Source organism: Dasypus novemcinctus, chromosome X (assembly GCF_030445035.2).
Source record: "Dasypus novemcinctus isolate mDasNov1 chromosome X, mDasNov1.1.hap2, whole genome shotgun sequence".
NCBI lineage: Eukaryota > Metazoa > Chordata > Mammalia > Cingulata > Dasypodidae > Dasypus > Dasypus novemcinctus.
The window spans coordinates 81900212-82044390 of record NC_080704.1 but is presented as its reverse complement, the minus strand read 5'-3'; positions in this window follow the sequence as shown (position 1 = coordinate 82044390).

Below are 144179 nucleotides of genomic sequence, written 5' to 3'. Positions count from 1 at the left end.
ATTCTTTGTTTTTATATATATTTTAAACAATTTAATGCAATACATCATATATCAAATGACTATTTATACAATTTTACTATTAAGATAATAGTAAGTATTTTTTTTAGTAATAGAGGGAAAAAACTATATTTCATTGTTAATTTGAAAACAGAAGATTCCCAATAGAATCAAGATAACTTTTTATTACCATTTACTTAAATATGCACCTTGCGGTGGCTTTCAGACAAGTTTTATTATCACGAAGTTATTTCTCACCACTAATACTAATCCAAGTTTTTAGTTAACAATGACTTCTAGAACTAGAACTATTTAAACATTTTCAGTTTGGAAGATGTTTTATAAACTCTTTATAATTGACTACAACAACATTGACTAGTTACCTTACATTTAAATAAACTTATTAAATTACAATTACTAACCAAAGAAATTTACTTTATTTATTCAAGAGAACATATCTACAATCTTTCTTCTTTAGCTTAATTTTATTAATGTAAACTTATAAATTTTATTACTCTAAAGATTTGATACATATGTTAATTTATTTAATGGGTATTTTATAAACTAAGGGAGATTACACCCAAGCTAAATAAAGTTGAAACCATTATTGTTTATGCAAGGAATGTTTTCTTTTTTCTTTACAGGAAGCTAAAACTTCTTTTCTTTGTTTAAGTTATGAAAATGAATAATTTTTAAAAGCATACTGACTATCAGGTTTCAAAACACATTACACAATTACTTAATTTGTTTAATCATAATCCAGAAAAGATCTCTCACAGTTATTATGGACTTTTCTTTACTTACTGAAATTTGTCAACAGAACTACTAACTACCCTTCTTTTATGGCTGACAAAAGGTTTAAACTGGGAAATTACAGGGCAAACTGATTCTTAATTCCCCAGCTTAGTTAGATAGGTTTAATATACCACACCTAGTCCTGCCCTCAAAGCTCTTGCAAAGAGAAGTCCCTTTCCCAATAGTTCCTATAATTAGATGTTTATATGACCTTTCTATCCTGCTTAGTCTAATTTGGGCTTCAGGAATATTATTCACATATATAACTGCATATTTAATTTTTAACAATTTGAATAGAGCTCTTTTAAGAATTTTCATTTATTAATTTGATACTATCATCCTGATTTATGAAGACATTCACCAAGCAAAAGGGCAGACACAAATAGAGTTAAGACACAGAAATACAACTCATTGATGCTACTTATAATTTGCATTATTTTATATACTGTTTAGTTTAATTTGGGTTCCAGAAATATATATTACTTATATAACTGCATATTTAACCTCAACAATTTGAGCAAATAGGCAGACATGAATAGTTTGACACAAAAACATAACTTTGGTTACTTAAAACTTCCACTTTTTACAAAATAAGTGTGACTGCAAAACATTTCAAAGACTCCTGAAACTTTTCTTAATTTGCACTATGACTGTGCAGTTTTACACTATGACCATGCAGTTTTACACAAGAATTGTTTCTTAACTAATGGCTTGTAACCAAAATGTCCCCATTGTTTTAACACAATTCTCTTTTATTTCAGAACTTTATATTTTACCTTGAATTTAGCAGAATTTTGGATAAGCAACAATATTAATTCTATGTATATTTACTGAGGCTATTTGAAGCCTCAGGGAGACAGACTGGTTTCTCTCATGAATTGCCACTCTTAGGAACACTAACAGTTAAAGCAGGAGACTTTCTTTATTCCCCCCAGTCCTTGAAGATAATAAAACTCCAGTGGTCGTTTAACCCTAAATGCTAAGAATTCCACCAGGCAGCAGTTTAGTTTACACTTGAATTCATGAGAGCAAGCAGGGTTACTAATACCAGGACAGGAGACAGGGATGTCCCAGCTCTTCTCTGGACTGTAGGGACAGAAGGTATTATGAAATAACCATAGGCAAAGGCAAGGGGTGAGGTTAGACTTGAAGTAACCATAAATGAAGGTAAGGTTAGTTTAGAATTTACACTTACAATAATAGTTTCAGGCTAAATTCACTCAGTTATTATCTTTCTGCTGTTTTATAATATAAATGCATTTATAAACGATCTTAACTCTTAGTTACAGTTTTCATTAACTTTTTTAACCTTAAGGTGAATTGGATACTTTTATTAATTAAGCTACAAGAATTTTATTAGTGACAATTCTGTGAAGTTCTGCCTTTTCCTAGCAATGGAAAAAATTCTGCAAGTTATGCATTTAATTTACCAGCAAGAGAGTATTGGCATTTAAAGATTCATTTTAAACTATGTTTTTGCCTTTTTACTATGAATTCTTAGGTGCCAGCAACTGACAAAAGCCAAACATAGATTTTAAAGTGACGCTTCCTTCTTTTTTTTTTTCTTCTTTCTCTGTAGTTTCACACCCCTGAAGTTGCCAGCCAGACCATTGAAAAGGCTACCAAGTGATTAGAGGTCTATTGTTTTAAGCCCTAGGCTCTTTTTTCAGACAAGTTTACAGTTCTAAAACATTTCAAAGTATTTTTACAGTCTCACAGAGAGATTTTGAAAAGTAGAAGACCCTGGGCAGAATGTAAATGTATTTTGACCTTTGACACCCTAGGGAGGGAACTTTACTGCATTTATTTTGATTCTGCTTTTCATCCCCTTCACCTCCCCCCCTTCCAGGCAGTAGGGTGCACAGCAATTAAATAGGAATGCAGCTTATGAATAGAAGGTGTGGACTCACTGGAAAGGGGCAAGCCACTCCCCGCTTTCCAGCTTTCCACCAAAATGAGCAGACAGAACTTAACTCAAATTTGGCAGCCCTCCCAGGGACCCAGCTACCTTGACTGGGGCAGCCCCAACAGACCCGGGTGCGTGGCACAGACACAGACAGCTTCCAAGCCCCAGCCAAGGGGTGGACCAGAGACAAGGCAGCAGAGCATGTGCAAACATCCAGACTCCACAGTTTTGCCCCATAATCAATTCACCCTCTTGCCAATGGCAAGGGAGGGTTCCAGTTCAACTAAATTCCACTACTTTACATAACCACACAACTCCCAACACCAGCATTGAGCTGACACAGACAGAAACAAAAAGGTCACTAATATGACCCACAAGTTCTATATATATAGCTTTTTTTTCAACATGGCTGCCCCCACAGCCATCACAAACCTTGGAGAGAACACTTAATATTAATGTCTTGCATAAAGACAATTCATTCACAATTCAGCACCATAACAAAAGATTCCAGCTAGACCTTTTTCACTGTTTAACTTTACACCCAGACCAAGCTTCACTAGAAAAGCTGATCCATTTTCCTGTAACCAAGTTTTCTTTTTTTTAAAATCCAAACCAATTTCCAGTACATTAGGACTTGAACCTATAAACAACCCTTCCTATTATAATCAAGCCTTCACTCCCTCAATGGATATAAGACCAGTACCAGATTCTAACATGCAGTTAGACAAACCCAAAACACCAGGCTTTTTCCTGGTTTTTCTCCTTTTTCCAGACCTAGAGAGAACAGCTCCCCCCAATTTTCTGGGGCTACTAGGGTTCTCTTGGGAGGTGATCAGCCTCCCCCCACCAGCAATTAAAGCTAGGGTTCTCCAGACTGTGCTCACCCCGGGAGTCTTACCTTCTTCCATGTTTGGAGTTCTTTGTCGTTCCCAGAATCTTTCTCTTCAGACCTTCCATTGCCCTCGATTTTTGTCAGGAAGATTGTGGTGGAGCCCACATCTTTTCTGGACTGAATTTAATCCAGGGGCACCCAGATTTGGGGTTCACCTGAGTCCTCCCAGCTTCCTTGGAGATTTGGAAGGGGCAGCAAAATGCTACCATCTCTGGCCTTCGTTTGCAGTCCCAGGAGAGCCCCAAAAAATGTTGTAGCAGTTGAGAGAGTTTCAATTACTTGCATATAGAAAGGCCAGGGCTCAGGAATGATTTTGAGAAGGAAAAATGGTTTATTAACAGCCGGCCAGACTCAGGAGCTTTCTGCTGCAAACCCCAGCCTCGAACAAGATTTTCAAGTTCCTTTTACACAGGGTGGGGAGTCAAATGGTGCTTTTATCAAAGAAAACTACTTTCTTTGTTAGTTAAGTCTTTGCTTGAGTACCAGATAGGTTTGGAATTAACATATCAGTTTTGAATTAACATATCGCCCACATCTCAGGTGAGCTTGAATTAGCATCTTGCCCACATTCCGTCTGGATGCAACTTTGAATACACATTTAGTCTTACATCCTTTCTGAACATTCAAAGCCCATATCACTTAACAGGATTTCTAGAGACTAGGCATACTCAGATATAGAATTATATGATTTTGAATTTATGCACAGGCTATATTATATTTCCCATTTGAGGCCAAGTCCAAGTTCCCTTAAGTTTCAGCATCACCACCATCAGAGTTTTCCTGGACTGACTGGTATACATATAGAGTTTGCATTGCTGAATTGGCCTCCCGGGACTGGAGTCATTGCCACGGTCCCAAGGGCAGGACTGCAGCATTTTACCATCCCACACCCACAAGTCAGGGAAGACAGTTATCTCTGAAGAGACAAAGAGCCTCCCACCCATAGCCCCTCAATATGAGAATGGTCCTGTCTGTGAAGGGCACTAGTGCATTCATGGCCTTTGAATATAATCTGGGCCATGAAATTCACATAAGAAGGTAAACTTTTAACAACACTATTAGGCAAAAATATCCATTCTATAATCTGATCTTGCTGTGTAAGGACTCCAGTGGGAGAGTGTAAAGAAGGCAAAATAAGCAATTACAGCAGCTGTTCTGAATTAATGCATTCAACTTGGGCACTGAAGTTTTTCCTCTAAGTTTTAATTCTTGTTCTGCTTCTTTCTTCAGAACTTGGGGGCTGTTTAACTGAGGATCTAATAGTAAAGAAAAAAGAGACAGTTCATATGTGGAAATACCCAGTTTGGGCCTTAGCCAGTTTATGTCTCCTAATAATTTTTGCAGATCATTCAGAGTTTTAATAGTCTCTATGAATCTGAACTTTCTGAGGCTTAATTGTAATTTTATCAAAAATAGTCCTGAGATAAGAAATGGGAGTAAACTTTTGAATTTTCTCAGGGGCAAGTTTTAACTCTGCTGCAGATAAGCTCTTTTGCAAGGCCTAATATGCTAAAACTAAAGTCTGGGAAGAGGGAGCAACCCATAATATATCATCCTTATAATGTATACTGTAACAGGAAGGAAAAGCCATTCTGACTGGATCTAAAGCTTTGGCTACAAAGTTTTGACATATAGTAGGGCTTTGAAGCATTCTTTGAGGAAGATATTTCCACTGAAACTGTTTCATGGGTTCTTTGTTATTGAAAGAAGGCACTGAGAATGCAAATTTCTCACAGTATTGAGGAGCCAAAGGTAATGTAAAGAAATAATCCTTTAAATCAGTAACAACAAGTGGCCAGCCACAAGGGATCATAGCTGGTGTGGGCAAACCTGGCTGCAGTGCACCCATAGGTTGAATGACTGCATTTACTGTTATAGACCAGCAATATTGACCAGACTCAGACTTTGAATATAGTTCCAATTGAGAGCTTTATCAGCCACGTGGTGACTGTCTCATTCCTCTGCAGAGGAGAGAGCAGGCCCGAGTCTCAGGGAAGGGGTGGTTTTATAGCTTTTTAGGAAGGGAGGTGTCTACTAATAAGCAAGCAAGCTAGCAGGCACAGAAGTGGAACACTGCGGTTAGCTGAAGATAAGGTATCTTTTTTTTTCTTTTTGAAAGGCTTCTTCTTATAAGCAGCCCCATATTATTTATTGGCACTCTCCTTACAGGCCATCCTGTTATTTATTGGCACTCCCCTTACAGCCCATCCTAAGTTATTTATTGGCACTCTCCTTACAGACCGTCCTAAGTTATTTATCTATTTGAAGGCACTTGCAATTCCCACCTCCCAATGTAGTTCTATTCCTATTTTCCCAATGTGGCCTTACCATTACATTACTGCTCAGAGGTCTGTTAAAAGCCTCTATTTGCCTGATTTTTAATTAATAGGAAACACCGGAGTTCCAAGGACTAAAAGATTCTTCAATATGCCCCTTTTCTAATTGTTTCTTAACTAATTTGTGAAGTGCCTCCAATTTGTCTTGAGTTAATGGCCACTGTTCAATCCAAACTGGAGAAGTTGTAGTCCACTTGAGAGGGGTGGGTTTGGGCTATCCAAAGAGGCTAGACTGAGCAGTGGCCATTATGGAAAAGGTGAATATCCTAATCCTTCATGATTACCATGAGCTGTGGGATCAATTGGTTTAACAATTCACTGGTGGAGCTTACCCAACCCTAATCGTGGAACATGTCCTTGTTTCCTTATTAATTGTTGACTTTGTTTACTACATTAAGTTGTTTAAAATATATATAACAACAAAGTAGAGCCATAATACCAAAATACTGTAAGTAAAACTTAAACACAATTAGCATTATGGCCTGCTCTCATAGAAAAATAACATGTAAAGTATTACAAACCTAAAACTCAAAACTAATAATTGCAACTCTGAATCCTTATGCATTAAGTAATACATTAGTTAATATTAAGTACTGTACTTTTATCCTGTAATAAATATATGCCTAATAATTGTAATGTTATCTTTTCTATTTTAAATCAAGTGCAAAAATATATTAAACATGTTAAATTCCTAGTAAAATCATTTTCTAAACAGTTAATAACATGTCTATAAAATAAAGTAGCAGTCTCAGCCAGTCTCAGCCAACTTCTATATTCTACTATACTCTGCTGTGTATCAAAAGTAAGGCTTGCTTGCTAATATTGAGTCACCTATTAAACAAGTCAAAATTACTAAAAATTGTACAATTAAAACCAAGGTGTAAAAAAAAAACCTTTATTCTGTAATTCTAATCACTCCACAGGTAAAAACCAAAAGAATTTCCAACTTAGTGTTCTAATCCTGAGTAAAGCCAGTTGCCCAAAGAGTGCCAGTTAACCAAAAGCATCTAACAAAGCAAATGAATGCCAATCATTAAACAGCTTAGAATGTGTCTTCAAACAAAGCTAAGTGTCTGTTGCAATTTTTCTCTAAAAATAAATAACTTAAAAAAAAAAGAATATATATGCTGTTCCCACCAGCTTTTAAAAAGGAGTGCCATCTTTATAGGCATCTAACCTTATCTACCTCTGTAATCCAATGTCCTCTTTTAAAAACGAGTATTCCAAATTTTTAATTACGTTTATTTCTTTCAAAGTAAACATCTTATTAACAATATAAAAACTTCATCCAACTTTGTACAAAATGCCAGATCCATCTTCCTCCAGTTAAAATAAATTAATAAGAGTTTTACACCTTATTAAGCAATAACTACAGCCCATAGCCAGCAAAAAGCAGTTACAAAAAAAAAATCATCTCCCTTCAGCACCCCTTTTAAATTAAAGGTGTAAACTCTTTAAAAGTAAAATAAAAGTAATAGATGAATCTAAAACCTAACTAAAAATCCACGTAAGTGCCAGTGGCAGCAGAATAACTGCAAAAACCCCCTACCCAAGATTCTGCTGTCCAAAATAAAAAGTTCTAAACTTCTAAAAACAGTCCTGAATGCTGTACTAAAGACTAATAAATAATCAATCAAAACAACAAACAGCCATCCACCTCATAGCTCCAACAATAATTATGCCAAAGCTTAACAAGTTAAACTTTGGCAAAAAGGGGGAATGATGTGCGCTATGGGTGGAAGGCTCTTTGTCTCTTCAGAGATAACCTAAGCTGAAGGCTGTGGGTGTGGAACAGTAAGAGGCTGCAGTCCTGCCCTTAGGGACAATGGCAACAGGCTCCAGTCCCAGGAAACAGTTTAACAATGCAAGGGCTATAAACTTTAAGTATTTACGGGAAATGCAAAAACAAAATATGCTAAAAGCTTATCTAGAATATCTAGAGTCCATGCTAAAAGCTTACCTAAAATGTGGAAGATATATATGCTAATTGAAGCCTATTAAAAACTGAAACAAAGGAACCATTTAGCCTTTCCTCTGTATAAAAAATGTTTGAAAATCTTGTTCAGGGCTCGGGATTCAAACAGAAAGCTCCCGAGTCCGGCTGGCCATCAATAAACCATTTTTCCTTCTTAAAATCATTCCTGAGTCCTGGCCTCTCTATACTCAAATAATTAAACTTCTCTCAAATTCTACAACAACTATATTGACCCTCCTGGGGAATATAAATTTCAGCCTGCCCCTGTTCTAATAGATCACATTCCCAAAGATTGATAGGTAAGTCTGCAACATACAGCTGCAGGATGGCAGGTTGCCCATCAGGTCCCAGACAATGAAAAATCTGCACACTTTGTTTCAAACCTCTGGGACTGCCAAGTCCCACAACAGAAATAGATGCATCTTGTAATGGCCAAGCAGGGGCCAATGGTTAGAACTAATGATAGAAATGTCAGTTCTAGTATCGATAAATCCTTTAAACCATTTGTTCTGAGTGGTTACTTCATAAACAGGATGAGATTCTAATTTTTTTTCAGTTAAGAATACTCCTGTCATTCCTGTACTTCCAAAACCATCTTTCCTTCAAACTTTCTTACTAGCTCCTATTGAAACATAAGGGAGCAACAACAATCGTGCTTTGTGATCTCCAATATTGGCTTTCCAAGGAATTGAGGTGGACATGATAACTTGGATCTCTCCTTGATAGTCACAATCAGTTATTCCCGTGTGTACTCTAACTCCCTGTGAGGTAAGACTGCTTCTCCCAAGGAGAAGTCCAACTGTGCCAATTGGTGAAGGTCCCTTTATTCCCGTTTTTAAACAGACCGGAGTATCCCATGGAAACAAGATAACAGGTTCAGCCATAGTGATATCTACAGCTGCGCTTCCTGCTGTGGCATGGGATAAATCCAGGACACTGTGGAGTGTTAGGGAGTGCCAGGGTTGCTTTACTGAACCGGGAAAACTCCCTTTTGGAGCAGGGCTGGGAGCAGGCACCATTGGAAGTTTCCCGACAAGGGGGTGCCATTCTTATGGTATTTAGACCGACATAAGTTAGAACAATGATATCATTTACCACAGCGGGGACACAGCTCAGGTCGTTTCCAAGCTGAAATATTCTGTCTGAATGGCGTTTTTCCCTCAAACCTTTTCCAAAAATCTTTTTTCATATGACCAGTTTTTCTACAATTAAAACATTTTCCAGAAAACCTCTTATTGATTTTCACCCCGGCCATAGCCTGAGCCATCATTGTAGCACGTTGACCCTCCGTCCTTACATCCTCACACAATTTAATATATCCAGACAAACCCACTTTGCCCTTCATAATCCCTGTAGCTTTCTGACAATCCTGATTAGCATTTTCATAAGCCATTCAGTGCAAAATAGTATCAGCAGCCTCTAAGTTATTGACCTGTTTTTTGATAGTCTCTTGTAACCAAGCAATAAAATCAGGGTAGGGTTCTTTAGGTCCCTGTAATATTTTTTGGAATGACACCAGAGTTTGGCCTTTAACCTCAATCTTTTCCCAGGCTCTTAAGCAACAGTGTTGAACCTGTGTGATGGCTTGGTCATTCATCACTAATTGCTGATCTACTCCAGCGCAGCTCCCCACCCCCACTAATCAATCCAAGGAAATGGGGATATTATGGGCTCTATTGTGAGCACCCCCAGTCTCTGCATGATCCATCCACCAGGTTTTGAATTGTAAAAATTCCCCAGGCCCTAGGGTAATGTGTGCTAATGCAAACCAGTCAGCTGGGATCAGCCTAGAGCCTTCAGCCAGCCCCTGCATAGCACCATAGGTAAAAGGATAATTTGGACCATAATGTGGTACTGCTGATTTTAACTCTATATCAATATTTTACATGGGAAAGGTTCATGGGTGAACTCATAAACTCCATTTTGGTTTTGAGGATCTACTCTGGGAACTATTCTTTCTTGTATGTTAGCTGGAAAGGCCATTTGAAATGCCTCCAAGTCATCCTCCCTTCTAGCCTGTAAGATGCCCTGTTGTAGAGTGGACAACTTTGGCTGAGCATCTCCAGATATGGGGGGGGGGGAGTCAGTGGAGGGGAAACTGATTTTCTAAAGTCAGTTAATGAAGGGGCTGAAGTCAAGACAATGGGAGGAATTTCCCCACATTCTCTATCTTCATCCTCTTTGGTTTGCAAGGGTTCTAAAACAGATTTAATTATAATCAAAGTGGGCCAAATAGGAATATGGAGCAGAACACCTCGTACAAGTAATTTTTCTAACTCTTTTCCCACTTTTTTCCAGTCTCCTAATTCTAAACTTCCTATTGCTAAGAACCATGAGCAATATTGCTTTATAACCTGTAAGAGTTCCAAACTACAAGGCTCAGTGACCATAGCTCCTCTTGCTTTGAGAAGTTGTTTCAAGAGACAGAAGTACAGGTGATGTTTTGTTGAACTGTCTCTATTTCCCATTATAACCCTGCAAAAACATTCAAGTGCCCTTACTTGCTGAGGACTTGGAAGGTTTTCTGTACCACTCAGGGCTTTACACCATTATACCACCTTTTAGTTTCACTCCAAGTGAGACTTCTTCCCTTTCGTGCCCACATTGGGCACCAGTTGCTGAGAATCAGCCCAGCAATAGGTTTGCTGAAAGGGAAGGTGTCGCAGAACTTACAGAAATAATGGACCAAGAGAAACATGAGAGAGGAACCAAGGATGGAGCCAGAAGGCTTGCAGCTTCTGGAACTGAGAGCCTCGACATTGGGGACAAGTGCAACAAATAGGGAACAGGTAAGCCAGTTTCCCACAATAATTTTCTACCATTATTTCTTCAAATATTCCTTCTGCCCCTTTTCCCTTTTCTTCTCCTTCTGGGACACCCCTGACCTGTATGTTTGCAAATCACTTGCTGTCATTTAATTACCTGAGACCCTGTTCAATTTTTTCCCATTCTTTTCTTCATCTGTTCTTTTGTATGTTTGCTTTCAGAAGCCATGTCTTCAGGCTCACCAATCCTTTCTGCCTCCTCAAGTCTACTGTTATATGCCTCCAATGCATTTTGTAAACATTTATTTTTTATTTATTTCTCTCCCCTTCCCCCCCCCCAGTTGTCTGCTCTATGTGTCATTTGCTGTGTGTTTTTCTGTGATCACTTCTATCCTTATCAGTGGCACTGGGAATCTGTGTTTCCTTTTGTTGTGTCAGCTCTCCGTGTGTGTGGCACCATTTTTGGGCAGGCTGCACTTTCTTTCATGCTGGGCAGCTCTCCTTATGGGGTGCACTCCTTGCACATGGGGCTCCCCTACATGGGGACACCCCTGCATGACACAGCACTCCTTGTGTGCATCAGCACTGCACATGGGCCAGCTCCACATGGGTCAAGGAGGCCTGGGGTTTGAACTGCAGATCTCCCATGTGGTAGGCGGATGGATGCCCTATCCATTGGGCCAAGTCCGCTTCCTTCCAATGCATTTTTATTTATTTTTTTAAATTCAGTTTTTAAAAAAATATTACATTAAAAAAATATGAGGTCCCCATGCACCCACCATCCCCCCCACACTACCACTCCCCCCACAGCAACACTCTCCCCCATCATCATGACACATCCATTGCATTTGGTGAATACATCTCTGAGCATCGCTGCACCTCATGTCCAATGCATTTTTTAAAAAATTTTATTCATTTTGTAAAAATATTACATTAAAAAAATATGAGGTCCCATTCAACCCCACCACCCCCACCCCACCACTCCCCCCCTCCCCCCCAGCAACACTCACTCCCTTCACCATGACGCATCCATTGCATTTGGTAAGTACATCTCTGGACATCTCTGCACCTCATGGTCAATGGTCCACATCATAGCCCATACTCTCCCACGTTCCATCCAGTGGGCCCTGGGAGGATTTACAATGACCAGTGATTGTCCCTGAAGCACCATCCAGGGCAACTCCAAGTCCCAAAACAATGCATTTTTAAATTTCATTTATTGTGACTTTAATTTCCATAAGATCTGCCATTTTTCTTTGTGTGTTTTTGCAAATTCTTTGTGCTCACCCAGTTTCTTCTTAGTATCCTTACTTTCTTTAGCCATCTCATTGAATTTATTAAGGAGATTTGTCTGAACATCTATAATTAGTTGTCTCAACTCCTTTATGTCATCTGTAGGCTTTTTTCCCCCTTTAACTGGACCTTATCTTTCTGTTTCTTTGTATGGATTGTAATTTTTTGTTGGTGTCTTGGCATCTGGTTTACTTAATATATTTATTCTGGTGAAGTTTCTCTCTTTAGTTAAGGGTTTTCCTGCCTTTTCTCCCTTGCTGGTTGTGTGGTAGGAGCCAAGGATATAGTTGGTGCTGTAAACTGTGGAGGCTAAAGCAGGCTGCATTGATCCAGGAATTGATGAAGCTTCCTCCTTTCTCCTCTGTTAGGGATAGGGACAGAACCACAGCCATGTGCAAATAATCAAAGTTGCACAGGATAAGGCTGGTTGCTTGTAGAAACTAATGAAGCTTCACACCCCTTCCTTCCCTGCCTGGGACAGCAACCTATGCTGTATGGGTCTAAAATGACTGTAGCTAACAAGGTAGACTGATGTAGCACTGGCAACCTCCTCCCTGCTGGGGGGTGGGGGTGGGAGTGGATCCTCTGGAGTGCTCAACAATCTTATCTGTCTGGGCCAAATGTGCCTGCAGTTGTCCTGAGAGTCTGAGGGAGTACTATCCCTTCTGCCCTTTAGAAGGAAGGAATGGAACCACTGATGCCAAACAGTTCAGGCTGTTTCAGCCTCCATGGAGGCTGAAAGTGCCTGCCATTTCCCCAAGATGCTGAAGAAACACTAACCTCCTCCTACCCATTGGGTATTGGGGGTGGATCCATGGGCACCCAACAGTTCAGTCCCTGTAGGATGAGCATACCTGCTGTTGTCTGGAGAGACTGTGGAAACACCAGTCCCTTCCTGTCCTATTAGAGCATGGTGGTGGATCCACAGGCACCCAACAGTTAAGTCCCTGTAGGTTGAATCTGCCCTCTGCCCTGAGGAGCTGTGGAGACACCAGACCCCTTCTATCCTATTAAGGGGTGGAGGTGGATCCACAGGCATCCAACAGTCTGGTCTGTGCAGGCTGAAAATGTCTGCCATTGCCTGGAAAGGCTGTGGAAATACCAATCCCCTCCTTTACTATTGGGTGGTAGGGATGGATCCACAGGTATCTACCAATCCAGGCTGTGTAGGCCAAAAGTATCTTCTCTTGTTTGGAAAGGCTAAAGAAACCCAGCTTCCCTCCTATCCTTCTTGGGGGTGGGGATGGAGTTACAGGTGTCCAACTATTCAATCTCTGTGAGCCAAAAGCACCTGTAGTTACCCAGAGTGGCTGAAGAAACACAGTTCCTCTCTTATCCTATTGGGGGTGGGGGTGGAGCCACAGGTTCCAAACCATCAAAGTTGTGCAGGCCAAAAGTATCTGCAGTTTCCCTGAGAAGTAGAGGAAACACCAGCCCCCTCCTATCCTATGGAGGGGCTGAGGTGGAGATGAAGTTGAAGCTCACTCAACAAACCAGTTTGTGTGGGCTTAAAATGCCTGCAGTTGTAGAGCGAGGCCAAAGAAACACAGTTCCTCTCCTATCCTATTGGGGTGTAGGGATAGGGCCTCAGGTATCTGAATATTCAATACCTCCTTTTAAAAGGTGAATTGGGTCAGGAAAACCAATTGAAAGACCCTGAGACAATTTCCAGGAATTACACTAAATGAAGCACTGAGATAGTTTTATGGTAGTTAGGTAATCATGTGTAGGTCCCATGCCTTTAATCTCTCAGCTATGCTTTCTGCAGCTTGGGAAAAGTGATATTTTGAGTGATATTTTACACCCAGTAGGTCCTATGTTTTCCACAATCTTCCTTCCAGTACCAGCATTCCCAGTGATGATCTTCCCCATTCTTATTTATCTTCCTTGTGTATTCTGTCATAATAACTCCTCCCTTGGTTGCTATTGTGAAAACCCTCATCACTTGAGGGCATATGGAAAGGACATCAAAGGAAAGGGGGAAAGACAAAGTATGGAAGAAAATTACAGCCTTGTAGGTACTGGGGAACTGAACAAGACTGCAAGTAAGATGAAAAATGTTTCTCTGGGAGAATATGTAGGAGAATGTCAAAGGTATTAATAAGAGGGGGGAGAATGATGGGAGGAACTTTGGGTGGACTCACTTTACAATATTCCGTAGCATTATAGACATACCCCTTAGGCCTAGAAAGACTCCCCCTTTTTCTTTTAGGTTTTTTTTCCCATAGTCAGTGATTGATTTCTGGAAGTATCCCAGGAAGGCCAGCTGCATTAGAATAAAGGAAAAGATGTTGGGTCCATCTATGGTAGTGGTTGTCAACTGGTTGCTTTTGCTTTTATGTCCTGCCCCACATAGGAGACATTTGACCATGTGTAGAGACATTTCGGGTTGTCACTGCTGGAAGGAGCAGTGCTACTGGCACCCAATGAACAGGGGCCAAAGGTACTGCTAAATATCCAACAATACACAGGACAGCCTCTCCTCCAAGAATTATTTTGGCTTAAAATGTCAGTACTAGAGGTTGAGAAACTGGTCTTTGTTTCTGGATATAGTCTCATCTGTATAATATGGCTTTTACTTTCTCACTCTAAATTCCATTGAATTTTATTTTGGTGTGTGAGAGTAATAGATAAATAATTACCATTAGAATAAGACATACACACACACATACATGATGTCACCTGATGTTCAGAGGAACAAAATTGACTTGCTCAATGTTACCATCCAAAAACAGCTGAGGTGAACCTAGATCTAAGGTCACACTTGCTTTGTAGACTACTGATAGCCCCTTATGAGAAAGAGTACATTTTGATTAGGAAAGAGTTTGTATCATAAGTAGTTTCCAGGTGGTCCCAGCTCTTCTTAATCATAGCTAACCTCCAGTGGACTACTTTATATCATGCCTATAGGGAAATAAAGCTTTAGGGAATATAGCCAACTTTCTGTTTCCACCTGGTTCAGTTAAGTTAGGTCTTATGAGTGGCAGAAGTACAATTTTTAAATAAATTAATTCCTATGGGAATTGGGAGTGGGAAGACAAGGGGAAAGTATTGTCCTAAAGGATGGGTAAGGAAGCGTGGGACAAACTGAAGTTTGCTATGCATATGGTCATCTTGGACCTGTTCAGAAGAATTTGCCATTTTTACTGTTTGCAACTACATGGTTCCAAGGAAACAGAGTCTATTCAGGTGAGAGAATTGTAGAAAATTGTGAACCTTCCTAACTAGGACATCTTGTGTGAATCCCATTTTCTCTCATCTCAAAGCAGATGCAGGGACTACCAAGCAAATCCTGTTAAAGTGATCAATAGAAAACCAAATGCCATGACTCTCAAATCACTGAGTCAGGTATCTCTAGTTTAAGATGGATGTTCTAATCTTGGGTAAGGGCTGAACTTGGAGTTGGAAGTGAAAGGGATGATAGGGATCTCTTTTTGGCTAGACATGGACAAAAACAGACCACTAAGGATCCTTTATAAGAGGATCATGAGACTTGGTCTCTCAGAGATTAGTTTTATAGAGGATCCTCCAAATAATGCCTCAAACCCCCAGCAAGTAGAGGTTGTTAAAGCTAAAATCTGGTACCTGAAACAGAAATGTTGACAACTTGAGGAAGTTAGGTAGATATTTCAACCACCAACCTCTGCCCCTTAGCCTCATGCCACTTAGCTCAGAGAGATAAGTTCTGAAGTAAACAAAAACCAGATAGTTTTTCTTATACTGCTATTGGCCAGTTGAAGCTACTTAACTTCTATTTGCTTCCTCCATTTTCCCGTCATTACCACTCTTTCTATCAATTTGTGAATACTACTTTACCTCTACAAAACAGGACAAAAAGGGAATAGGGATAGGCAAGAGTTGGAAAACTGGGAAGTAGTCTTAGATAAACCCTTACATTCACTCACTCATGGCTGGAGTACATTAATTGTGCCACTTGCATTGTGAGCTAGAGTATTTCCAGTTGCTACTGCCTGAAGAACTGGAGGCCCTGTCTGTTATAGTTACCCATGGTATTTGGATTATGTCCCAATCTAATCTGCATAGAGCTAGACTGAAATATATAGAGAGCTATTTATTACTGCCTGCATGGTGTGATTTCCAAGATAGAAGGCCTTCATTCCCAAGCCTATATTTCCCTTTCTTAGTAGCTGATGTGTAAAATTCCGTTAGTAGGGGCCAATATTTGACTCCACAATAAATTATAAAGCAAGGGCTATGGCTGTTTTATTTTATAACTACAGAACCTAATAAGTGCCTTACCCATAGTAGAAGTTCAGCAAATATTTAAGTTAACTTACTTTTTAAAATTAGTTTAAACTACAGAACCCTCTAGGAGAGAAAACATGACTTCTGCACAAGGCATGATCAGCTAATATATAACATACATGGATGCCAATTTCTTTCTCCCAACCAATAGCAGATATAATTAATCAATCATAGCACATACTCCTGCTAAGCCCAGTTAGGGGGAGACTGCTAACTGCCCATCGAAGTACATTCACTCGTTTTTGCTAGAGATGTGGTTGCCTATATAGACTACATTTCTCAGCCTCCTTTGCAGTTATTTGTAGCCAACTTATTAAATTAAAAACCAGCAAAATGTAAGTGGAAGTGATGTGTATCATAAGTGGTGTTGGGTCTTAAGACATAGGGTGTGTCCTCCTCTCCAGTTTCTTGCTACTTCACACCAGTTTCAACTCAAACATAGTGGTTATCAAGCTTCAAACATATAATGAAAACCAATCTTTGTAATATGGATGTGCAATGACTTGGAAGGAAACCAAGTTCCTAAATGACTCTGAGAGACAGAGATTCCCCTCTGACCTGAAATTTTCCATTGGGACTGTCATGTGAGAAAGAAATAACTTTCTTTTTCTTTATGCCACTGAATTATTAATTTTCTCTTTTTTTAATTTATCTTTTAATGTTACATTAAAAATTTTGAGGATCCTATATACCCCACATCCCATCATCCTACTCCTCCCCCCATAACAACAACCTCCTCCATCATCATGAGACATTCATTGCATTTGGTGAATACATCTCTGAACACCACTGCACCTCATGGTCAATGGTCCACATCATAGCTCACACTCTCCCACAGTCCACACAGTGGGCTATGAAAAGACATACAATGTATGGTAACTGTCCCTGCAGCACCACCCATGACAACTCCAATCCCTGAAAATGCCCCCACATCACATCTCTTTCTCCCACTTACTACCCATAGCAGCCAACATGGCTACTTTCTCCACACCAATGCCACATTTTCTTTGATTACTAACCAAAATAGTTAATGAATAGAATATCAGTAAGTCCACTCTAATCCATTCTCTATTCCTCCATCCTGTGGACCTTAGAATGGTTGTATCCACTCCACATCTATATCAAGAGGGGGCTTAGATTCCACATGGATGCTGGATGCAATTCTCCTGCTTTCAGTTGTAGGCACTCTTGGCTGCCTGGTGTGGGGGTTGACCTTCACCTTCATGTTAGCTGAGTGGGATAAGTCCAATAAACGAGAGTGTAGGAGCTGCAAATCTGTTGAGGCCCAGGGACTGGCTATCACATGGTCAGTCCAAAGATTCAGGTCCCCTGGGTATACATTAAACCCCAGCACCAACTACAGATCCAGTAAGAGTAACAGGAGAGGCTTGTGGACAAAGATCACATCTGAGTCCAGCTCCATCACACAGAAACACAAACTCCAAAGTAGGGCCAATTGACATGGCACTGAACTCCATCTGCCATGACCATAGAACCTGTGGGTCTCTGTAACCCTCAGAAGAACCAATACCTGGGATTGTATCTACTTTACCTGTCTCTGGGACTCTGTTGAGGTGTGCATAAGGGCAACTGCTCTGATAACCTCCCAGCTCTTTTTGGAGACACATAGTGATGTAAACTCATTTGTCCTTTCCATTTCCACTTTGATTCAGGTCAAAAAGCATTTTTAACTCCTGGTATTATATGTAGTCTGAGATATTCTGTTGATCCAAGTTGACCCTTTTATTCAAGGTCATTTTCTAGTTACATCATCAGACGGTACTTGGTAGTAATCTCTTGGTGCCAGGGAGGCTCATCCCCAGGAGTCATGTCCCATGTTGGGGGGAAGGCAACACATTTACATGCTGAGTTTGGCTTTGAGACTGGCCACATTTGAACAACATGGAGGTTCTCAGGAGGTAACCCTTAGGCACCCTGCAGTTCTAGTCCTTTTTGTTATTTCAGGTGCACGGGCTCACAAGCATAGTCATTAGTATCAAGGGCTCATTGTTGGGCCTTCCTTCTTTTATGGTCTTTGCCATTGCACTTGGGGGGATTGTTGTTGTTCCTTTAGGGACTGTGATAGAGCATCCCTGGCTAGGAATTCAGCACATCCTCAGGTGTTGTTTTTAATTGTAACCACTATGAAAATATCCAAACATTTTTATGGACCCTGGATATATGCCCTGGAGAACTCCTTGCCAACCATGTGTCCCCTGTCAATAATATCCCACACCAGTATCCCTCCCCTGCCATTGTTGAACCTCTCTGTGATCCAAAACTTCTTCAAAAGTGAAGCCCAATATATTGCCAGGTTCCATTAATAGTAAAATGGAATATGGTGATGAGTTTAAAGGTTAGATATAGAATACATATTACTTTAGAAAAATTAAGGTAAAAATAACTTGGGGTATCAAAAAATTTAAAAATGCAAGGCTTTGTTTTTGATGTTTTGCCTTCCATCACTGCAATGTCTTACCCTGTATGCCAATTGGCAAGGCAACTACTTCCGTCTTTTCCTCAGTGTCTATGTCCTATCTTTTTCCTTTTCCCCCTAATTATTAAGCTTATCTTCACAAAAGTTTTAGATCACAGTAATTCATATATACAATATACAGTACTCTGACATATCCAACATAAAATCCTTTTCCCTTCCACAGCAATAATTTTTTTACTTATTCATACTATATTTACCAAAACTGATGTACAGATATTGAGACAATAGCTTTCAAACAAGGTAACTTTTGGGATAACATTGTGGTTTATATTTTAGACTATACAATTTTCTAAATTTTTAGTTATCTTATGTATTACAATATGACTTACATTTTAACCTATCAGCCCCTACATATTTTTAACATGTCTTATATCCATCCTTACATAATCTTGTGGAACACTTCTATTGCCCACACAGTTACATTGGTTCCATCTATTCAATACCTCTTTCCCCCTCCCCTTAGGGCTGACAGTGACAGTCAATCTTCATTGCTTGAAGGGTCATGTTCAGAGATACTTGCAAAAGTGTTGAGGGCTTGACATGCTCAACTGCCCTAATGCATTTGGAGCCAACATTTCTCTCGAGAGATACAATTCCCTCTATTTGAGAACATCAGTCCTCCCCAGGATGTGGGTATACCTTCACTCTCATTATATGGGTCTCTATCCAATGATATAACCAACTATGGCAAAATGAGCACTTACACACTCCCTAGGAGCCTGTCCTGTATCAGATTATCCCCTTTAAGCATCATAAACAGGTAACCTTCCTTATTACATTTTTGAAAACATTTTCTCAGCATTATACTCTCAACCAAATACCTGACAATCTCTTATGTTCATATGTTGCCCTACCCTCCCCCAACTTATTGGGCAATATTACCCATCCTCCCATCCCTAGCACCCCTCAAGCCCACAAAGCCCCACCCAAAGGTAACCCTATGCACCAATTTTATCCCTTCCTTGTACAAATACTTACCTCCAGCATGTCATAGATTTCACCCCTGTAGGTGTGAGCTTACATCCCTCCTCTACACTCCATTTTCCTTTAAGCTTATCATCGAGTCTCTAGCTCTCTGAGGCACCTTGGTTTACTTATTTTATATCATTGAGGCCATGTAGTATTTGTCCTTCAATGTCTGGGTTGCTTCACTCAACATAAGGTTCTCAAGATTCATCTGTGTTATCACGTGTTTTTGTAGTGTATTCGCTCTTAAAGCTGAGTAGTATTCCATTGTATGTATATACCACATTTTATTTATCCATTCATCTGTAGATGGGCATTTGGGTATATTCCAACTTTGGCAATAGTGAACAATGCTGCTATGAACATTGGTGTGCATATATCGGTTTGTGTCCTTGTTTTCATTTCTATTGGGTATATACCCAGCAGTGGAATTGCCGGGTCATATGGTAAACCTGTAGCTAGTTTTTTGAGAAACCGCCAAACTATCCTCCAGAATGGCTGGATCCTTCTGCATTTCCACCAGCAGTGGATGATTGTTCCCATTCCTCCACATTCTCTCCAGCATTTGTAGTCTTCTGTTTTTTTCATAGCTACCAATCTTATGGGAGTAAGATGGTATCTCGTAGTTTTGATTTGCATTTCCCTGATAGCTAGAGATTTGGAGCATTTTTTTAAATTTATTTTTTTAATATTACATTCAAAATATATGAGGTCCCCATATACCCCCCCACTGCACTCAACCCACTCCTCCCCCCATAACAACAATCTCCTCCATCATCATGACACATTCATTGCATTTGTTGAATACATCTCTGAGCACTACTGTACCTCATGGTCAATGGTCCACATCATAGCCCACACTCTCCCACATTCCACCCAGGGGGCGATGGGAGGACGTACAATGTCTGGTAACTGTCCCTGCAGCACCACTTAGGACAACTCCAAGTCCCAAAAATTCCCCCTCATCTCATCTCTTCCTCCCATTTCCTCCCCCCAGCAGCCACCATAGCCACTTTCTCCACACCAAACCACATTTCTTTGATTACTAATCACAGTAGTTCATGAATAGAATATCCATAAGTCCACTCTAATTCATACTCTATTCCTCCATCCTGTGGAACTTGGAATGGTTGTGTCCACTCCACTTCTATATCAAGAGGGGCCTTAGATTCCACATGCTGGAAGCAATCCTCCTACTTTCAGTTGTAGGCACTCTTGGCTCCATGGTGTGGTGGTTGACCTTCTTCACCTCCATGTTAGCTGAGTGGGGTTAGTCCAATAAACCAGAATGTAGGAGCTGAAGTCTGTTGAGGCTCAGTGCTTGGCAATCACGAGGTCAGTCCAGAGATTCAGATCCCCTGGGTATACATTAAACCCCAGCACCAACTATAGTTCTGGTAAAAGTAACAGTAGAAGCTTGTGAACAAAGATCATATCTGAGTCCAGCTCCATCACACAGAAACACAAACTCCAAAGTAGGGCCAATTGACATGGCACTGAACTCCATCTGCCATGACCATAGAACCTGTGGGTCTCTGTAGCCCTCAGAAGAACCAATACCCAGAGTTGCATCTACTTTGTCTCTGACACTCTGCTGAGGTGTGCATAAGGGCAACACCTTTGAAAACCTCCTGGCTCTTTTTGGAGACTCATAGCCATATAAACTCATTTGTCCTTTCCATTTCCCCCTTTGATTCAGGTCAAAAAGCATTTTTAAATCCTGGTATTATATGTAGATTGAGATATTTTGCTGGTCCGAGTTGACCCTTTTATTTAAGGTCATTTTCTAGTCACATAATCAGCTGGTACTTGGTAGTAATCCCTTGGTACCAGGGAGGCTCATCCCCGGGAGTCATGTCCCATGTTGGGGGGAAGGCAACGCATTTGCATGCTGAGTTTGGCTTTGAGACTGGCCACATCTGAGCAACAAGGAGGCTCTCAAGAGGCAACTCTTAGGCACTGTCTAGCTCTAGGCCGTGTTCTTAGTTCAGGTGCACAGGCTCACAAGCATAGTCATTAGTATCAAGGGTTCATTGTTGGACCTTTATTCTTTTTTGGTCTTTGCCATTGCACATGGTGGATTGTTGCTGTTCCTATAGGGACTGTGATAGAGCTTCCCTGGCTAGGAACTCAGCACTCCCTCAGTTGTTGTTTTAAATTGTAACCACTATGAAAATATCCAAACATTTTTATGGACCCTGGTTATATTCCCTGGAGAACTCCCTGCCAATCACATGTCCCCTGTCCATAACATCCCATACCAGTATTCCTGCCCTGCTTTGTTGAACCTCTCTGTGATCCAAAACTTCTTCAAAAGTGAAGCCCAATACATTGCCAGGTTCTATTAATAGTAAAATGGAATATAGTGGTGAGTTTAAAGGTTAAATATAGAATACATATTTATTTAAAAAATTAAGGTAAAAATAAATTGGGGTATCAAAAAATTAAAAAATGAAAAAGCTTTGTTTTTGATGTTTTGCCTTCCATCACTGCAATAAGTGTTGCCCTGTATGCAAATTGGCAAGGCAGCTACTTCCATTTTTTCCTCAGTGTCTATGTCCTATCTTTTTTTTTCTTTTTCTAATTATTGAGCTTATCTTCACAAAAGTTTTAGATCACAGTAATTCATATATACAATATTCAGTATTTCCACATATCCAACATAAAACCTTTTCCCTTCCACAGCAATAGTCGAGCATTTTTTCATGTGCTTTTTAGCCATTTGTATTTCTTCTTTTGAGAAGTGTCTGTTTAAATCTTTTTCCCAGTTTTTAAATGGGTTGTTTGTGTTTTTATTTTTAAGATATAGGAGTTCTTTATATATGCAGGTTATAACACTCCTATCAGATATATGATTACCAAATATTTTCTCACATTGGGTAGTCTCTCTTTTCACTGTCTTGACAAACTCCTTTGAAGTGCAGAAGGCTTTAATTTTGAGGAAGCCCCATTTATCTATTTTTTCTTTTGCTGCTCGTGCTTTTGGTGTGAAGTTCATGAAGCCATTTCCTATTGCAAGGTCTTGTAGATGCTTCCCTACACTGTTTTCCAAAGTCCTTATGGTCTTGGCTCTTATATTTAGGTCTTTGATCCATCTTGAGTTGATCTTTGTATAAGGTGTGAGATGGTAATCCTCTTTCATTCTTCTACATATGGCTATCCAGTTCTCCAGACACCATTTGTTGAATAGGCCATTCTCTCCCAGTTGAGAGGGTTTGGTGGCTTTATCAAATATTATATGACTATATATATGATGATTTATATCAGAACTCTCAATTTGGTTCCATTGGTCTGTGTGTCTCTCCTTGTGCAAATGCCATGCTGTTTTCATTTCTGTAGCTTTGTAGTATGTTTTGAAGTCAGGTAGTGTGATACCTCCAATTTCGTTTTCTTTTTCAATATGTCTTTGGCTGTTCAGGCCCTCTTACCTTTCCAAATAAATTTCATTGCTAGATTTTATAGTTCCTTAAAGAATGCTGTGTTGATTTTTATTGGGATTGCCTTGAATGTGTAGATCAGTTTTGGTAGGATAGACATCTTAATAATATTTAGTCTTCCTATCCATGAACAGGGAATATTCTTCAATTTATTTAGGTCTTCTTTGATTTCCTTAAACAGTGTTGTGTAGTTCTCTGTGTATAAGTTTTTTACATCTTTAGTTAAATTTATTCCTAGGTATCTGTTTTTTTTTAAGTTAACTATAGTAAATGGTATTTGTTTCTTGATTTCCTCTTGAGCTTGCTCATCATTGGTGTATAGAAATGCTACTGATTTTTGTGCATTGATCTTATAACCTGTGACTTTACTGAACTCATCTCTAAGTTCTAGGAGGTTTTTTATAGACTTCTAATGGCTTTCTGTGTATAGGATCATGTCATCTTCAAATAATGAAATTTTGACTTCTTCCTTTCCTATTTGAGTGCCTTTTTACATCTGAGTCTTGCCTCAGTGCTCCAGCAAGTACTTCTAACACAATGCTAAATAGAAGGAGTCTTGTCTTGTTCCTGATCTTAGAGGGAAAGATTTTAGGATTTCACCATTGTAAATGATGTTAACTGTGTGTTTTTCATATATACCCTTCATCATGTTCAGAAGTTTTCCTTTTATTCCTATCTTTGGCAGTGCTTTTATCCAGAAAGTGTGCTGTATTTTGTCAAATGCTTTTTCTGCATCTGTAAATATGATCATATGATTTTTTTCCCTTCAATCTGTTTATGTGGTGTATTACATTAATTAATTTTCTTATGTTGAACCATCCTTGCATAACAGGAAAGAAACTCACTTGGTCATGATGTATAATTTGTTTCATGTGTTGTTAAATATGATTAGCAAGTATTTTGTTGAGGATTTTTGCATCTAGGTTCTTTAGAGAGACTCTTCAGTACTTTTCCTTTCTTTTGGTTTCTTTGTTTGGCTTTATTAGGGTAATGTTGGCATTATAAAATTAATTAGGCAATGTTCCTTCTATTTCAATTTTTTGGAAGATTTTAAGCAGAATTGGTGTTATTTCTTCTGGAATATTTGGTAGAATTCACCTGTGAAGCCATCTGGTCCAGGGCTCTTCTTAGTTGGGAGGTTTTTTTTTTTTTTTTTTTTTTAAAATATTTATTTATTATTATTATTTTTAATTACAATTAAAAAAATATATGAGGTCCCATTCAACCCCACCGCCCCCGCCCCCCACTCCCCCCACAGCAACACTCTCTCCCATCATCGTGATACATCCATTGCACCTGGTAAGTTCATCTCTGAGCATCACTGCACCCCATAGTCAATGGTCCACATCATAGCCCAGACTCTCTCACGTTCCATCCAGTGGGCCCTGGGGGGATCTACAGTGTCCCGTAATTGTCCGTGAAGCACTATCCAGGACGACTCCACGTCGGTTGGGAGGTTTTTAATGACTAATTCTGTCTGTTTACTTGAGATTGGTTTGTTGAGATCAACAATTTCTTCTTTTGTCAGTGGAGGCTGCTTATGTGTTTCTAGGAATTTCTCCATTTCCTCTAAATTGTCTTTCTGGTTGGAATACAGTTTTCAAAATGTCCTTTTATGATACTCTTTATTTCAGTGAGGTCAGTGATGATATCACCCTCTTAATTTCCTATTTTGTGCATTTACATCTTGTATCTTTTTTTCTTTATTAGTCCAGCTAAGGGTTTGTCAATTTTATTGATCTTCTCAAAGAACCAACACTTTGTTTTGTTGATTTTTTGAGAGATTTCCTATTTTCTTTTTCATTTAGTTCTTCTCTGATCTTTGTTGTTTCTTTCTTCTCTCTTTGAGGTTAGTTTGTTATTTTTTTTAATTCCTCCAATTGTTCAGTTAGTTTTTCAATTTTAGCTCTTTCTTGTTTTTTGATGTATGAATTTATGTCTACAAATTTCCTTCTCAGTACTGCTTTTGCTGTGTCCCATAAGTTTTGAGATGTTGTGTTATCATTTTCATTAGTTTCAAGGTAGTTATTGATTTCTGTTTAGATTTCCTCTTTGATCCACTGTCTTTCTAAGAGTGTGCTGTTTAATATCCATATCTTGTTTGTAATCTGGGCCTCTGGCCCTTGCAGATTTCCAGCTTCACTCCACTGTGGTCATAGATATTATTTTGTATGACATCGATCTTTCTGAATTTATTGAGCTTTTCTTTGTGGCCTGGCATATGGTCTATCTTCGAGAATGATCCATGTGCACTTGAGAAAAATGTATATTCTGCTATATTTCAGTGTAATGATTTGTATATTTCTATTAGGTCCAGCTCCTCTAATATACAGTTCAAAGTGTTTGTTTCTTTATCGATTCTCTTATGAGATGTTTGGTCTAATGTTGATAGTGCTATATTAAAGTCTTCCATTATAATTGTAGAGACATCTATTCCTTCACTTAGATTCTCCAGTGTTTGCCTCACATATTTGGAGGCAGCCTTGTTAGGGGCATAAGTGTTTATGATTGTTCATTCTTCTTGAAAGATTATCCCTTTCACTAATGTGTAGTGTCCATCTTTGTCTCTCACAACAGTTTTGCATTTAAAGTCTATTTTGTCTGATATTAATATAGCTACACCTCCTTTTTTTGTTATTGTTTGCTGTAAGACTGTTTTCCAACCATTCACTTTCAATCTCCTTGAATCGCTGGGTCTAAGATGAGTTTCTTGTAGACAATATATAGATGGGTCATATTTCCTAATCCAATCTTCCAATCTGTGTCTCTTAACAGGTGAATTTAATCCATTGATATTTAGTGTCATTACTTTCAAGGAATTACTTAAATTAGCCATATTTTCTTTTGATTTGTGTTTGTCATGTTGTTTAGTTTTTTTCTCTTTTTGTAGTTTTAGTTGTTCTTACACTCTCCTCCAACTCTGTCTCTCCTGTTTTTTTCTTTCCTCCTGCAGAACTCCCTTTAGTATTTATTGAAGGGCAGTTTTCTTGTTGGCATACTCTCTTAGTTTCTGTTTATCTGTGAATATTTTGAACTCTCCATCATTTTCAAAAGCTAGATTTGCTGGATAGAGTATTCTTGGTTGGAAATTTTTTTCTTTCAGTACCTTGACTATGTCATACCACTGCTTTCTTGCCTCAGATGAGAGATCAGCAGATAATCTTATGGCACCTCCCTTGCATGTGATGGTTCTCTTCTGTCTTGCTGCTTTTAGTATTTTCTTTTTGTCTTGTGCATTTGATAATTTAACAAGTGTATGTCTTCTGGTAGGCCTGTTGGGATTTATGGTGTTTGGGTTGCATTGTGCTTCCTCAACATGTACATGAAATTCCCTCAATAGGTTTGGGAAGTTTTCAACCATTATTTCCTCCAACACCCCTTCTGTCCCCTTTCCCTGCTCTTCTCCTTCTGAGACACCTTTAATGTGTATGTTTGTGCATTTTGCATTGTCATTCAGGTCCCTAAGTCCCTGCTGGATTTTTTTCTATCTTTTTATCAATTAATTCTATTATCTGTTTGATTTCAGATGTACTGTCTTCCACATCACTAATTCTTTCCTTTGCCTCTTCAAATCTGCTGTTATTTACTGAGAGTGTATTTTTGATTTGTTGAATTGTGCTATTGATCCCCATCATATCCATGATCTTTTTGTGCATGATCACAATTTCTTCTGTGGGCTCTCCAAGTGTTTTCTTAATATGCTTAATCTCTTCCTTCACTTCATTGAATTGCTCCATGATACATGTCTTGAGAGTTTTAATTACTTGTTCAATGTTCCACTTCTGTTCCTCGTTTTTAGTTTGTTCATTGGATTGGGCCATGTTTTCCTGGTTATTAGTAGGGTCTGTAGTTTTTTGCTGCTGTCTGGTCATCATTTTATCTTGTTGGATTTATTCTGTTGATTATCTTCTTTGTCTAGACTTGGAATTTAATTAGTTGTTTTTGTATCCATGTTAAGTCTTCTCTTTGTCACTTTTTTCTTCTTATTCTATTTCCTTGTTGTTGGCTATGTTCCCTCAAAGGAAAATATTAGGTCCAGAGAAAGCAAAAGGGATAAGAAAAGAAAACTCTTATAGTAGTATTGATAGTGAATGTTAGCAGAAGAACCATGTGACATCTAGGAGAATGGATATTGAACTCATGTAAGCCGTGTATAGTTATAACCATAAAAAAAGTGGAGTACCTATGAGATAGTAAACTGAATATGGGGAGGAATATAATATCAATTAAAAGGTCAGTGTGGTCAGGAGAGAGGGAAAAAGAAAAGAAAGGACAGTAATATAAAGAGTGAATAAATGATAGAAAGCAGATTAGAGGTATTAAAGATAAAAAGTAAGAAATATTAGGGGCTAAACAATGAGAAGTGTAATGTTAGAGAAACAATAAATAATGGAGGAGAGATGACATAAAGGAAAGGGGATAGTGTTGGTAGCCAAAATCAGTACACACAGAAAAGAGAAAATTGAGGCTGAGGAAGCACAGCAAATAAGAAATGTTGCCTGCAGCACTAATATAAAAAAAAGAAAAAGAATAAAAGGAAAAAGAAAGAGAGAAGGAAAAAAGCAGAGCAAGAAAAAGAGAAAGGAAAAAAGAAAAAGAAAAAAAGGGCAGTGGGGGATGGATAAAGAGGAAGGAAATACAAGAAACCAAACCAAGAAAAATGACCAGAGAAGACCTTAGGCAAAGAATCCTCTTTGCAATTGAATAAACTGTTTATAAGTCTGACCTTCCCCCTTTCTCTCTTCCTCACTTCCCTCTCTCCCAAGGCACAGGAAGGCTGCATCAGGGCTCCAGTAGGAAATTCAAATGGGTCCCTGGTGTACCAACTCACCTGAGAAAATAATGTCTCTTAAATTCTTGAGAGAGCACCTACCCCTTGCCAGGATCGCTAAATATGTTATTGGTAGCCTGTAAAGCATGTCCTATTGTCCCTCTCCCTTAGGTGTGCTACAAGGGGCTAGTTAATTTTCTGACTCCACCTTCACCCAGACCAAGTTTCCTATCCCAGGGCATTTAGGTAAATCGGGCTCTCTCACCAGATTCAACTCTCCTCTCTTCCTAGGCTCTCCCTAAGTCAGCTGATATGCTCCTCCAAACTCATTAAAAGGGGGGGCCCAGAAAATTGAACCTACAATCCTTGGGCCCCTCTGCACCTCCCCCATAAACTCTCCCATGCTTGGAATTAGTCTGAGACTGGAAGGGTAGGGCAATGCTAGATTTCTGGGAGTGCTGCGCTCATGGAACAGAAGCCCGGGAGAATGTGGACTTGGGTTATGTAGGTCTGTGAAACATGGGGTTCACACATTTGGGGAGCATGGGCCCTGGAGACTCCACCCCATGACCAGCAGATCTCAGGGAATGCTGCAGCTCTTAGCCCTACTGGGAAGGGATTTACCTTCCCACTGCTTCTGAGTTCAGTGTTAGAAATCCGCAGTTCTACCATTTGCAAGCACCAATTCTGCTGCAGTCTCACCAGATCAGTATCCAGACACCTCCCTCCCTGCAGGTTCCCAAAACAGCCTTCTCTGGTAGGACTCCATCACCACACAGCCAGTCCTTTGTAAGAGAGATGATGACAGTATACTTACTTAGACACCATCTTGCCCCACCTCTCCATCTGATTTTGATTTACAGCTTCAATCCATTATAACCTGAGAAAGTGTTTTGTATAATTTTAATCTTTGTATTTATTGAGACCCGTCTTGCAATCCAATATATGGTCTATCCTGGAGAAGGGTCCATGAGCACTTGAAAAGAATGCATATCTGTCTGTTTTGTTCTGCAGTGCTCTATAAATATCTGTTAGATTTAGTTCATTTATCATATTATTCAAGCTCTCCATTTCTTCATTCATCTTCAGTCCAGATGTTTTATCCAGTGCAGAGAGAGTGGTGTATAGAAGTTTCCAACTATTATTGTAGAGACATCTATTTCTCCCTTCAGTTTTGCCAGTGTGTACCTCATGTATCTTGGGACACCCAAATTAGGAGTATAGGTATTTATTATATTCATTTCTTCTTGGTGAATAATTTTTTAATAATATATAATGACTTTCTTCCTTTATAAAAGTTTTGCATTTAAAAGCTATTTTGTCTGATATTAATATCACTACTCCAGATCTTTTTAGTTACTCTTTTTGTGTAACATCTTTTTCCAACCTTTCACTTACAAACTGGTTTTGTCTTTATGTCTGAGGTGAGTGTCTTGTAGACAGTACATAGATGGCTCATATTTTTCATTGATTCTACTAATCTGTGCATTGTGATTGTGGAGATTAATCCATTAACATTCTATTTTACTACTATAAAAGCAATTCTTATTTCACCAATTTTGACCTTTAGGTTTTATCTTCCATATTTTAATTTCACCACTCTTTTTACATTTATCATTACTTTTATTGAAATAATCTTCAATTCTAGACTCTCTTTCAACTCTCTTTCTCCTGTCATTTCTTTACAAGCTGTAGAACTCTTTTTAGTATTTCCTTCAAAGCTGGTCTCTTGGTCACAAATTCTCTTAGTTTCTGTTTATCTGTGAATATTCTAAACTAGTCTGAATTTTTTTGAAAGACAATCTTGCTAGATATAAGATTTTTGACTGGCAGTTTTTCTCTTTCAGTATCTTAAATATATCATACCCTTGCCTTCTTGCCTCCATGGTTTCTGATGGTAAATCAGCACGTAATCTGATTGGGTATCCCTTTTATATTATGCATTGCTTTTTCTCTTGCTGCTTTCAGAATTCTCTCTTTCTCATTGGCATTTGACATTATGATTATTATGTTTCAGTGTTGTTCTATTCAAAGTTATTCAGATGGGAGTACATTGTGCTTCTTGGGCATGGATATCTACGTCATTCAGTAAGATTGGGAAATTTTCTGCCATTATTTCTTGAAATATTCCTTCTTCCCCTTTTCTCTATTCTTTTTATCCTGGTAAATGTATGACACTTTTGTTTGAACATCTCTTGCTGTCATTTATTTCCTTGAGACCCAGTTCAATTTTTCCATTCTTTTCTTCATTTGTTTTTTGTATGTTTGCTTTCAGTGGCCATGACTTCAAGCTCACCAATCTTTTCTTCTCCCTCTTCAAATCTGCCATTATATGCCTCCAGTGTATTTTTATTACATTTACTGCATGTAGCAGTTTGATATTAGTGATGAATTCCAAAAAGAAATTTTGGATTATATTTCTAACTGATCTTTCCCTCTGAGCATATTAGATTATATTGGATTCAGAGGTTTACATGATTAAGTAATCAGGTAAAACTCTTGTGCCAGTAGGGGGTTGACCCCACACCCTTGGTGGGTAGGAGCTCACAGATAAAAAGCATGGCAAAGGACAGAGTGGGAGGGCTTTTAATGTTGGAGTTTTGATGTTGGAGTTTGATGCTGAAGTCTCAAGCTGGACCCCCAGGGAGAGAGGCAAAGCATAGAGAGCCTCATAGTCTTCAGCTGACATTGTGGAGAAAACAGAGGAGCTCGGCCCAGAGGAACCCAGGAAGCCTGAACCATTGCAGACATCAGCAGCTTCTTGCTCCAATACATGAAAACTGACTTTGGAGGGAAGTAATTTATGCTTTATGGCCTGGTATCTGCAAGATCCTACTCCAAGTAGATATCCTTTATAAAAACCAACCAATTTCTGGTATTTTGCATCAGCACCCCATTAGGTGACTAATACATTGGGCTTTCATTCCCATAAGATCTGCTATATTTCAATGTGTGATTTAAAGTTCTTCTTTATGCTCACTCAGTGTCTTCTTAATATCTTTAATCTCTAGCCATCTCCTTGAATTTATTAAGGAGATCAGTTTGAACATCTGTAATTAGTTGTCTCAACTCCTTTATGTCATCTGGAAGCTTAACTTGTTCCTTTCACTGGGCCATATCTTCCTGTTTCTTGGTATGGATCGCAATTTTTGTTGGTGTCTTGGCACCTGGCTTATTAGATGTATTTATTCTGGGCACAGTTTCTCTCTTTAAGGTTTTCTTTCTCTTTCTCCCTTGCTAGTTGTGTGGTAGGAGCTGAGGGTGTAGTTAATACTGTAATTTGTGGAGCCCAAAGTTGTCTGCTCTGTTCCAGGGACTGATAAATCTTTTCCTACATTTCTCCTCTGCCACGGGTAGGGACAGAACTTTAGCCACGCATAGTAATCCAAGTTGTGCAGTCCAAGACTCTCTTCAGTTGCCCAGAAAGATTGATGAAGCTTCACACCCCTTATTCCCCTGACTGGGATGGCAATGGAGCTGTAGATGTTGCCAAAAGTCTATGCTGTGCAGGTCCAAAATGATTGCAGTTGCCACTGGAGACTGATGTAACACTGAACCCTCTCCTCCTCTGCCAAGGGAAGGAATGGACCATCTGGAGTGCCCAAGAATCTAATCCATGTGGGCTGAATGTGCCTGCAGTTGCCCTGAGAGGCTAAGGAAATACTGCCCCTTCTGCACTATATGGGGTTGGGATGGAACCACAAGCACCCAACAGTTCAGCTCTTGCAGGCCAAAGGTGCCTGAAGTAGCCCCAAAAGTCTGAGAAAACATCTGTCCCCTCCGATCCTATTAGGGGGATTGGATCCACAAGTGCCAAACAGTTCAGTCTATTCAGATTGAAAATTCCTGGAAAGGCTGAGGAAACACCAGTCCCCTCCTAATCTATTGGGTGGTGGGGGTGGATCCACAGGTACCCACCAGTCTAGTCCTTGCAGGCCAAAAGTGCTTGCCATTACATAGAAAGGCTGAGGAATCCCAGCTCCCCTCTGATGCTACTTGATAATGGAGATGGAGCTACAGGTGTTAAACTATTCAGTCTGTGTGGACCAGAAGCATCTGCAATTACCAAGAAAGGCTGGAGAAACACTGCACCCCTCTTGTCCTCCTGGGGTGGGGGTGGAGCCACAGGTACACAACAGTGAAGTTCCTGTGGGCCAAAAGTGCCTTCACTTGCCCAGATAGTCTGGGGAAACACCAGACCCATTCCATCCTATGGGAGGAGGGCAGGGGTGGAGATAAAACTGAAGGTGCTCCCTGAGATAAGAATAAGGCCTAGAGCTGCAGGGTGCCTAAGAGTTACCTCCTCAGAGCCTCCATGTTGCTCAAATGTGGCCAGTCTCGAAGCCAAAGTCAGCATGTAAATGTGATGCCTTCCCCCCAGCGTGGGACATGACTCCCAGGAATGAGCCTCCCTGGCACCGAGGGATTACTACCAAGTACCAGCTGATGATGTATCTAGAAAATGACCTTGAATAAAAGGGTCAACACGGACCAGCAGAATATCTTAGTCCACATATAATACCAGGAGTTAATGCTTTTTGACCTGAATCAAAGGGGGAAATGGAAAGGACAAATGAGTTTATATGGCTATGAGTCTCCAAAAAGAGCCAGGAGGTTATCAGAAGTGTTGCCCTTATGCACACCTGAGCAGAGTCCCAGAGACAGATAATGTAGATACAAACCCAGGTATTGGTTCTTCTGAAGGCTACACAGACCCACAGGTTCTATGGTCATGGCAGATGGAGTTCAGTGCCATGTCAGTTGGCCTTACTTTGGAGTTTGTGTTTCTGTGTGTTGGAGCTGGACTCAGATGTGATCTCTGTCCACAAGTCTCTCCTCTTACTTTTACTGGATCTGTAGTTGGTGCTGGGGTTTAGTGTATACACAAGGGACCTGAATCTCTGGACGGACCATGTGATAGCCAGGCCCAAAGCCTCAACAGACTTGCAACTCCTACACTCTGTTTTATTAGACTTACACCACTCAGCTAACATGGAGGTGAAGAAGGTCAATCACCACACCAGGGAGCCAAGAGCGCCTACAAGTGAAAGCAGGAGAATTGCATCCAGCATCCATGTGGAATCTAAGCCCCCTCTTGATATAGATGTGGAGTGGACACAACCATTCTAAGGTCCACAGGATGGAGGATTAGAGTATGGATTAGAGTGGACTTACTGATATTTTATTCATGAAATATCATGATTAGTAATTAAAGAAAATGTGACATTGGTGTGGAGAAAGTGGCCATGGTGTCTGCTGGGGTTAGGGAGTGGGAGGAAGTGATGTGATGTGGGGGCATTGCTGGGGGTTGAAGTTGTCCTGGGTGGTGCTGCAGGGACAGTTACCAGACATTGTATGTTCTTCTATGGCCCACTGGGGGGACTGTGGGAAAGTGTGGGCTATGGTGTGAACCACTGACAATGAGGTGCAGCGGTGCTCAGAGATGTATTCACCAAGTGCAATGAATATCTCATGATGATGGAGGAGGTTGTTGTTATGGGGGGAGGAGTTGGGAGAAGGGGGTGGGAGTATATGGGGACCTCATATTATTTTAATTTAATGTTGAAAATATAAATAAAGAGTAAAAAAGAAAAGAAAAAAAGAAAAAAAAGATGAACCAACACCTACAAATGACCAACCAAAGCAAAATGAGGTTGTTTGACCACTTTTAAATTAATGAATACCTTTGACAAACATTTATTTAATGCATCCTAAATTTTACATAAGTGACAGTCACTGGTGAATAAAACACCAACAGACATTGTCCTTGACCAAATGGAGGCTATAATTTATTGGTGATATGCACTGATAATGAATGGGGACAAATCTATCTTAGGAAGAGTGGCTAGTAAACATCACTAAGAGGTGATGCTTAAACCCAGACCTGAAGGATAAAAAGTAGATAGCCATGAAGCAGATGAGTTGTAATTGTTCCTGTAGTAAAGATACTAGTGTGGCTAGACAGGAGTCAGCAAACTACAATTTAAGGATCAAATCTGACCTATGTCATCTAATAATTATTCTTACATTTTTAAATTGTTAGAAAGAAAAAACAACAACAAATTTCATGATGAGAAATTATATATGAAATTCAAATTTCAGTGCACATGTTTAAAATTTTATTGGAATATAGTCATGCACATTCACTTATATATTGTCTATGGCTGCTTTCTGCTACAACAGCAGAGTTGAGTAGTTGCAATAGGGGCTATATGTCCTACAAAGCCGGAAATATTTACTATCTAGTCCTTTAGAGAAAAAAAAGTCAATGTCTGAGCTAGACTACAGAAATTGAGGTTAATGTCATGAGATGAAATTGAAGAAGTAAGGAAAGACCAAGATAGTACAGGACATCCAAGGCTAAGAAAAATCATTTTATCTTTACTTTTTAAAATTTAATGTACAATGGGAAACAATTAAAGGATAGAAAGCAAAGGAATGTCATAGTCCACTTAATGTTTTAAGAAGGTCATCCTGATAACTGGCTTTGGATTAGGATATAGAAGATAGTGGAAGACCATTGTCTGTACCATTGCAACCAGAAAAAAAAAAAAGAGCTGGATGAAGAAAACAGAAACAAACATGAGGAATTTCTGACTTTCACATGGTATGCAAAGCTGGGAAAATCAGTGCTCCCACTATAACATTGAAAATCACCAGATAAACCATAAAATCATAACTTGAATCTATTAGAGAACTGAGGTCAGGGCAACCAACTAGCCTGGATTATAAAGAAAGACAGACTCTTCCAAGTAAAGACAGAACATGAACACTGGCTCCCCTGTGGTAATATGAATTTCATGAAGGCTCCATATAAACAGGTAAGAAAAAGCCAACTAAAAGTTTTAACAAATTTCTAAAGGTCAAGTGTGGACTAGTATGAGAACACAGAGATCATGGGAACCACAGACACAAGGGAAATTCACACTACTCACAGATCTCACTAAAACCTTATGAGGTTTGGGAAAAGGGCACAAAACTGAGGAAAAGCACCCAAAGTGGCAAAGCCTCATTGGAGAGGAGCAGACATCTCGGCCAGAAAGGCATGAATCCCTATCTAAACTTTTTTCAAATGAGGAAAGAAATGCCTTAAGTCACTAAGGAAGGTCAGCAAAACTTGTGGCTTTTATGGTGCAGGAGAAGACCCACTACAGCTGCAGGGGAATAAAGCCCTCTACTCTTGAGGGAAGGGCAAGAAACAATCTGGGGCCCAAACCATTAGAGGTATCATACCACTGGGAATGAGGCAGGATCACTGAGAAAGCACCATCAAGAACCAAGAACATGGGACCTGCCAAAGACAAAAACTGAAATAGGTCAACAGAAAATCTCCAGCCCTTTATCCCCAATAGGATAGAAAACACTGAGCAACAGGAAACAGCAATATGCCATTTCTGGATAGACATGAATATGGAAGGAGGCTTTCTCTGAAGTAAAGGCTCACAGTGGAGACCTAAAGCTAAAGAGTGAAAAGAAACATTGAGAAAAAACTTCTGGCAAACCAGCCTCTCATCCTAAGCACTAGGTAATGTCAAAGGAATTTGAAGCTGTTGGTGTACTGAAGATAAACATGGCAGTAACAAAACACAAATGCAATTCAAACCCTGACTAGATTGACTCAATATCTCACACTAATGGTCTTGCAGAAAAAGACTCATGCCAATTACTGGATTAATACTCTTTACCTTCATCTCTACTGTTCTACACACTATGTCTAGTGATAGAGTAAAACCAGAAGACCCACAAAAATGCAAGAGAGGGGACTTCTGGGAAGATGGAGGATAAGAGAGACACAGAACTCATTTCCTTCCCAGAAAAATAACTAGAGGACAGGCAGAAATGGCCTGAAAAAGTGTTTTAGGGTTTAAGGCACCAGGGTAAGATTGGAAACCACCCAGAAGCAAGAGGGGCAAAGGAAAATAATCTTGATGGGAAAACTATGAGTAAAAGTTGCAGTTGTAGCTGCCAATAGCAATACCTCCAACCTCAGGACAAACAGCTTTGAATGCTCTAGATTTTGGCCAGTGGATATGGACAGAGGGGTTTGCAGAGGTCCGCCTCCCCAGGAAAGGTTGGAGAGAAGGATGCAGCCTAAGGCTCATCAAATTTTGGCCAGAAATTTGGTCTGCTCTGTCCTACAAGCTTTCCAGGCCAGGTGGAACCACACCATTGTTTGCCCTGCCCTGGAAGCTGGCAGGGTCAAAAGAGATCCAACTCTCACAAATACCCTCCCTACCGACCAGGACTGGCAATTGAGGATGTAGAGGGGAGTGGAATTATTCCTACCCAGGAAAAGGTTGGAGGACAACCTCTGAGAAAGTTTGATTTGTGAGACTAATAGCCTTGAGGCAGGATCCTCTGAAACATGCAGACCAATTCCAATGTCCCCAAAATGAGATTCAGGGCTCAACCAGCATAGGAATAGCCAGAAAATTTTAGTCTCAGGGACATATACTTAGCTGGTTTAGTGCTAATTATAAGTTCAAATAAAACAGGCAGAACAATGTGTAGGAAAATTATAACTGAGCTTAACTATGATACATTGGATATAGATTATCATATATTCCAAGGTAAAGCCCACTGTCAGGGTGCCAATTTCCTGGGGTTGTTTGATCTACCTATAACACTTAGGTGGCTCTAGAGCCCTCAGGAGCACCCCCGCTAGAAGCATTGTTTATTGTGGCAGTCAGTGAGAATCTCCTGAGATGTGCACAAACTTAGCCTCTGGAATGACCTCCTCACTCACTGTGAAATCTCTTAGCCATAAAAACTCATTTGTATTTAATATTCCCCCCTTTTGATCAAGATATTTTTCCAAATGCATCACTAGTTGGTGCTTAATAATTATCCCTCAATTCCAGGACCCTGGGAGACATGCCCCATGCAAGGGGGGAAGGTACAGAGATTATATGCTCTTTGGTTTATAGAGATACAACATTTAAGCAACAAGGAGGCTTTCAGAAGGTAACTTTTAGGCAATATATATTACTGGAATAAGTTTCAATTTCACAGGTACAAGTTTCGTAAGTACAAGCATCGATATCAAGGGATTGGTGTATTGGTCTCTCTTCCTTTGCAAGGCACTGCCCGTGAACTCTAGGGATTATTGCCACTCTGATTGAAAAAGTAGCTGGACTCCCCAGGATGGGAATTCAATATTCTGTTGGTTATTGTGTGGGTCTCCACCCACTAAGACAACACCCCATCACCACATGAACACATCATATTCCATGGAGGCATGCCCCTGGTGCACCCTTCTCCACACATCCCCCCACCACTGGCACCCTGCACCAGTAACCCTTCCCTGACACAGTTGCATCCTTCCTGCAATCCAAAACCTCCCCCAAGATGAAGTAAAAAAATAAAAATATTTTTTGCATTATACTTTTCATCACTGTAAGATCCATTATCCCACTCCCACCCCTCTCACAATATCCCCCATTAATAACATCTTACGAGTGTGATGCATTTGTTACAAATGGTGAACAAAAATTGAAGCATTTCTACTAACCATGATGTATTAGTAAGCCAAAGGAGTGCTGATGCAAAATACCAGAAATTGGTTGGTTTTTCTAAAGGGTATTAATTTGGGGTAGGAGCTTACAGATACCAGGCCATAAAAGCATAAGTTACTTCCCTCACCAAAGTTGATTTTTAAGTGTTGGAGCAAAATGGTTGCTGATGTCTGTGAGAGTTCAGGCTTCCTGGGTTCCTCCTTTCCAGGGTCTTGCTGGGTTCAGGGTTCCTCTCTTCCTGGGGCTTCATCTTAAGTCTTCAACATCAAAATCCAACATCAAAATAAAAAGTCCTCAACTCTGTCCTTTGTCATGCCTTTTATCTGCGAGTCCCCACCCACCAAGGGGCGTGTAGTCAATGCCTTACTGACACAATTGTATCCAATATAATCTCATATGCCCAGAGGAAAAGACCAGTTTACAAACAATCCAATATTTCTTTTTGGAATTCATCAATAATATCAAACTGCTACACTTAGTCAATGGTTTACATTTTGAACCATACGCTTTTATAGATTTTGAAAATTTAAAATGGCCTTTATCTGTCATTGTAAGATCATGCAGAACAATTCCAATGCCCTATTTTCTTCCTATTTTCACTCCCCCTTCCCTCAGAACCAACGTCAACCCCTAAACTTCAAGTTTTGATGAATAAGGTTCATAATTACATGCATTAATATTGAGGGCTTGATGTACTGGTCTGTGGGTTTGCTATTTTGAGCTGGTTTGCTATTTTGAGCTTGCTACTTTGAGTTAGCAACCCACGAGGACCGGCCGGGCTTCCACGGCTCGGCGGTGAGCCCCTAGGCCAGCGCGTGGGCCTAGGTTCTCCAGGTGTGGGGGACGCGCGGTAAAAACCACGGAGACAGCCTGTGAGAGTGAGCTAGTCCACTTTATTGCGGAAATACACTTGATTATATAAGGTCGGGTCAAGGGAGGGGTACGAACGGGGGCGGATTAACTACGGGGCGGTAGTGGATAGGCGGAGCTGTGCAGGCAGCTATGAGGTAGGCGGTGAAGGATAGCAACGGCTGGAAAAGGGAGATAACAAAGGCTAGGAGGAGGGGTGAAGGGAGGCAGCAACAATTGCTCCTTTTGTTTTATAAAAAAAAAGGCGTGAGAGAGTAGGGGGATGGGCTGTGGAGGGTGAGAGAAAAAAGGGGTAGAGTTGACTGGCGATGGGCAAATGACATATCATTTGGCCAGAATGTATGCATAGCCCTTAGGGTCGGTGCGTGCCGGTGCTAGACGAAATATCTAACATGATGTTGCACACGCTTTTTTGGGGTGGATAGCGCTGTGGCTGGCTTAACCGCAAAGGACTCTCAGACGTATAGCAATAAAGGGGGGCGGAGGGTGCACCCAAGCCCTTTACGCCGAGGGAAACAAACCCGTGCCGGCGGCTAAGGTCAGGGAGTTTCACAGCAAGCAGCTTCATAGGCGGGAAGTACGGTGGGAAGGGGGGCGAGGACAAGGGCGAGATTGAGGAGCGAGATCAGAGGTAGCAAGACGGTGGTAATGGATTTGAACAAACGAGGAAAATACACTGTCAGCGTGATCTTTGGCAAGGCGGATGATTCGTCGAATGGCCCAAGGACCAACGGTGAGACCTAGGATGATGAGCAGAACTGGGGTTATTAGCGGGAGGAGATAGGGGAGGAGGGGCTGCAGGAAGCCCCAGGAACTAGCAGTTTGGGCTCGTTCAAGTCGGCATTGGTTGAGACCTTTTTCAAGTTCTTTTAAGCTGGAGTCTACTAAACCGGTATAGTTGGCATAGACACAGCATTCTTCTCCCAGAGCTGCACATAGGCCACCTTCTTTGAGGAGGAGGAGGTCAAGGCCTCGGCGGTTTTGCAGGACAACTTCTGAAAGGGAATTGAGGGAGTCTTTAAGATATTTGACTGCATCTCGGAGGTAGATGATATCAGAGTCTACTGCTTGTCTGAGGTTTTGGAGGGCGGAGGCTTGTGTGGCTAGGGCTGCAACACCAGTGGCAGCTCCAGCTGTAGCTAGGAGGGAAGTGACAGTGAGTACAGCAGTAATAGGTTCGCGTTTGTGGAGGTAAATAGCTTCTTGAGTGTGGTCAAAGGCTTCAAAGAAATGTAGAGGAGTGTGATAGATGACTCGAGGCGTGAGGAGGATGAGAACACACGTTTCTTTGGTCTTGTTAAGTGTGGCAACAGATAAGCATGGGGTAAGTCCGGTGGAAGAGCAGAGCCATTGGGTGGTGTTTAGGGGAACTAAGTATTTGGCAGAGATGTTTGGGGAGGTATAGTTGGTACAGGCAGTAAGGCTAGGAGTGTGGGAGGAACGGGGGTGAATGCATAAACCTTTGGAAGAGATGTGCGTAAAAGTGAGTGGGACATGAGTAGATTGATTCCAATTGCAGGAAGAGGGGGAATCGTCGGTGGAGGAAGTAAAGAGTGGTGAAGGGATAGCAAGTGGATCATAGGGGGGGAGGCTGGGGGAAAGACACAACCAGCAAGAGCGAGTGAGGTTGGGGTGGGAGGCGTTGAGAGAGGAATAGGAGGCATTTAGGAGTTTGAAGTAGGGACTAGAGGGGATGAGAGGATGTGGTTGTATACCTGAAGCGGGGGGGGGGAAGTGGGGCTTGTAGAAGGGACGACGGCGGCCGAGGTGGAAGAGATTTTGAGGGGGGTAGATGAGGACGGAAGAAGGTGAACAGTGGGTGAGGGAGGAGGGTTAAGGATGTGGTTGGGACCAATAGCAGAGGGTGGGGTGGAGACAACACACTTTTGGATTTCAAACAAAGCGCCACGATCATAGTTGCTCATATACAACCGGAGTCCATAGGGGCGAGCGGCCAGCCATGTATCGTCGTTTGGGTTTTTTACTGTCAGCCAAATGAAGTCCCAACGGGAATTGTTGGCTACTTGGAGAGAGAGATACGGGTCTCTGTTGGGGGCACCGGACCATCCATGGGCCATGGTCACACATCCCCAAGAGGGGCAGTAGAAGTGTGATGGGTAATGACAACCTCGAGCACTAGCAGGACAGATGTAAAAACCAGACACAGGGTTGAATTGAGGGCCAAGGAGACGGTTGTTTCGAGAAAGCAGGCATGCTGTATTCCCGCCTCGACAGGATGAGGAGGAGTGGTGGCCTACCTTCGCTTTTCTGATGTTGCTTACTTGGCATTCGGGACGGAAGGAAATTCCAGCAAGAGGGCAGACGTGCGTGAGAAAGGAGGGAGCAACACTAGTAACATTATAAGCGAGAATGCGTTTTTCCGGGAATGTCTGCAAGGTCCAGTTGAATGGCTGATGGGATGAGGAGCTTTGGGCAGAGGAGGCTAGAGACAACATGAGAATGAGGAGATGGATGAGGTAGGGAAGGGTAGGGGAACAGGAGGCGGGGGCGTGAACAGAGCGGGCCTGTCGGAGGAGCTGGAGAACTTGGCGCTCGATGGGGTCATCATCTTCAAGGGAAAGACGGCTTAGGCAGCGGGCAAGGAAGCGTTGTCGACGTCGCAAGAAGGAGCTGGTGTGGTTCTCGCGGACGGTGGTGTTGGAGAGGTAGGCTCGAGTGAATTTGCTTGGGGGGGCATGGTGGTCATGGGAGGAGGGCGACGAGGGAGGTGAAAACGCCAATTAGAAGTAGAAAGGCGACAGCAAGGAGAAAGCGTTGGCGGAGGTTCCAATCTGCTGGGGCTGTAGCCGCGAGACAGACAGCTGAAAAGATTGTTAAAAAAATGAAGACTATAAAAAAGAAGTATAAAAGTGGGTGAGGGTGCGAGGGGAGTGGGAAGAGCATCTGCACTGAGAGTTCTTCTCTGATAAGTTGTAAGGCACGTTTCGGTGGAGGTCAGGCACTTGTCAGTAGCAGGTTGTAGAGGTGGCAATAAGGCTCTTCTTGTAAATTATGCAGAGTGGAGTCTTTTGGGGAATCTGTAAAGACAAAGAAGGGAGAAGAGAGCCCTCATAGGGGAGGGACAATCAGCGGAAAGAAACTCGGAGAGAGTACTTATTTAAATATAAACATTTCAGGGAGGGGCTGGTTGGTGTTGAATTTGAGCGAATGGGGCGACATCTGGGCCTCCGCAGTCAATGTTGTCTCTAACGGAGGGCACAGTGTACTCGTCATTCAGTGGAACTTTGGGGTCGGTGGCAGGCCTGATGTAGCGCCCAGGAACCCAGAGCGGTTGTGGCTCGGAGTCTGGGAAGACACAAGCAAAACCTCTCCCCTGTGCTAGCAAGGGAGCTGGATCTTGCCAAAGGTTTGTGGCGGGGTCTTTCCAATGAACAAGGGGAACTTGCAAAGGTTGCCACATGGGTCCCCAATGTTTATGGGTTGGGGAGAGTCCTTTGTCATCAAAGGTCAGGAGATTGTGATGGATAAGGCAGGCAGTAATGACGTCGGCAGGGGCCTTGTGGGGAGAGGAAGCTTTTTCCTTTTGAATGAGTAGCTTGAGCTGCTGGTGAGTACGCTCAATAATTCCTTGCCCTTGCGGGTTGTAGGGGATGCCGAAATGATGTGTGATGTGGTACATCTGCACAAAGCTGGCAAAGGTGGCACTGCGATAGGCTGGTCCATTGTCGGTTTTGAGATCCCAGGGAATTCCCATGAATAGAATGGCTTGCCGAAGCGCTTTGATGCAATGTTTGGCACTCTCTCCTGTGAGGGGCACGGCATAGCATAGGTGCGAGAAGGTATCAACTGCAACATGAAGATATTTAAGGCGCCCAAAAGCACTAACATGGGTGACGTTTAGCTGCCAGCGGGAGTTAGGCCGCAGGCCGCGGGGATTAGCTCCGCGGGACTGCAAGGGTCCAAGGGGTAGCAAAGGTGCGCATGTTCAGCAGGAACGCACAAGATGTTTGCATGTTTCGATGGGGAGGTCTGGAAAGAGCCTCTGGATAGATTGCGCAGAGAAGTGGAATTGAGAGTGTAAAAGTTTGGCTTGGTTGACGAAGTCTCCTAGTCTTGTTTTGTCAATGGAATCTTCTCGAATGGCAGCTGGGTATACATGGCGGCCGGACGCTAAGGCGTCAGCAAGGGCATTTCCTTGAGTCAGTGGTCCTGGCAGGCCAGAGTGACTTCTGATATGAGCGATGAACCAGGGTTGTTGCCTTTCTTCAAGCAGTCGCTGTACAAAGGCGAGTGCTTGGTCTATAGATGAGTCGCTGGGTAGAAAGGTAGCAAGTGGGAGGCTGCGACATACCTGTAAGGTGTACAAGCTGTCTGTAAAGATGTTGAGAGGCTGGTCTGGGTAAAGATTGAGGACTGCAGCGACAGCTAAGAGTTCACCCACTTGAACAGAAAGGTGATTGGCAAACATCAACTGTCGTGGCTCAAGCTTTCCTGGCACATATATGACAGCAGCGAAGCCCCTTTTTGAGGCATCAGTGAAAGCAGTGATGGCAAAGGGGATTGGCTTTCTTGCGGGCAGCGGACGGAACAGGTTGAAAAATGCTAATTGAGATACACCTTGCAGCAGTGGATGATGAGGATAGTGGTTGTCGAAGGAGCCACGAAAGAACTCTATCAGGCTCTGCATTTGAGCATTATTCATGATAAGGGAAGTAACTTCTTTTGCATCAAAGGGCCAAACAATGGTGTGTGGCAGGACGCCGTATGTTTGTATGGAGAGAAGTACTAAGTCAGTGGCTAATGTGATCCAAGCCCTTGTAAATGGGCAGATTTTTGGGAGTTTACTTTTTGACGTGTGTAGAAAGAGAAGAGGACCATCTTGCCATAGGAGACCCGTTGGGGTGACTGGTGTTGGCAAAACTAAGGCAAGGATTGGGAGATCGGGAGAGAATCGCTCTAGGCGGCATTGCTGGAGTGCAGCATTTACTTGTTGGATGGCTTCTTTGGCAGCTGGGGTGATGGTGATGGGGCGAACGACTGCAGCGGATGGACTGCACTTAGTCTGCAGGAGCTCGAAAAGGGGTTGCATTTGCGCTGTTGTGATAGGGAGTGCTGATCGAAGCCAATTGATTTGTCCGCAAAGCCGTTGGAGCTCAGTCAGCGTCATGTGATCAGAAACATGGATTTGCGGGCTGGTGGGCCGAATATATTGATGAAAATGAAAGCCTAAGAACTGGAAAGGTGGCTGGGGGTTGACCTTGTCAGGTTGCACTATTAATCCAAGACTTGAGAGGTTCGTCATAACTGCAGAAAGTAAATCATTGAGAAGTGTGTTAGAACTTGCTGCTAAAAGAAGGTCATCCATATAGTGGATGATGTGTGTGCTCTGGATGGAACTTAGAGCGTAGTGGCTCAATGGCATGATTGACATAGAGCTGACATATAGTTGGACTGTTCCGCATGCCTTGTGGTAGTACTCGCCATTGGAATCGGAGTGCTGCTCCTTGATTGTTGGTACGCGGGACTGTAAACGCAAACCGTGGACAGTCTCGCGGGTGAAGAGGAATGGAGAAAAAGCAATCTTTGATGTCAATAGTGGCTGCATAAAAATGCTGGGGGACTGCAGTGGGATGTGGGCAACCAGGCTGAGGTGACCCCATTGGCTTAATATGCTTGTTAATTTCTCGAAGGTCGTGGAGGAGGCGAAACTTACTTGTGTTCTTTTTGTTGATGACAAAAACTGGCGAGTTATAGGGACTGGTAGACAGCTCAATATGCCCTGCCTGTAGTTGCTCTTCAACGAGGGCAGAGAGAGCTTGTAGTTTGTGAGTTGGCAAGGGCCACTGCTCGACCCAGATGGGCTCCTCTGTGTCCCATTCCAGAGGGATAGGGTCAGGTTTTGAAACAGGAGCAGTGGCCCCTATAAGGGGGGGGGGGCGGCACAGCTAAGAAGGCTTCTGTGGTGATTCGAGCTTTTAGCTGGCTGAGTACATCTCTTCCCCACAGGATGGTTTGGACTGAAGAGAGGACGAGTGGACGAATTTGACCTTCGTTACCCTCTCGGTCGCTCCAATGCAGAGGCTGAGATGTTTTCCAAGAAGTAGCAGCTCCTGTGGCGCCGATGACTTGAGGGCCAGTTTCGAGGGGCCAGTGATTAAAAGCGGCGATTTCGAAGGGAATACAAGAGATTTCGGCACCCGAGTCTAAGAGTCCGTCAAGCCATTGTCCCTCTATTTTAAGTTCTAGTGAAGGTTTTTGGTGACGTTTGATAGGCATGGTCCACATTAGGGTTTTGGAGCTTTGTGGAGGGCCTCTTGGGGGAGGGGCTGAGGCCTGCCCCGCTGGAAGTTTAAAGGCCGAGAAAAACGTTGCGCTGAGCGGCAGTCGCGGGCCCAGTGATACCCTTTACCACAGCGCGGGCATGGCGTGGGGGGGCCTCTTGGTCTGTGCAGTGCTACGGCAGGGCGGGGAGCTGCCGGTTGAGGGCACTCGCGAACAAAATGACCGGGCTGACCGCATCGAAAGCAGGCAGAAGTGGAGGCAGATGAGACAGCCATGGCGGAAGCGAAGGCAGCAGTAAGTGCTTTAGTCTGTGGGTCAATGTCTCGACAAGCTAGGACCCATTCGTGCATCAGCTTGTCGCGGATAGGAAGGATGACAGCTCGGAAGGGTGCAAGGCACCCATCAAGAATGAGTTCTTTTGCTAACGCAAACTGAGCATCTTCGTTAGTAATTTTACGTTGGCATGCTTCGATAACACGGGCGACAAATGCCGGAAAGGTTTCTTGCGAGTCTTGAAGCATTTGCGCGAACTTGGTGGATTGTTTGGTGGAAATTAAAGAGAATGACCGCTGAACGAGAACTTTCACTCGGAGCCAAAACCCTGGGTCTATGTTCACATAGGAATGAGGGTCAGCATAGTTGTTAACCCCTGTGTAGGCATCAGCTGGATCTTGGGCACCCGCTCGAGCATTTTCCACTACTTGTTGATCAACAGCTACTTGATAGTGAGCGCGCCATTCAAGGAACTGGCCTGGCTGAAGGATGGAATGAGCTAGAGAAATCCAATCATAGGGAAGAACAAGCTGAACCCCCAACTCTTCTATTAGTTGTTGAACATATGGGCTATCAATGCCGTCTTCTTTAACGGCTTTACGAAGAGTTTTAACTTCTTCTGCTGTGAAGGGAAGCCAAGTTTGAGGGCGTTGCTGTGTGGGCAGCGGGTTGAGCGGGTATAGCTGGGGGGCGGGAGAATGTGCTTCGCTAGAAGCAGGTGGGGTCTGCTGCCATACGGTGGTGGCGAGGGACAAACGGTAGCGGGAAACAGATGAGAGAATGATGGCTTAGCAGCATCAAGGCGGCAACAAACTGGCGGTGGGATATTTTTGGGCGCTGGACAAGATGGCGGAGCAGCTACATCACTTCCGGGCGCCTGCCAAGATGGCGGTGTAGTTACGTCATTTCCGGGCGCCGGCCAAGATGGCGGCGAAATCACGTCATTTCCGGGCGCCGGCCAAGATGGCGGCGAAGTCGCGTCATTTCCGGGCGCCGGCCAAGATGGCGGCGAAGTCATTTCCGGGGCAGGGCCGGAAGATGACGGGACAGGGAGGGGCAGGTAAAGGTGAGAGGAAGCGCCTTTGTTCCCGCTGGCGGGCTCGGATATAGGTGAAGAAGAAGCCGGAAGTGCACCATTTTGGGCAGAGGTGGAAGAAGAGGGAGAAAGTCCGCTATTTTGAGGTGCTACTGAAGCGGCTTCTGCGGGTCGTGGGGAGCGCGGGCGGGGAGGTTCGCGCTCGAGAGCGGCGGCGAGCTGGTCAGACAGAGAATTTGTGTCTCCAGGATTATCAGGCTCATAGTCATTGGGTTGCTTAACCGATTTGTCTCGGATGGCTTCTGATGGCGCACCAAGGAGACAGGCGCGTATGGCTACTAGAGCAGGCAGCAGGCCGGGCGGAAAAGACCGCTTTTCATGCTCTATGGTGGAGGTGACTCGATCTATGAGTCGAGAGTATGTGTCTGGGCTCCAGAGCTGGCAGGTGGCGAGCCACGGATTAAAAGGGAGTAGCAGGTCCCAGTATTTTTGGAGCTGTTTCAGGGAAACGCGGACTCCATTGGTATCAAGCAGGGCGGCTAAAAGCCGAACCTGAGGGGTATGGTGTGAGGAGAGAGAGGCGCCCATAGTGGGAGAAGAAAAGACGGCGATGGGGTCCCTACCTGGAGAGCTGAAATGGTCGCCTGTAGACAGCAGCAGCAGCAGCAGAGAGGGGCCGGAGGGCGGTGGAAGGAAAGGATCCCGGACGAGCCCCCAGCTGTGGGTTTGCTATTTTGAGCTGGTTTGCTATTTTGAGCTTGCTACTTTGAGTTAGCAACCCACGAGGACCGGGCGGGCTTCCACGGCTCGGCGGTGAGCCCCTAGGCCAGCGCGTGGGCCTAGGTTCTCCAGGTGTGGGGGACGCGCGGTAAAAACCATGGAGACAGCCTGTGAGAGTGAGCTAGTCCACTTTATTGCGGAAATACACTTGATTATATAAGGTCGGGTCAAGGGAGGGGTAGGAACGGGGGCGGATTAACTACGGGGCGGTAGTGGATAGGCGGAGCTGTGCAGGCAGCTATGAGGTAGGCGGTGAAGGATAGCAACGGCTGGAAAAGGGAGATAACAAAGGCTAGGAGGAGGGGTGAAGGGAGGCAGCAACACTGGTCTGTTTTCTTTTGTTATTCTCAAGAGATTCTTGCCCCTCTTTTTGAGAAAGTAGCAGGACTCCCCACATTGGGAGTTTAATATATTCTTTTTTATTGTGTGGGTATTCACTTACTGAAATAACACTATGACAAGATGAACCCATTCATGTTCCATAGAAGCATGTCCCAGGTGCACACTTTCTCACATATCCCCTCACCATTGACACATTACACCAGTGACCACTCCCTGCTATATTTGCCAAAAGAAAATTCCCACCCATATAGTTTCAACCCCAGACCTACAAATCCACGGAGTTCACCTGTTCTTCCTCCAGCCAAATCCCCAGATCCGTGGATAGTCTAACCCAACTCCCCAACCCCACTCACCCTCAAACTCCAGCACCTTCATCCACACTCACATCCTTGCACCATCTTCACCCATTGCCAGTGCCAAATCATCCCCTTTCTCCTTATTACAGGTTTTGACCACATTGAGCACTGGCTCATCACACTCTATTCCCTTCTTGTCTCCTGGTAACTTATCTTCCAGACTCTAGCTCTATGAGTCTGCTTAATATGCTTAGATCATATCAGCAATGTCATGCAATATTTGTCCTTTAGTGACTGACTTATTTCATTCAAATAAGGTCTTCAATCTTCATCCAGTTTGTCACATGTGTCAATACTTCATCCCTCCTTACAAATGAGTAATATTCCATGGTATGTATATACCACATTGTCAGTGTTACAGGGAACATATTTTGACCAGCGTTTGAACTGAGAGGGTTGCTGAAGTCCACCATCTGCCGGTGGGCCAAAGAAGTGCATGTGAGGAAACTAAAAGTAAATAAATGAGAGAGGTTTTTCTGGTAATTTACAGCCTCCCTCCACAAGGCCCTTGGAAGCAGGTCTGAAACACATTAATGGATCCATGATCTAGATCCAACTAACCCAGGATAATCCTAAAGAGCTAGAAGAGGTGGACACAAGAATCAAAGAATGGCAGTAACATACAGCCTCCCAACCCTAATTTTCTAAGGAAGAGAGAGAAATTGAATATCAGAAGAAACTCACCATCATTATGATGTGGGCTATGGGTGGGAGGCTCTTTGTTTCTTCAGAGATAACCTTAACCTAAACTGTCCTGACTTGTGGGTGTGGAATGGTAAGAGGCTGCTGTCCTGCCCTTGGTGACCAATCCCAGGAAACAGTTTAACAATGTAAAGTCTACAAACTTTAAATATTCAGGGAAAATTCAAGCCAAATGTGCTAAAAGCTTATCTAGAATGTATGAAGTCCATGCTAAAAGCTTACCTAAGTAGTGGAAGATATATGCTAATTCAAGGCTATTGAGAACTGAAACAAAAGGACCATTTGGCCTTTCCTCTCTGTATAAAAGGGACTCAAAAATCTTCTTCAGGGCTCAGGTTTGAAACAGAAAACTCCCGAGTCTGGCCGGCCATAAATAAACCATTTTTCCTTCTCAAAATCATTCCTGAGTCCTGACCTTTCTATATGCAAATACTTGAACCTCTCTCAAATTCTACAACATTTTTTGGGGCTCTCCCAGGATTGCAAATGAAGGCCAAAGACAGTAGCATTTGCTACCCCTTCCAAGTCCCCGAGGAAGCTGGGAGGACTCGGGTGAACCCCAAAACTGGGCACCCCTGGATTAAATTTAATCCGGAAAAGATGTGGGCTCCACCACAATCTTCCCGACAAAACTCGAGGGCAATGGAAGGTCTGAAAAGAAAGATTCTGGGCACAAAAAAGAACTCCAAAAGTGGAAGAAGTTAAGACTCCCCGGGTGAGCACTGTCTGGAGAAGCCTAGCTTTAGTTGCTAGGAAGGGAGGCTGATCACCTCCCAAGAGAACCCTAGTAGCCCCAGAAAATTGTGGGGAAGCCATTCTCTCTAGGTCTGGAAAAAGGAGAAAAACCAGGAAAAAAGCCTGGTGTTTTGGGTTTATCTAACTGCATGCTAGGATCTAGTACTGGTCTTATATCCACCAAAGAAGTGGAGGCTTGATTATAATAGGAAGGGATGGTTATATGTTCGAGTCCTAATGTCCTGGAAATTGGTCTGGATTTTTAAAAAACTTAGTTACAGGAAAATGGATCAGCTTTTCTAGTGAAGCTTGGTCTGGGTGTAAAGTTAAACAGTGGAAAAGGTCTAGCTGAAATCTTTTGTTATGGTGCTGAATTGCGAATGAATTGTCTTTATACCAGATGCTAATGTTAAGTGTTCTCTCTAAGGTTTGTGATGGTTGTGGGGGCAGCCATGCTGAAAAAATATAGAGAGAGAACTTGTGGGTCAGATGAGTGACCTCTGTGCTTCTGTCTGTGTCAGCTCAATGCTAGTGTTGGAGTTGTGTGGTTAAGTAAAGTGGTGGAATTTAGTTGAGCTCGATCCCTCCCTTGTCATAGGTGATGGGGTGAATAGATTATGGGGCAAAACTGCAGAGTCTGGATGTTTGCAGAGTCTGGATGTTTGCGCATGCTCTGCTGTTTCATCTGAGTCTGCACATTTGCCAGGGCTTGGAGGCCATCTGTGTCTGTGCCATGCACCTGGGTCTGTTGGAGTTGCCCCAGTCAGGGTGGCTGGATTGCCAGGAGGGGTGCCAAATTTGTGTAGGTTCTGTCTGCCCATTTTGGCAGAAAGCTGGAAAGGGGGGAGTGGCTTGCCCCTTTCCAGTAAGTCCAAACCTTCTATTCATAAACCACTTTCCTATTTGATTGTTGTACACCCACCTGCCTGGAAGGGGGGAAGTGAAGGGGATGAAAAGCAGAATCAAAATGAATACAGTAAAGTTCCCTCCCTAGGGTGTCAATTTGCATTCTGCGCAGGTTCTTTAATTTTCTGAATCTCTCTCTCTCTGTAAGACTGTAAAAATACTTTAAAATGTTTTAGAACTGTAAACTTGTCTGAAGAAAGGAGGCTATCACTTGAAACAATAGACTTCTAATAACTTGATAGCCTTTTCAATGGTCTGGCTGGGAACTTCAGAGTTGTGAGACTATAGAGGAATAAAAAAACAAAGGAATGAAACTCCACTTTAAAAACTATGTTTAGCTTTTGTCAGTTGCTGACGCCTAAGAATTCACAGTAAAAAAGGTAAAAAAAAATAGTTTAAAATGAATCTTTAAAAGCCAATACTCTCTTGCTGGTAAATTAAATGCATAACTTGCAGACAAGAATTTGTTCTGGTACTAAGAAAAGACAGAACTTCACAAGATTGTTACTAAAAAAATTCTTGTAGCTTAATTAATAAAAGTATCCAATTCACTTTAAGGTTAAAAAAATTAATGAAAATTATAACTAAGAGTTAAGATCGTTTATAGATGCATTTATATTATGAAACAGCAGAAAGATAATAACTGAAATAACTGAGTGAATTTAGCCTGAAACTATTACTGTAAGTGTAAATTCTAAACTAACCTTACCTTCGTTTATGGTTACTTCAAGTCTAACCTCACCCCTTGCCTTTGCCTATGGTTATTTCATAATACCTTCTGCCCCTACAGTCCAGAGAAGAGCTGGGACATCCCTGTCTCCTGTCCTGGTATTAGTAACCCTGCTTGCTCTCATGAATCCAAGTGTAAACTAAATTGCTGCCTGGTGGAATTCTTAGCCCTTAGGGTTAAATGACCACTGGAGTTTTATTATCTCCAAGGACTGAGGGGGGGGGGGGAATTAAGAAAGTCTCCTGCTTTAACTGTTAGTGTTCCTAAGAGTGGCAATTCATGAGAGAAACCAGTCTGTCTCCCTGAGGCTTCAAATAGCCTCCGTAAATATACATAGAATTAATATTGTTGCTTATCCAAAATTCTGCTAAATTCAAGGTAAAATATAAAGTTCTGAAATGAAAGAGAATTGTGTTAAAACATTGGGAACATTTCGGTTACAAGCCTTAGCTAAGAAACAAAATTCTTCTGTAAAACTGCATGGTCATAGTGTAAAACTGCACAGTCATAGTGTAAATTAAGAAAAGTTTCAGGAGTCCTTGAAATATTTTGCAGTCACACTTATTTTGTAAAGAAATGGAAGTTTTAAGTGACTAAAGTTATGGTTTTGTGTCAAACTATTCATGCCTATTTGCTCAAATTATTGGGGTTAAATATGCAGTTATATAAGTAATATGTATTTCTAAAACCCAAATTAAACTAAGTGGTATATAAAATAATGCAAATCATAAGGACATCAATGATTTGTGTTTCTGTGTCTAACTCTATTTGTGCCTGCTTACTTGCTCAGTGTATATCTTCATACATCAGGATAATAATACCAAATTAGACTTTGCAGAAGATGGTGTCTGAGTGAGTGCACCTTATATCTCCTGCAAAGAAGCAGCTGAGTAGGGTTGGAGTCCTGCTGGACCAGGCTGTTTCGGGTGTTTGCAGGGCATGAGGTGTCTGGACATCGATTTAGTGGGACTGTGACAGAGGAGATTTTTGTAAGAGGTAGAATTTTGGGTCTCTTTCACAGAGGTGGTGCTGCACACAGGACCCTTCCCCCAGGGCTGGCAGCCTAGTGGCAGTGATTCCTCGGGGCTTTGCTGCACTGGGGAGTTCCCAAGCACAGAGCAGGCTGCTTCGAGGGCTTGCAGGGTGGGAGGTGTCTGGTAGTTGATTTGATGAGACAGTGACGGAGGAGATTCCTGCGAGAGGTGGAATTTTGGGTTTCTGACACAGAGGTCAGAGCTCCTGGCTAGAGTCCCTCCCCCTAGGACTGGCACCCCATCTCTGGCTGTCCCTGAAATGTTTGTAGTACAGCGGGACCCCCAGCAGACTGTTTCAGGGGCTTGCACAGCAGGAGGTGTCTGGAAGTCGATTTGGTGAGACAGTGACAGAGGAGATTCTTGCAAGAGGTGGAATATTGGGTATCTGACGCAGAGGTAAGAACTTCTGGCTGGAGCCCCTCCCCCTAGGGCTGGCGACCCATCTGCAGCAGTCCTTGAACTGGTTGTAGTGCAACGGTCCCCAGCAGGCTGTTTTGGGGCCTTGCAGGGAGGGAGGTGTCTGGAAGTTGATTTGGTGAGACAGAGACAGAAGAGATTCTTGTGAGAGGTGGAATTTTGGGTTTCTGACATAGAGGTCAGAGTTTACATGCGTGACCCCTCCCCCTAGGGCAGGCACCAAGCTGCAGGGATCCCTGAAGGCTGTGTTGCGCTGTGGAGCTCCCAGGCTCCCTGTTAACCAGATGTTTGGTTCCCAGGTCTGTGCCCCCTAAACCCTGGTGGCCCACACTCCAGAGTCTCACACCTCTTGAGTCTGCAATATCACAGACTTCCTATCCCCGAATCCACCATGCTCTGAGGTCCATCTGAGGTCCTTGATTATCCTAGCCCTCAGCATTTGTGGTTTTTATTTTAACATTTTTCTTTTTTTTTATTGTCTTGGTTGCTAATGTTGCATTATCTCCTGGTCTCTTCTCGCATTTTATCCCCCAAGGTCCTTTTTCATTTATTTAGGTTTTTTTTTCTTCTTCTCTTTTTCTTGCTTGTCTCCATCCCTTCTCTTGGCCACCCCCTTTTTTCTTCTTTTATCTTTTCTTTTCTCTCTTTTTCTTCTTATTTTATTTTATTTTATTTTATATTTTATTATATTTTATTTTATTTTTTATTTTATTTTATTTTATTTTATTTTATTTTTATAACACATTCTACAGGGAGCACTTCATATTTGCTGTGTTTGCTCTTCCTCCATTTCCTCATTTCTGTGTGAATTGATTTTGGCTATGTACACTAACCCCTTTCCCCCACATCTTGCTATGCTCCATCATCTACTGTTTCTCTTACATTCCACCTCCCTTTCTTTGCCCCCAAAATTGTCTAACATTTAATTTCTAATACATTTGTTCTGTTTTCTGTCTTTTTTTCTTTTTTTATTATTTTTTAAAATATTACATTAAAAAAATATGAGGTCCCATTCAACCCCACCACCCCCACCCTCCACTCCCCCCACAGCAACACTCTCTCCCATCATCATGACACATCCATTGAACCTGGTAAGTACATCTCTGAGCATCACTGCACCCCATAGACAATGGTCCACATCATAGCCCGCACTCTCCCACGTTCCATCCAGTGGGCCCTGGGGGGATCTACAATGTCCCGTAATTGACCATGAAGCACCATCCAGGACAACTCCACGTCCCGAAAACGCCTCCCCATCTCATCTCTTCCTCCCATTCCCCGCACCCAGCAGCCACCATGGCCACCCTTCCCACACCCATGCCACATTTTCTCTGTGGACATTGGATTGGTTGTGTCCATTGCACATCTATGTCAAGTGGGGGCTTAGATTCCACATGGATACTGGATGCAATCCTCCTGCTTTCAGTTGTAGACACTCTAGGCTCCATGGTGTGGTGGTTGACCTTCAACTCGATGTTAGCTGAGTGGGGTAAGTCCAATAAATCAGAGTGTAGGAGCTGAAGTTTGTTGATGCTCTGGGCCTGGGTATTATATTGTCAGTCCAGAGATTCAAATCCCCTAAATATATCTTAAATCCCAGCACCAACTACAATTCCAGTAAAGTAGCATGCAAGTCTTGTGAAAAGAGATCTCCTCTGAGTTCAGTTCCATCACGCAGAGACACCAGCTCCAAAGAAGGGCCATCTGCCATGGCAGTGAACCCCATTTGCCATGACCATAGAACCCGTGGGTCTCTTTATCCCTCAAAAGAACCAATACCTGGGGTTGTATCTACTTTATCTGTCTCTTAGACTCTGCTCAGTTGTGCATAAGGGTATTCCTTCTGACAACCTCCAGACTCTTTTTTAGAGACTCATAGCCTTATGTGGGCAGCGGCGGGCCTCTGGGAGGGTCGGCGTGGTTGGCCGGGCGGGCTCTCCAGACGGGGGCTGCCTCGCGGTCGAAGGAGAGGAGGGGGTTCGGCACGAAGCCGTTGGGCCCTCGCTCTCTCCGCTCAGGCACGGGGGACGCGCGGTGCAAGCAAGAACACCACGGAGACAAGGTCTAGGCACAAGTCTACTTTATTGTTGAAGTGGACATGGTTTTATAGGGTCTAGGAATACATAAAGGGACTTGATTGGTGCCGGCGGGTGCTGTTGCTTGCGTAGGCGGTTACTGGACAGTAAGCTGGCTAAGAGGTTAGGAGCAAGGGAGGGGAAGGGGAAAGTTTGGGCTGTCTAGATAACGGCTAGGAGGAAGACTGAGAGAGGGAGAAGGAGGGGCAGCGCCGGCTGCCAATACTGGGTGGGAAGGAGACGGGGACAATTGCTCCCTTTTGTTTAAAAGTATGTGCTTTGGGGGAGGTGAACTGGTGGCAGCAGGGGCAGTATGGGATGGGGTACTGGGGTAAGATGAGGGGAGGAGGGAGACCACGAGGACCGGCTGGCGGCGAGAAGCAGAGGGCCCTCCCAGCTGCTCTCAGCTGCAGAGGACACAGCGTCTGGCCAGGACGCATGTGCCTGCTGCTGGGGTCGGCGCACGCCGGCGCCTGGTGCGCGTCGAGCTCTGCCAGCAAAACGGGGTCGTAATGTTCCTGAACCCCTCGCCCGATTGGGGGAGAAGGAGGGAGATGAGTGAGGAAAGGGAGACAGGAGGTTACAGGCGTGCGGTTCGGTGTTTGCGGCGGGGGCGGGAGGAGCGCAGCGGATGGCTTGGTGGTGGCTCTTTAGTGGCGAGGCGTTGATAATGAACCTGCACAAAGGAGCGGAATACCGCGTTGGCTTGGTCTTTGGCGAGGCGGACTATTTTTTTGACGGCCCAGGGTCCTACAGTGAGGGCTAAGATGATGATGATGAGTGGGCCTAAAAATGGAAGGTGGTATGGGAGGAGGGTATGGAGAACACTGGAAAAATAGTTCGCATTTTCTCGCTCTTTGCGGCGCTTATCCAGTCCCTCCTGGACCTTTCTCAGATTGTCCTCGACTAAGCCGGTGGAGTTGGCGTATACGCAGCACTCCTCTCCAAGGGCGGCACAGAGACCCCCTTCCTTTTTTTTTTTTTTTTTAAAGATTTATTTATTTATTTATTTTTTAAATTATTTATTATTTTTTTTAAAAATTACATTATGAAAAATATGAGGTCCCATTCAACCCCACCGCCCCCGCCCCCCACTCCCCCCACAGCAACACTCTCTCCCATCATCATGACACATCCATTGCACCTGGTAAGTTCATCTCTGAGCATCACTGCACCCCATAGTCAATGGTCCACATCATAGCCCAGACTCTCTCACGTTCCATCCAGTGGGCCCTGGGGGGATCTATAATGTCCCGTAATTGTCCGTGAAGCACTATCCAGGACAACTCCACGTCCCGAAAACGCCTCCACATCTCGTCTCTTCCTCCCGTTCCCCACACCCAGCATCCACCATGGCTACCGTTCCCACACCCATTCCACATTTTCTCTGTGGACTTTGGATTGGTTGTGTCCATTGCACATCTATGTCAAGTGAGGGCTTAGATTCCATATGGGTACTGGATGCACTCCTCCCGCTTCCAGTTGTAGACACTCTAGGCTCCATGTTGTGGTGGTTGACCTTCTTCAACTCCATGTTAGCTGAGTGGAGTAAGTCCAATAAATCAAAGTGTAGGAGCTGAAGTCTGTTGAGACTCTGGGCCTGGGTGTCATATTATCAGTCCAGAGATTCAAATCCCCTACATATATCTTAAACCCAGCACCAACTACAATTCCAATAAAGTAGCATGCAAGTCTTGTGAAAAGAGATCCCCTCTGAGTCCAATTCCATCATGCAGAAACACCAGCTCCAAAGAAGGGCTATCTGTCATGGCAGTGAACCCCTTCTGCCATGACCATAGAACCCGTGGAGACCCCCTTCCTTAAGGAGGAGGAGGTCGAGGCCACGGCAGTTCTGGAGGACTACCTCAGAGAGAGAATTGAGAGAATTTTTTAGATGTTTTACAGCATTTTGAAGGTAGGTGATATCTTTGTCGATGGCCTGTCTGAGAGAGGAGAGGGCAGAGGACTGTGTGGCGAGGGTGGTGATTCCTGTGCCTGCCCCTGCGAGACCTAGAAGGGTAGCGACTGTTAGGACTGTGGTGACAGGCTCTCTCCTTTGTAAGTGGAGGGAGGTTTGTCTGCTCAGCACGCGGTGGAAAAATTCATGGTCAGAATGGTAAACGACTCGAGGAGCAAGAAGGATGAGCAGGCAAGTCTCATGGGTAGCATTGAGGGTGGCAACATTGAGGCAGGGGCTTAGCCCGGTGGAGGTGCAAAGCCATTGGGAGGTGTTAAGGGGGATTAAGAACTTGGCAGAAATGCTGGGAGAGGAGTAGTTAGAGCAAGCACTAAGGGAGGGGTGGGAACCTTGACGAGAATGAACATAGCGTCCTGTGGAGGAAACAGATTGAAAGGTTAGGGGGACGGAGGAAGTGTTCCAGTTGCACTCGGCTGGGTATACTGAAGTGGATTCGTTGAACGTGAAGTTAATGGCGACAGGCTCATAGATAGGAAGGGAGGGGGAGAGGCAGAGCCAACAGTTCTTGGTGAGGTTGGGGTGAGAAGTATTTAGAGATAAGTAGGATGCATAGATTAACGCGAGAAGGGGACTGGAATACTTGGTAGGGGGGGCCATGGCTGGGGAGCGATGGACGAGGGGGGGGTGCCGCTGGAAGGGGGGGAGGCGGGGGGATTGAGGACTTTGTTGGGGCCAACGGCAAGGGGTGGGGATTCAGGCGTGGGCAGTAGTTTTCTGATGATGAGGAAGGCTTCCTCTTGCCAGCGCTGGAGGGTCCAATTGGAGCGTTGATGGGCCGAGTTGACAACGGCCGGGGAGATGAAGGGAAGCATGACAATGAGAGCAATGGGAAGAACGGAACTACCCGCGTGGCGGCGAATCATCTGTGGAGACAAAAGAGAGAGAGAAAACTACAAAGGAAACAGCGATGGGAAGGAGGCAAGTTAGGAAGGCAATTCGTTAGGAGGATCATTGGTGTCAGCGTTAGCGGAAGTCTCGGCGGTGTGGGGCTTGATGAGACGTCCCGGGACCCAGATGGGCTGCAGCTCTGATTCAGGGAAAATGCAGGCAAATCCCCATCCTTGGGCTAAGAGAGGGGCAGGCCCATGCCATTGGGTGGTCTGCGGGTCACGCCAGAGGACAAGCGGTGCAGGGGTGGGCCGGAAGGTAGGCCCCCAGTGCATGTGGACCGGTGAAAAGCCTTGGGCATTGAAGGTCATCAGGTTGTGTCGGATCAGGGCCTCTGTGACGACGTCGTGAGGGGTTCGACGTGGCTGGTCGGCAGATGTCTTGAGAACAAGGGTTTTGAGAGACTGGTGAGCACGCTCTACTAGGCCTTGTCCCTGCGGATTGTAGGGAATGCCGAAGTGATGGGTGATGTCGTAGAGCTTGAGGAATTCGGCAAAGGAGGCGCTCTGGTAGGCAGGTCCGTTGTCTGTCTTGATGTCCCATGGAACGCCCATGAAAAGAATAGATTCTCTGAGTGCTTGGATGGCGTGCTTGGCCGTTTCTCCGGTGAGCGTGGTTGCGTAGCAGAGATGAGAGAAGGTGTCAATGGCTACGTGGAGGTATTTCCATCGGCCAAACTGGGGGACGTGAGTGACGTCCAGTTGCCATCTGGAATTGGGGCGGAGCCCACGAGGGTTAACTCCCTGCAGTTGGAGTGGCCCCAAGGGCAGCAATGGAGCGCACGTTCGGCATGACCGCACAAGGTGTTTGCAGGTATGGATTGGGAGGTCTGGAAAGAGTTTGTGGAGGCCAGCTGCTGAGAAGTGAAATCTGGCGTGCAGCAGCTTGGCCTGATTGATGAGGTCTCCGACTGCGACGGTGGTCTTGGCTGGAAGCAGGTGAACGGCCTGATCAGCAAGGTGGTTGCCATGGGCCAGGGGCCTGGGAAGGCCGGAATGGCTGCGGATGTGAGTGATGAACCAAGGCTGTCGGCGGTTTTCTATGAGCTCTTGAAGGTCCAGGAGAGCGACGTTGATGCTTTCACTCGCTGAGTTGTCGGGCGGAAAAAACACAGAAAAGGCGATGACTTGGCAGACTTGTAGGCAGTAGAGGCTGTCTGTAAAGATGTTCAGTGGACAGTGGGGATGGGTTTGGAGTGCTAAGATGACAGCACGCAGTTCGGCCACTTGCACAGAGGATTGATGGAGGCGCACATGTGAACGTGGCTGGTGTTTGCCGGGTGCGAAGACAACGGCGGCAAACTTAGTCTTGGAGGCATCTGTGAAGATGATGGTGGTGTCTGGAAGAGGCTTGCTGGACGGAAAAGGGAAATGGCCGGGGGCGGCGATTTCTAGCAGGGGAAGGCCCTGCAGTAACCGATGCTGTGGAAAGTGGTTATTGAAGTTGCCATGATAAAGCTCCATAAGAGTCTGCATATCAACGGAGCTGCATAGCAGGGTGGTGACTTGCTTGGCGGTGAAGGGCCACACAATGGTGTCAGGTGGGCACCCATAATGATGGGTGGCTTGTGTGACTAGGGTGGTGGCGAGCTGAACGAGTAGGGTGGTTTGAGGTCCAATCTTTCAGAGCTTGCTCTTTGCCATATGGACCCAGAGGAGCAGTCCATCTTGCCAAAGAAGGCCAGTAAGTGTTCCCCGAGTGGGTAAGACTAGGCCTAACAATGGTTTCCCGGGTTCATGTCGCTGGAGTTGGCACTGTTCGATGGCTCTATTTACCCGGGCCAGGGCATTTTTGGCCTCATCGGTGAGGCGAATCCTCTTTCCGGGTGCGGATGATGGCGGAGCGTTGGAGCAGAGTAGCCGGTACAGGGGCTGGAGTTGCTCTGTGGTAAGCGGCAGCGCTGGGCGCAACCAATTGATCTGTCTGCAGAGTTGTTGCAATTCGAGGAGCGTAAGCAGGTCAGGAATTCTGATGTGTGGCGTTTGGGGCGCAACGGTGGAAGTGATGGAGAACCCTAGGAACTGGTAGGGTGGATGAACCGTTAGCTTCTGTGTATTGACTTTGAGATCTAGGTCTCGAAGGTGGCGCAGCAGTTGCTCCAGGACTGCATGCAGACCTGACTCTGAGGGATGGGCCACGAGCAAGTCGTCCATATAGTGGATGATGTTAGCGTACTTCACGAGTGGCTGGATGGCTTTGCGTACATACATCTGGCAAATGGCAGGGCTGTTTCGCATGCCCTGAGGCAGAACGCGCCAGTGGTATCGCAGTGCCGGTTCCCGATGGTTGGTCTGAGGAACTGTGAAGGCGAATTTCAGTCGGTCGTCCGGGTGCAACGGGATGGAGAAAAAGCAGTCTTTAATATCTATCACTGCAACAAACCAATGCCGGGGCACCGCGGTAGGTTGGGGGAGGCCGGGCTGCGGCGATCCCATAGGCTTGATGTGTTTGTTGATTTCTCTTAAGTCTTGAAGTAGATGGGACTTCCCGTTCTTCTTTTGAATGAAGAAAATTGGCGAGTTGTATGGGCTGGTGGAGGGCTCGATGTGGCCTGCGTGAAGCTGCTCATCGACAAGCCCCTTAAGAATGTCCAGTTTAGGGATTGGGAAAGGCCATTGCTCCACCCAAATGGGCTCCTCTGTATCCCATTGCAGAGGAACGGGTGCTGGAGGTCGAACGCGAGCAATGGCCGAAACTATTGGGGCAGCTGCGGTGGCGTGGCAGTGAGAATGGCTCCTGACTGATGCAGGATATCACGGCCCCAAAGAACTTGCGAGATTTCCTTCAGAAGGAGGGGGCGGAAGGTTCCCTGTCGACCTTCTGCGTCTCTCCATATGACGTCCTGGGCAACTTGCTGGGAGGGCGCTTGGCCGGTGGCTCCCACCACTAGGGGGCCATCGGTCAGAGGGAGGTGCCTGGCCTGGTCGAGAGGGATGCAGGAAATTTCTGCTCCTGTGTCGAGTAGCCCTGTGAGCCAGCGGCCTGAGACTTGGATAGAGAGAAGAGGCCTGGTGGAGGGTGCGATGGGAATAGACCAGAGTACTTTCATGGGCAGGGGCGCTGAGTCATTGCGGCCTCTTTGTTGTGGGGCTGAGGCCTGCCCCCATGGCCGTTTAAAGGCTTGCAGCTGGTGTTAGGGACGCGGCAGTCGCGGGCCCAGTGGTATCCTTTTCCGCACCGTGGGCACGGAGTGGAAGGAGGCCATGGTGGATGGCCTATGTTGGGCACGTCCGGCGGCGGCCGTGGCTTGTTGGGGCAGTCTCGAGCGAAGTGGCCAAGTTCACCACAGTGGAAGCATTCGTTGGAGGCCGAGACGGCAGCGAGGACAGCCTGGGCCACGGCAGAGGCCTGGGCGTTGACTCCAGAGCAGGCGAGGACCCAGTCGTGGAGGGGCTTGTCTCTCAGCGGCCTGATGATCGCCTTGCAAGTTGGGTTTGCGCCCTCCTGAACAATGTCCTTGATGAAGGAGGTCTGGGCCTGCGTGCCAATGACCTTGCGCTCGGCCGCGGCCTGGACACGCGCCATGAAGTCGGAGAACGGTTCCTCTGGTTTCTGGAAAAGTCTGGTGAGTGGCTCGGGCGTGGAGGCGGCGCAGTTGCGGAAGGCACGGAGGGCACACTGCCTTAGCTGGAGGAAGAAGCCTTGAGGGAGGGCGACGTAGCTCTGTGGCATGGTGTAGCGCCCCAGTCCGAGGAACGCGTTGGCAGGATATCGGGTGCCATCGCGGGCGTTCTCGGCGATTTGTTTTTCATTCTCGGCAGCGAAATGTGTGCGCCAGTCAATAAACTGCCCCGAGGGAAGTATGCCTCTCGCGAGGGATATCCAGTCGTAGGGGAGACAGTGGGCAAAGGTCATACATTCAAGGAGGTCTTGAGCATGGGGGCTGGCGAGACCGTCCTCTCGGATAGTGCTGTGGAGGGTTTGCACGTCTTTTGGGGAGAAGGGAACCCATACTTGGGGGTTTGCTCGAGAACGATTGGGATTTAGCGGATACATATCAGCGATTGGAGCAGTGGGGGGCTCTAAGGGAAGGTCATTAGAGCGCGGGAGGGGGTGTCTATTCGGCAGCACATAAGATGGCGGGCGCTCGTACGCATCATCTAGGTCATCATCAGAAGATGGCGGATGAAGCGCTTCCGGTTCCGGGTAAGGGCAAGATGGCGCCAGTTCTGGGTAGGGGCAAGACGGTGCCGAGGCAGGAAGGGGAGGGTACAACGGCGGATAGTCCTTCTGTGAAGAAGCAGGAAGGGGCGGGGAGTGCGGCTTCTTCCTCTTTTGGGAGGAAGAAGGAGGGAGCGCTCCATCTTGGGTGGGCTTTCCTTTGTTTCGTGAGGAAGAAGGCGGAAGTGCGCCATCTTGGTCGGAGTCAGAATCAGCGGCGCAAGGGGGGTCAAGCTCAAGCGCGGCCTCCAACTGAGCCGAGAGCGATTCGGCATTGGAGTCGTTACCGGGAGCGCCGTCTTGGCGGCCGCGCCCTTCCCCTGACTCATCCACGGTATCGCACGGGAAGGCCTTGTCCTCGCGAGCGGGCACGCCTTGCAAACAAGCGTGAATGGCCACAAGAGCGGGGAGGAGGCTGGGGGGAAAGACCCGGCCCTCATGTTCCATGGCTGAGGCTACTCGTTCGATCAGCCGGGCATAAGTCTGAGGACTCCAGAGTGGGCAGGTGATGAGCCAGGGATTGAACTGGAGAAGTAAGTCCCAGTAGCGCTGAAGCTGGCGGACGGAAACTCTAACCTGGTTAGTTTCCAGGAGGGCAGCCAGGGCCCGAAACTGCGGAACCTGACGGGAGGAGAGCGAAGCACCCATTCTGGTTTGAATGGAAGACGCTGAAGAGTCCCTACCTTAAGCGAAGCATGGGGGGTAGGCGTCAGAGTGGGCCCCACCCACGTTGGGCGCCATTTGCAGGCAGTGGTGGGCCTCCGGGAGGGTCGGCGCGGTTGGCCGGGCGGGCTCTCCGGACGGGGGCTGCCTCACAGTCGAAGGAGAGGAGGGGATTCGGCACGAAGCCGTTGGGCCCTCGCTCTCTCCGCTCAGGCATGGGGGACGCGCGGTGCAAGCAAGAACACCACGGAGACAAGGTCTAGGCACAAGTCTACTTTATTGTTGAAGGGGACATGGTTTTATAGGGTCTAGGGATACGTAAAGGGACTTGATTGGTGCCGGCGGGTGCTGTTGCTTGCGTAGGCTGTTACTGGACAGTAAGCTGGCTAAGAGGTTAGGAGCAAGGGAGGGGAAAGGGAAAGTGTGGGCTGTCTAGATAATGGCTAGGCGGAAGACTGAGAGGGGGAGAAGGAGGGGCAGCACCGGCTGCCAATACTGGGCGGGAAGGAGACGGGGACAGCATTATAAACTCATTTCTCCTTTCCATTTCCCCCTTACATTACGTCAAGCAGCATTTTGAATACTCATGTTATTATATGTAGACAGGGATATTCTGCTGATCTGCACTGAACCTTTAATTCAAGGTCATTTTCAAGTTGCATCTTCAGCTGGTATGTGGTAGTGATCCCTCAGTGCCAGGGAGGCTTATCCCCAGGTGTCATGTCCCACGCTGGGGGGAATGCACTGCATCTACATGCTGAGTTCGGCTTTGAGAGTGGCCACATTTGAGTAACATGAGGGCTGTCAGGAGGAAACTCCCAGGCACAATACTACTCTAGGCCTTGTTCTTATTGCAGGTGTATAGGCTCACAAGCATAGCCATTAGTATCAGGAGCCCACTGTTGGGCCCTCATTCCTTCCTGGTTCTTACCGTTGCACCTGGGGGACTGCTGCTGCTCCCCCAGGGACCACGACAGAGACCCCCCCGGGCAGTAACCCAGTACCCCCCCAGCTGTTGTTTTTAATTGTTTCCACTATTAGTATATCTAAACATTACCATGTACCCTGGACATATGCCCTGTATAACTCCCTGTCAACCATATATAGCCTGCCAATAACATCCCATATCAGTATTCCTCCGCCGCCATTGTTGAACCACTCTGTGATCCAGAACTCCCTGAAATTTGAAGCCCAATATAATGTCAGGGTCCCTTACTAGGAAATGGCATATAGCGATGCGTTTAAAGGTTAGATAAAGAATACATGTTGACTTGGAAAGAATTCTATATCCTGTCTTTTTCTTTTTCTTTTTCCCCTAATTATTGAGCTTCACTTCACAGGAGCCCTAGACCACAGCAATGCATATATACAATATACAGCACTCCCATATATCCACCACAAAATCTTTTCCCTTCCACAGCGATACCCTTACACCCTATTCACATCATATTTACTTAACGTGATGTACATAGTCTAAGAGAATAGCTTTCTAACAAGGTGACATCTGTGCTTACATTGTGGTGCATAGTTTAGGATACACAGTTTTTTACATTCTTAGTTATCCTATGTTTTACATTATGGTTTACATTATCAGTCTATCATCTCCTATATGCTATGGTGTAATATTACATGTTTTATATCCATCCTTGTGTACTCTCACGAAACTCCTCTCTTACCCCCCATTTACCTTGGTTGCACACATTTAACGTCCATTTTCCCTTCCACCTTGGTGCCCACAGTGACAGCCAACCTCCGTTTCCCAAGGAGCCACTTCCAGAGATAGATGGAATAGTGCTCAGGGCCTAACTTGCTCAACTGCCCCAATGCCCTGGGAGCCACCCTTTCTCTCGAGGGATACAGTTCCCTCTATTTGATGGCATTAGTCCTCCCCAGGATGTGGGTCCACCCCCGCTCTCACTACTTGGGTTTCTACCCCATGGTGTCACCCACTCTGGCAGAATGAGCATTTAGACATTGCCCAGGAGCATCAGACCCTCCCCTCCGAGTGTTCTAAACAGGTAACCCTCTTTATTATATTTTGATATGATTTTCTCGGCATTTTACTCTCCACCAACACCTGACCCTCTCCTGTGTTCGTATGCTACCCCTCTCTCCCCCCACTTTTGGGCAATGTTACCCATCCGCCCCTCCCCAGCCACCCTCAAACCCGAAAAGCCCCAACCAAAGGCAACCCCTTGCCCCCCTTTTATCTCTTCTTTGTGTTCATACTTACCACCATCTCGTCTTAAATTCCACCCCTGCAGACATCGGCTCACATCCTTCCTCCACCCTCTGATTTCTTGTAAGCCTATCGTTCAGTCTCTTGCTATCTAGGGCAGCCTGGTTATTTCATATCATTGAGGTCATGTAGTATTTGTCCTTCAATGTCTGGGTTGCTTCACTCAACATAAGGTTCTCAAGATTCATCCATGTTATCACATGTGTTTGTAGTGTGTTTGTTCTTACAGCCGAGTAGTATTCCATTGTGTGTATATACCACATTTTGTTGATCCACTCATCTGTTGATGGGCATTTGGGTTGATTCCAACTTTTGGCGATAGTGAACAATGCTGCTATGAACATTGGTGTACATATATCGGTTTGTGTCCTTGTTTTCAGTTCTGCTGGGTATATACCCAGCAGTGGTATTGCTGGGTCATATGGCAAATCCATGGCTAGTTTTTTGAGAAACTGCCATACTGTCCTCCAGAATGTTTGGATCCTTCTGCATTCCCACCAGCAGTGGATGAGTGTTCCCCTTTCTTCCCATCCTCTCCAGCACTTGTATTCTTCTGATTTTTCATAGCTGCCAATCTTATGGGTGTAAGATGGTATCTCATTGTGGTTTTGATTTGCATTTCCCTGATAGCTAGAGATTTGGAGCATTTTTTCATGTGCTTTTTTGCCATTTGTATTTCTTCTTTGGAGAAGTGTCTGTTTAAGTCTTTTTCCCATTTTTTAAATGGGTTGTTTATCTTTTTATTTTCAAGATATAGGAGTTCTTTATATATGCAAGGTATAAGTTTCTTATCAGATATATGGTTGCTAAATATTTTCTCCCACTGTGTGGGCTCCCTTTTTACTTTCTTGACAAACTCCTTTGAGGTGCAGAAGGCTTTAATTTTGAGGAAGTCCCATTTATTTATTTGTTCTTTTGCTGCTCGTGCTTTTGGTGAGATATTCATAAATCCATTTCCTATTACAAGGTCCTGTAGATGTTTCCCTACCTGCTTTGTAAGGTTTTTATGGTCTTGGCTCTTATATTTAGGTCTTTGATCCATCTTGAGTTGATCTTTGTATAAGGTGTGAGATGGTAATCCTCTTTCATTCTTCTACATATGGTTATCCAGTTCTCCAGACACCATTTGTTGAATAGGCCACTCTCTCCCAGTTGAGAGGGTTTGGTGGCTTTATAGAATATTATGTGGCTGTATATGTGAGATTCTATATCACAGCTTTCAATTCGATTCCATTGGTCTGTGTGTCTCTCCTTATGCCAATATCATGCTGTTTTCACCACCGTAGCTTTGTAGTATGTTTTGAAGTCAGGTAGTGTGATTCCTCCAATTTCGTTTTTCTTTTTCAGTATGTCTTTGGCTATTCGGGGTATCTTTCCTTTCCAAATACATTTCATAGTTAGTTTTTCTAGTTCCTTAAAGAAGGCTGTGTTGATTTTTATTGGGATTGCATTGAATGTGTAGATCAGTTTTGGTAGGATAGACATCTTAATAATGTTCAGTCTTCCTAACCATGAACAAGGAATAGTCTTCCATTTATTTAGGTCTTCTTTGATTTCCTTGAACAATCTTGTATAGTTCTCAGTGTATAAGTTCTTTATCTCTTTAATTAAATTTATTCCTAAGTATTTGATTTTTTAATTTACTATTGAGAATGTTATTTGTTTCTTGATTTCCTCCTGATCTTGCTCATTATTGGTGTACAGAAATGCTACTGATTTTTGCGCATTGATCTTATAACCTGCAACTTTACTAAACTCATTTATGAGTTCTAGAATCTTTGTTGTAGATCTCTCAGGGTTTTCTATGTATAGGATCATGTCATCTGCAAATAATGAAATTTTGACTTCTTCCTTTCCAATTTGAATGCCCTTTATTTCTGGTTCTTGACTCAGTGCTCGAGCAAGTACTTCTAAGACAATGTTAAATAGGAGCGGCGACAGTAGGCATCCTTGTCTTGTTCCTGAGTTTAGAGGGAAGGAGTCTAGGATTTCTCCATTGTAAACAATATTGGCTTTAGGTTTTTCATATATACTCTTTATCATGTTCAAAAAATTTCCTTGTATTCCAATCTTTTGGAGTGTTTTTATGAAGAAAGGGTGCTGTGTTTTGTCAAATGCTTTTTCTGCATCTATAGATATAATCATGTGATATTTTTCCTTCAATCTGTTTATATGGTGTATTACGTTGATTGATTTTCTTATGTTGAACCATCCTTGCATACCTGGGATGAATCCCACTTGGTCGTGGTGTATAATTCGTTTAATGTGTTGTTGAATATGATTAGCAAGTATTTTGTTAAGTATTTTTGCCTCTAGGTTCATTAGAGAAATTGGTCTGTAATTTTCCTTTCTTGTGATGTCTTTTTTTGGTTGGTACTAGGGTAATGTTGGCATCATAGAAGGAGTTGGGTAATGTTCTTTCTGTTTCAATTTTTTGGAATAGTTTCAGCAGTATTGGTGTCAGTTCTTTCCAGAATGTTTTGTAGAATTCACCTGTGAAGCCATCTCGCCCTGGGCTCTTTTTACTTGGGAGATTTTTAATAACTGATTCTATCTCTCTGCTTGTGATTGGTTTGTTAAGATCATCAGTTTCTTCTTTTGTCAATATGGGCTGCTTATGTGTTTCTAGGAATTTGTCCATTTCCTCTAGATTGTCATTTTTGTTGGAATATAGTTTTTCAAAGTATCCTCTTATGATAGTCTTTATTTCTGTGGGGTCACTGATGATATTGCCTTTCTCATTTCTTATTTTGTGTATTTGCATCTTCTCTCTTTTTTTCTTTGTTAGTGTTGCTAAAGGTTTGTCAATTTTGTTGATCTTCTCAAAAAACCAGCTCTTGGTCTTGTTTATCTTTTCAAGTGCTTTCTTATTTTCTATTTCATTTAGTTCTGCTCTTATCTTTGTTATTTCCTTCCTTTTTCTTCCAGTTGGGTTACTTTGTTGTTGTTTTTCTAATTCCTTCAAACGTGCAGTTAGCTCTTCAATTTTTGCTCTTTCTTCTTTTTTGATATATGAATTTATGGCTATAAATTTCCCTCTCAGTACTGCTTTTGCTGCATCCCATAAATTTTGGTATGTTGTGTTCGCATTATCATTTGATTCAAGGTAGTCATTGATTTCTTTTGAGATTTCCTCTTTGACCCACTGTTTTTCTAAGACTGTGCTGTTTAATTTCCCAATCGTGGTGTGAAATCTGGGCTTCTGTCCCTTGCAAATTTCCAGCTTGACTCCACTGTGGTCAGAGATATTGTTTTGTATGATTTCAATCTTTCTGAATTCATTCATCCTTTCTTTGTGGCCTATCATATGATCTATCTTGGAGAATGATCCATGTGTGCCTCTGAAAAATGTATATCCTGCTGTGTTTGGGTGTAATAATCTATATATGTCTATTACATCCAGCTCCTCTAATATACTGTTCAGATGTTTTGTTTCTTTGGTGATTCTCTTTTGGGATGTTCTGTCCAGAGTTGATAGTGGTGTATTAAAATCCCCCACTATAATTGTAGATGTATCTATTGTTTCACTTAGTTTTTCCAGTGTTTGGCTCACGTATTTAGAGGCACCCTTGTTAGGGGCATAAATAGTTATGATTGTTCAATCTTCTTGACAGATTTTCCCTTTCACTAAAATGTAGTATCCTTCTTTGTCTCTCACAGTTGTTTCACGTTTAAAGTCTATTTTGTCTGATATTAATATAGCTACTCCTGCCTTTTTTTGGTTATTGTTAGCTTGTATGATTGTTTTCTAGCCATTCACTTTCAATCTCCATGCATCTCTGGGTCTAAGATGTGTCTCTTGTAGACAGCATACGGATGGGTCATATTTCCTTATCCAATGTCCCAGTCTGAATCTTTTGATAGGTGAGTTTAATCCGTTGACATTCAGTGATATTACTTTCAAGGAATTATTTGTGTTAGCCATATTTTGATTGGATTTGTGTTTGTCATATTTTCTTTGTATTTTTTTTGTCTTTTTTGTTGTTGTTGTTGCTCTTATACTCTCCTCCAACTCTGCATTTCCTGTTTCTTCCTTTCTTCCTGCAGAACTCCCTTTAGAATTTCTTGAAGGGGAGGTTTCTTGTTGGTATACTCTTTCAGTTTCTGTTTGTCTGTGAATATTTTGAACTCTCCATCATGTTTGAATGCTAGTTTAGCTGGATAGAGTATTCTTGGTTGGAAATTTTTTTCCTTTAGTACCTTGACTATATCATACCACTGCCTTCTTGCCTCCATGGTTTCAGATGAGAAATCAGCACTTAATCTAATTGAGCTTCCCTTGTATGTGATGGTTTTCTTTTCTCTTGCTGCTTTTAGGATTTTCTCTTTGTCTTGAGCATTGGATAATTTGACAAGTATATGTCTTGGGGTGGGCCTGTTGGTGTTTATGACTAGTGGAGTGCGCTGTGCTTCTTGGATATGCACATCTGTCTCTTTCAGTAGATTTGGGAAGTTTTCAGCCATTATTTCCTGCAACACTCCTTCTGACCCCTTTTCCTTCTCTTCTCCTTCTGGAATGCCTATAATACGTATGTTTGAGTGTTTTGCATTGTCATTCAGGTCCCTAAGTCCTAACTGGATTTTTTCTATCTTCTTATTGACCCCTTCTACTATCTGTTTGATTTCTGATGTACTGTCTTCCATATCACTAATTCTCTGCCATGTCTCTTCTAGTCTGCTGATATTTGCTGCAAGTGTATTTTTTTTTTAAAGATTTATTTTTTATTTTATTTAATTCCCTTCCCCTCCCCCGGTTGTCTGTTTTCTATGTCTTTTTGCTGCATCTTGTTTCTTTGTCTGCTTCTGTTGTCATCAGTGGCACAGGAAGTGTGGGTGGCGCCATTCCTGGGCAGGCTGCTCCCTCCTTCGTGCTGGGGGGCTCTCCTTACGGGGCGCACTCCTTGCGCGTGTGGCTCCCCTATGCGGGGGACACCCCTGTGTGGCACGGCACTCCTTGCGCGCATCAGCACTGCACATGGGCCAGCTCCACAAGGGTCAAGGAGGCCCGGGGTTTGAACCGTGGACCTCCCATGTGGTAGACGGACGCCCTAACCACTGGGCCAAAGTCCGTTTCCCGCAAGTGTATTTTTGATTGCTTCAACTGTGGTGTTCATTCCCATCATATCTGTTATGTTTTTGCGTATGTCTGCAATTTCCCCTCCAAGTGATGTCTTCATGTTATTAACCTCTTTCATTACTTCGTCAAATTTGTTGGTGATAAATGTTCTGAGATCTTTCATTGCTTGTGCAAAGTTTTGCTCCTCTTCGTGATTTTTGGTTCGTTGAATGGATTCAGCCATGTTTTCCTGATTACTGGTTTGGTTTGTAGATTTTTGTTGCTTTCTGGTCATCTCTTTATCTTGACGGATTTATTCAGTTCCTTAGCTTCTTTGTCTACTCTTGGAGGTTAATTAGTTGTTATTTTTGCATAGGTGTTATATCTTCTCTTTGTCACTTTTTTCCTTCTTATTCTAATTTCTTGTTGTTGGTTAAGTTCACTTTAAAGGAAAGTATATTAGTGTTGGGGAAAGGCAGTTGTCTAAGCAAGGGAAAAGTGTATAGTAGTATTGGTGATTTATGTTAACAAAGCAAGAATATGAGATCTGGGAGGATGGAGGTTAGATTCATGTAAATTGTGTAGAGTTATAGCAGTAGGTAGAGTACTTATTATGAGGTAGATGATTGAATATGGGAGGAATGTGGTATGAGCTAAAAAGCTATTGTTTTCATGAGAGAGGGAAAGAGAAAAGAAAGGTAATAGTTTCAAGAGTGGATAACAGACAGAAAACAAAACAAAGGTATTAGGAATTAAGACTTAGACCCTTTGTGGATCGAAGAAAGGGAGGTGGGAGGTGGAATATAGGAGAGACAGTAGATGGTGGCGGATATCAAGATGTAGGGGAAAGAAGATAGTGTAGGTAGCCTAAATCAGTTCACACAGAAATGAGGCAGTGGAGGATGAGAAAACCCAGCGAATGTGAGGTGTTTCCTGTCACACCTATTGTATAATTGAGTTAAAATAAACTAAGTAGAATATGAGGGACAAGAGGGAAAGAGACAACAGAAAAAAAAGAAATAAAAAAAGGGGGGGGAAGGGATGAGAGGAAGAAAGGAAAAGAGGGTGGGCAAAAGGTGAGGAACAGGTAGGGGAAAGAAAAACAAAAACAGATATACATGAACCAGAATTAAAACACCCACTACACAGCACCTACCACAAAAAAAAAAAAAAAAAAAAAACCTTAAATAACTGAGTAAACAAAGACTTTGGGGGATACGCTGTGAGAGTAGACTCAGGGATAATGCAGTGTTAGCAATCAGGAAATTGAAAAAAGTAAAGAATAAGTCAAAATGAAAATAAAAACAAAGCAAAATGAAACGATAAAGAAAAAATGCCAACGTTGAAGGCTAGGGCATTTAAGGACCTCAGATGGACCTCAGTGCATGATGGATTCAGGGATGGAAAGTCTGAGATATTGAGGACTCAAGAGGTGTGATTCTCTGTGGTGTGGGCCACCAGAGTTTAGGGAATTCAGACCTGGCAACCTCCAATCTGGTCAACAGGAAGCTTGGGAGCCCCGCAGTGTAACACAGCCCTCAGGGATCCCCACAGCTGGGTGCCAGCCCTATGGGGGAAGTCAGATCCACAAACTCTCTATTGTGACTGAACTCTGCAATTCACTTACTTAGCTGGGCTCATTAGTGCGTGTATCTCTCACTTCAGCTTTTGGACAGCTCCCATCCTGTGATTCCAAACCACTGCCACTAGATGGCGCCTCTACACCACAGCCACTTTACTAGTACAGATCTGAAGCCCGGCCTGTGATGCCGAAAACAGATTCCAAAACTGGAATTTCCAAGCTTCACAGAATATTCCCTAATCGGCTTCCAGGCGTGTCCCCCTCCCTTGCCGCAGCCTAAAATAATTTTCCAATTACGTCCCTTTTTTGCCTACAGCCTACTTGGGTTGGAGCTGGGCTGCCGGGCTTTTGGGGGTGGGGCTTCTGGCAGAAGCTCTATTGTTCATGCTCGCAATCAAAAGTTTCTCCCGCTACACAACAAAACACCGTCTATCTTCCCAAATCGACCCTCAAAGGCGACCCGTCGCATCAACCCGCCAACAGCTCGCCCAGAACTCGTGAACTCCTTAGCAACTCAGAGCCATCTAAAAGTGTAGCCACTGGGCAGGACCGCAGTTCCCCCCACCCCCAATAGGGAGGAGCCCATGCGCAGGTCTCATCTGCGGGCAATAGAACCCAAATTATATCTCCTAGACCAATCCTCTCCGTTATCTTTCCACCCAATCGATGTCCAGGCACTTCTGCCCTGCAAAAATCCCAAAAAAGCCATGCCTTGGAGAACCTGCAGCCGTGCCCAGCCATCTCTTCCTGGGACAGACCGCAAAGGCAAGTTCACTCGGCGACCATCTTTCCTCCTCCTCTCTATCATTTTTGAATGCTAGTTTAGCTGGATAGAGTATTCTTGGTTGGAAATTTTTTTCTTTTAGTACTTTGACTATATCATACCACTGCCTTCTTGCCTCCATGGTTTCAGATGAGAAATCAGCACTTAATCTTATGGAGCTTCCCTTGTATGTGATGGCTTTCTTTTCTCTTGTTGCTTTTAGAATTTTCTCTTTGTCTTGAGCATTGGATAATTTGACAAGTGTATGTCTTGGGGTGGGCCTGTTGGGGTTTATGACTGGTGGAGTGTGCTGTGCTTCTTGGATATGTACATCTGTCTCTTTCAGTAGATTTGGGTAGTTTTCAGCCATTATTTCCTGCAACACTCCTTCTGACCCCTTTCCCTTCTCTTCTCCTTCTGGAATGCCTATAATACGTATGTTTGAGCATTTTGCATTATCATTCAGGTCTCTAAGTCCTAGCTGGATTTTTTCTATCTTTTTATTGACCACTTGTACTATATGTTTGATTTCCAATGCACTGTCTTCCACCTCACTATTCTCTGCCCTGCCTCTTCTAGTCTGCTGATATTTGCTGCAAGTGTATTTTTGATTTATTGAATTGTGGTGTTCATTTCCATCACATCTGTTATCTTTTTGTGTATGTCTGCAATTTCCCCTCCAAGTGATGTCTTCATGTTGTTAAACTCTTCCTTTACTTCATCAAATTTTTCAGTGATAAATGTTCCAAGATCTTTCATTGCTTGTGCGAAGTTCTGCTCCCCTTCCTGATTTTTAGTTTGTTGATTAGAGTCAGCTATAGTTTCCTGATTACTGGCTTGGTTTTTAGATTTTTGTTGCTGTCTGATCATCATTTTTTCTTGATGGGTGTAATCAGTTCCTTAGCTTCTTTGTCTAGTCTTGGAGATTAATTAGCTGTTGTTTTTGCATAAGTGTTATATCTTCTCTTTGTCACTTTGTTCTTCTTATCCTGATTTCTTATTGCTGGTTAAGTTCTCTTTAAAGGAAAGTATTAGTGCCGGGGAAAGGCAATTGTGTAAGGAAGGAAAAACTGTAAGGTAGTATTGGTGATATATATTAACAAAGCAACAATATGAGTTCTGGGAGGATGGAGGTTAGATTCATGTAAATTGTGTAGAGTTATATCAGTAGGAAAAGTACCTATAATGAGGTAGATGACTGAATATGGGAGGAATATGGTACGTACTAAGAAGCTATTGTTTTCGTGAGAGAGGGAAAGAGAAAAGATAGGTAATAGTTTTAATAGCAGATACCAGACAGAAAACAAAACAAAGGTATTAGAAATTAAGAGTTAGACACTTTGTGGATCAAATAAAGGGAGGTTGAATATAGGAGAGATAGTAGATGGTGGAGGATATCAAGATTTAGGGGAAAGGGAATAGTGTAGATAGCCAAAATATATTCACAGAGAAATGAGGCAGTGGAGGATGAGGAAACCCAGCAAATGTGAGGTGTTTCCTGCAGGACCTATTGTATTGTTAAGATAAAATAGAATAAGAAGAAGATGGGGGACAAGAAAGAGAGAAAAAAGAAAAAGACTTTGGGGGATATGCTGGGAGAAAAGACTAGGGGATAATGCAATGCCAGGAATCAGATCCTTAAAAAAATAGAATAAAAAATAGAAATAGAATAAAAATAAAAACAAAACAAAACAAAGAAGAAAAAATGGAAACGTTGAGGGCTAGGACATTCAAGGATCTCAGATGGACCTCAGGGCATGGTCGATTCAGGGATGGAAAGTCTGAGATATTGAGGACTCAAGAGGTGTGAGTCTCTGGGGTGTGGGCCACCAGAGTCCAGGGAACTGAGACCTGGCAACCTCAAGTCCAGTTAACAGGAAGCCTGGAAGCACCACAGTGCATCACAACCTTCAGGGATCCCTGCAGCTGGGTGACAGCCCTATGGGTGAGGTCTCATCCACAAGCTCTATCCTGTGTTCTGTACCCTACAATTCACTCATTTACTAGGGTCTATTGTGTGGATATATTACCAATTGACTTCAGGAACCCTCCCACTCTTTGGTCCCACGGAACAGCCACCTGGGGGCACCTCTAGGCTGCTGCCAATTTAATGACTCTGATCAATATCCAGGTCCGGGGGAGGGGCTCCAGCCCGAAACGCTAATAGCAGAGTCCAAACCCAAAATTCCCATGCTTCGCAAAATATTCCGCTAATCAGCTTCCAAACATCTCCCACCCTATGAGATCCTGGTAGCGTCTCTTCGTTGCTATCACTTTAAGACTGCTGTAGGTCAGCAGCCGGGCTTGGGGGGCACGTGGCTCTAGGCGGAAAGGCTATTGTTTGTGTCCGCAATCAAAAATTCCCCCCGCTTTGCCATAAAACTCCCGTCTGTCTGCCCAAATCGGTCTGCAAGCACCTCCCATCCCACCAACCCCCCAATAGGCCACCCAGGGCCCACAAACTCCCCAGTACTGCAGAGCCTCCAAAAAAAAGAAAAAAAACCCTGCCACTCCCGTGCGCTGCAGCTCCCCACATGCTGCGGCTTCCCGCGCGCTGTGGCTCCCCTCGCACTGTGGCTCCCCGCACGCTGCGGTAGTACTGGATTCCGCAGCTCCACCCACCCAAGGAGGGATCTCCTTGCACAGCTGGGATCTCTGTGTATATTTCACAGATGCATCCTCTCTGTTACCTTCCCTCCAAATCGATGTCCAGACACCTCCCGACCAGCAAAAATCCTGAAACAGCCTGGTCCAAAAGAGCCTCCAACGCCGCCCAGCTGACTCCCTGCAGGAGATACTATCAGGGAAGTTCACTCAGCCACCATCTTGCCCCGCCTCCTGTTTTCTGTCTTTTATCCACTCTTGATATTATTGTCTTTCTTTTCTCTTTCCTTCTCTCATGAAAACACTGGCTTTTTAATTCATATGATATTCCTCCCCATATTCAGGTGACTATCTCATTATAGGTACTCTACTTACTGCTATAACTCTACACAACTTACAGGAGTCTAATACCCATTCTCCCAGATCTCACATTGTCGCTCTCTTAACATTTATTACCAATACTGCTTTACACATTTTCTTTTTTCACTCATTTTCCTTTCCCTGGCCCTAATATTTTCCTTCAAAGTGAACTTAGCCAGCAACAAGAAATTAGAGTAAGAAGAACAAAGTGACAAAGAGAAGACATAACATTTATGCAAGAACAACAAGTAATTAATCCCCAAACTAGACAAAGAAGCTAAGGAACTGATTAAACCCTTCAAGATAAAATGATGACCAGACAGCAACAAAAAACTACAAACAAAACCAATGATCAGGAAAACATGGCTGAATCCAATGAACACACTGAAAACCAGGAAGGGGAGCAGAACTTCGGACAAGTAATTAAAGATTTCAAAACATATATTAGAGACCAAATTAATGAAGTAAAGGAAGAGATAAACAATATGAAGAAAACACTTGGAGAGGAAATTGCAGACATACACAAAAAGATAACAGATATGATGGGAATGAACACCACAGTTCAAGAAATCAAAAATACACTCACAGCAAATAGCAGCAGATTAGAAGAGGAAGAGGAGAGAATTCACGATGTGGAAGACAGTACATCTGAAATCAGATAGAAGAATTGATTGGTAAAAAGGTAGAAAATATCCAGCAAGGACTTAGGGACATGAATGACAATGCAAAATGCACAAACATACGTATTTTAAGCATCCCAGAAGGAGAAGAGAAGGGAAAGGGGACAGAATGGATGTTGCAGGAAATAATGGCTGAAAACTTCCCAAATCTATTGAGGGAGATGGATGTACATGTCCGGGAAGCACAAAACACCCCAAATATAATAAATCCCAGCAGGCCCACGCCAAGACACATACTTGTCTAATTATCCAATGCTCAAGACAAAGAGAAAATTCTAAAAGCAACTAGCGAAAAGAAAGCCATCATATACAAGGGAGGCTCCATAAGATTAAGTGCTGATTTCTCATCTGAAACCATGGAGGCAAGAAGGCAGTGGTATGATATAGTCAAGATACTAAAAGAAAAAAATTTCCAACCATGAATACTCTACCAAGTGAAAATAGCATTCAAAAATGATGGAGAGTTCAAAATATTCACAGATAAACAGAAATTAAGGGTATGCCAACAAGAACCCACTCCTTCATGAAATACTAAAGGGAGTTCTGCAGGAAGAAAGGAAAAAACAGGACAGGCAGAGTTGGAGGAGAGTGTAAGAGCAACAAAAAAAGACAGAAAGATGAGGAAAAAACAAACAAAATATGACATACACAAGTCCAATCAAAATATGGCTAATATAAATAATTCCTTGAAAGTAATAACATTGAATGTCAATGGATTAAACTCATCTATCAAAAGATTCAGACTGGGACATTGGATAAGGAAATATGACCCATCTATATGCTGTCTACAAGAAACACATCTTAGACCCAGGGATTCATGGCGGTTGAAAGTGAATGGTTGGAAAATAATCTTACAAGCAAACAATAACCAAAAATAGCAGGAGTAGCTATATTAATATCAGACAAAACAGACTTTAAATGCAAAACAATTGTGAGAGACAAAGAAGGATACTACATATTAGTGAAAGGGACAATTTATCAAGAAAAATGAACAATCATAAATATTTATGCTCTGAAGGGCAACTCCAAGTACATGAGGCACACACTGGAAAAATGAAGGGAAATAATAGATACCTCTACAATTATAGTGGGAGATTTTATACACAAGAATCAACTTTGGACAGAAGATCTCAAAAGAGAATAAAGAAAACCTTTGAAGGGTATATTAGAGTAGCTAGATCTAATAGACATATATAGATCATTACACCTGAATACAGCAGGATATACATTTTTCTCAAATGCACATGGATTATTCTCCAAGATACCATATGCTAGGCAACAAAGAAAGGCTTAATGAATTCAGAAAGATCGAAATCATAAAAAATAATATCTCTGACCACAGTGGAGTGAACCTGGAAATCTGCAAGGCCCAGAGGCCCAGATTTCACACCAAGATATGGATATTAAACAGCACACTCTTAGAAAAACAGTGGGTGAAAGAGGAAATCTCAAAAGAAATTAAAAACAGCATTCAAAATAATGATAATGATAACACAACATATCAAAACTTATGGGATGCAGCAAAAGCAGTACTGAGAGGGAAATTCATAGCCATAAATTCATTTATCAAAAAAGAAGAAAGAGGAAAAATTGAAGAACTAACTGCATATTTGGAGGAATACGTAAAAAAACAACAAAGTAACCCCACAGAAAAAGAAAGAAATAACAAAGATAAGAACAGGACTAAATAAAATAGGAAATAAGAAAGCACTTGAAAAGATAAAGAAGACCAAGAGCTGGTTCTTTGAGAAGATCAATAAAATTGACAAACCCTTAGAGAGACTAACAAAGAAAAAGAGAGAGAAGATGCAAATACACAGAACAGGAAATGAGAAAGGAGGGATCACCACTGAACCCACAGAAATAAAGACTATCATAAAAGGATACTTAGAAAAACTATATTCCAAAAAAAATGACAATTCAGAGGAAATTGACAAATTCCTAGAAACACATAAGCAGCCTATATTGACAAAAGAAGAAATTGATGATCTCAACAAACCAATCACAAGTAAAGAGATAGAATCAGTCATTAAAAACCACCCAAATAAGATCCCAGGGCCAGACGACTTCCCAGATGAATTCTACAAAACATTCCGGAAAGAACTAACACCAATCCTGCTGAAACTATTCCAAAAAATTGAAACAGAAGGAACATGACCTAACTCATTCTATGATGCCAACCTTACCCTAGTACCAAAGCCAAAGACTCCACAAGAAAGGAAAATTACAGACCAATTTCTCTAATGAACCTAGACAGAAAGATCCTTAACAAAATACCTGCTAACCGTATTCAACAACACATTAAATGAATTATACACCATGACCAAGTGGGATTCATTCCAGGTATGCAAGGATGGTTCAACATAAGAAAATCAATCAATGTAATATACCATATAAACAGATTGAAGGAAAAAAATCACATGACTATATCTATAAATGCAGAAAAAGCATTTGACAAAATACAGCACCCTTTCTTGATAAAAACACTTCAAAAGATTGGAATACAAGGAGATTTTTTGAATATGATGAATATCTATGAAAAACCTACAGCCAACATCATTTACAATGGTGAAATCTTAAAATCATTCCCTCTAAGATCAGGAACAAGACAAGGATGCCCACTCTCTCACCTTCTAATTAACATTGTATTAGAATTACTTGCTCGAGCACTGAGGTAAGAACCAGATATAATAGGAATTCAAATTGGAAAGGAAGAAGTCAAAATTTCATTATTTGCAGATGACATGATCCTTTACATAGAAAACCCTGAGAGGACTACAACAAAGCTTCTAGAACTCATAAATGAGTTTAGTGACGTTGCAGGTTATAAGATCAATGCAAAAAACTCAGTAGCATTTCTGTACACCAGTAATAAGCAAGCTTAGGAGGAATTCAGGAAACAAATACCATTTACAATAGTCAATAAAAAATTCAAATACATAGGAATAAATTTAACTAAAGATATAAAAAACTTATACACAGAGAACTACACAACTGTTCAAGGAAATCAAAGAAGACCTGCATAAATGGAAGAATATTCCCTGTTCATGGATAGGAAGACTAATTATTATTAATGTGTTTATCCTACCAAAACTGATCGACACATTCAGTGCAATCCCAATAAAAATCAAGACAGCATTCTTTAAGGAACTAGAAAAACTAACTATGAAATTCTTTTGGAAAAGAAAGAGACCCCAAATAGCCAAAGATATATTGAAAAAGGAAAACGAAATTAGAGGAATAACAGTACCTGACTTCAAAACACACTACAAACTACAGCAGTGAAAACAGCGTAGTATTGGCACAAGGAGAGACCCACAGACCAATGGAACCGAACTGAGAGTTCTGATATAGGTTTTCCTATATATAGCCATATAATATTTGGTAAAGCCACCAAACCCACTCAACTGGGAGAGAATGCTCTATTCAACAAATGGTGCCTGGAGAACTGGATATTCTTATGTAAAAGAGTGAAAGAGGATTACCATCTCACACCTTATGCAAAAATCAAATCAAGATGGATCAAAGAACTAAATATAAGACCAAGACCATAAAGACTTCAGAAAGCAGTGTAGGGAAGCTTATACAAGACCTTGTAATAGGAAATAGCTTCATGAACTTCACACGAAAAGCAAGAGCAGCAAAAGAACAAATAAATAAATAGGACCTCCTCAAAATTAAAGCCTTCTGAACCTCAAAGGAGTTTGTCAAGAAAGTGAAAAGAGAGCCTACTCAATGGGACAAAATATTTGGTAACCATATATCGGATAGGAGACTTATAACTTGCACATATAAAGAACTCCAATATCTTGAAAATAAAAAGCTAAACAACCCATTTAAAAATGGGAAAAAGATTTAAACAGACACTTCTCCAAAGAAGAAATACAAATGGCTAAAACACACATGAAAAGATGCTCCAAATCTCTAGCTATCAGGGAAATGCAAATCAAAACTACAATGAGATACCATCTTACTCCCATAAGATTGGCAGCTATGAAAAAAACAGAAGACAACAAATGCTGGAGAGAATGTGAAGAAATGGGAGCACTCATCTACTGCTTGTGGGAATGCAGAAGGAACCAACCATTCTGGAGGACAGTTTGACGGTTTCTCAGAAAAATAACCATAGATTTGCCATATGACCCAGCAATTCCACAGCTGGGTATATACCCAGTAGAACTGAAAACAAGGTCACAAACTGATATATGCACACTAATGTTCATAGCATCTTTGTTCACTATCACCAAAAGTTGGAATCAACCCAAATGCCCATCAACAGATGAATGGATAAATAAAATGTGGTATATACATACAATGGAATACTACTCGGCATTAAGAACAAATACACTACAAACACACATGATAACATTGATGAATCTTGAGAACCTTATGTTGAGTGAAGCAACCCAGGCATTGAAGGTCAAATACTACATGACCTCAATGATATGAAATAAGTAAACCAAGCTGCCTCAGAGAGCTAGAGACTGGATGATAGGCTTACAGGAAATTGGGGGGTAGAGGAAGCATGTACATGGGGGAAATCTATGATAAGCTGGAGGTTAAGTATTTATACAAGGAAGGGATAAAATGGAGGCATAGGGTTACCTTAGGGTGGGGCTTTGCAGGCTTGAGGGGGGCTAGGGGTGGGAGGATGGGCAATATTGCTCAAGAAATTGGGGGCAGGGTGGGGCAACATATGTACATAGGAGATTGTCAGGTATTTGGTTGAGAGTATACTGCTGAGAAAACCTTTTTAAAAATAGAAGAAGCAAAGTTACCTGTTTAAGATGCTTAAAGGGGATAATCTGACACAGGACAGGCTCCTAAGGAATATGTAAATGCTCATTTTGCCATAGTAAGTTATATCATTGGATTGAGACCCATATAATGAGAGTGAGGGTATATCCACCTCCTGGGGAGGACTGATGCCATCAAATAGAGGGAACTGTATCTCTCAAGAGAAATGGTGGCTCCCAGTGCATTAGGGCAGTTGAGCATGTCAAGCCCTCAACATTGTTGCAAGTATCCCTGAAAATGGTCCTTCAAGCAATGAAGATTGACTGTCACTGTGCACCCTAAGGGGAGCGGGAAGAGGTATTGAATAGATGGAACCAATGTAACTGTGTGGGCAATAGAAGTGTCCCACAAGAGTACACAAGGATGGAAAAGTGGGCGGGACAAGATGGTGGTTGAGTGAGTGCACCTTATAGTCTCTCCTGCAAAGAAGCGGCTGGGCAGCATTAGAAATTCTTCAGGACCAGGCTGTTTCGGGATTTTGCAGGGCAGGAAGTGTCTGGACATCGATTTGGTGGGAAGGTAACAGAGAAGATTCATGTAAAAGATAAAATTGAGGCTCTCTTACAAGGAGTTAGGGGCTGTACACAGGACGCTCTCCCCTGGGGCCGGCAGCACCACTGCACCGGCACCACAGTGGTGATTCCTGGACGTTTTGTGGAGCTGGGGAATTTATAATCCCTGAGTGGGCTATTCAGGGGCTTGCAGGGCAGGTGGCCTTCGGAAACCGATTTGGTGAGACAGACGGAGTATTTTGCGAGGTGGGGAATTTTTAATTTCTGACACAAATAATAGGGCTTCTGGCTGGAGCCCCACCCCCTGTGCCTGGCTACCAATCTGGAGTGGCCTTGGATCACTCGCAGTGAAGAAACATCGCCAGGAGACTGTTTTGGGGGCTTCCAGGGTGGGAGGTGTCTGGAAGTGGATTAGGGGAATCTTTTGTGAGGTGTGGGATTTTCAGTTTCTGACTCTGATATCGGCGCTTCTGGCTGGAGCCCCGCCCCCTGCGCCTGGCTGCTGATCTGCAGTGTCCTTAAATTGGCTGCTGTGTAGAGGCACCTCCAGGTAGGCTGTTTTGGGGGCTTGCAGGGTGGGAGGTGTCCTGAAGTAGAATTGGTGATACAGCCACAGAAGAGACCCAAGTGAGAGGGGGAATTGCGGGTTTCTGACACATAGGTCAGAGTTTGCAGATGTGACCTCCCCCATAGGGCTGGCACCCAGCTGCAGGGATCCCTGAAGGCTTTGTTGCAGTGTGGTGCTCCCAGGCTCTCTGTTAACCACATTTGAGGTTGCCAGGTCTGTGTCCCCTAAACGCTGGTGGCCCACAACCCAGAGACTCACACCTCTTGAGTCTGCAATTTCACAGACTTTCCATCCCTGAATCCACCATGCCCTGAGGTCCATCTGAGGTCCTTGATTGTCCTAGCCCTCAACGATTGCGTTTTTTTTTTAAATTGTTCTGGATGCTAATATTGCATTATCTCCTAGGTCTTTTCTCCCATTGTATCCCCCAAAGTCTTTTTTTAAAAATTTATTTAGTTTTTTTTTGCTGTTGTTGTTGTTCTATATCTTCTTTTCTTTTCCTTACTTGTTCCCCTCCCTTTTCTTTACCCATGCCCCCTTTTTCTTTCTTTCTTTCTTCTCTTTCTTTTTCTCTTGTCCCTCATTTTCTTCTTATTTTATTTTATCTTAATTATACAATAGGTGCTGCAGGGAACGCCTCACATTTGCTGGGTTTCCTCATCCTCCATTGTCTCATTTCTGTGTGAATTGATTTTGGCTACCTACACTATTCCCTTTCCCCCACATCTTGATATCCTCCATCATCTACTGTCTCTCCTATATTCTACCTCCCTTTCTTTGATCCCCAAATTGTCTAACTTTTAAATTCTAATACCTTTGTTTTGTTTTCTGTCTTTTATCCACCCTTGAAATGATTGTCTTTCTTTTCCTTTCCCTCTCTCATGAAAACACCAGCTTTTTAATTCATACCATATTCCTCCCATATTAGGTCAACTACCTCATTATAGGTACTCTACTTACTGCTATAACTTTGCACAACTTACATGAATCTAATATCCATCCTCCCAGACCTCATATTGTTGCTCTGTTAACATTTATTACCAATACTACTTTACATATTTTCCTTGCTTACACAATTGCCTTTCCCTGGCCCTAATACTTTACTTCAAAATGAACTCAGCCAGCAATAAGAAATTAGAATAAGAGGAACAAAGTAACAAAGAGAAGATAGAACACTTATGCAAAAACAATAGCTAATTAATCCCCAAGACTAGACAAAGAAGCTAAGGAACTGAATAAACCCGTTAAGATAAAATGATGACCAGACATCAACAAAATTTACAAACCTAACCAGGAATCAGGAAAATATGGCTGAATCCAATGAACAAACTAAAAACCAGGAAGGGGATCAGAACTTAGCACAAGTAATTAAAGATCTCAGAACATATATCAGAGACAAATTTAATGAAGTAAAGGAAGAGGTTAACAATATGAAGACAACACTTGGAGGAGAAATTGCAGACATACACAAAAAGATAACAGATATGATGGGAATGAACACCACAGTTCAAAAAATCAAAAATAACTCGCAGCAAATAGCAGCAGATTAGAAGAGGAAGAGGAGAGAATTAACGATGTGGAAGACAGTACAACGGAAATCAAACAGATAGTAGAATTGATCGATTAAAAGATAGAAAAAATCCAGCAAGGACTTAGGGACCTGAATGACAATGCAAAACACACAAACATACATATTATAGGCATCCCAGAAGGAGAAGAGAAGGGAAAGGGGTCAGAAGGAGTGTTGCAGGAAATAATGGCTGAAAACTTCCCAAATCTACTGAAAGAGACAGTTGTACATATCCAAGAAGCACAGTGCACCCCAAACATTATAAACCCCAACAGGCCCACCCCAAGACATATACTTGTCAAATTATTCAACGCTTAAGACAAAGTGAAAATTCTAAAAGCAGCAACAGAAAACAAAGCCATCACATACAAGGGAAGCTCCAGAAGACTAAGTGCTGATTTCTCATCTGAACCCATGGAGGCAAGAAGGCAGTGGTATGATATAGTCAAGGTACTAAAAGAAAAAATTTCCAATCAAGAATATTCTATCCAGCTAAACTAGCATTCAAAAATGATGAAGACTTCAAAATATTCACAGATAAACAGAAATTGAAAGAGTATGCCAACAAGAAACCTCCCCTTCAAAAAATTCTAAAGGGAGTTCTGCAGGAAGAAAGGAAAAAACAGGACAGGCAGAGTTGCAGGAGAGTGTAAGAGCAACAAAAAAGACAAAAATACAAACAAAATATGACAAACACAAGTCCAATCAAAATATGGCTAACATAAATAATTCCTTGAAAGTAATAACACTGAATGTCAACAGATTAACCTCACCTATCAAAAGATTCAGACTGGGACATTGGATAAGGAAATATGACCCATCTATATGCTGTCTACAAGAGACACATCTTAGACCCAGAGATTCATGGAGGTTGAAAGTGAATGGTTGGAAAACAATCTTACAAGCAAACAATAACCAAAAAAAGGCAGGAGTAGCGATATTAATATAAGACAAAATAGACTTTAAATGTGAAAGAGTTGTGAGAGACAAAGAAGGATACTACATATTACTGAAAGGGACACTCTCTCAAGAAGAACAAACGATCATAAATATTTATGCTCCTAACAAGGGCACCTCTAAATCCATGAGGCAAATGCAGGAAAAATTAAGTGAAAGAATAGATGCATCTACAATTATATTGGGGGATTTTAATACACCACTATCACTCTGGACAGAACATCTCAAAAGGGAATCACTAAAGAAATGAAATATTTGAATAGTATATTAAAGGGGCTGGATCTAATAGACATATAGAGATCATTACACCCAAACAGAGCAGGATAATTTTTTCTCAAGTGCACATGGATCATTCTCCATGATAGACCATATGCTAGGCCATGAAGAAATGCTTAATAAATTAAGAAAGATTGAAATCATACAAAATAATATCTCTGACCACAGTGGAGTGAAGCTGGAAATATGCAAGGGTCAGAGGCTCAGATCTCATACCAAGATATGGAAATTAAACAGCACACTCTTAGAAAAACAGTGGATCAAAGAGGAAATCTCAAAAGAAATCAATAACTACCTTGAAACAAGTGATAATGATAGCACAACATACAAAAATTTATGGGATTCAGCAAAAGCAGTACTGAGAGGGAAATTTATAGCCATAAATTCATACATCAAAAAAGAAGAAAGAGGAAAAATTGAAGAACTAACTGCACATTTGGGGGAATTAGTAAAAAAACAACAAAGTAATCCCACAGGAAGAAGAAATAAAGAAATAACAAAGATAAGAGCAGAACTAAATGAAATAGAAATTAGGAAGCACTTGAAAAGATAAACAAGACCAAGAGCTGGTTTTTTGAGAAGATCAATAAAATTGACAATCCTTTAGCGAGACTAACAAAGAAAAAAAGAGGGAAGATGCAAATACACAAAATAAGAAATGAAAAAGGAGATATCACCACTTACCCCACAGAAATAAAGACTATCATAAAAGGATATTTTGAAAAACTATATTCCAACAAAAATGACAATTCAGAGGAAATGGAGAAATTCCTAGAAACATATAAGTAGCCTATATTGATGAAAGAACAAATTGATGATCTCAACAAACCAATCACAAGTAAAGAGATAGAATCAGTCATTAAAAATCTCCCAACTAAGAAGAGCCCAGGGCCAGACGGCTTCACAGGTGAATTCTACAAAACATTCCAGAAAGAAGTAACACCAATCCTGCTGAAAGTCTTCCAAAAAATCGAAACAGAAGGAACATTGCCTAACTCCTTTTATGATGCCAACATTACCCTAGTATGAAAGCCAAATAAAGACACCAAAAGAAAGGAAAATTACAGACCAATTTCTCTCATGATCCTAGATGCAAAAATACTTAACAAATACTTGCTAATCATATTCAACAACACATTAAATGAATTATACACCAAGACCAAGTGGGATTCATTCCAGGTGTGCAAGAATGGTTCAACAGAAGAAAATCAATCAATGTAATATACCATATAAACAGATTGAAGGAAAAAATTCACAGCATTATATCTACAAATGCAGAAAAAGCATTTGACAAAATACAGCACTCTTTCTTGATAAAAACACTCCAAAAGATAGGAATACACGGAAGTTTTTTGAACATGATAAAGAGTATATATGAAAAACCCACAGCCAACATTGTTTACAATGGAGAAATCCCAAAATCCTTCCCCTAAAGTCAGGAACAAGACAAGGATGCCCACTGTCTCCCCTTCTATTTAACATTGTCTTAGAAGTGCTTGCTCGAGCACTGAGGCAAGAACCAGATATAAAAGGCATTCAAATTGGAAAGGAAGAAGTCAAAATTTCATTATTTGCAGATGACATGATCCTATACATAGAAAACCCTGAGAGGTCTACAACAAAGCTTCTAGAACTCATGAATGAGTTTAGTAAAGTCGCAGGTTATAAGATGAATGTGCAAAAATCAGTAGCATTTCTGTACACCAATAATGAGCAAGACCAGGAGGAAATCCAGAAACAAATACCATTCACAATAGTAAATATAAAAATCAAATATTTAGGAATAAATTTAACTAAATATGTAATAATCTTATACCCTGAGAACTATATAAGACTGTTCAAGGAAATCAAAGAAGGCCTAAATAAATGGAAGAATATTCCCTGTTCATGGATAGGAAGATTAATATTATTAAGGTGTCTATCCTACCAAAGCTGATCTACACATTCAGTGCAATCCCAATAAAAATCAACACAGCCTTCGTTAAGAAACTAGAAAAACTGACTATGAAATTCATTTGGAAAGGAAAGAGGCCCTGAATAGCCAAAGACATATTGAAAAAGAAAAACGAAATTGGAGAAATCACACTACCTGACTTCAAAACATACTACAAAGCTACAGTAGTGAAAACAGCATGGTATTGGCATAAGGGGAGACACACAGACCAATGGAATTGAATTGAAAGTTCTGATATAGAACCTCATATATATAGCCATATAACATTCGATAAAGCCACCAAACCCTCTCAACTGGGAAAGAATGGCCTATTCAACAAATGGTGCCTGGAGAACTAGATATCCATATGTAGAAGAATGAAAGAGGATTACCATCTCACACCTTATACAAAGATCAACTCAAGATGGATCAAAGACCTAACTATAAGAGCCAAGGCCATAAAGACCTTGGAAAGCAGTGTAGGGAAATATCTACAAGACCTTGTAATAGGAAATGGCTACATGAACATCACACCAAAAGCATGAGCAGCAAAAGAACAAATAGATAAATGGGACTTCCTCAAAATTAAATCCTTCTGCACCTCAAAGGAGTTTGTCAAGAAAGTAAAAAGGGAACACAATGGGAGAAAATATTTGCCAACCATATATCCAATAAGAGACTTATAACTTGCATATATAAAGAACTCCTATATCTTGAAAATAAACAGCTAAACAATGCATTTAAAAAATGGGAAAAAGATTTAAACAGACACTTCTCCAAAGAAGAAATACAAATGGCTAAAAAGCACATGAAAAAATGCTCCAAATCTCTAGCTATCAGGGAAATGCAAATCAAAACTACAATGAGGTACCATCTTACTCCCATAAGATTGGCAGCTATGAAAAAAACAGAAGAATACAAATGGGGGAGAGGATATGAAGAAATGGGAACAATCATCCACTGTTGGTGGGAATGCAGAAGGATCCAAACATTGTGGAGGACAGTTTGGCAGTTCTCAAAAAACTAACCATAGATTTGCCATATGACCCAGCAATACCACTGCTGGCTGTATACCCAGCAGAACTGAAGGCAGGGACACAAAGCGATATATGCACAACAATGTTCATAGCAGCATTGTTCACTATCACCAAAAGTTGGAATCAACCCAAATGCCCATCAACAGATGAGTGGATCAGTGGGGGGGGTGGGGTTGAATGGGACCTCACATATATATTTTTAATGTAATATTATTACAAAGTCAATAAAAAAAAAGAAAAAAAAAAGAACAAATATACTACAAACACATGTGATAACATGGATGAATCTTGAGAACCTTATGTTGAGTGAAGCAACCGAGGCATTGAAGGATAAATACTACATGACCACAATGATATGAAATAAGCAAGCTGCCTCAGAGAGCTAGATACTGGAAGATAGGCTTACAGGAAATCGGGGGCTAGAGGAAGGATGTAAGCTGACATCTACATGGGTGAAATCTATGATGAGCTGGAGGTAAGTATGTGTACAAGGAAGGGATAAAATGGGGGCATAAGGTTACCTTTGGTTGGGGCTTTGAGGATTTGAGGGGTCTAGGGATGGGCAGATGGGTAATATTGCCCAAGAAATTGGGGGGAGGGTGGGGCAACACACGAACATAGGAGATTGTCAGGTGTTGGTTGAGAGTGTAATGCTGAGAAAAACTTTTCAAAATATAATTAGGAAAGTTACCTGTTTAAGATACTCAAAGGGGATAATCTGATGCAGGACAGACTCCTAGGGAATATCTGAATGCTCATTTTGTCAGAGTGGGTTATACCATTGGGTAGAGACCCATAGAATGAGAGTGAAGGTAGACCCACAACCTGGGGAGGACTAATGCCATCAAATAGAGGGAACTGTATCTCTCAAGAGAAAAGGTGGCTCCCAGGGCATTAGGGCAGTTGAGCAAGTCAATCCCTCAGCACTTTGCAAGTATCTCTGAATACGGCTCCTCAAGAAATGAAGATGACTGTCACTGTGGACCCTAAGGGGAGGGGGAAATTGATATTGAATAGATGGAACCAAAGTAAATGTGAGGGCAAAAGAAGTTTTTCACAAGGGTACACAGGGATGGATATGAAACAAGTAATATTACACCAAAAACATATAGGGGACGACAGACTAATAATGTAAACCATAATGTAACACATAGGATAACTAAAAAATTTAGAAAACTGTATAACCTAAAGTAGAAACCACCATGTAAGCACAAATGTTACCTTGTTTGAAAGCCATTGTCTCAATATCTGTACATCAGTTTCAGTAAATATGATATGAATAAGTTAAAAGATTATTGCTGTGGAAGGGAAAAGGTTTTATAATGGATATGTGGGAGTACTGTATATTGTATATATGAATTACTGTGATCTAAGGCTCCTGTGAAGAGAAGCTCAATAATTAGGGAAAAAAGAAAAGAAAAAGATAGGATGCAGAATTTTTCCAAATCAATATGTATTCTATATCTAACCTTTAAACTCATCGCTATATTCCATTTTACTAGTAAGGGAACCTGACATTATATTGGGCTTCACTTTTCAGGACATTTTGGATCACAGAGTGGTTCAACAATGGCAGCGGAGGAATACTGGTATGGGATGTTATTGACAGGGGACATATGGTTGACAGGGAGTTATACAGGGCATGTGTCCAGGGTGCATGGAAATGTTTGGATATACTCATAGTGGAAACAATTAAAAACAGCAGCTGGGGGAGTACTGGGTTCCTGGCCGGGGGCCTCTGTCATGGTCCCTAGGGGAGCAGCGGCAGTCCCCCAGGTGCATCGACAAGGACCAGGAAGGAATGAGGGTCCAACAGTGACCCTCTGATACTAATGACTATGCTCGTGAGCCTATACACCTGAAATGAGAACAAGGCCTAGAGCAGCACTGTGCCTCAAATGTGGCCAGTCTCGAAGCCAAACTCAGCATGTAAATGCAATGCCTTCCCCCCAGCGTGGGACATGACACCTGGGGATGAGCCTCCCTGCCACCAAGGGATCACTACCAAGTACCAGCTGATGACGTAACTAGAAAATGACTTGAATTAAAGGTTCAACGTGGAGCAGCAGAATATCCCTGTCTACATATAATAACAGGAGTTAAAAATGCTGTTTGACCTAATGTAATGGGGAAATGGAAAGGACAAATGAGTTCATATGGCTATGAGTCTCTAAAAAAGAGTCTGGAGGTTGTCAGGATTGCCCTTATGCACACCTGAGCAGAGTCTCAGAGACAGATAAAGTAGATACAAACCCAGGTATTGGTTCTTTTGAGGGCTAAAGAGACCCACAGGTTCTATGGTCATGGCAGATGGAGTTCACTGCCATGTCAGTTGGCCCTTCTTTGGAGCTGGTGTTTCTGCATGATGGAGCTGGACTCAGATGTGATCTCTTTTCACAAACCTTTCATGCTACTTCACTGGAATTGTAGTTGGTGCTGGAGTTTAAGATATACCTAGGGTATTTGAATCTCTGGACTGACAATATGATAGCCAGGCCCTGAGCCTCAACAGACGTCAGCTCCTACACTCTGGTTTATTGGACTTACCCCACTCAGCTAACATGGAGTTGAAGAATGTCAACCACCACACCATGGAGCCTAGAGTCCCTACAACTAAAAGTGGGAGGATTGCATCCAGTATCCATGTGGAATCTAAGCCGTCTCTTGACATAGATGTGGAATGGACACAACCAAGCCAAGGTCCACAGGAAGGAGGAATACAGTAAGGATTAGAGTGGACTTAATGATATTCTATTCATGAATTATTGTGGTTAATAATCGAGAAAATGTGGCATTGGTGTGGAAAATGTGGCCATGATGGTACGGGGAATGGGAGGAGGAGATGAGATGTGGAGGCATTTTTGGAAGTTGAAGTTGTCCTGGGTGGTGCTGCAGGGACAATTACCGGACATTGTATGTCCTCCCATGGCCCACTGGATGGAACGCGGGAGAGTGTGGGCTATGGTGTGGACCATTGGCCATGGGGTGTAGTGATGTCCAGAGATGTACTCACCAGATGCAATGGATATGTCATGGTGATGCGGGAGAGTATTACTGTGGGCAGAGTGGTAGGGTGGAAGTGGTGGGGGTGAATAAGGACCTCATATTTTTTTAATGTAATAATTTTTGAAAAATGAATAAATTGAGTAGAATTTGACAAAATAATTATTACATGTCCCTGTCCTCTTTATCAGTATGTAAGGACCATATTTGTCCTTCATAACTGTTTTTGACTTAGTTTATTTCATCCAATATTAGTATACCCAACCCAGCTTTCTTTTGGTTACTACTTGCATTGTATATATTTTTTCAATCCTTTCTCCCTCCACTTATTTTTATTTTTGACTTTAGGTGAGTCTCTTGCAGACAGCATATAGTTGGGTCATGCTTTTTGATCCATTCTGCTCTTCTCTGCCTTTTGCCTGGAGAGATTAATCCATTTACATTTAAAGTCACTACTGATAACACAGGACTGTCTTCTGCCATTTTGCTTTTTATCCTTCTTAAATCTTATACATTTTTTGTCCCCCATTTCTATTAAAGCCTACTTTTATATTTATTTGCTTCCTTGTGTTGTAGAATATTGAGTACCTACACATTATGAAATATTTGGATATATTTTTCATCTGTTTCCTTTGTGGTTTACCATGGGGCTAAAGTTTAATATCTTAAATACATAATAATTATATTTTGTTTGATACCAAGTTAACTTCAATAGCATGCACATATACTCTTCCTATATCACTCTGTCTTCCACCATTTTTTTTACTTATTGCCACCCATATCTTAGTATTATACATTGTAAGCCCAAGCACCTACATTTATCACAACTTTTTATGCATTTGCATTTTAGTAACTGTAGGAAATAAGAGTGGAAATTGCTATCAAGAAATACAATACAATAAAATCATATTGGCCTTTATAATTAGCCAAATAGTTACCTTTGCCACAGGTCTTTATTTCTTTATGCTGCTTTGAATCACTGTCTAGTGTCCTTTCATTTCAGTGTGAAGAAATCCCTTTAGTATTGCTTAGGGCAGGTCTAGTCATGATTAAATCTGAGCTTTCATTTATCTGAGAATGTCTTACTCTCCCCCTCATTTAAAAGTTTTAAAAGAATTTTATTAGAGAAGTTGTGAGCTTACAAAACAATCATGCCTAACATGCAGAACTTCTATACATCATCCCTCCGCCAACACCATGCTTTCCTGTGGAACATTTGTTACAAATTATGAAAGGACACCATCAAAATATGACTACTATGGTCCAACGCTTACATTTGGTATATTTTTCCATTCACTCCTGTATTAGTCAGCCAAGGAGTGTTGATGCAAAATACCAGAAATTGGTTGGTTTTTATAAAGGGTATTTATTTGGAGTATGAGCTTACAGATACCAGGCCATAAAGCATAAGTTACTTCCCTCACCAAAGTCTATTTTCATGTGTTGGAACAAGATGGCTGCCAACTTCTGTGAGGGTTCAGGTTTCCTGGGTTCCTCCGGTCTCAGTGCCTCTGTTTTCTCCACAAAGTCAGCTGTAGACAATGAGGCTCTCTAGGCTTTGCCTTTCTCCACAAGGTCAGCTGTAGACTATTTACTACTATTTACTATTTACTACTATTATTTTTTTGATCTTTGTTAGTGTTTTGCTCAAACTTACAAAAAGGTGGCATAGTATAAGCATTACTCTGTGCCCTGACTTTTTCACTAAAATTCTTGCAATAATTTCACACACACACACATACACACACATATATTTATTTGGTCATACTTAACTGACCTACAGTTTTCTCTTGTGTAAATATAACATCCTTTATTCATTCATTCTAAATTGCTAAATTGTCATGCAATGACCACATGATATGTAGTACCTCGCACACATGTCATTTATCCTACAGTGTATTCTCAGAAGTGACATTTGAAAAAATGTTTATTTACCCTTTACATAATAAAGGCATTCTCCTCTATTTACTCTTTTCCTTTCTTAGTATTTTAACTTTATTATCTATGTCAAAAATTTATTTCTTTTTTATTTATCCCAGTTGTTCCTTGGCTGGGTAATATGTATCTCCATTTAACTTTTTTTTCAACTTTCTGTACCCATAAATAAAGTTTTATTGGGGCATAGGCATTTTCCTTGGCTTACACATTGTCTCTTGCTCCTTTTGCAGTACTATGGCAGAGTTGAGTAATTTAGAACCATATGGCCTGTAAAGTCCAAAATATTTACTATTCATCCTTAACAAAAAGTGTTTGCTCTACCCTGTCTTACAATATACAAAAATAAGTAGAATAAAATCTGTCTGAATCAAGTCAAACCTCACAGAATTTGAAAATACATTACCACTGTCTCCCCATTTGTGTTTTATCATTAGTAAAATCATTTGTTATCACAATTCCACAATATCAAACAGAGGAAGAAATCAAAGAAGACCGAAATAAATGGAAGAATATTTCCTGCTCATGGATAGGAAGATTAAAGGTCATTAAGATATCCATTCTACATAAATTGATCTACAGAATTAACACAATCCCAATAAAAATCACCACAGCATTTTTCACTGAATTGGAAAAATTATGAAATTTATTCTGAAGAGCAAGAGGCCCCAAATAGCCAAAGACATACTGAAAAAGAATAATGAAATCAGAGGAATCATTCTATCTGACTTTAAAACATACTGCATTCTAATTTAGAAAAACTAAAATAAAATGAAAAATAAGTTGTGATATTTAAAAATGAAAAATATTATACAACTTTAGTTTTGCTGTTTTGCCTTTGATCACTGTAATAGGTGTTGCCCTGTATGTGCAGTGGGAAGGCAATTTCTTTCATTTCTTCCTCAGTGTCTACATCCTTTTTTTTCCCTTATTTTTAATTTTGTCTTCAAAACTGTTTTAGGTCACAGTAAAGTCACATATAAAATATAGGGGACTCCTATATATCCAACCTCAAACCCTTTATCCCTTCCCCAGCAATGATCTTTTTACATGTTTTTGTTATATTTGCTGCAGCTGATGTACAGATATTGAAACATAACTACAAACATGGTTCCATTTTGGTTTACATTATGGTTTATATTTTAGACTGTACAATTTTCTAAATTTTTAGTTACTTTATATTCTACACTATGGTTTACATTTTAGCCTATAGACTTTTATTCACTTTTGGCATAACTTACCATGCCCCATAAAAACCTATCATCATTACTTCATTTTCCTTCTAACTGAATTTGGCAATATATTAGGCTGCATTTTCGAAGAGGTTTTGGACTACAGAGGGGTTCAATTAAGGCAGGGGAGGAACCCCTGGTGTGGGTTGTTATTGATGGGGGACACATGGTTGGGAGGGAGTTCTTCAGGGCATGTATGTAGGGTATATAAAAATATTCAGATATTTGTTTGGTGTTTTCATAGTAGTCAGAGTTATAAACAACAACTGAGGGAGTGCTAAGCCTCTAGCCAGGGGAGCTCTGTCACATTCCCCAATGGCAAAGCAACAATCCCCCAAGTGCAAGAGCAAAGACCAGTGAAGGATGGTCCAATGATGAGCTCTTGATACTGATGACTATGCTTATGAGGCTATGTGCCTTAAATTTGAACTAGGCCTAGAGCTTCATGGTGCCTAAGAGTTGCCTCCTGAGAGCCTCCATGTTGCTCAAATGTAGCCACTGTCTAAGCCAAACTTGGTCTATAAATGCACCTTCCCCCCAGCATGGGACATGATTCCAGTGATGAGCTTCCCTGGTGCCAAGGGATTACCACCACTCACCAGCTGGTGATGTAACTGGAAAAAGACCTTGAATAAAAGGGGGAAATAGTACACAAATGAGTTTATATGGTTAAGAGACTTCAAAAAGAGTTGGAAGGTCATCAGATGAGGTTATGCCCATCTCAGTAGGATCCCATAGACAACCAAAGTGGATATAACCCAAGGCACTGGTGCTCTTGAGCGCTATGGAGACATGCAGATTCTATGGTTATGGCAAATGGCTCTGGAGTTCAGTGCCTTGTCAATGGGCCCTACTTTGGAATTTGTGCTCCTGAATGCAATGGAGTTTGACTCAGATGTGACCCTTCTACACATGCCTCTTCTCTCACTTTTACTGAAGCTGTGGGTTGCATTGGGTTTGTATACTTAGGAGAATTGAATCACTGAACTGGCTATATGCCAGCTTGACCCTGAGCCTCAACAGAGTTACAACTCCTACTGTCCAGTGCATTGGGCTTACTCAGTTAGCTAACAGGGAGGTGAAGATGGTCAACCAACACACCAGGGAACTGAGAGAGCCTACAACTACGAGCAGGAGAATTCCTTCCATCAGCCATGTGGGATCTGAGTTCCCTCTCAATTTAGAGGTGGAATGGACATCACCATCACAGGATCCACAGGATGGAGGAATAAAATATGGATTAGAGTGAAGTTACTGGTATTCTACATAGAACTATTGAGACTCTAGCAATTGAATAAATTGCATCATTGATGTGGAGAATGTGGCCACAGTAGTTGCTGAGAGCAGGGAGAGGGAAGAGAGGTGTGATATAGGGGCATTTTCAGGACTTGGACTTGTATAAATGATATTGCAGGGACAGATGCTGGACATTGTAGGTCCTGCCATAACCCACTGAATATACTGGGGGAGAGTGCAAACTACAATGTAAACTGTAATCCATGTGATGCAGCAGTGCTCCAAAATATATTCACCAAGTGCAATGAATGTGTTATAATGATCAAAGAGTTTGTTGATGTGGGAAGAGAGGGATGGGATCAGATATGGGATATATGGGAACCTCTTATAATTTTAATGTAACATTTTTTGTGATGTACGTATCTTTAAAAAAGACAATAAAATATAAAAAATGAAAAAAATATTACAAAACTCTAGTGGACAAAATTCATGGCAAAAGGATAGACATACTAACCAATGGAATCAAATTTAGATAGCTGATATAGATCCACAGATACTCAAAAAGATCACCATGATCATTGAACTGGGAAAGAATGGCCTTCAACAAATGGTGCTTGGAGAACTGGATATCCATATCCAAGAGAATAAGAGAGGAACACTCTCTGACATCTTATCCAAAAATTAACTCCAAATGGATCAAAGATCTAAATATAAGAGCCAATTCATAAAGATCTTGGAAAATAATATAGGGAAGCATATACAGGATCTTGTAATAGGAAATGGTTTCATGAAATTTACACCCAAAGCAAAGCAAGGAAATAAAAAATAGAGAAATGTGATCTCCTCAAAATTAAACAGTTTGTACCCCAAAGGAGTTTGTCAAGAAAGTTAAAAGTAAGCCTATTCAGGGAAACGGACTTTGGCCCAGTGGTTAGGGCATCTGTCTACCACATGGGAGGCCCACGGTTCAAACCCCAGGCCTCCTTGACCCGTGTGGAGCTGGCCCATGAGCAGTGCTGATGCGCGCAAGGAGTGCTGTGCCACATAGGGGTGTCCCCCGCGAAGGGGAGCCCCACGCGCAAGGAGTGCACCCATAAGGAGAGCCACCCAGCGCAAAAAAAAAAGTGCAGCCTGCTGAGGAATGGCGCCGCCCACACTTCCCATGCCGCTGACGACAACAGAAGCGGACAAAGAAACAAGACGCAGCAAAAAGACACAGAAAACAGACAACCAGGGGAGGGGAGGGGAATTAAATAAATGAAAAAATAAATCTTTAAAAAAAAAAAAGTAAGCCTATTCAATGGGAGAAATATTCGGTAACCACATATCTGATAGGGGCCTAATATCTACCATATATAAATAAACCCTACACCTCGAAAACAAAAAGTCAAACAACTCTTTTATAAAATCGGCAAGAGACTAGAATATACATTCCTCCAAAGAAGGAACTTAAATGGCTAAAGTGCACATGAAAAGATGCTCAACATCACAAATTATTAGGGAAATGCAAATCAAAACTATAATGAGATATCATCCTACACTCATTAGATTAGTGGCTATTAAAAAACAAAGGATTACAAGTGTTCAAGAAGATGTTAAAGAAGTTTTGGACTTCAGAGACGTTCAAATAGGGCAGGAGAGGAACATGGGTTTGGGGTGTTATTGATAGGGGCCACATGGTTGGGAGGGATACTCCAGGGCATGTATACAGAGTACATAAAAATGTTTGGATATTTTCATAGTGGTTTCAGTTTTTAAAATGACAACTGAGGGAGTGCTGTGTTCCTAGCTAGGGGAGCTCTATCACATTCCCCAATGGAACAGCAACAATCCCCCAAGTGCAATGGCAAAGACCAATAAAGACAGATGGTCCAATAATGAACCCTTTATACTGATGGCTGAAATATGAACTAGGCCTAGAGTTGCAGAGTGCCTAAGAGTTACCTCTTGAGAGCCTCCATGTTGTGCAAATGTGGGAACTCTCTAAGCCAAACTCAGCATGTAAATGCATTACCCTCCCCCCCACCATGGGACATGACTCCCAGGGATGAGCCTCCCTGGTGCTGAGGGATTACTACCAAGCACCAGCTGATGATGTAGCTATAGAAAGACCTTGAATAAAAGGGTCAACTCTGACTAGCAGAATATCTCAGCCTACATGTAATATCAGGAGTTAAAAACTGCTTTATGACTTTGGATAAAAGGGGGAAATGGAAAGGACAAATGAGTTTATATGGCTATGAGTCTCCAAAAAAGAGTTGGGATGTCATCAGAGGGGTAATGCTTACATACAACTCACAGGACAGCCAAAGTTGATAGAAGCCCAGATACTGGTTCTCCTGAGGGCTACAGATTCTACAGTCTTGGCAGATAGCCCTGGAGTTCAGTGTCCTGTCAGTTGGCCCTACTTTGGAGTTTGTGTCCCTGAGTGTGATGGAGTTGGACTCAGATGTGACCTTTCTGCACATGCCTCTTCTATTACTTTTACCAGACCTGTGGTTGGTGCTGGGATTTGGGTATAATGAGGAGACCTGAATCTCTCTGGACTGTCTATGTGACAGCTAGGCCCTGAGCCTCAGCAAACTTGCAATTCCTTCCCTCTGGTTTTTGGACTTACCACGGCCAGATAGCTGTGAGGTGAAGAAGATCAACCACCACACCAGGGAGCCAAGAGTGCCTACAACCGCAAGCAGGAGAATCGTATCCACCATCCATGTGGAATCTAAGTCCTTTCTTGATATAGAGGTGGAGTGGACATAACCATCCCAGGTTCCAGAGGATGGAGGAATAGAGTATGGATTAGAGTGGACTTACTGATATTCTACTATGGAACTATTGTGATTAGTAATGGAAGAATTTTTAACACTGATGTGGTGAAAGTGGCCATGGTAGCTGCTGAGGGTAAGAAGAGGGAAGAAGAGATATGATGTGGGGGCATTTTCAGGACTTGGATTTGTCCTGGGTGGCAATGCAGGGAAAGATACTGGACATTGTATGTCCTGCCATGGCCCACTGGGTGGACTGGAGGAGAGTGTAAACCATTATCCATGTGGTGCAGCAGTGCTCCAAAATGTATTCACCAAATGCAATGAATGTGAGTCAATGATGAAAGAGATTGTTGATGTGTGAGGAGTGGGGTGAGAGGGGTGGGATGTATATGGGAACCTCATATTTTCTGAATGTAACATTTAAAAAAATAAGGAAGGAAAAAATAAAAGAAGATGTGGAGGAATGGGAACACTCATCCCTGCTGGTGGGAATGTAGACTGGTGCAGCCACTGTGGACGACACTATAGCATTTCATCAGAAAGTTAACTATAGAAAATGTCCTTCAGCCAATGAATGGATAAACAAATTGTGGGATATACATACTGTATTAGTCAGGGTTCTCTAGGGAAAGAGAATCAACAAGGGATATCTGTCGATAGTAAGCAATTTATCAGAGTCCTTTACACAGTCTTGGGGATGCACAAGTCCAGGTTCCACAGACAGGCTGCAACCAGGAGCTCTGATGAAAGTCCAACGAAGATTCTTGACGAGCTCTGGGAGATGTTGACTGTCCAAAGATGAGCTGGGAAATTCTCTCTCAATGCTGGAATCACTTCCCCTCTTAAGGGATTCAACTGATTGGGTTAAGTGTCACTCATTGATGATGGCATTGTCCCTGACTGATGTAATTATAACCAGCTATCTATGATTTACCACTGCAGTAAAGTCAGTGGTGACTAAAGTCCATAAATGCCCTTGTATTACACTTAGCCCAGAGCTTGCTTGACCAAACAACTGGGCACAATTACCTGACTGAAATGACACAATAGACTAACCACCACACATACAATGGAATATTACTTAAGTGTAAGAAAGAATAGGGTGGCGGACTTGGCCCAGTGGTTAGGGCGTCTGTCTACCACATGGGAGGTCCACAGTTCAAACCCTGTGCCTCCTTGACCCGTGTGTTTCTGGCCCATGCACAGTGCTGATGTGCGCAAGGAGTGCCGTGCCGCTCAGGGGTGTCCCCTGCGTAGGAGAGCCCCATGCACAAGGATTGCACCCCGTAAGGAGAGCCACCCAGTGCGAAAGAAAGTGCAACCTGCCCAGGAATGGTTCCACACACATGGAGAGCTGACACAACAAGATGATGCAACAAAAAGAAACACAGATTCCCATGCCAATGACAACAACAGAAGCAGGCAAAGAAGAAGATGCAGGAAATAGACACAGGGAACAGACACCTGGGGTGGGGGGGGTGTAGAGAAATAAATAAATAAGTCTTTTAAAAAAAGAATATGGTATTTACTCACAGGATAAAATGGATGAATCTTGAGGACCTTATGCTGAGTGAAGCAAGCCATGCACCAAAAGGACAAGTATTACATCACCTGACTGATATGAATTAAGCAAATTGAGCAGACTCTTAGAGCTATGGTCTGGAGACAAGTTTACAGGAAATGAAAGGGAGAAAATGGTTGTGAACCAATGCCCATATGATAAGAATCTATGTTATGGTGGAAGTGTGTAGTTGTGTAGTGCAGGGGCATGACAGTAGTGCAGTGACACTCTGTCCTTTGCCAATGCTGAAATCACTTCCCTTTTTAATGCATTCAACTGAGTGGATAAAACTCACTCATTTCTGAAAGCAATCTCCTTAGTTGATCGTAGATGTATTCTGGTATCTATGCAGTAAACTCACTGATGACTAAAATCAATAAATGTCCTTATGCTACAGTTATCCCAGGGATTGCTTTACCAAACAACTGGGAACAATTACCTGGCCGAGTTGACACATTGGCTTAACCATCACAGTCCACCGCTTGTCAATTCAACAATCATACACATTGCTTTAAACCATACTTATTCTCTAAGTAAAAACAATAACAAACATGTATACATATATATTTCCATCTAACAATGTCCAACTCTCCAGCATACAACTGGAAACACATTAATTCCCTACAGAATAGGGTGCAATTCTTGGGTAATATTCGCTTTTAAACTTGACTTCCTTAAATATTATGACATGAAACCAATACGACTTGCCATATGATAAGGGAAAAGTTTGAGAAGAAAACTAATTTTGTGTACATACATAAACATACTCAATGAAACAAGGAAGAAAGTTTCATGACTATTACAGTCCTCATTTCTGTAAGTGATCACATGATTGAAGTTTATATTTATCACTACCTTCTTCCCCTACACATTCCATGTTTTCATTATCCTTAGCAAGCACTTCAGCACAGAGCAGGTCATCTTATCCACTTGATTATTAAAATCATCCTAAGGTGAGCATTTATGTGGGACACATTTTCATGTTTTTTGATAACTGAGAAAGATCTATCCACATACCTCTTTTGCAGACTTCCTTGTCACCAATTTTCCAATCATGTTTGGTCCAAGTCTCTGACCATCCAGTCAAACCATTGGCAACATCCCATGAATCAGTGTACAAATGCACCTCTGACCATTTCTTCTTCCAAGCAAAATGAACAACCGGGTGCACTGCTCAAAGTTCTGCCCACTGGGTGGATTTTCTCTCAACACTCTCCTTCAGGGATATCCCAGTAAAGGGCTGCAGTGCTGCAGCTGTCCAGTTTTGGGTGATACCTGCATATTGTGCAGAACTATCTGTAAACCAGGCCCAAGTTTTCCCTTCCTCAGTCAACTGACTGTAAGGGATTCCCCAAGAAGCCAAAGCTGTGAGCTGGGAAAGAGACGGTAACATGGCAGAGGTGATTAACATTGGCATTTGGGCTACTGCTTCATGTAAGTTACATGTGCCTTCAAGACCTGCTCAAGTCCTTCTCATATATATCACTATCTTTGTTATGGAGTGCTGCTGTGTACACCCAATGATAAAATATGGCTTGGCATATGACCCAGCAATACCACTGCTGGGTATATACCCAGCAGAACTGAAAACAAGGACACAAACCGATATATGTACACCAATGTTCATAGCAGCATTGTTCACTATTGCCAAAAGTTGGAATCAACCCAAATGCCCATCAACAGATGAGTGGATCAATAAAATGTGGTATATACACACAATGGAATACTACTCAGCTGTAAGAACAAACACACTACAAACACATGTGATAACATGGATGAATCTTGAGAACCTTATGTTGAGTGAAGCAACCCAGACATTGAAGGACAAATACTATATGACCTCAATGATATGAAATAACCAAGCTGCGCTAGATAGCAAGAGACTGAACGATAGGCTTACAGGAAATCAGAGGGTGGAGGAAGGATGTGAGCCGATGTCTGCAGGGGTGGAATTTAAGACGAGATGGTGGTAAGTATGAACACAAAGAAGAGATAAAAGGGGGGCAAGGGGTTGCCTTTGGTTGGGGCTTTTCGGGTTTGAGGGTGGCTGGGGAGGGGCGGTTGGGTAACATTGCCCAAAAGTGGGGGGAGGGAGGGGTAGCATATGAACATAGGAGAGGGTCAGGTGTTGGTGGAGAGTAAAATGCCGAGAAAATCATATCAAAATATAATAAAGAGGGTTACCTGTTTAGAATGCTCGGAGGGGAGGGCTCCTGGGGAATGTCTAAATGCTCATTCTGCCAGAGTGGGTGACACCATGGGGTAGAAACCCAAGTAGTGAGAGTGGGGGTGGACCCACATCCTGGGGAGGACTAATGCCATCAAATAGAGGGAACTGTATCCCTCGAGAGAAAGGGTGGCTCCCAGGGCATTGGGGCAGTTGAGCAAGTTAGGCCCTGAACACTATTCCATCTATCTCTGGAAGTGGCTCCTTGGGAAACGGAGGTTGGCTGTCACTGTGGGCACCAAGGTGGAAGGGAAAATGGACGTTAAATGTGTGGAACCAAGGTAAATGGGGGTAAGAGAGGAGTTTCATGAGAGTACACAAGGATGTATATAAAACATGTAATATTATACCATAACATATAGGAGATGACAGACTGATAATGTAAACCATAATGTAAAACATAGGATAACTAAGAATGTAAAAAACTGTGTATCCTAAAGTATGCACCACAATGTAAGCACAGATGTCACCTTGTTAGAAAGCTATTGTCTCAGACTCTGTACATCACGTTAAGTAAATATGATGTGAATAGGGTGTAAGAGTATCGATGTGGAAGGGAAAAGGTTTTGTGGTGGATGTATGGGAGTGCTGTATGTTATATATATGCATTGCTGTGGTCTAGGACTCCTGTGAAGAGAAGCTCAATAATTAGGGAAAAAAAAGAAAAGAAAAAGATAGGATGTAGAATTTTTTCCAAGTCAACACGTATTCTTTATCTAACCTTTAAACCCATCGCTATATGCCATTTCCTAGTAAGGGACCCTGACATTATATTGGGCTTCAAATTTCAGGGAGTTCTGGATCACAGAGTGGTTCAACAATGGCAATGGAGGGATACTGGCATGGGATACCATTGACAGGTGATATATGGCTGACAGGGAGCTATAGAGAACATATGTCCAGGGTGCATGGTAATGTTTGGATATACTCATAGTGGCAACAATTAAAAACCACAGCAGGGGGGTACTGGGTTCCTGGCCAGTTGTGCTCTGTCGTGGTCCCTAGGGGAGCAGCGACAGTCTCCCAGGTGCAGCGGCCGGGGCCGGGGGGAGTGGGGGTTCAACAGTGAGCCCCTGATGCTAATGACTATGCTTGTGAGCTGATGGGCCTGAAATAAGAACAAGGCCTAGAGCAGCATTGTGCCTGGGAATTTCCTCCTGTCAGCCTTCATGTTACTCAAAGGTGGCAAGTCTCGAAGTCAAACTCGGCATGTAAATGCAATGCCTTCCCCCCAGCATGGGACATGACACCCGGGGATGAGCCTCCCTGGCACCGAGGGACCACTATCAACTACCAACTGATGATGCAACTGGAAAATGACCTTATACAGAAGGTTCAATGCGGATCAGCAGAATATCTCTGTCTACATAAAATAACATGACTTTAAAATGCTGTTTGACCTAATGTAAGGGGGAAATGGAAAGGAGAAATGAGTTTATATGGCTATGAGTCTCTAAAAAAGAGTCTGGAGGCTGTCAGAAGGATTGCCCTTGTGCACAACTGAGCGGGGTCTGAGAGACAGATAGAGCAGATACAACCCCCAGGTATTGGTTCCTTTGAGGGCTAAAGAGACCCGTGGGAGTTATGGTCATGGCCGATGGGGTTAACTACCAGGTCAGATGGCCCCTCTTTGGAAATGGTGTTTATGTGTGATGAATCTGGACTCAGATGGGATCTCTCTTCATGGGACTTTCATGCTAATGTGCTGGAGGTGCAGTTGGTGTTGGGGTTTGGGATATATTTGGGGGATTTGAATCTCTGGACTGACAGTGTGATGGCCAGGTCCTGAGCCTCAGCAGACTCCAGCACCTACAGTCTGATTCATTGGACTCACCACACTCAGCTAAGATGGAGTTGAAGAGGGACAACTACCACACCATGGAGCCTAGAGTGATTACAACTGAAAGTGGGAGGATTGCATCCAGCATCCATGTGGAATCTGAGCCTCCTCTTGACATAGAGGTGCAATGGACACAACCAATCCAGTGTCCACATAGAAAAGGTGGCATTGGATTGGGAAAAGTGGACATGGTGGCTGATGGGTATGGGGAAAGGTGGGAGGAGATGAGAAGTGGAGGCGTCTTTGGGACATGGAGCTGCCCTGGATGGTGCTTCAGGGGCAGTCACTGGACAGTGTAAATCCTCACAGGGCCCACTGGATGGAATGGGGGAGAGTATGGGCCATGATGTGGACCATTGACCATGAGGTGCAGAGGTGCCCAGGGATGTACTTACCAAGTGCAATGGATGTGTCATGATGATGGGAATGAGTGTTGCTGGGGGGGGGGGAGAGGTGGGGTGGGGGTGGTGGGGTTGAATGGGACCTCATATATATATATTTTTTTAATGTAATATTATTACAAAGTCAATAAAAAAATAAAGAAATTAAAAAAAAATATGGCTTGGTGGGTCAGACAATATCCAGCTTATAATAGGCAACTCAGGGCTCATGGTAACTTGGTGGCCCATGTTTAAGCATTCAGTCTCCACTAAGGTCCAGTAGCAGTCCAAAAGCTCTTTCTCAAAAGGAGAGTAGTTGAAAACTAGCTAGAGGAAAGGCTGAAATAGCCTAGAAAAGATCTTCTAGGGTTTGGGACACCAGGAGAGGCTGAACACTACTCAGAGGAGAGAGGAACAAAGGAGAGAAATCGTGGTGACAGAACTATAAGTTGAAACCAGCAGCATTTGCTGCTGGCAACTTCCCCCACAGTAAAGACACTTTTAATTTTTTATGATAGGTTTTTGTTTTATTTTATTTTCTTGTTTTTTTCTTCTTTTCTTTTAAATGTTACATTCAAAAAATATGAGGTCCCCATATACCCCCCACCCCACCCACCCCACCCCTCCCACATCAACAACTTCTTCCATCATTGCAGCACATCCACTGCACCTGGTGAATACATTCTGGAGCACCACTGAACCACATGGAGAGTGGTCCACATTGTAGTCCACTCTCCCCCAGTCCACCCAGTGGGCCATGGCAGGACACACAATGTCCAGCATCCATCCCTGCAGCACCACCTAGAACAACTCCAAATCCTGAAAATGCCCTCACACCATATCTCTTCTTCCATCTCCCTACCATCTGCAGCCATCTTGGCCACCCTCTCCATATCACTACTACAATTTCTTCCCTTACTAATCACAATATTTCCCCAGCAGAACACCAGTAAGTCCACTCTAATCCATATTCTATTCCTCCATCCTGTGGATCCTGGGATAGTTATGTTCAGTCCCCCCTTCATCAAGAGGGGACTTAGATTCCATGTGGATGATGGTTGCAATTCTCCTGTAAAGATACTTTAGAACTCTTGGACTTCTGGACCTGTGACTACAGACAAAGAGGACCCCATGGATCTACCATCCCAAGAAAGGGGAGACAGATGGACACAGCATAAGACTGATTCAGCTTCTGACCCACAAATTTGGACTGCTGTGTCCCAAGAGTCATTCCAGGCCAGATGGGGCTGTGCCATTGTTTACTTTGGGAGCCTTCATGGGGCTAAAGATATAAAAAAAAAAACCTTATCTCCTCCTCTACTAGCAGGGACTGATTGTTGAGGACTCAGAGGTGAGTGGAAATATTTCTGACCCAGCAAAAGGGAGAGTGCTGCCAGAGAAGGCTGAAGAACTGTCTCGGAGAAAGTTTGAATTACAAGGCTCATAGCTTCCAGACAGGAAGCGCTATCATATTGATCCCATCTGTGTTGCAACAAATACACTCCCATCAGACATTGAACTGTGAACTGCCAAAGAGCACCATCTGCTGGTAGCCAAGGAAGTGCACTCAAGAAAATTAAAAATAAAATAGACTTTTTTGGGCCCCTATAGTCTCCATCCCCAAGGCCCTAAGAAGTGACCCCTATAGTCTCCATCCCCAAGGCCCTAAGAAGTGACTCTACAACAAATTACTGGATCCACTGCCCAGTTTTGAGCAACCAGCAGGACAATCCTAACAATCCAGATCAAGTCAAGAATCAAAGAGCCATGATAACACATCCTCCTGCCACTAAATCCCTACAAAAGAGAAAGAAATTGAGCATCTGTGTAAACAGCATCGTAATCAGATGTCTAGATATCAGCAAAAATCATGAGCCAAACTAATAAAATAGAAGGCATGGTCCAAGAAAAGGAATATATCAAAGACCCAGAATAGATCCAGAATTTGAGAGCTGAAAATTTTCCAACTCTCATGAAAGAAATGAACTTCCATGTCCTAGAAGCACACTGTACCCCATTAAGAATAAATCCAAATAGATCTACTGTAAGACACATACTACTCAAAATGTGAAATGTCAGAAATACAGGGAAAATTCTCAGAGCAGCAAGGGAGAAGCAAACCATCATGCACAAGGGATGTCCAGTAAGACTTAACACAGATTTCTCTTTAGAAACCTTGGAAGAAAGAAAATAGTGGTATGGTATTATTAGGATAGTGAAACAGAAAAACAGCCAGCCAAGAATTTTTTATCCAGCAAAATTGTCCTTCACATATAAAGGTGAGTAAAAAATATTCACAAACAAACAGAAACTAAGAGGGTTTGTAAAAAGGAATCCACCTTTGCAAGAAATATTAAAGGAAGCCTTAGAACCTGAAAGAAAAAGACAGGGGAGCTTGAAGAGAGTATAAAAGAAAAATAGCAGAAAGAGTAACCAAAAGAGTAAAAAGACACAAAAATAAGATATGACAAATGAAAAACAAAGAATAAAATGGAGGAAGTAAATAGTGCATTTACAGTAATATCATTGAATGTGAATGGAATAATTCCCCAATAAAAATACACAGGCTGACAGGATGGATAAAAAAAAAAAGCCATCCATATTCTGCTTACAAGAAACTCATCTGAGACCCAGTAATACAAACCAGCTGAAAGTGAAAGGTTGGAAAAAGATAGTCCATGCAAATAGTAATCAGAAAAGTACATGAGTAGCTATACTATCAGACAAAAAAATACTTTAAATGCAAAAATGTTGTAAGAGATACAGAAGGCCATTATATATTAATAAAAGGGACAATCCACCATGAAGATAAACAGTCATAAATGTCTATCCACCTAATCAGGATGCCCCAAAATACATGATACAAACTCTGGGAAAACTGAAGGAAGAAATAGACATCTCTATAATAATTGTTGGAGACTTCAATGCCCCACTCTCATCATTAGATAAAACAAGTAGACAGAAGATCAACAAGGAAACAGAAAACTTGAAATATATGATAAATGAGTCAGACCTAACAGACATATAAAGAACACTGCATCCAAAGTCAGTAGGTTATACATTATTCTCAAGTGCCCATGGATCTTTCTCCAGGATAGGTCACACAATAGGGCAAAATGCAGCACTCAATAAATATAAAAGATTGAAATTATACAAAGCACCTTCTCTGATCATAATGGAATGAAACTGGAAATCAATAATAGACAGGAAAAAAAGTAAATTTGCAAATGTGTGGTGGCTGAAAAACATATCCTAAACAATCAGTGAGTCAAAGAAGAAGATGCAAGTGAAATCAGAAAATATATTGAGACAAATGAGATCAAGAATACAGCATCTCATGTCTGTTTCCAAGCTCTCCATCATTTTACATAGCTGATTATACCACTTTTAAGATCCCTTCTGGAATCCACATTGCCTGTAATATGTGAGCTCATTCCTGGAAACACTTTCATTGAAAATCAGCAGCCAGTTAGGAATACTTATGCAATGTAACTGTAGTTAAGTGCTAATTTAGAAGTTTAGACATACAGACATTTAACTCTCATGTATTCTGGGTTACTCTCTAGTAGTACAGTTTTGACAGATTTGAAATTCAGGAGTAAGCTATTGATTTAAAACGGAAAGTTCTTTTTTAACACATTGATAAAAATTCTGATCAAAATAAAATGTGACTAAAATTGAAAAAAAAATAAAAAGAATACAGCATCTCAAAACTTACGGGATATAGTGAAGGCAGTCTTGAGAGGGAAATTCATAGCCCTAAATGCCTATATTAAAATAGAAGAAAGAACTAAATTCAAAGATTTAACTGAACTACTAGAGAAACTAGAAGAACAGCAAACCAATCCCAAAGCAAGCAGAAAGAGAGAAATAATAAAGATTAGAGCATAAATAAGTGAAATTGAGAACAAGTAAAACAACAGAGAGAATCAACAAAGCCAAATTGGTTCTTTGAGAAGATCAACAAAATGGACAAACCCCTAGCTAAACAAAGAAAAAGAGAGAGAAGAGGCAATAAATATAATCAGAAATGAAAGGGGAGATGTTACAACTGACTCCACAGAATAAAGAGTCATAAGAGGGTATTATGAGAAATTGTATGCCAGCAAACTAGACAACCTAGATGAAATGGACAAATTCCTAGAAATGCACAACCAACCTACACTGACACTACAAGACATACAAGAACTTAACAAACTAATCACATATAAGGAGATTGAATCTGTCATCAAAAATCTCCCAGTAAATAAAAGTCCAGGGCAAGATGACTTCACAGGTGAATCCTACTAAGTATTTTGAAAAGAATGAACACAAATCCTGTTTAAACTCTTCCAAAAAATTGCAGAACAGTGAAAATTGACCAACACATTTTATGAATCTAACATCACGCTAATACCAAAGCCAGATAAAGATACTACAAGAAAAGAAAAGTACAGACCAATCTCTCTAATGAGCATAGATGCAAAAATTCTCAACAAAATACTTCCAAATCAAATCCAACAGCATATCAAAAGACTTACACATCATGAACATTTGGGATTTATTCCTGGTATGCAAGGCTGGTTCAATATAAGGAAATTGATCTACATTATACACCACATTAACAAATTGAAGGGAAGAAACCCATGATTATTTCAATCAACACAGAAAAGGTATTTGAAAAAATCCAGCATCCTTTTTTGATAAAAACATTTCAAAATACAGTAATAGAGGAAAATTCTTCAATATGATAAAAGGCATATATGAAAAACCCACAGCAAACATCACACTCAATGCGTAAAATTTGAAAGCTTTTTCTCTGATTGGGAACAAGACAAGGATGCCTACTGTCAATACTGTTATTCAATATTGTACTGGAGGTTCTAGCTAGGGCAGCTAGACAAAAATAAATAGTAAATAAAGGCATCCAAACAGAAAAGAGGAAGTAAAACTCTCACTGTTTGCAGATGACATTATCCTGTATTTAGAAAATCCCCAAGTTTCCATGACAAAGCTACTTGAGATGATAAATGAGTTCAACAAAGTGCCAGGATACAAGATCAACATGCAAAAATCAGTAATGTTTTTGTGCACTAGTACTGAACAATCTGAGGAAATAAGGGGAACATTCCCTTTCAATAGCAACAAAAAGACACAAATATATAGGAATTAATTTAAACAAAGAAATACAGGACCTATATGCAGAAAACTATAAAACAATGCTAAAAGAAATTTGAAAAGATCTAAACAAATGGAAAGACATTCCATGTTCATGAATTGGAAGAATAAATATCGTGAAGATATCAGTCTTACCTAAACTGATTTATAGATTCAATTCAATAACAATCAAAATCCCAACAACTTACTTTATAGAATTAGAAAATACAATTACCAAATTCATTTGGGGCTTTTCGGCAAGATGGTGGCTGCGTGAGCTTGCCTGGTAGTGTCTCTGCAGGGGGCGGCTGGGCAGCGTTGAAGGCTCTTTGGGACCACGCTGTTTCGGGGATTTTTGCTGGTTGGAAGGTGTCTGGACGTCAATTCGGTGGGAAGGTAACAGAGAGGATACATCTATAATATATAAACGGAGGTCCCAGCTGGGCTGGGGAAGTTCCCTCCTTGGGTGGGCGGAGCCGCCGTAGCGGGCGCTCCTGAAGCTCCGGAGCCGCGGCGGCCAGGGTTTTTGTTTTTTTTTTCCTTTTACTAGAGGCTTTGCGGTGCTGAGAAATTCGCGGATACTGGGCTGGCTGGTGAGGGATTGTTGGGACAAGGCTCCTTTGCAGATTGATTTGGGGAGACAGACGGTGTTTTCTTGTGAAGCGGGGGACGTTTTTGGTCGCCGGACAGGGGGGGCAGTGCTTCCGCCTGGAGCCCCATCCCCACAGGTCCGGCTGCCGATCTGCAACGGAATTGGATTTTGGACAATAAGGGGACACAATTGGGAGACTATTGTAGGGTGCAGTGAGGGAGGAGGACACGTCTGGAAGCTGATTGGGGGATATTTTGCGAAGTTTGGGATTTCGGATCTTAGAGTCTGTTTTCGGCGTTTCCAGCTGAAGCCCACCCCACCCGGCGGGGCTTGGGATCTGGGTCATTGAACTGGCCGTGGTGTAGAGGCGCCCTCAAGTGGCCGTTGCGAGGGAGCACAGGGAGGGAGCTGTCCAAAGGCTGATACCCTGAGGAGTTAGGTGAATTTCAGGGATCAGAAATTCAATATAAAATTCGCGGATCTGGCTTCCCCCACAGGGCTGGCACCCAGCTACGGGGATCCCTGAGGGCTGTGTTGCACTGCGGGGCTCCTAAGCTTTCTGTGGACCAGATTTGAGCTTGCCAGGTCTGGGTCCCCTGAACTCTGGCAGTCCACACCCCAGACTCACACCTCTTGAGTCTTCAGTGTCTCAGACTTTCCACCCCTGAATCCATCATGCTCTGGGGTCTACCTGGGGTCCTTGAGTGCCCTGGACCTCAACGTTTGTGTTTTATCTTTAATGGTTCATATTGTTTTGTTTTTATTTTCACTTTATCTTATTTTTTACTCTTTTTGACGCCCTGATTGCTAATATTGCATTATCCCCTAGTCTTTTCTCCTAGCGTCTCCCCCAAAGTCCTTTTTTTTTTTTATACAGATATTTAGGGGTTTTTTTGGTTGTTGTTTTAGATAGTGTTGCAATTGTGACACGTGTATACCTGTATCTCTCTCCCCCCATCTGTTCCCCACCACTTGCCTATCCTCTTTTTCTTTCTTCCTTTCTTCTTGTCTTTCTTTTTTTCTTTATTATAATTAGTGTTTTTTTTTCCAGTTCTCTCTTTCCCTCTTGTCCCTCATTTTCCACTTATTTTATTTTAATTCAAGTACACAATACGTGCTACAGGGAACACCTCACATTTGCTGGGTTTTCCCATCCTCCACTGCCTCATTTCTGTGTGAACTGATTTAGGCTACCTACACTATCCCTCTTCCCCTGCATCTTGATAACCACTATCATCTACTGTCTCTCCTATATTCCACCCACCAGCTCCCATTCTTTGATCCACAAAGTGTCTAACTCTTAATTTCTAATAACTTTGTTCTGTTTTCTGTCTGTTATCCACTCTTGAAACTATTACCTTTCTTTTCTTTTTCCTTCTCTCATGAAAACAATAGCTTTGTAGTTCATACCATATTCCGCCTATATTCAGTCATCTACTTCATAAAAGATACTCTACCTACAGCTATAACTCTATACAATCTACATGAATCTAACCTCCATCCTCCCAGATCTCATATTCTTGCTTTGTTAACATACATTACCAATACCACTTTACACTTTACCCTTGCTGACACAATTGCCTTTTCCCAACACTAATACTTTCTTCTAAAGTGAACTTAACCAACAACAAGTAACTTGAGTAAGAAGAAAAAAGTGACAAAGAGAAGATATAACACCTATGCAAAAACAACAACTAATTAACCTCCAAAAGCAGACAAAGAAGCTAAGGAACTGATTAAATTCGTCAAAATAAAGAGATGACCAGAAAGCAACAAAAATCTACAAAAAAAACCAATAATCAGGAAAACATGACTGAATCCAATCAACAAACCAAGAATCACGAAGGGGAGCAAAACTTGGCACAAGCAATGAAAGAACTCAGAACATTCATCACCGACAAATTTGATGCAGTAATAAAGAGGTTAACAACATGAAGACATCACTTGGAGGGGAAATTGCAGACATACGCAAAAACATAACAGATATGATGGGAATGAACACCACAGTTCAAGAAATCAAAAATACACTTGCAGCAAATATCAGCAGACTAGAAGAGACAGAGCAGAGAATTAGTGATGTGGAAGACAGTACCTCAGAAATCAAACAGATAGTAGAAGGGGTCAATAAGAAGATAGAAAAAATCCAATTAGGATTTAGGGACCTGAATGAGAATGCAAAACGCTCAAATATACGTATTATAGGCATTCCAGAAGGTGAAGAGAAGGGAAAGGGGTCAGAAGGAGTGTTGCAGGAAATAATGGCTGAAAACTTCCCAAATCTACTGAAAGAGACAGATGTACATATCCAAGAAGCACAGCGCACTCCACAAGTCATAAACCCCAACAGGCCCACCCCAAGACATATACTTATCAAATTATCCAAGGCTCAAGACAAAGAGAAAATCCTAAAAGCAGCAAGAGAAAAGAAAACCATCACATACAAGGGAAGCTCAATTAGATTAAGTGCTGATTTCTCTTCTGAAACCATGGAGGCAAGAAGACAGTGGTATGATATAGTCAAGGTACTAAAGGAAAAAAACTTCCAACCAAGAATACTCTATCCAGCTAAACTAGCATTCAAACATGATGGAGAGTTCAAAATATTCACAGACAAACAGAAACTGAAAGAGTATACCAACAAGAAACCTCCCCTTCAAGAAATTCTAAAGGGAGTTCTGCAGGAAGAAAGGAAAAAACAGGAAAGGCAAAGTTGGAGGAGAGTATAAGACCAACAACAACAACAAAAAAGACCAAAAAAATATACAAACAAAATATGACAAACACAAATCCAATCAAAATATGGCTAACACAAATAATTCCTTGAAAGTAATAACACTGAATGTCAACGGATTAAACTCACCTATCAAAAGATTCAGACTGGGACATTGGATAAGGAAATATAACCCATCCATATGCTGTCTACAAGAGACACATCTTAGACCCAGAGACGCATGGAGATTGAAAGTGAATGGCTGGAAAACAATCATACAAGCTAACAATAACCAAAAAAAGGCAGGAGTAGCTATATTAATATCAGACAAAATAGACTTTAAATGTGAAACAATTGTGAGAGACAAAGAAGGATACTACATTTTAGTGAAAGGGAAAATCTGTCAAGAAGATCGAACAATCATAAATATCTATGCCCCTAACAAGGGTGCCTCTAAATACGTCAGGCAAATGCTGGAAAAACTAAGTGAAAGAATAGATACATCTACAATTATAGTGGGGGATTTTAATACACCACTATCAACTCTGGACAGAACATCTCAAAAGAGAATCACCAAAGAAACAAAACATCTGAATAGTATATTAGAGGAGCTCGATCTAATAGACATATATAGATCGCTACACCCAAACACAGCAGGATATACATTTTTCTCAAGCGCACATGGATCATTCTCCAAGATAGATCATATGCTAGGCCACAAAGAAAGGCTGAACGAATTCAGAAAGATTGAAATCATACAAAACATTATCTCTGACCACAGTGGAGTCAAGCTGGAGATTTGCAAGGGACAGAAGCCCAGATTTCACACCACGATTTGGAAATTAAACAGCACACTCTTAGAAAAACAGTGGGTCAAAGAGGAAATCTCAAAAGAAATCAATAACTACCTTGAAACAAATGATAATGATAACACAACATACCAAAATTTATGGGATACAGCAAAAGCAGTACTGAGAGGGAAGTTTATAGCCATAAATTCATATATCAAAAAAGAAGAAAGAGCAAAAATCGAAGAACTAACTGCACATTTGAAGGAATAAGAAAAACAACAACAAAGTAACCCAACAGGAAGAAGAAGGAAGGAAATAACAAAGATAAGAGCAGAACTAAATGAAATAGAAAATAAGAAAGCACTTGAACAGATAAACAAGACCAAGAGCTGGTTTTTTGAGAAGATTAACAAAATTGACAAACCTTTAGCAACACTAACAAAGAAAAAAAGAGAGAAGATGCAAACACACAAAATAAGAAATGAGAAAGGCGATATCACCACTGACCCCACAGAAATAAAGACTATCATAAGAGGATATTTTGAAAAACTATATTCCAACAAAAATGACAATCTAGAGGAAATGGACAAATTCCTAGAAACACATAAGTAGCCCATATTGACGAAAGAAGAAATTGATGATCTTAACAAACCAATCACAAGGAGAGAGATAGAATCAGTTATCAAAAATCTCCCAACTAAGAAGAGCCCAGGGCCAGATGGCTTCACAGGTGAATTCTACAAAACATTCCGGAAAGAACTGACACCAATCCTGCTGAAACTATTCCAAAACATTGAAACGGAAAGAACATTACCCAACTCCTTCTATGATGCCAACATTACCCTAGTACCAAAGCCAAACAAAGACATCACAAGAAAGGAAAATTACAGACCAATTTCTCTGATGAACCTAGACGCAAAAATTCTTAACAAAATACTTGCTAATCGTATTCAACAATACATTAAACGTATTATACACCACGACCAAGTGGGATTCATCCCAGGTATGCAAGGATGGTTCAACATAAGAAAATCAATCAACGTAATACACCATATAAACAGATTGAAGGAAAAAAATCACATGATTATATCTATTGATGCAGAAAAAGCATTTGACAAAATACAGCACCCTTTCTTGATAAAAACACTCCAAAAGATTGGAATACAAGGGAATTTTTTGAACATGATAAAGAGTATATATGAAAAACCTAAAGCCAATATTGTTTACAATGGAGAAATCCTAGACTCCTTCCCTCTAAACTCAGGAACAAGACAAGGATGCCCACTGTCTCCGCTCCTATTTAACATTGTCTTAGAAGTACTTGCACGAGCACTGAGGCAAGAACCAGAAATAAAAGGCATTCAAATTGGAAAGGAAGAAGTCAAAATTTCATTATTTGCAGATGACATGATCCTATACATAGAAAACCCTGAGAGATCTACAACGAAGATTCTAGAACACATAAATGAGTTTAGTAAAGTCGCAGGTTATAAGATCAATGCGCAAAAATCAGTAGCATTTCTGTACACCAATAATGAGCAAGATCAGGAGGAAATCAAGAAACATATACCATTCACAATAGTAAATAAAAAAATCAAATACTTAGGAATAAATTTAACTAAAGAGGTAAAGAACTTATACAACGAGAATTATACAAGATTGTTCAAGGAAATCAAAGAAGACCTAAATAAATGGAAGACTATTCCTTGTTCATGGATAGGAAGACTGAACATTATTAAGATGTCTATCCTACCAAAACTGATCTACACATTTAATGCAATCCCAATAAAAATCAACGCAGCCTTCTTTAAGGAACTAGAAAAACTAACTATGAAATTTATTTGGAAAGGAAAGAGACCCCGAATAGCCAAAGACATACTGAAAAAGAAAAACGAAATTGGAGGAATCACACTACCTGACTTCAAAACATACTATAAAGCTACGGTGGTGAAAACAGCATGGTATTGGCATAAGGAAAGACACATAGACCAATGGAATCGAATTGAAAGCTCTGATATAGAACCTCACTTATATAGCCACATAATATTTGATAAAGCCACCAAACCCTCTCAATTGGGAGACAGTGGACTATTCAACAAATGGTGTCTGGAGAACTGGATAGCCATAGGTAGAAAAATGAAAGAGGATTACCATCTCACACCTTATACAAAGATCAACTCAAGATGGATCAAAGACCTAAATATAAGAGCCAAGACCATAAAAACCTTAGAAAGCAGTGTAGGGAAACATCTACAGGACCTTGTAATAGGAAATGGATTTATGAATATCTCACGAAAAGCACGAGCAGCAAAAGGACTAATAGATAAATGGGACTTCCTCAAAATTAAAGCCTTCTGCACCTCAAAGGAGTTTGTCAAGAAAGTAAAAAGGGAGCCCACACAGTGGGAGAAAATATTTGGCAATCATATATCTGATAAGAAACTTATAACTTGCATATATAAAGAACTCCTATATCTTGAAAATAAAAAGATAAACAACCCATTTAAAAAATGGGAAAAAGACTTAAACAGACACTTCTCCGAAGAAGAAATACAAATGGCAAGAAAGCACATGAAAAAATGTTCCAAATCTCTAGCGATCAGGGAAATGCAAATCAAAACTACAATGAGATACCATCTTACACCCATAAGATTGGCAGCTATGAAAAAAACAGAAGAATACAAGTGCTGGAGAGGATGTGAAGGAAGGGGAACACTCATCCACTGCTGGTGGGAATGCAGAAGGATCCAACCATTCTGGAGGACAGTATGGCGGTTTCTCAAAAAACTAGCCATAGATTTGCCATATGACCCAGCAATACCACTGCTGGGTATATACCCAGCAGAACTGAAAACAAGGACACAAACTGATATATGTACACCAATGTTCATAGCAGCATTGTTCACTATTGCCAAAAGTTGGAATCAACCCAAATGCCCATCAACAGATGAGTGGATCAATAAAATGTGGTATATACACACAATGGAATACTACTCAGCTGTAAGAACAAACACACTACAAACACATGTGATAACATGGATGAATCTTGAGAACCTTATGTTGAGTGAAGCAACCCAGACATTGAAGGACAAATACTACATGACCTCAATGATATGAAATAAACAAGCTGCCCTAGATAGCAAGAGACTGAACGATAGGCTTACAGGAAATCGGAGGGTGGAGGAAGGATATGAGCTGATGTCTGCAGGGGTGGAACTTAAGACGAGATGGTGGTAAGTATGAACACAAAGAAGAGATAAAATGGGGGCAAGGGGTTGCCTTTGGTTGGGGCTTTACGGGTTTGAGGGTGGCTGGGGAGGGACGGTTGGGTAATGTTGCCCAAAAGTGGGGGGAGGGAGGGGTAGCATACGAACACAGGAGAGGGTTAGGAGGTGGTGGAGAGTAAAATGCTGAGAAAATAATATCAAAATATAATAAAGAGGGTTACCTGTTTAGAATGCTCGGAGGGGAGGGTCTGATGCAGGACGGGCTCCTGGGGAATGTCTAAATGCTCATTCTGCCAGAGTGGGTGACACCATGGGGTAGAATCCCAAGTAGTGAGAGTGGGGGTGGACCCACATCCTGGGGAGGACTAATGCCACCAAATAGAGGGAACTCTATCCCTCGAGAGAAAGGGTGGCTCCCAGGGCATTGGGGCAGATGAGCAAGTTAGGCCCTAAACACTATTCCATCTATCTCTGGAAGTGGCCCCTCAGGAAACGGAGGTTGGCTGTCACTGTGGGCACCAAGGTGGAAGGGAAAATGGACGTTAAATGTGTGGAACTAAAGTAAATGGGGGGCAAGGGAGGAGTTTCTTGAGAGTACATAAGGATGGATATAAAACATGTAATATTACACCATAACAGATAGGAGACGACAGACTGATAATGTAAACCATAATGTAAAACATAGGAGAACTAAAAATGTAAAGAACTGTGTATCCTAAAGTATGCACCATAATGTAAGCACAGATATTACCATGTTAGAAAGCTAATATCTCAGACTCTGTACATCACCTTAAGTAAATATGATGTGAATAGGGTGTAAGAGTATCGCTGTGGAAGGAAAAAGGTGTTGTGGTGGATGTATGGGAGTGCTGTATATTATATATATGCATTGCTGTGGTCTAGGACTCCTACGAAGAAATGCTGAATAATTAGGGGGGGGAAAAAAAAAAAAAGGATAGGATGTGGAATTTTTTCAAGTCAACATTCTTTATCTAAGTTCTTTATCTAACTTTATCCAAGTTCTTTTCTATCCTTTAAACCCATCCCTATATGCCATTCCCTAGTAAGGGACCATGACATTATATTGGGCTTCAAATTTCAGGGAGTTCTGGATCACAGAGTGTTTCAACAATGGCAATGGAGGGATACTGGTATGGGATACCAATGACAGGTGATATATGGCTGACAGGGAGCTGTACAGAACATATGTCCAGGGTGCATGGTAATGATTGGATATACTCATAGTGGCAACAATTAAAAACCCAGCAGGGGGGGTACTGGGTTCCTGGCCAGTGGTGCTCTGTCATGGTCCCTAGGGGAGCAGCGATAGTCTCCCAGGTACAGCGGCGGGGACCGGGAGGGAGTGAGGGTTCAACAGTGAGCCCCTGATGCTAATGACTATGCTTGTGAGCTGATAAACCTAAAATAAGAACAAGGCCTAGAGCAACATTGTGCCTGGGAATTTCCTCCTGTCAGCCTTCATGTTACTCAAATGTGGCCAGTCTCGAAGCCAAACTCGGCATGTAAATGCAATGCCTTCCCCCCAGCGTGGGACATGACACCCAGGGATGAGCCTCCCTGGCAACGAGGGACCACTATCAAATACCAACTGATGATGCAACTGGAAAAGGACCTTATATGGAAGGGTCAATGCGGATCAGCAGAATATACATGTCTACATAAAATAACATGACTTTAAAATGCTGTTTGACCTAAAGTAAGGGGGAAATGGAAAGGAGAAATGAGTTTATATGGCTACGAGTTTCTAAAAAAGAGTCTGGAGGCTGGCAGAAGGATTACCCTCATGCACAACTGAGCAGAGTCAGAGAGACAGATAAAGCAGAAAAAACCCCCAGATATTGGTTCCTATGAAGGCTAAAGAGACCCATGAGAGTTATGGTCATGGCCGATGGGGTTTACTACCAGGGCAGATGGCCCCTCTCTGGAAATGGTGTTTATGTGTGATGAATCTGGACTCAGATGGGATCTCCCTTCATAAGACTTTCATACTAATCTGCTGGAGATGCAGTTAACGTTGGGGTTTAAGATATAGTTAGGGGATTTGAATCTCTGGACTGATAATGTGATAGCCAGTTCCTGAGCCTCAACAGACTCCAGCACCTACAATCTGATTTATTGGACTTACCACACTCAGCTAAGATGGAGTTGAAGAAGGACAATCACCACACCATGGAGCCTAGAGTGATTACAACTGAAAATGGGAGGATGGCAGCCAGCATCCATGTGGAATCTGAGCCTCCTCTTGACATAGAGGTGCAATGGACACAACCAATCCAATGTCCACATAGAAGAGGTGGCATTGGATTGGGAAAAGTGGACATGGTGGACGATGGGTATGGGGAAGGGCAGGAAGAGATGAGAGGTGGGGGCATATTTGGGACGTGGAGCTGCCCTGGATGGCGCCTCGGGGGTGATCACCGGACATCGTGGATCCTCACAGGGCCCACTGGATGGAATGGAGGAGAGTATGGGCCATGATGTGGACCATTGTCTATGAGGTGCAGAGGTGCCCAAAGATGTACTTACCAAATCCAATGGATGTGTCATGATGATGGGAACGAGTGTTGTTGGGGGGGGGAGAGGGGGGGTGGGGGGGTGGGGTTGAATGGGACCTCACATATATATTTTTAATGTAATATTATTACAAAGTCAATAAAAAAAAAACAAATTCATTTGGAAGGGAAAGGGCATCCAAATAGCCAAGAGCATTCTAAAAAAGAAGAGCAACATAGGAGGAATTACACTGCCTGACCTTGAAATATATTACAAAACTACAGTGGTCTAAACAACATGGTAGTGACATAAAGATAGAGACATCCATCAATGGAACAGAATTGAAAAACCACTAATAGACCCTCAAGTATACAGTCAACTGTTTTTTGATAAACCTACTAAGACCATGTTAATGGGACATGTCTTTTCAACAAATGGTGCTTGGACAACTGGATATATATAGCCAAAAGAATGAAAGAGGATCCCTATCTCACTCCCTATGTAAGAATCAACTGAAAAATGGATCAAATCCTAAATATAAAAGCCAGGAGCATAAAACTACTAGAAGAAAATATGGGGAAACATTTTCAAGATATTGTAGTAGGTGGTGGTTTCTTGGACCTTACATCCAAAGCACAAGCAACAAAACAAAAACTAGATAAATGGGACCTCCTCAAAATTAAACACTTTAGCACCTCCCAGGACTTTGTCAAAAGGGTTAAAAGGTAGCCCACTCAATGGGAGAAAATATTTGGAAATCACATATCAGATAAGAATTTAATATCCAGGATATATAAAGAGATGTTGCAACACAACAATAAAAAGACAAGCAACAGGGAAACGGACTTTGGCCCAGTGGTTAGGGCGTCCGTCTACCATATGGGAGGTCCGTGGTTCTAACCCCGGGCCTCCTTGACCCGTGTGGAGCTGGCCACGCACAGTGCTGATGCGCGCAAGGAGTGCCGTGCCACGCAAGGGTGTCCCCCGTGTGGGGGAGCCCCATGCGCAAGGAGTGCGCCCGTGAGGAAAGCCGCCCAGCGTGAAAAGAAAGAGCAGCCTGCCCAGGAATGGTGCCACCCACACTTCCCGTGCCACTGACGACAACAGAAGCGGACAAAGAAACAAGACGCAGCAAATAGACACCAAGAACAGACAACCAGGGGAGGGGGGGGAAATTAAATAAATAAATAAATCTTTAAAAAAAAAAAAAAAAAGACAAGCAATCTCTGTCGTGGTCCCTAGGGGAGCAGCGGCAGTCCCCCAGGTACAACAGTAAGAACCAGGAAGGAATGAGGGTCCAACAGTGGGCTCCTGATACTAATGACTATGCTTGTGAGCCTATATGCCTGAAATAAGAACAAGGCCTAGAGCAGCATTGTGCCTGGGAGTTTCCTCCTGACAGCCTTCATGCTACTCAAATGTGGCCAGTCTCAAAGCCAAACTCAGCATGTAGATACAGTGCATTCCCCCCAGCGTGGGACATGACACCCAGGGATGAGCCTCCCTGGCACTGAGGGATCACTACCAAATACCAGCTGAAGATGCAACTAGAAAATGACCTTGAATTAAAGGTTCAATGTGGATCAGCAGAATATCCCTGTCTACATATAATAACATGACTTTAAAATGCTGTTTGACGTAATGTAAGGGGGAAATGGAAAGGAGAAATGAGTTTATAAGGCTACGAGTCTCTAAAAAAGACTCTGGAGGTTGTCAGAAGGATTGCCCTTATGCACACCTGAGCAGAGTCTCAGAGACAGATAAAGTAGATACAAACCCAGGTATTGGTTCTTTTGAGGGCTAAAGAGACCCATGGGTTCTACGGTCATGGCAGATGGAGTTCACTGCCATGTCAGTTGGCCCTTCTTTGGAGCCAGTGTTTCTGTGTGGTGGAACTGGACTCAGATGGGATCTCTTTTCACAAGACTTTCATGCTACTTTACTGGAATTGTAGTTGGTGTTGGGGTTTAAGATATATTTAGGGGATTTGAATCTCTGGACTGACAATATGATAGCCATGCCCTGAACCTCAACAGACTTCAACTCCTACACTCTGATTTATTGGACTTACCCCACTCAGCTAACATGGAGTTGAAGAATGTCAACCACCACACCATGGAGCCTAGAGTGCCTACAACTGAAAGCGGGAGGATTGCATCCAGTATCCATGTGGAATCTAAGCCCCCTCTTGACATAGATGTGCAATGGACACAACCAATCCAATGTCCACAGAGAAAATGTGGCATTGGTGTGGGAAGGGTGGCCATAGTGGCTGCTGGGTGCAGGGAATGGGAGGAAGAGATGAGATGTGGAGGCGTTTTCGGGACTTGGAGTTGTCCTGGGTGGTGCTTCACAGACAATTACGGGACATTGTAGATCCCCCCAGGGCCCACTGGATGGAACGTGGGAGAGTGTGGGCTATGTTGTGGACCATTAACTATGAGGTGCAGCAATGCCCAGAGATGTACTTACCAAATGCAATGGATGTGTCATGATGATGGGAGAGAGTGTTGCTGTGGGGGGAGTGGGGGGTGGGGTTGAATGGGACTTCATATTTTTTGAATGTAATATTTTTTAAAAAATGAAAAATAAAAAAGACAAGCAACTCAATTAAAAAATGGGTAGAAGACTTGAATATACATTTGTTCAAAGAAGAAATACAAATGACAAAAAAAGATGAAGTGTTCAACATCTCTAATGATTAGCAAAATGTAAATCAAAACTACAATGAGATATCCTTTTACACCTATCACAATGGCCACTATTAAAAAGACAGAGAACTACAAGTGTGGGAGAGGATGGGGAGAGATAGGAATACTTATTTACAGTAGATGGGAATGTAGAATGGTACAGCCCCTGTGGAGGACTGTTTGGCAGTTCCTAAAGAATATAAATATAGAGTTGCCCCATGACCCTGCAATACCACTACTGGGTATATACCCAGAAGATCTGAGAGCAGTGACATGAAGAGATATATGCACACCAATGTTCATAGTGACATTATTCATTATTGGCAAAATTTGAGAACAACAAAGGTGTCCATCAACAGATGAATGAAAAAAAACACACTATGGAATACTATGCAGCTATAAGAAGAAATGTAGTCATAAAGCATATGACAACATGGACGAACTTTGAGGACATTATGTTGAGTGAAGGAAGCCAGGCACAAAAGGACAAATATTGTATGATTGTGTTACTATGAACCAAATATATTGTGTAACATATTGTATAATTCAAAGAAAAATTTATATGTATCTGGTACATTTAAATGAGAAATGCATGTTTTATGCAACTATGTTTTCTTTTTAGCTTTTGTTTATATTTTCAATTATCAAATGTAAAAAATAAAGTTTAAAAAAAAGGAGAGTAGTTAACTGCAGAGGTGGCAGGATTTTGCTTCAAAATCTTAATGGTCTGCATTGTGATTCTCCTATAGGGCATGCCAAAGTCTCCAGATAGTGTCTCTATTTCCTCTGAAACTACAAGTACCATTAGATTTGCTGGATCATATGGCCCGTGTGGTAATGCAGCTTGCAGAGCAGCATGGACCTGTTACAGAGCCTTCTCTTGTTCTGGTCCACAATCAGACTAGCAGGTTTCTGGTCACTTGGTAAATGGACTGGAGTAGCACAACCAAATGAGGAATGTGCTGTCTCCAAAGTCTGAAGAGTCCAACAAAGCATTGTGCCTCTTTTTTGGTCATAGGAGGGGCCAGATGCAACAGCTTCTCCTTCACTTTAGGAGGGATATCTTGACATACCTCACACCAGTGGACACCTAGAAATTTCACTGAGGTGGAAGACCTCTGTATTTTTGTTGGATTTATCTCCCATCCACTCTCATGCAAATGCCTCATCAATAAGTCTAGAGTCTTTGCTACTTCTTGATCACTAAGTCCTATCAACATGATATCATCAATATAATGGACAAGGGTGATGTATTCTGGGAGGGAGAGATGATCAAGGACCCTGTGGTCAATATTTTGACATTGGACTGAAGAGTTGATATACCCCTGAGGCAGGACAGTGAAGGTACAGTGCTGGCCTTGCCAGCTTAAAGCAAACTGTTTCTGGTTGTTCTTACTAATGGCAATTCAGAATAAAGCATTTGGCAGATCAACGGCTGAATACCAGATACCTGAGGATGGGTTAATTTGCTCAAGTAATGATACCACCTCTGGGACAGCAGCTGCAACTGGAGTCACCACCTGGTTAAGTTTACAATAATTTACTGTCATCCTCCAAGATCCATATGTTATCTGCACAAGATCCATATGTTATCTGCACAAGTCAAATAAAAGAGGTGAATAGGGGGATGTGGTGGGAATCACCACCTCTGCATCCTTCAAATCCATGATGGTGGCACTAATCTCTACAATCCTTCCAGTAATCCAGTATTGTTTTTCATTTACTATTTTGCTAGGTAGGGGAAATTCTAGTAGCTTTCAATTGGCCTTTCCAACCATAATAGCCCTCACTCCACAAGTAAGGGATCCAATGTGGGGATTCTGCAAGCTACTGAATATTTCTATTCCAATTATGCATTCTGGAACTGGGGAAATAACCACAAAATGGGTCTGGGGACCCAATGGACCCACTGTGAAACAAGCCTGAGCTAAAACTGCATCAATCACCTGACCTCCACAAGTTCCTCCTCTGACTAGTGGGCCATAGTGATGTTTTGGGTCTCCTGGAATCAATGTCACTTCTGAGCCAGTGTCTAATAATCCCTGAAATGTCTGATCATTTCCTTTTCTCAAATGCAGTTACTCTGGTAAAAGATCATAAGTCACTTTGGGGAAAGGTGGAAGGAAGATTAACAGTATAAAATTTTGGCAGTTTAACAGGATCCTTCCCTAAGGAGACTTGGCCTTCTTCTCTTTCAAGGGACTGTGTGTCTGAAAACTGTCTTAAGTCTAGGAAATGATTAAGTGGCCATGATTCTCTGTATCTGAAATATGAGTTAGGGTTTTGTTTACTTGACCAATAACTCTTCTGTTTATGTAGATTCAGAAGAAATTTAGTAAACTGCCCATTTATTTCACTTTTGGGTAACCCAGGATCTATTAGCCAACACCATAACTCTATGCAATTTAGACTCTTTTGAGTGTTACTTTGAATCTGCCTTTCATTGCAATGACCACACCCACCTTACCTTTGGTGATTAACTGCCAATATTTATCTTTTACTGGACCGAGATCCAATCATCCCCATAATGTTTAAGGATTCTAATTCCATCACAACCCATATCTGGACTACAGACAGAAACAACCACAGACTTCTTCAGGGAAGATGGAGTTATTCTTACAAATTTATTTCTCACAGTCCTGGTTAAAGGTGTGTTCTCTGGACATTCCTGGCATGGGTGGGCAGATCTTAAAGGGTAAAGCCATTCTAGCATTCCAATATCTCTAAGCCTTTCAGTTCCCTCTTCTCCTGTATACCAGGGCAAATCAGGCATCTAAAGCTGAGACGGGCTAGCCCATCTTATGATCCATGTTTCAGTCATTCAACCTGATCCAACTTTATGTTCACCATTATCCCATGCTATTAGTATCCTTTCCCACACACCTTTCCCTGATTTTTGTCTATATGAGTTGGAAAATTCATGCAGTTCTTTCAGAATAAGTCATCTTGGGGAAAAGTGGGGGGCAGGCTGGAAGCTGGGTGATACATGGCTGACAAAGTGTGGTCTCCACAGGACAGGCCATCACAAGTTTGTCTGCTAAAGTATCAGCAGAATTTAAGGCTCTAATGCCCTCATGATTACTATTATCATTCCACATGTCTCTATCCCAATCCTTGGGGTTCCACTCCTTCCCAATCAATGCTTTCACTCTAACTGCAGATAGCCTGCAGGGTTGAGATATTTAGTTTCCTTTGTAACTCTGCTACTCATACAATGAGAATCTGCATTAGGTTCTCAGGTATCTCAACCCTGTGGCTGCAGGACACAAGATTTTCTTTTAGAGCACACATAGAAACTTTCACATCTTTCATGTGGCATTTGAGTTGCAAATTTGAAGCCTTTAGCTCATCTCTTTCTTTCCTAATTGTGCCCAGAGTATCTAGGAGGAGACAGCCAATATCATTATACCTTTAGACTCCCCTAAACTCTGTTAAGGACTTGAAAAACGCTCTCATCCTTATCCTTGCCTCCTATAAGTGAGGAAGTAGGGGAAACCAGTGACGATATTTTGTGTATCTCCATTGCCAACTCATGCCATGGGCTGTCAGTTGTATCTTCATTATTGGAAAGGGAGTCTTTAGTACTTTGAGTCCAATTAGAGAGCCAACTACAAAACTCCCAGAATCACCCCATACATCCCATGTTTAAGATTCTGTTCCTCCACAACCAATCCAATGTCCACATAGAAGAGGTGGCATTGGATTGGGAAAAGTGGACATGGTGGACGATGGGTATGGGGAAAGGCAGGAAGAGATGAGAGGTGGAGGCGTCTTTGGGACATGGAGCTGCCCTGGATGGTGCTTCAGAGGTAATCACCGGACATTGTAAATCCTCACAGGGCCCACTGGATGGAATGGAGGAGAGTATGGGCCATGATGTGAACCATTGTCTATGAGGTGCAGAGGTGCCCAAAGATGTACTTACCAAATCCAATGGATGTGTCATGATGATGGGAACGAGTGTTGTTGGGGGGGGAGAGGGGGGGTGGGGGGGTGGGGTTGAATGGGACCTCACATATATATTTTTAATGTAATATTATTACAAAGTCAATAAAAAAAAAAAAAAGATTCTGTTCCTCAAGAACCACTCCTGGTACCAAGCTATATTAGTCACGGTTCTCTAGGGAGACAAAATCAACTGGACATATCTGTAAGCAGTATGAAAATTTATTAGCATCTCTCACATGAACATGGGATGCACAAATACATGTTCTGCAGGCAGGCTGCAAACCAGGGGTGCCAATGAAATTCCAATGAATGTCTTCGATGAGTTCCTGGGAGAAATTGGCTGTCCAAAGATGAGCTAGGAAATTCTTTCTGAATGCTAAAATCACTTCTCCTTTTAAGGCATTCAACTGATTGGATAAAACGTTACTCGTTGCTGATAACAATATCTCTGGTTGATCACAAATGCAATGCAGTAAACTCACTGATGACTAAAGTCCGTAAGTGTCTTTGTATTGTTACTGGATTTTATTTAGGTTCTTTGAATATGCTGCAGAAATGAATTTGAAGAGCCCATTGGGTGAGTTAGGCCAGTAATTTATTCGGGTAGGAAGGGAAGAGAAATGGGAGAAAATAACAGATCAGGCATCCCAGGTAAAGAGGAAGGGGCTGAAAAGTGATAAAGACAGCTGATTTACAGGCTATGATTCCCCATTATAGATTATAAATGCCCAGGTTTGCTTGCATAGTGATCCAAGTGGGGGAGAGGGCAGCTAGAGTCTGTGTTCAGAGGCAGGAGAGCACATAATAGAGTATGAGAGAGAGAACTCAGGCCCAGGGCCACTCTTTGAACTCCTAATTATCCCACCCCTTTGCTAATGGCAGGGGAGGAGTTCCAGCTGTTCACCATTTTGATTGTTTATTTCTCCTGTCAATCTCCCAGGAAGGCCCAATGATAAAGTCCTTGGGGAATATCCGGGGCTTCTCTTGGCTACTGGAGGAAGTCTTCTGAGTGGCAGAATCTTGGGGAGGGTCTTCCAGCAGCCATGTTGGGGTTATTGATGTCCATGTGGACTTCTTGCCAGATTCCAGATCCATCTATTGATTCCCTACTTTACTAGCCTGCTTCATTCTCCCCTAAGAAAATTTACACCTTTAATCTTAAAGGAATGCTGAAGGGAGATGATCATTCTTCTGTAGCTATTTCCTGCTGGTTAGGGGCAGTAGGCCATACCTGATAAGGTGTAAAACCCTCCTGCTATTCTATCTTGGTTGAAGAAAGATGGATCTGGTATCCTGGGCAAAGCTGGATGAAGTTCCCATATGGCTAACAAGATGTTGATCTAGAAGAAATAAACTTGATTAGAATTTTGAAAATATATGATCCCACTAAGAGGTACTGGACCACAGAAGTAGAAAAGTCTAGGTGCTTGCAAAGGCCACATTTTCCCAAAGTTGGTAGGAAAGAGTATTCTTCATTGAGTTATTTTATGTTTTTGGCTAACTGAAGAGAGAAATTGCAGAAGACAGTGGGGTTAGGTATAAATTGCTAATCCCATTTCCTATGGTAGGAGAGAGGAATGGGAAGAGGCATTGCCTTTTTAGTTAAGTTAAAGAAGATGAAAACAGACTGGTTTTTAAAAGGGATGTCTGGCTTGCCCTCCCGTTAGCAATAGGCATTTTGGATAGAGTTAGAGGGAACAGCTGACTTTGGCACTACTTCACTTTTCTCTTGAAGAGGTATTTCAGGCCCTCCAGTGACCAGCATTTGTACATTCTGTCAGGTGTTTCTGGTGAGCTGGAACTTTCTCAGACAGCTAGCTTCACCAAGATTAGTGCACCAAGCTGGAAATTCCTTTAACTTTAGTAGCTGCGGGAGTGATTAGAACTACAGAGTAAAGTTCCTTACATTTTAGTGAGGCTTCTTTCCTTGCCAAGCTGTGATCATAACTTGATTTCTAGGTCCTGGGTAAGGAAAGACTGCTTATTGATCATCTCAAAGGGGCTAAGATGAAGAGGGTCTTAGCCACCCCATTTGCTGTTTCCCTTCTGGTGGGAAAAACTTAGACCTGGTAGGATGGCATGTGGGTCTGCCAGTCTTACCCACGGTATGAGTACTTTGAGCTGTAATTAATAGATTTAAGTTTCAGGTTTGCAATACCTTAAGGACATGTTATCTCTCCATGGGAGCAGGTCATAATGCCAATTGTGTTTAAGTTCTACTCACAGTACTCTGGTGATCATTGCTCCACTTGGTATGTCCTTTACACAGTGAGTGAGCCACAGCACCATTGACCCTAGAGAGAGGCTAGGAAAGTAGTTTCCAGTATTCCACCAGCTTGGTGCATAGTGCTCTTTGGCACTATGAAACAGGGCCAGTTTGAAGGCAATATCCATTGTATATTTGGCTGTATCGAGCCATCTGGCTGATGCAGGAATTTGAAACTGTAACATAGTTTCCACAACTTCAGTAGCACAACCAGAGATGTAGTAGGTACTTTTATTTTTTTAGGGGTCAGTGACCAACCTAGTCAATAACTCAAAGGGAGAGGCAACCTGCAGTGTATTGAAAGCCTGCTTTGACTGCACAAGGAAGTTTGAAAAGGCTGAAGTCTATCTTCAGCATTGAAGTGATTTTTATACACTTCTTAAACCTTTCCAATGCAATGTGTAACATATCAAATTAACTTTTTAGTACTTTGCTTTTTACTTCTATACTTTTAGCAAAAAGACATTAATTAGCAGGTATTTTACTTTAGTAGTAGAGGAAAAACTACTTTTTCCATTTTTTAAAAAAATGAAAACTGAAGATTCCCAATGGAATCAAGAGAACTTTTCATTATCACCACTTAAATATGCACATTGAGGTGATTTCCAGATAGGTTTTACTGCTATGAAGTTACTTTTTGACATTAATATCAGTTTAGGTTTCCAGTTAATAATGACTTCTTAGAACTAGCCATTTAAATGCTTCAGTTTGGAAGATGCTTTCACAAACTCTTTATAATTGACCACAGCTACATGGACTGGTTAATTTACCTTAGATTACAATTATCAGCCAATGGAATTTACATGAATACTGTTTGACTCAGAAACACAGGACTTACTGTTATAATTTTCATTCTCTTATTAAAATAAGTTTAACTGTAAGATAACATTTAAAATATTTCTTTGAAGACTCCTGTTAATTACTTTAGTTTGCACTGTGAATATGCAGTTTTGAACAAGAATTTTCCTCCTTAATTAATAGCTTATAACCAAAATGCCCCCAATGCTTTAATAAATTTTCTTTTGCTTCAGAACTTTATAATTTACTTTGACTTTAGCAGATTTTGAATGAGCAAGACTAATTATATGTATATTCCCTGAGGCTATCAAAGTCTCAGGGAAACTGGTTTCTCTCATGAATTGCCACTTTTAGTCACCCCAACAGTCAAGGCAGGAGGCCTCCTTCACTTCTCAATCCTCAGAGATAATGGGACACTGGCAGCCACTGGAATGGAAGAGTGTACATTCAACCCCAAGGGTCAAGAATTTCACCAGGCAGCAATTTAGTCCACACTTGGAGCTGCCATGAGAGAAAGCAAGGTCACTAATACCAGTAGGACAGGAGACAGGGATGTCTCAAGTTTGCTTTCCCAAAAGGCATAGGGGCAGAAGCTGTTATGAAATAGCAATAAGCAAAGGCAAGGGGTGAGGCAAGGCTTGAAGTGACCATAAATGAAGGTAAGGTCAGTTTAGAATTTACACTTTAAATAGCAGGTTTAGGCTAAATCTACCACAATATAATTTCAGTTATTATCCATCTGCTGTTTTATAATATAAAGGCATCTATGAATGACCTTAACTCTTAGTTACAGTTTTTAGTAAGTTTTTACTTTAAGGTGAACTGAGTACCTTTATTAACTAAGCCACAAGAATTTTATTAGTAACAACTTTGTGAAATTTCTTTGCTTTTCTAGCAGTTGAATTAATTCCACTTGTGATTTATACATTAAATCCACTAGCAAGACAGTGTTAACATTCAAAGACTCATTTTAGGTTACCTTTACCATTATTCAGGTTGTAACAGGTGAACCCCAAATCTGATTTCCTAGGCACAAACTGACAAAGTTAAACACAGGTTTTAAAGTTGAAAAAAAAAGTTAAGCACAAATTAAAACAGGAGAGAATTTTATACCCTTAGCATTTCTAGGAATCTTTTGTTTCTAATTGACGGTATATGAGTTTTCTTTATCTTGATCACTATTCACACCTTTTAAAGGCACAACCGAGATTAAACTGAGAAGGTGGTTTCTAAAAGGGAGCTATTCAAAGTTTGAGGTTTATTTCCTCATTTCTTTAAGGAGACACAACATGAGGTTCCTGGGCCTCAGATCTATCTGTTCTCTTTTCTTACACTGGTTTAACTGGAATTCAGGGTTCTATACAGAGGCAACTCTCAGTATACTGTGGCCATGTGGATCAGCAGTAGGTAGAATTTCCTGATTCCTGAGAAGAAACTCCTTTGGGGAGTTTGCTGGCATGCTAGATGCTGCAGCCATTATTCTAGGAAGAATGAAGAAATGGTTTTTTAGTCTACTGCTCTGGTGTTCCAGAGTCCTAGTCTGACTAATATTCACCACTCCACATAATTTGGAGCTGATGTTCTGTCACAGCATCCTGACAATTTCAATATTCAGAGCCTTCCTCATCCACAGGCATCTCTGGCTGGGAGACCTAGGTCCTGGGGGATATCTGATGCTTCCTCTGATAACCAAATCAATGTGCCCAAGTTGAATTGGTGGGAGACTGAGCAGTGATCCCAAATAAAAGTGCCTGAGATGTTTGCTTCTCAGGGGATATTTGGATGCTTTCTGAATAGATGGGTCCAAAGAGTGGGGGCCATTCAGTTTACCACTCTGGTTCTCAGCTCCCCTGACCATTACAGGGTCTGAGACTGACTGCACTGTTTCCAAAACAGAAGTTCCTGAGTTAGATCTCAGGAAATGTTTGGCTGTTCTCTGATTCACACCACCCCAGGGAATCATAGAGCACCTGCTGCCATGCATTCCTGGGGCCATTCTGGACTTGGAAGTCAGGCTGAATAGATTTCAACCTGAAGCTGCAAAGCCAAGTAGTGCTTCTTCCTTGAATAGTGCTCCTTCCTTTGAGAAGGGGCAAAAAAGCTTCCTCCTATTCTTACAGAGGTCCTTATAGCCATCCTAGTTTTATGACTTTACTGTCTGATAGGTTTCCCAGTTAAACCAGCCATTAAAAAGCCATTAAATGATTAATGATCAATTGCTCTAGCTAACAGAATTTGTGGCCCTGAGGCAATAACTTCCTTGTTAGACAAAGGCACTTTCCATTTTCACAGTTTTTAAAACATTCCAAAGCATTCTAACACAAACCATAAAGGGAAATTCAGTAGCAAGAAGTAGGAAGGTAAAACATGGGTAAAGGTTAGTTATGCATGGGTATCCTGGCCTGTGACACCTCTGGGGAAGGGAACTACCACAGCATCCATTTTGACCACCCACAGCCTTCTATCATCATCCCCCAGGTAGCTGGGTGTGGTTAGACAGGAAATGTGCTTGCAAAGGCATGGACCCAGTGCAAGGGGTAAGCCCCTAGGGCTTTCTGCCATTGCCATGCTGTCTCTGAGGGGAGAGGGTTGGAAAAGGCAACAGCAGGCAGGCTCAAGGGCAAAGACCCCAACTGTTAAAAGGGCTTTAAAAAGAAGCTTTGTAAGGCCCAGTGCTCTTCTGGGAACCCTGTCTTGGCAGGGCTGTGATTTGAGCCATTGCCCTATGACACAGCCATCCTGGCTGCGGTCAGATCTCACAAGCCCGGGTGTGCAGCATGGATATGGAAAATTCCCATGTCCCAGCCCCTTCCTTCCTGGGATTATGCCTTGTGGAGGCTGGTAGGCAAACCCATTTAAAATAGAGAACCAAAGGAAGGCATTAAACATGCTGTAGGCCTCAGTTTCACTCACTAATAAACTCCTGGACTGGTTTACCAAATATGTTACAGGATTTAATTTAGGTTCTTTTGGGGGCGGAAGCAAGATGGTCACTGAGTGAACTTGCCTTGCGATTTCTCCTGGGAAGAAACGGCTGGGCGCGGCTGGAGGTTCTCCGAGGCGGGGCTTTTTCGGGATTTTTGCAGGGCAGGAAGTGTCTGGACATCGATTTGGTGGAAAGGTAACAGAGAGGATCAGTCTATAAGATATAATTTGGGTTCTATTGCCCAGAGGTGAGACCCGCACATGGGTTCCTCCCTCTTGGGGGTGGGTGAGCCGCAGTGCCGCGCAGCGGCTCAGCTTTTTGGTGGCTCTGCGGTGCTGGGGCGTTCGTGAGTCCTGGGCGGGCTGTTAGCGGGTTGATGAGACGGGTTGCCTTTGCAGATCGATTTGGGGAGATAGACGGTGTTTTGTTGTGAAGCGGGGGAAAATTTTTGATGGTGGACACAAATAATAGCGCTTCCGCCTGAAGCCCCACCCCCACACCCCAGCTGCCAATCTGCAACCGAATTAGGCTGTAGGCAATAAAGGGACGTAATTGGGAAGTTGTCTCAGGGTGCGGCGAGGGAGGGGGACACGTCTGGAAGCCGATTAGGGAATATTTTGCGAAGCTTGGGAATTCCGGTTTTGGAATCTGTTTTCAGCGTCATGGGCCAGGCTTCGGATCTGTGTCAGTAAAGTGGCTGCGGTGTAAAGGCGCCCTCAAGTGGCAGTGTTCTGGAAGCACAGGGCGGGAGCTGTACAAAAGCTGAAGTGACGATATACCCACATTAACTAAGTAAGTGAATTGCAGGGTTCAGACATAATATAGAGTTTGCGGATCTGACTTCCCCCATAGGGCTGGTGCCCAGCTGTGGGGAACCCTGAGGGTTATGTTACACTATGGGGTTCCTAGGCTTCCTGTTGACCAGATTGGAGGTTGCCTGGTCTGAATCCCCTAAACTCTGGTGGCCCACACCCCAGAGAATCACACCTCTTGAGTCTTTAATATCTCAGAATTTCCACCCCTGAATCCATCACGCCCTGAGGTCCATCTGAGGTCCTTGAAAGCCCTAGCCTTCAACGTTGGAATTTTTTCTTTATCGTTTCATTTTGTTTTGTTTTTATTTTCATTTTGTCTTATTTTTTACTTTTTTGTAATGTCCTGATTGCTAACACCGCATTATCCCCTAGTCTTTTCCCACAGCGTACCCCCCAAAGTCTTTTTTTTATTCAGTTATTTAGGGTTTTTTTTTGTGGTTGTTGTTGTGTAGCTGGTGTTTTAATTGTGGGTCGTGTATATCTGTTTTTTTTTTTCTTTCCCCTACCTGTTCCCCACTCTTTTCCACCCCCTTTTCCTTTCTTCCTTTCTTCTCTTCCCCCCTTTTTTATTTTTATTTTTTTATTTTTTTATTTGTTTTCTTTTGCTGTTTTCTCTCCCCCTCATGTCCCTCATCTTCTACTTATTTTATTTTAACTCAATTATACAATAGGTGTGCCAGGAAACACCTCATATTTGCTGAGGTTTTCTCATCCTCCACTGCCTCATTTCTATGTGAACTGATTTAGGCTACCTACACTATCCTCTTTCCCCTACATCTTGATATCTGCCATCATCTACTGTCTCTCCTATATTCCACCTCCCACCTCCCTTTCTTTGATCCATGAAGTGTCTAAGTCTTAATTTCTAATATCTTTGTTTTGTTTTCTGTCTGTTATCCACCCTTGAAATTATTACCTTTCTTTTCTCTTTCCCTGTCTCATGAAAACAATAGCTTTTTAGCTTATACCATATTCCTCCCATATTCAATCATCTACCTCATAATAGGTACTCTACCTACTGCTATAACTCTACACAAATTACATGAATCTAACCTCCATCCTCCCAGATCTCATATTCTTGCTTTGTTAACATATATGACCAATACTACTTTACACTTTTCCCTTGCTTACACAATTGCCTTTCCCCAGCACTAATATTTTCCTTTAAAGTGAACTTAACCAACAAAAAGAAATTAGAATAAGAAGAACAAAGTGACAAAGAGAAGATGTAACACTTATGCAAAAACAACAGCTAATTAATCTCCAAGAGTAGACAAAGAAACTAAGGAACTGATTAAATCTATCAAGATTGAAATAATGACCAGAAAGCAACAAAAATCTACAAACCAAACCAGTAATCAGGAAAACATGGTGGAATCCAATCAACAAACCAAAAATCAGGAAGGGGAGCAGAACTTTGCACAAGCAATGAAAGATCTCAGAACATTTGTCACCAACAAATTTGATGAAGTAATGAAAGAGGTTAACAACATGAAGACATCACTTGGAGGGGAAATTGCAGACATATGCAAAAAGATAACAGATATGATGGGAATGAACACCACAGTTCAAGAAATCAAAAATATACTTGCAGCAAATATCAGCAGACTAGAAGAGACAGAGCAGAGAATTAGTGATGTGGAAGACAGTACATCAGAAATCAAACACAGAGTAGACGGGGTCGATAAAAGATAGAAAAAATCCAGCTAGGACTTAGGGACCTGAATGCCAATGCAAAATGCTCAAACATACGTACTTATAGGCATTCCATAAGGAGAAGAGAAGGGAAGGGGTTCAGAAGGAGTGTTGCAGGAAATAATGGATGAAAACTTCCCAAATTTACTGAAAGAGACAGATGTACATTTCCAAGAAGCACAGCACACTCCACTGGTCATAAACCCCAACAAGCCCACCCCAAGACATATACTTGTCAAATTATCCAATGCTCAACACAAAGAGAAAATTCTAAAAGCAGCAAGAGAAAAGAAAACCATCACATACAAGGGAAGCTCAATTAGATTAAGTGCTGATTTCTCATCTGAAACCATGGAGGCAAGAAGGCAGTGGTATGATATACTCAAGGTACTAAAGGAAAAAACTTTCCAACCAAGAATACTCTATCCAGCTAAACTAGCATTCAAACATGATGGAGAGTTCAAAATATTCACAGACAAACAGAAACTGAAAGAGTATACCAACAAGAAACCTCCCCTTCAAGAAATTCTAAAGGGAGTTCTGCAGGAAGAAAGGAAAAAAACAGGACAGGCAAAGATGGAGGAGAGTATAAGAGCAACAACAACAACAACAAAAAAGACAAAAAGAGAAGGGAAAAAAATACAAACAAAATATGACAAACACAAATCCAATCAAAATATGGCTAACACAAATAATTCCTTGAAAGTAATAACACTGAATGTCAACGGATTAAACTCACCTATCAAAAGATTCAGACTGGGACATTGGATAAGGAAATATGACCCATCCGTATGCTGTCTACAAGAGACACATCTTAGACCCAGAGACGCATGGAGATTGAAAGTGAATGGCTGGAAAACAATCAAACAAGCAAACAATAATCAAAAAAAGGCAGGAGTAGCTATATTAATATCAGACAAAATAGACTTAAATTGCAAAACAATTGTGAGAGATGAAGAAGGATACTACATTATAGTGAAAGGGAAAATCTGTCCAGAAGATCTAACAATCATAATTATTTATGCTCCTAAGAAGGGTGCCTCTAAATACGTGAGGCGAAAGCTGGAAAAACTAAGTGAAACAATAGATGCATCTACAATTATAGTGGGGGATTTTAATACACCACTATCAACTCTGGACAGAACATCTCAAAAGAGAATCACTAAAGAAACAAAACATTTGAACAGTATATTAGAGGAGCTGGATCTAATAGACATATATAGATCATTACACCCAAACACAGCAGGATATACATTTTTCTCAGGCGCACATGGATCATTCTCCAAGATAGACCATATGCTAGGCCACAAAGAAAGCCTGAATGAATTCAGAAAGATTGAAATCATACAAAACAATATCTCTGACCACAGTGCAGTCAAGCTGGAAATTTGCAAGGGACAGAATCCCAGGTTTCACATGACGATTTGGAAATTAAACAGCACACTCTTAGAAAAACAGTGGGTCAAAGAGGAAATCTCAAAAGAAATCAATGACTACCTTGAAACAAATGATAATGAGAACACAACATACCAAAATTTATGGGATGCAGCAAAAGCAGTACTGAGAGGGAAATTTATAGCCATAAACTCATATATCAAAAAAGAAGAAAGAGCAAAAATTGAAGAGCTAACTGCACATTTGAAGGAATTAGAAAAACAACAACAAAGTAACCCAACAGGAAGAAGATGGAAGGAAATAACAAAGATAAGAGCAGAACTAAATGAAATAGAAAATAAGAAAGCACTTGAACAGATAAACAAGACCAAGAGCTGGTTTTTTGAGAAGATCAACAAAATTGACAAACCTTTAGCGACACTAACAAAGAAAAAAAGAGAGAAGATGCAAATACACAAAATAAGAAATGAGAAAGGCGATATCACCACTGACCCCACAGAAATAAAGACTATCATAAGAGGATACTTTGAAAAACTATATTCTAACAAAAATGACATTGTAGAGGAAATGGACAAATTCCTACAAACACATAAGCAGCCCATATTGACGAAAGAAGAAACTGATGATCTTAACAAACCAATCACAAGCAGAGAGATAGAATCAGTGATTAAAAATCTCCCAACTAGGAAGAGCCCAGGACCAGATGGCTTCACAGGTGAATTTTACAAAACATTCTGGAAAGAACTAACACCAATCCTGCTGAAACTATTCCAAAAAATCGAAACAGAAAGAACATTGCCAAACTCCTTCTATGATGCCAACATTACCCTAGTACCAAAGCCTAACAAAGACACCAAAAGAAAGGAAAATTACAGAACAATTTCTCTAATGAACCTAGATGCAAAAATACTTAACAAAATACTTGCTAATCATATTCAACAACACATTAAACTAATTATACACGACGACCAAGTAGGATTCATCCCAGGTATGCAAGGATGGTTCAACATAAGAAAATCAATCAACGTAATACACCATATAAACAGATTGAAGGAAAAAAATCACATGATTATATCTATAGATGCAGAAAAAGCATTTGACAAAATACAGCACTCTTTCTTGATAAAAACACTCTAAAAGATTGGAATACAAGGAAATTTTTTGAACATGATAAAGAGTATATATGAAAAACCTAAAGCCAACATTGTTTACAATGGAGAAATCCTAGAATCCTTCCCTCTAAACTCAGGAACAAGACAAGGATGCCCATTGTCTCCGCTCCTATTTAACATTGTCTTAGAAGTACTTGCCTGAGCACTGAGGCAAGAACCAGATATAAAAGGCATTCAAATTGGAAAGGAAGAAGTCAAAATTTCATTATTTTCAGATGACATGATCCTATACATAGAAAACCCTGAGAGATCTACAACGAAGATTCTAGAACTCATAAATGAGTTCAGCAAAGTCGCAGGTTATAAGATCAATGCGAAAAAATCAGTAGCATTTCTGTACACCAATAATGAGCAAGATCAGGAGGAAATCAAGAAACAAATACCATTCATAATAGTAACTGAAAAAATCAAATACTTAGGAAAAAATTTAACTAAAGAGGTAAAAAACTTATACACCGAGAACTATACAAGACTGTTCAAGGAAATCAAAGAAGACCTAAACAAATGGAAGAATACTCCTTGTTCATGGATAGGAAGACTGAATATTATTAAGATGTCTATCCTACCAAAACTGATCTACACATTCAATGCAATCCCAATAAAAATCAATGCAGCCTTCTTTAAGGAACTAGAAAAACTAACTATGAAATTTATTTGGAAAGGAAAGAGACCCCGAATAGCCAAAGACTATTTGAAAAGAAAAAGAAAAGCAAAATTGGAGGAATCACACTACCAGACTTCAAAACATACTGCAAAGCTATGGTGGTGAAAACAGCATGGTATTGGCATAAGGAGAGACACACAGAGCAATGAAATTGAATTGAAAGCTCTGATATAGAACCTCACATATATAGCCACATAATATTTGATAAAGCCACCAAACCCTCTCAACTGGGAGAGAGTGACCTATTCAACAAACGGTGTCTGGAGAACTGGATAGCCATGTGTAGAAAATGAAAGAGGATTACCGTCTCACACCTTGTACAAAGATCAACTCAAGATGGATCAAAGACCTAAATATAAGAGCCAAGACCTTAAAAACCTTAGAAAGCAGTGTAGGGAAACATCTATAGGACCTTGTAATAGGAAATGGATTCATGAATATCACACCAAAAGCATGAGCAGCAAAAGAACGAATAGATAAATGGGACTTCCTCAAAATTAAAGCCTTCTGCACCTCAAAGGAGTTTGTCAAGAAAGTAAAAAGAGAGCCCACACAGTGGGAGAAAATATTTGGCAACCATATATCTGATAAGAGACTTATAACTTGCATATATAAAGAACTCCTATATCTTGAAAATAAACAGATAAACAACCCATTTAAAAAATGGGCAAAAGATTTAAACAGACACTTCTACAAAGAAGAAATACAAATGGCTAAAAAGCATATGAAAAAATGCTGCAAATCTCTAGCTATCAGGGAAATGCAAATCAAAATGACAATGAGATACCATCTTACACCCATAAGATTGGCAGCTATGAAAAAAAAAAAGAATACAAATGCTGGAGAGGATGTGAAGAAAGGGGAACACTCATCCACTGCTGGTGGGAATGCAGAAGGCTCCAACCATTCTGGAGGACAGTATGGCAGTTTCTCAAAAAACTAGCCATGGATTTGCCATATGGCCCAGCAATACCACTGCTGGGTATATACCCAGCAGAACTGAAAACAAGGACACAAACCGATATATGTACACCAATGTTCATAGCAGCATTGTTCACTATTGCCAAAAGTTGGAATCAACCCAAATGCCCATCAACAGATGAGTGGATCAATGAAATGTGGTATATACACACAATGGAATACTACTCGGCTATAAGAACAAATACACTACAAACACACGTGATAACATGGATGAATCTTGAGAACTTTATGTTGAGTGAAGCAACCCAGGCATTGAAGGACAAATACTACATGACCTCAATGATATTAAATAAGCAAGCTGCCTCAGAGAGCAAGAGGCTGAACGGTAGGCTTACAGGAAATTGGGGGGTGGAGAAAGGATGTGAGCCGACGTCTGCAGGGGTGCAATTTATGATGAGCTGGTGATAAGTATGAACACAAAGAAGAGATAAAATGGGGGCAAGGGTTTGCCTTTGGGAAGGGCTTTGCGGGTATGAGGGTGGCTGGGGATGGGCGGATGGGTAATATTGCCCAAAAGTGGGGGGAGGGAGGGGAAGCATACGAACATAGGAGATTATCAGGTGTTGGTGGAGAGTAAAATGCCGAGAAAATCATATCAAAATATAATTAAGAGGGTTACCTGTTTAGAATGCTCGGAGGGGATGGTCCGATGCGGGACGGGCTCCTGAGGAATGTCTGAATGCTCATTTTGCCAGAGTCGGTGGCACCATTGGGTAGAGACCCAAGTAGTGAGAGTGGGGGTGGACCCACATCCTGGGGAGGGCTAATGCCATCAAATAGAGGGAACTGTATCCCTCGAGAGAAAGGGTGGCTCCCAGGGCATTGGGGCAGTTGAGCAAGTTAGGCCCTGAACACTATTCCAACTATCTCTGGATGTGGCTCCTCGGGAAACGGAGGTTGGCTGTCACTGTGGGCACCAAGGTGGAAGGGAAAATGGATGTTAATTGTGTGGAACCAAGGTAAATGGGGGGTAAGAGAGGAGTTTCGCGAGAGTACACAAGGATGGATATAAAACATGTAATATTAAACCATAACATATAGGAGATGACAGACTGATAATGTAAACCATAATGTAAAACATAGGATAGCTAAAAATTTAGAAAACTGTGTATCCTTAAGTAAGCAACAAAATGTAAGCACAGATGTCACCTCGTTTAAAAGCTATTGTCTCAGACTCTGTACATCACTTTAAGTAAATATGATGTGAATAGGGTGTAAGAGTATCACTGTGGAAGGGAAAAGGTTTTGTGGTGGATGTGTGGGAGTGCTGTATATTATATATATGAATTGCTGTGGTCTAGGGCTCTTGTTAAGAGAAGTTCAATAATTAGGGGGAAAAAAAAAGAAAAAGATATGATGTAGATTTTTTTCCAAGTCAACACGTATTCTTTTTTTTTTTTAATAATTTTTTTATTTTTTATTGACTTTGTAATAATATTACATTAAAAATATATATGTGAGGTCCCATTCAACCCCAGCCCCCCACCCCCCCCTCTCCCCCCCCCCCCCAACAACACTCATTCCCATCATCATGACACATCCACTGGACTCGGTAAGTACATCTCTGGGCACCTCTGCACCTCATATACATTGGTTCACATCATGGCCCATACTCTCCTCTATTCCATCAAGTGGGCCCTGTGAGGATTTACAACGTCCGGTGATTACCTCTGAAGCACCATCCAGGGCAGCTCCACGTCCCGAAGACGCCTCCACCTCTCATCTCTTCCAGCCTTTCCCCACACCCTTTGTCCATTATGTCCACTTTTCCCAATCCAATGCCACCTCTTCTATGTGGACATTGGATTGGTTGTGTCCATTGCACCTCTATGTCAAGAGGAGGGTCAGATTCCACCTGGATGCTGGATGCAATCCTCCCATTTTCAGTTGTAATCACTCTAGGCTCCATGGTGTGGTGGTTGTCCTTCTTCAACTCCATCTTAGCTGAGTGTGGTAAGTCCAATAAATCAGATTGTAGGTGCTGGAGTCTGTTGAGGCTCAGGATCTGGCTATCACATTGTCAGTCCAGAGATTCAAATCCCCTAAATATATCTTAAACCCCAACATTAACTGCACCTCCAGCACATTAGCATGAAAGTCTTATGAAGGGAGATCCCATCTGAGTCCAGATTCATCACACATAAACACCATTTCCAAAGAGGGGCCATCTGCCCTGGTAGTTAACCCCATCGGCCATAACCATAACTCCCATGGGTCTCTTTAGCCCTCAAAGGAACCAATATCTGGGGGTTGTATCTGCTTTATCTGTCTCTCTGACTCTGCTCAGTTGTGCATGAGGGCAAACCTTCTGCCAGCCTCCAGACTCTTTTTTAGAAACTCGTAGCCATATAAACTCATTTCTCCTTTCCATTTCCCCCTTACTTTAGGTCAAACAGCATTTTAAAGTCATGGTATTTTATGTAGACATGGATATTCTGCTGATCCGCATTGAACTTTCCGTATAAGGTCATTTTCCAGTTGCATCATCAGTTGGTAGTTGATAGTGGTCCCTCGTTGCCAGGGAGGCTCATCCCCGGGTGTCATGTCCCGCGCTGGGGGGACGGCATTGCATTTACATGCTGAGTTTGGCTTCGAGACTGGCCACATTTGAGTAACATGAAGGCTGACAGAAGGAAATTCCCAGGCAAAAAGTTGCTCTAGGCCTTGTTCTTATTTTGGGTTTATCAGCTCACAAGCATAGTCATTAGCATCTGGGGCTCACTGTTGAACCCTCACTCCCTCCCGGTCCCCACCACTGTACCTGGGAGACTGTCGCTGCTCCCCTAGGGACCACGACAGAGCACCACTGGCCAGGAACCCAGTACCCCCCCTACTGTGGTTTTTAATTGTTGCCACTATGAGTATATCCAAACATTACCATGCACCCTGGACATATGTTCTGTACAGCTCCCTGTCAGTCATATATCACCTGTCATTGGTATCCCATACCAGTATCCCTCCATTGCCATTGTTGAAACACTCTGTGATCCAGAACTCCCCGAAATTTGAAGCCCAATATAATGTCATGGTCCCTTACTAGGGAATGGCATATAGCGATGAGTTTAAAGGATAGATAAAGAACTTGGATAAAGTTAGATAAAGAACTTAGATAAAGAATGTTGACTTGAAAAAATTCCACATCCTATTTTTTTCTTTTTTTTTCCCCCCCCCCCCCTAATTATTCAGCTTTTCTTCACAGGAGTCCTAGACCACAGCAATGTATATATATAATATACAGCACTCCCACACATCCACCAGAAAAACTTTTCCCTTCCACAGTGATACTCTTACGCCCTATTCATATCATATTTACTTAAAGTGATGTACAGAGTCTGAGACATTAGCTTTCTAACAAGGTGACATCTGTGCTTACATTATGGTACATACTTTAGGATACACAGTTCTTTACATTTTTAGTTATCCTATGTTTTACATTATGGTTTACATTATCAGTCTGTCATCTCCTATATGTTATGGTGTAATATTACATGTTTTATATCCATCTTTGTGTACTCTCAAGAAACTCCTCTCTTACCCCCCATTTACTTTGGTTCCACACATTTAACGTCCATTTTCCCTTCCACCTTGGTGCCCTCAGTGATAGCCAACCTCCGTTTCCTGAGGAGCCACTTCCAGAGATAGATGGAATAGTGTTCAGGGCCTAACTTGCTCAACTGCCCCAATGCCCTGGGAGCCACCCTTTCTCTCGAGGGATACAGTTCCCTCTACTGGATGGCATTAGTCCTCCCCAGGATGTGGGTCCACCCCCACTCTCACTACTTGGGTTTCTACCCCATGGTGTCACCCACTCTGGCAGAATGAGCATTTAGACATTCCCCAGGAGCCCGTCCTGCATCAGACCCTCCCCTCCGAGCATTCTAAACAGGTAACCCTCTTTATTATATTTTGATATGATTTTCTCGGCATTTTACTCTCCACCAACACCTGACCCTCTCCTGGTTCGTATGCTACCCCTCCCTCCCCCCCACTTTTGGGCAACGTTACCCATCCGTCCCTCCCCAGCCACCCTCAAACCCGCAAAGCCCCAAGCAAAGTCAACCCCTTGCCCCCCTTTTATCTCTTGTGTTCATACTTACCACCATCTCGTCTTAAATTCCACCCCTGCAGACATCGGCTCATATCCTTCCTCCACCCTCCGATTTCCTGCAAGCCTATCGTTCAGTCTCTTGCTATCTAGGGCAGCTTGTTTATTTCATATCATTGAGGTCATGTAGTATTTGTCCTTCAATGTCTCGGTTGCTTCACTCAACATAAGGTTCTCAAGATTCATCCATGTTATCACATGTGTTTGTAGTGTGTTTGTTCTTACAGCCGAGTAGTATTCCATTGTGTGTATATACCACATTTTATTGATCCACTCGTCTGTTGATGGGCATTTGGGTTGATTCCAACTTTTGGCAATAGTGAACAATGCTGCTATGAACATTGGTGTACATATATTGGTTTGTGTTCTTGTTTTCAGTTCTGCTGGGTATATTCCCAGCAGTGGTATTGCTGGGTCATATGGCAAATCTATGGCTAGTTTTTTGAGAAACCGCCATACTGTTCTCCAGAATGGTTGGATCCTTCTGCATTCCCACCAGCAGTGGATGAGTGTTCCCCTTCCTTCACATCCTCTCCAGCACTTGTATTCTTCTGTTTTTTTCATAGCTGCCAATCTTATGGGTGTAAGATGGTATCTCATTGTGGTTTTGATTTGCATTTCCCTGATAGCTAGAGATTTGGAACATTTTTTCATGTGCTTTCTTGCCATTTGTATTTCTTCTTCGGAGAAGTGTCTGTTTAAGTCTTTTTCCCATTTTTTAAATGGGTTGTTTATCTTTTTATTTTCAAGATATAGGAGTTCTTTATATATGCAAGTTATAAGTTTCTTATCAGATATATGATTGCCAAATATTTTCTCTCACTGTGTGGGCTCCCTTTTTACTTTCTTGACAAACTCCTTTGAGGTGCAGAAGGCTTTAATTTTGAGGAAGTCCCATTTATCTATTAGTTCTTTTGCTGCTCGTGCTTTTGGTGAGATATTCATAAATCCATTACCTATTACAAGGTCCTGTAGATGTTTCCCTACACTGCTTTCTAAGGTTTTTATGGTCTTGGCTCTTATATTTAGGTCTTTGATCCATCTTGAGTTAATCTTTGTATAAGGTGTGAGATGGTAATCCTCTTTCATTCTTCTACATATGGCTATCCAGTTCTCCAGACACCATTTGTTGAATAGGCCACTCTCTCCCAGTTGAGAGGGTTTGGTGGCTTTATCGAATATTATGTGGTTGTATATGTGAGGTTCTATATCAGAGCTTTCAATTCGATTCCATTGGTCTATATGTCTCTCCTTATGCCAATACCATGCTGTTTTCACCACCGTAGCTTTATAGTATGTTTTGAAGTCAGGTAGTGTGATTCCTCCAATTTCGTTTTTCTTTTTCAGTATGTCTTTGGCTATTCGGGGTCTCTTTCCTTTCCAAATAAATTTCATAGTTAGTTTTTCTAGTTCCTTAAAGAAGGCTGCATTGATTTTTATTGGGATTGCATTGAATGTGTAGATCAATTTTTGTAGGATAGACATCTTAATAATGTTCAGTCTTCCTATCCATGAACAAGGAATAGTCTTCCATTTATTTAGGTCTTCTTTGATTTCCTTGAACAATCTTGTATAGTTCTCAGTGTATAAGTTCTTTACCTCTTTAGTTAAATTTATTCCTAAGTATTTGATTTTTTTATTTACTATTGTGAATGGTATTTGTTTCTTGATTTCCTCCTGATCTTGCTCATTATTGGTGTACAGAAATGCTACTGATTTTTGTGCATTGATCTTATAACCTGCGACTTTACTAAACTCATTTATGAGTTCTAGAATTTTCGTTGTAGATCTCTCAGGGTTTTCTATGTATAGGATCATGTCATCTGCAAATAATGAAATTTTGACTTCTTCCTTTCCAATTTGAATGCCTTTTATTTCTGGTTCTTGCCTCAGTGCTCGAGCAAGTACTTCTAAGACAATGTTAAATAGGAGCGGCGACAGTGGGCATCCTTGTCTTGTTCCTGAGTTTAGAGGGAAGGAGTCTAGGATTTCTCCATTGTAAACAATATTGGCTTTAGGTTTTTCGTATATACTCTTTATCATGTTCAAAAAATTTCCTTGTATTCCAATCATTTGGAGTGTTTTTATCAAGAAAGGGTGCTGTATTTTGTCAAATGCTTTTTCTGCATCAATAGATATAATCATGTGATTTTTTTCCTTCAATCTGTTTATATGGTGTATTACGTTGATTGATTTTCTTATGTTGAACCATCCTTGCATACCTGGGATGAATCCCACTTGGTCGTGGTGTATAATTCGTTTAATGTCTTGTTGAATACGATTAGCAAGTATTTTGTTAAGTATTTTTGCGTCTAGGTTCATTAGAGAAATTGGTCTGTAATTTTCCTTTCTTGTGATGTCTTTGTTTGGCTTTGGTACTAGGGTAATGTTGGCATCATAGAATGAGTTGGGTAATGTTCTTTCTGTTTCGATGGTTTGGAATAGTTTCAGCAGGATTGGTGTCAGTTCTTTCCGGAATGTTTTGTAGAATTCACCTGTGAAGCCATCTGGCCCTGGGCTCTTCTTAGTTGGGAGATTTTTAATAACTGATTCTATCTCTCTGCTTGTGATTGGTTTGTTAAGATCATCAATTTCTTCTTTTGTCAATATGGGCTGTTTATGTGTTTCTAGGAATTTGTCCATTTCCTCTAGATTGTCATTTTTGTTGGAATATAGTTTTTCAAAATATCCTCTTATGATAGTCTTTATTTCTGTGGGGTCAGTGGTGATATCGCCTTTCTCATTTCTTATTTTGTGTATTTGCATCTTCTCTCTTTTTTTCTTTGTTAGTGTTGCTAAAGGTTTGTCAATTTTGTTAATCTTCTCAAAAAACCAGCTCTTGGTCTTGTTTATCTGTTCAAGTGCTTTCTTATTTTCTATTTCGTTTAGTTCTGCTCTTATCTTTGTTATTTCCTTCCTTCTTCTTCCTGTTGGGTTACTTTGTTGTTGTTTTTCTAATTCCTTCAAATGTGCAGTTAGTTCTTCAATTTTTGCTCTTTCTTCTTTTTTGATATATGAATTTATGGCTATAAACTTCC